Below are 144,179 nucleotides of genomic sequence, written 5' to 3' on the forward strand. Positions count from 1 at the left end.
CATGGATTAGAAAAATCAATATTGCTAAAATGTCATTGGTTAGAAGAATTAATATTGCTAATATTGTTAAAATGTATTTGGGTATATTTCTGTATACCCAAAGAAATACACAGATTCAATGCAATTTCTGTCAAAATATCAATGATATTTCTCGCAGAATAGAAAAAACAATCATAACATTTGTATGGAACCACTGAAGACCTCATACTGACAAAGTAGTGCTGAGCAAAAAGAACAATACTAGAGGCATCACACCACCTGGTTTCAAATTATACTATAAAGATATAGCAACCCAAACAGCATGATATTGGCATAAAAAGAGACACATAGGCCAATGAAACAGAATAGAGGACTCAGAAATAAGTCCATGCATTTATAGCCAACTCATTTTAAATGAAGGTGCCAAGAACATACATTGGGGAAAGAAGTCTCTTTAATAAATGCTTCTGGGAAAACTGGATATCCATATGAAGAAGAATGAAACTAGATTTTCATCTTTCACCATGCATAAAAATCAATCAACCAACTCAAAATTGATTAAGTATGTAAATACAGGACCCCAAACTATGAACTAATGGAATAAAATATTGGAGAGTGTCACAGGACATTGGTCCAGGCAAAGATTTTTGGGGTAAGACCTCAGAAACATAGGCAACAAAAACAAAAATAGGCAAATGGAATTATATCAAGCTAACAAGCTTCTGCCCAGCAAAGGCAACAATGAAAGTAAAGAGACAACCTACAGATAGAAGAAAATATTTGCAAGCTCTTCATTCAGCAGGGAATTAATAACCAGAATATATAAAGAACTCAACCCAATGGCCAAAAAATACATAATCTGATTTTTTAAACGAGCAAAAGACTTGAATAGACATTTCTCAAAAGAAGACATACAAATGGCCAAAAGGCATATGAAAATATCCTCAATATCACTAACCATAAGACATGTGCAAATCGCCACTATAATGATATATCATCTCACCCCAGTTAGAATAGCTATTATCAAAAAAACAAAAAAATAACAAAAGCTGATGAGTATGTGGAGAAAGAGGAATGCTCATAGACCGTTGGTGGAAATGTAAAGTGGTACATTAAATAGAAAACAGCATGGGGTCTTCTGAAAAAATTAAATACAGAGGTATCATATGATCCAGCAATTCCACTACTGGTATATATCCAGAGAAAATTAAATCAGTGTACTGAAGAGATATATGCATTCCTATGTTTATTGCAGCACTATTCACAATATCCAAGATATGGAATCAACTTAAGTGTCCATCAAGGGATTACTGGATAAAGAAAGAAAATGTGGTATATATACACAATGGAATAATATTCAGTGTTTGACAAGAAGGTAAAACTGGAGGACATTATGTTAATTGAAATAAACCAGGCACTGAAAGACAAACATCACATGTTCTCATTCATATGTGGGAGGCTAAACACCATGGCCTCCTGGAGGTAGAGAGTAGAATAGTGGCTACCAGAGTCTGAGGAGAGAAGGAGAAAGGAGGGAATGAAGTGAAGTTGGTTAACAGGCATGAAAATACTGTCAGAAGGAATCAATTTCAGGGCTCAATGATATAGTAGGGAAATTATAGTTAATAATAATTTATTGTATAGTTTAAAAGAGAAGAATTTTAACATTCCCAACACAAAAAAAGAAATGAGGTGATGGATATCCTAATTACCCTAATTTTATTATACATTTTACACATGTATAAAAATGTCACATGTACCCCCAGACATGCATAACTATGATATAAAATTAAAAAATACAAAAGAAGACTGCTTTGGCTCTTCAGGATCTTTTGTGGTTCCGTATGAATTTTAGGATTGTTATCTTTCTATAAAGAATGTCTTTGATATTTTGGTAGGGATTGCGTTGAATCTGTAGATTTCTGTGGGTAGTATGGAAACTTAAACAATATTAATTCTTCAATCCATAAGCATGAGGTATCTTTTCATTTATTTGAGTCTTTTTCCATTTCTTTTCTCAAGTCTTCTCTTTTATAGATTTTAGTATAGAAATGTTTCACCTCCTTGGTCAAATTTATTCTTAAGAATTTTATCTTTTTACATATTGCAAAAAGAATTAGTGTTTTCTTGATTTCTTTTTCAGATAGTTTGAAGTTAGTGTATAGAACCGCTACTGATATTTTTATATTGACTTTGTATCCCCCTACTTGACTGAATTCATTTATTCTCATAGTTTTTTCATGGAGTGTTTAGGGTTTTCTATATATAAGATCCCTGAAAACTGGGACAATTTAACTTATTCCTTTACAATTTGGATGCCTTTTATTTTTTATCTTGCTTAATTGTTCTGGCTATGACTTTCAGTACAATGTTGAATAGAAGTGGCCACAGTAGGCATCCTTATCTTACTCCTGATCTTAGAGGACAAGTTTTCAGTTTTGCACGTTAAATATGATATTAGCTGTGAGACTGCCAATATATCATCTTTATTGTGTCAAGGCACATTTCTTCTATACCTAATTTGTTGAGAGCTTTTTTTCATGAGATGATGTTAAAGTTTGTCAAATGCTTTTTCTACATCTCTTGAAATAATTTTTTTCTTCATTCTATTAATATGATGTATCATGTTTATTAATCGGCGTAGTTTGGACCATTAATACACCCCTGAGATAAATCTCACTTGATCATGGTGAATGATTTTTCTAATGTGCTGTTGAATTTTGTTTACTAGTATTTTCTCGAGGATTTGTGCATCTATGTTCATTAGTGATATTTTTTCTGTAGTTTTCTTTTTATGTAATTTCCTTTTCTGGCTTTGATATCAAGGTAATACTAATCTCATGAAGTTAAGTTTAGAGTATTCCTTCTTAAATTTTTTGAGAAGAATTTTAGAAGAATTAGCATTAGTTTTTCTTTAAATAGATTTATAATTTAGGTATGAATTGGCTAAATTTAGACATAAGCTATCAAGTCATTTGGTCCTGTGCTTTTCTGTAATGGGAGACATTTTATTACTGATTCAAACTCCTTGCTCATTTATTCTGTTTGAATTTTCTATTCATAATTTAATATTGGTAGGTTGCATGTGTCAAATAATTTGTTCACTTCTTCTAGGTTAACTAATATGTTGTCATATAATTATTCATAATAGTGTCTCACGATCCTTTGTATTTCTGTGGTATCAGTTTTAATAACTCCCTTTTCATTTTTTTGTTTAGTTTGAGTCTTCTCTCTTTTCCTCTTAGTCAATCTAGATAAAGGCTTGTCAATTTTGTTTATCTTAAAAAAAAAAAAATTTGTTTCATTGATCTTTTGGATTTTTTTAAGTCTGAATTTCATTTATCTGCTCTGATCTTTATTATTTCCTTTCTTCTAATTTTGGAGTTATTTTGCTCTTTCTAGTTTTGTGAGGTGCAACATTAGATTACTCATTTGCATTTTTCTTCTTTTTTGATGTAAGCATTTATTGCTAGAAACTTCCTCCTTAGAACTGCTGTTGCTGCAGTTCTTATAAGTTTTGGTATGTTGTGTTTTATTTTTCTTTGTCTCAAGATACTTTTTAAATTTTGATTTAATTTCTTGATTAGCCCATTGGTTGTTCAAGAGCAGGATGCTTAACTTTTATGTATTTTGTAAATTTTCTGAAGTTCGTAGAAATTATTAATTTCTAGTTTTCTACTATTTTGGTCAGAAAGGAGACTTGATATGATTTTAATATTCTTACACTTGTTAAGACTTGTTTTATGGCCTAACACATCATCTATCCCAGAGAACGCTCCATATGCACTTGAGAAGAATGTGTATTCTACAGCTGTTGGACAGAAAGTTCTGTAAATGTCTATTTGGTACTTTTGGTCTAACATGTAGTTTAATTTTGAGGGTTTTTTAAAATTGATTTTCTGTCTGGATGATGTGTCCATTGCTGAAAGTGTGTTGTTGAAGCCCCCTACTATTATTATATCTCAGTCTATTTTTTCCTTTCAAATTTTTAATGTTTGCTTTATATACTTTGGTGCTCTAATGTTAGGTGAATATATATTTATAATTTTATATTATTTCAGTGTATTGACTTATTACTATAGAATGACCTTCTCTGTCTCTTTTCACAATTTTTGATTTAAAGTTTTTTTCACCTAATATAAGTATAGCTATTCCTACTCTTTTTGTTTCAATTTGAATGGAATATCCTTTTCTATCTCTTCACTCTCAGACTGTGTGTGTCCTTACAGATGAGTGAGTTCCTTGTAGGCAGCATGTAATTGGGTCTTTTTTTCTTAAATTCATTCAACCACTGTATGTCTCTTGACTGGAGAATTTAATCCACTTACATTTAAGATAATTGCTGATAGGTAAGGACTTACTACTGCCATTTCGCTAACTCTTTTCTAGTTGTTTTGTATATTTTTGTTTCTTCCTCTTTTGCTGTCTTTCTTTGTTGTCAAGTGATTTTCTCAGTGGTATGTTTTGATTCCTTGATTTTTACTTTTGGTGTATCTACTATTGGTTTTTACTTTGTGGTTACTATGAGGCTTAAAAAAAACGACTTACTGTTATAGCAGTGTATTTTAGACTGATAACAACTTCATTTTGATCACCACGAGAAGCACTCTACAGTTTACTTGACTCCTTCCATTTTGAATTTTTGATGTTACAATTTATATTTTTTATATTGCATACACCTTAACAAATTATTGCAGTTATTAAACAATTTTGTCTTTTAATGTTTATACTAAAGATATAAGTGATTTACATATCACTGTTACAGTACTAGAGTTTTCTGAATTTGACTGTGTATTTACTTTTACTAGCAAGTTTTATACTTTCATATATTTGTGTGTTACTCATTAGCACGCTTTTCTTTTACTGTGAAGAATTCTCCTAAGCGTTTATTATAAGACAGGTCTATTGTAGATGAACTCCCTCAATTTTTGTTTGTCTAGGAAAGCGTTTATCTTGCCTTCATTTCTGAAGGAGAGTTTTGCTGTGTTTTGTTTTTTCTTCTTATCACTTTGAATATATCATCCCATTCTCTCTTGGTCTGTAAGATTTCTGCTGAGAAGTCTGCTGCTAGGCATTTTGGAACTTCCTTACATATTATTGGCTTTTTCTGTATTGCCGATCCTTAATTTTCAACAGTTTGATTATGTCACAGGATAGTCTTATTTGGATTGAACTTGATTGGAGACTTTTGGCTTGCCCACACCTGGATATTTGTATCTATCTTCAGGATTGGAAAGTTTTCTGCTATTATTTCTTTAAGTAAACTCTGTTTTTTTTTTTTTAAAAAAAATCTCAGTTGTATTTGTTATAACTCCCCAGTTTATTTTGAAAACAGTCTTTTCTGACATATTTATATAAATTTGAGATGAGTTATCTCAGCATACACAGACATCTTCTATACTTTCTATAATTTTTAAATGCTGATGAAAGAATGCACATTAACATATCAATATTTAAGCATGCCAACGTAATAGAACTTTTCTAACTTTTTAAATTAAGGTTTTTCTTTTTTTTTTTTTTTTGAGACAGAGTCTTGCTCTGTCGCCCAGGCTGGAGTGCAGTGGCCGGATCTCACCTCATTGCAAGCTCCGCCTCCCGGGTTTACGCCATTCTCCTGCCTCAGCCTCCCGAATAGCTGGGACTACAGGCGCCCGCCACCTCGCCCGGCTAGTTTTGTGTACTCTTTAGTAGAGATGGGGCTTCACCGTGTTAGCCAGGATGGTCTCGATCTCCTGACCTTGTGATCCGCCCGTCTCGGCCTCCCAAAGTGCTGGAATTACAGGCTTGAGCCACCGCGCCTGGCCTAAATTAAGTTTTTTAACTAAGTGTATTTATATTTGACATTTTGACATTTGGGTTACATGTACTTGTGAAAAATAGGTATATTCCTCAACTGACCATAATGAAAATCAGCATGTACCATTCTTTCTTAATTAAATTTTCTGAGACAAAGTGGTTTAAATGAGAGCAAATAAACTGAACTCCTCATGAAATAAACTAGACAAACAAAAATCAAGAAGTGTTAAAGGTATTACAGGTTAATTTAATAATCTTTTTCTCTTTCATATCCTTTATGTATTTATTTATTTATAATTTTTTGAGAAAAAGTCTCACTCTGTCATCCAGGCTGGAGTGTAGTGGCACAATCTTGGCTCACTGCAACCTCCGCCTCCCAGATTCAAGTGATTCTCATGCCTCAGCCTCCCGAGTAGCTGGGACTAAAGGCATGTGCCACTATGTCCAGTTAATTTTTTGTATTTTTAGAAGAGAGAGGGTTTCTCCATGTTTGCCGGGCTGGTCTTGAACTCTTGAGCTCAGGCAACTTGCCAGCCTTGGCCTCTCAAAGTGCTAGGATTACGGGCATAAGCCACCGTGCCCAGTCTCATATATTTTAAATATATAAGTGTTCACCATGGGTGTTTGTGAATTAAAATACTTCTAATCTAGACTGTGAACTCCTGTTGATGGGGCTACTGTTACGCAATACAAGGCCCTGGGACAAAAAGAAAGAGATGGCTCAGTAGGCTAGATTATCTAAGTCTCAGCGGGCTTAGATGTTGACCTGCACCTTAAAGTGATGTTTTACTTCATTATGTTTGTTTCGTTGTTCTATATGTTGTTTGTTTCACTATTTTTATAGATGAGGCAAAGTGGGAGGTTCAACTAGTCTAATATATCTCATCAACTGTCTGAATCAGATTTTTATTTTTCTGCCAAGCACACTGATTTCCATCTACAATTCTTTTAAGATAAGAATCAGTAAGTCAACTGGAGAAACAGCTGAGTTCTTGAGCTATGGAACGTTATTACACTTTAGCACATTGTCTGAGAAATGCAGCTCCTTGGTGGTGCTTCTCCTGGTACTTCACTGAAATATACATACTCTCAGACCATGCTGCAAGATGGTCTTTGAAACTTCAAAGTAAGTGAATGCCCTCTTGGCTGGCCCTTTCTTTCTTCTTACAATTTCTTTGGGGTTTCTACCTGCTTCTGGTTCCTCTCTTACAAAAACCTTCTAACGCTTCTTTTTATCCCCACAGTGAGGCTTGATGGACACTAGTCCAGAGTCCAAGACCCTATCAAGATTAAAAAGTATTGACTCTGAGAGTTTAAAACAAGCCTTTAGTAATCTAAGTACTTTTTAGAGAAACTACTTAACTTATGTATTGGTACATGGGTTATAACATACATTGGTTAGTACCTTATTACATTAGTTCTAATTAGTAATTAGTACTAATACATGTACTAATGTACTAATGTACATGTATTATTACATGGGTTAAATAGTCTTTCTGCCCTGGGAAAAATCAGTAAACATAAATACAATTGAATTTTGTATTAAATGCAAGTTGAACTTTTCATATCTTGCCTCTTTTGTGCTACACAGCTATTCAATCTGCACAGCTTGACAAGGTCACCAGTTTTGATCTGCTCCCTTTTGCAGGATCAAGCAGAAATGCAAATGGTTCCATTTTCCTTCTGGATCATTCTTGCCTCATTGTTCAATATAAGTCTCTGCAGTGATTAAGAGATCTATATCTGTGGTTATCAAACATTTGACTTGTAGCTAGTGTCACGGCAGAGCTGAATTTGTAACTTTTGTAAGTCTAATACATTTATTTATTTATTTTGAGACAGAGTCTTGCTCTGTTATCCAGGCTGGAGTGCAATAGTGCAATCTCGATTCATTGCAACCTCCACCTCCCAGGCTCAAGCGATCCTCCTGTGTCAGCCTCCCAAGTACCTGGGACTACAGGCATGTGCCACCATGCCCAGCTAATTTTTGTATTTTTAGTAGAGATGAGGTTTTGCCATGCTGGCCAGGTTGGTCTTGAACTCCTGGGTTCAAGTGATCTGCCTAGCTTAGCCTCCCAAAGTGCTAGGATTACAGGTGTGAGCCACCACACCTGGCTGAGTCTAATACATTTAAATTTACACTTAAATAGTCACATGTGGCTATCACATTGGAAACTATCACATTGGAAAACATAGGCTTAGGTGTTCTGGAAAGCAACTTAATAGCATGTATCAAGAGTCTGAAAATATTAATATTCTTTTAATTCAAGAACTATATTTCATGGTAAAATAGTAAAGATTCCTATTCAAGAATGTTTATTTTAATGCTTGCATTCTAAACAAAATTGGAAGAGTCAGATAAGTTATGATATATTCCATGGCTGTTAAATATTGGTTTAAAATGAAATTTAAATACATAGGTTAATGCTTGTGTTGTTAAGTAAATATACATGGATTCAAACTTTCCATAATGTTATCCCAAATTTATTTATATGTGTATGTGTGTGTGCATCTATATATGTGTGTGTGTATGTATATGTGTGTATATATATATAAAATTAAAGAAAATAAGCCAAAAAAATTAATGGCTTTATTTTAAAAATAATGAGCAGTAAGCGATTTTATTATTCTATGTTTTAAATAATTTTAAACTTTTATATACAGAATAGGAGTTGCTTTTTAAATGAAAATATCCCCAGTAAACATTATTCTTAAAACAGTTGTAAGTAATATAGAAGACACGAAAGTAAAAATTGAGAAAAGAGCATTGTATTTTAGAACTAGAAGGTAAGTGATAGAAGTTGAGAGTGCAGATTTAGGTAGACAGTGTCAGAAGTTGAACAAAACGGATTGGAAAGTGAGTAGGGAGGAAATATTGAGACTCTTTTCTTTGGAAGGTACAGCTTTGAAAGGAAGGAGGAAAATACATCATAATCATATCATATCAAACACTTGATGTTTTGAGCATCTAGGTATTGTATTTGACTTTTTACATTTAACTAACAAAACAATTAAGTATTGTAATGTCCATTTTAATAAAACTCCTAGTTTTCTTATTATAAAACACAATAATGAAACCTCCTAGTTTTCTTTATTATAATGGGCATTACATTAGTTAATCAAATTACTCAGAGAAACTGAGTAATTGGTCTTGCCAAAACAAAGCATCTGCCACTAAAACTTGGTATCTTTGTACCATGCTCCACTGTCTCCTACAGGATGAGACAAGTAAGGTCAAGTGAGTGGTGGTTTTTGTTGTGTTGTTGTTGTTCGTTTGTTTTCCAGCTAGTGCATATCTATCTAATCAAGGAGCAGCAAATCACCATGGCACATGTATACCTATGTAACAAACCTGCACATTCTGCACATGTATCCCAGAACTTAAAGTATAAGGATAATAAAAAAAAAAAAGAATCACACAGCACTGTGCTTTCTTATAATACATATTTCATTTCCTCATCAGTAGGGCGGAATAGTTAATGTATTGAGGATGGACTCCGGCCAGCCTGGATTCAAATCCCTCCACTCCACCTTGTACCCTCTGCATGACTGGGTACGTTATTTAGTCCCACCAGCCTCAGTTCCCTCATTTATCTAGTGGAGAAAATATCTATCTCAAGAGCTGTGATGAAGATTAGGAGGACAATATATGTAAATACACAACACCTGGCAGAAAAATTACCCTGATGCACAGTGGATGCAGTTATTGATACTGTTTTTGCTGTAATATCACTGAGGAGTTGCCCTGGATTTTTTGGAAGTTATAGAGTGCAAGTCTTGAATCTGTTACCATTTTAAAACGTGCTATATTTTACTATACAAACACAAAATTTTCGTCACTGGCTGATTCATTTTCTCAACAAACATCTCTGAATCCCAACTGTGTGCCCAATACAATACTAGGAAATGGAGATGGAAGAATGAATTCGACATTGGCCCTCTGCTAAGAAGAAAGTGGAGAGACATTTATGTACAGTGGTTATTTAAAGTGATGTAGTGGATGCTCTGCTAGAGATAGATGCTTACTGCTAAGGAAGCTTGGGGGAAGTAACACTCTGCCTGGGGTGATGCAAAAGGCATCAAAGAGAAGGTGGCTTTTTATAATAATACTTAACACCATTTTCCAAGAGTTTCACATATTTTTTGAATTTCTCTTCATTGTGTAACTCTGCCTCCTATCACATGACCCTCTACAGGAAGTTGCAATATAAGCAAATCTCCTCATATGCTATTGAGAAAAATTGAGGGTATAGGCTTCTCCAAGTGTATTCTTCTATGGGAAACTTACCCCTCATAGGCACTACCTAAAAATAATTCTGTAGTCAGATATATTTGAGAAATAAGTAATACTTTTGCATCTTAGAGTACTGCAGTGTATGGTAACATTTGCAGGTTCTAAGAAGACTTGAGATTTTTTAAACTCAAGACTTTCCCCAAATAGCAGCTACAATTAAAAAAAGAAAAAACTATAAATATTTCAAAGAACTAAGGTTTGTGGAACTCTGTGGAGGTGCTGATTTAGGATATATCTCTACCTTCTAAACAAACATCTGTATAAGTTCCAGAGTACTCTTTTTCATAGGAAGAGGCATGGAGAATGATGATATCAGGCATATATTTTGGAATATTTCTAATGAAAATGACACACGCTTGGCATGGTGGGAATGGTAGAAGCTGAGAAGTTAGTGAAGTAGCATAAAGTACAGAACCAGAAAATGGCAAAGCTGTAGAAGATTGTATTGTTTAGAAAAGAGGGGAATATGCTGAAAGTTTAAGTTAAGCCCTTGTGAAATTACAGAAAGATGATGACATTACAATTTTTAGAAAAGACATACACAATTATTATTACATTAATACGAAAGAATATACTATTACATTTTGTGCTGGTTGTTCTCTATCTTAAACTATTTCTAATTAAAATTTCTCTTATTTCCTCATATCCTCCCCATATGCCAACATTTGGTTTTATAATATTATCTGTCGATTAACAAACCTTTTGAAATCACTGAAAAATATTTTAGGAAGATTATGGTATTTCATTCCGTGAATGGTTTTCAATGATACTGTGGTCATGACCTGAATTTTCTTATCAAGTATAACAAATCCTTTTTGATGTCTGGTTAATTATTGAAATTTGATGAATGCCTGTTTAATGAAGTTGAAGTGATTCTAACACTTATGTTTTACCTTAATATTGTTATGTAAATGGTTCTAGAAGATGATAAAATGATAAAAAGCCATGTTCCAGGGATGACTTTTTCTCTATTCTGATTCTACCTTTTGCACTTTGGCTCTTTAAGTTTTCTAATTGTCATCAAATCAGAACTTCCAGGAGGTAGTAAATGCTCCACTGGATGATCCACACATCAAAACTTTGGTCAATAGCTTAAACACACAGGCCCTCAAAGGAAAATATAAAAGGCCAGAACGGGGGAGATGAGGTTTGACCGCATAGCAGCAAAGCGTATTCCAGGGCTAAGCACCAGGTGTGGTCTGGGAGCCTTCGTTGGTGTCAGTGCTGGAACAAGCTTTCCCAGACTCAGGGAGAGGATTCCTAGGCACTAATGAGTAATTTGCCTCCACTGGGAGGAAAGGGGGTTACAGACAGCCAGGGTCAGAAGTGTTCAGGGATCTGCTTTCTTTTTCTGTCCACTGTCAGCCCAGATTTTACAATCCACATCTCTTATTTTCCCATACTTACAGTAACAACAACAACAAAAAAATTAACTGAGGTTTACTTTTTAATTAAGTGTAGTACCACTTAGGAAGATGTATGCTAATCTGAGGCCAAATCTGCCGCCCTCAGCTTTACAAGATGCTGGCCCCAGCAGAGCCTGTAAAGCTCTCGATAAGAGAGGCGAGGAGCAAGGTGCAGGTCCCTCTGCGATAACCTCCTGACTCCGACATTATAGGTCTTTCTGCTGGAATTGAGTTCTACATCTTACTCGATGGGTTATTGTCACAGATGAGTAATGAACGCACCCTTCCCGAGTCCCAGGGTGCAGAAGGCAGTCGGTCAGGCTACAGGGAGGCCCAGCTGCAGGCCCGGGGCGGGCAGATAAAGGGAAGGCAGTTAAAGGCACAGGGACACCGGTGACTGCTCAGAGAGCAGCCACAGGACGGGCCTGTTGGCAGGGGCAAGGAGCGGGTGCATTAATCACAACGTTCCCTGGGCTAATGGGCAATGCCGAGAAAGCAGCCTGGACCTGCAGAACAAAGACAGAATATGATGGAGAGGGCACCTCTGCCAGCTAAGGGTTTCCAGGGTTGGATTTTGGAAGCAGAAATTAAAAAAATAGCTACTATGAGCACAAACTGCAGGTGGAAGGCATGATTAGGTAGCAGGTTGAGGTAGCATCCTTTGCAAAATGGGTCTGGATATACTCCATTTGGATGTTTGATTTCCTTGCAGCTTCCTAGGGAGCTCAGCTCAGGGGTGAAGGGCATCCTCTTTGAGGAACAACACTGCAGGCTCGATATGAGTTCTAGTAAGTGGCTAGTTGTAATTTTAAAAATAATGTTGGAGGTAACTCCTGAGATATAACAGGTGACATGATTAACTATAGTTTTAAAATCCTTATTTGCAATGCATTATATATTATTCTTAAAATTATAGTTGCATTGATTTATCAAACAGATCTTCATTTTTTTTAAAAAAAAAAGTTACCTAACTAGTGTGGCTCCCCTTGACTCTTCCCTCCTGAGTTTTCTGAGACAGATAAAGAGAGAAAGAAAAGAGAGAAAGACAGTACATCCTTCTAGCCAAGAACAGCAAAACTTTAAGAGCAGAAATGAAAATATATGACCCAACTATTTCCCTGAGCTTAAAATACTCCACAACTTTCAGGAGTAATGATTTAGAGAAGGTAAACCAATTGACATTTTCTTTTGTATTTTTATAGCAATTCTGTTGCCCCAGTTGATAAGATGAGGTGATTTATTTATAGTCATTTTTATTCACAAATATTTTTATAATCTCCTTCACATTTTTCAAAATAATAGCTTTAATGGTTGTTTAGAAAAAGTTTTAAGTCAGAAATTTTGGGAGAACAAGGAAGGAGAAGGGTGGAAGCAAGTAGTAAGTGGGACAATTCATTCCAGCTGGGTCAAATAGGCAGCACACAGTTTCTATTCTGTCAAACCAGGAGCTTCTCCTGAGAGTGTCAGGCCCGAGTGGCACAGCGTGATGAGCTTCCTGTCTAACCACTCACTTGGACCATAGTAGGAACAGTATTTGACATTTCTTTGCAATGGTGAAATTTTATTAGAGATAGCTAGTGGCCTGAGAGAGCTATGTTTTCCTTTTCATCCAGTTTTATTTTTTAAAAATTTACTTGCTTCTGACTGGGCACGGTGGCTCACGCCTGTAATCCCAGCACTTTGAGAGGCCAAGGTGGGCGGATCACGAGGTCAGGAGATGGAGACCATCCTGGCTAACACGTTGAAACTCTATCTCTACTAAAAATACAAAAAATTAGCCAGGCATGGTGGCACGTGCCTGTAGTCTCAACTACGCTGGAGACTGAGGCAGGAGACTTCCTTGAACCTGAGAGGTGGAGGTTGCAGTGAGCCGAGATCGTGCCACTGCACTCCAGCCTGGGAGACACAGCAAGACTCTGTTTCAGGAAAGAAAAAAAAAAAAATTACTTCTTTTTCACTTTTAGTAACTGTAGTATAGTAATATTCCTCCTTCCCACCCTAAATTCTATGCTTATTAATGTGCCAGCATGTTAGAGACATCAAACTAATTGTCAGCAAACTTAAGAATCTAGTTCTGCTCTGCCGATTGCTAATTGTTTGGGCTTCGGCAAGTGGTTTCATTTGAGGGTAAAGGAGACTTCCTTTTCTAATCTGTAAAATGTAGACTTAGCAATAGAGTTCCATTGATTTTTTGCTCCTTCCCCTCAAATGCAATTAAACTACAAAATCTTCACGTTTCTCTATTTGCCTTTGAACAAAGGATTCAGAAATCTACATAAAAAGTTATCATGAATTAAAGTATGCTATATATTCCATTAGTAAGAGTTATACTAAATTCATGTGTATCGTATGTGACATGAAGTACTCAAGTGGCTCAAATATAGGAAAATCTTAGATTTTTAGATACCAACAGAGCATTCCAGCAACTGTAAAATTAATATATCAATTACCATAAATTGCGGTTCCTAATTTGCAGGAATTGTAATCATGAATAGGAAGAGTAGATACTTAGGAATTATTTATGTATGGTAGATTTATAAATTCATATATATATAAATCCACCATACATAAATAATTATATATTATGTATATAGATCAAAATATTTCTTAGAAATGTTCAAATAGAATGTATAAATTTATATATTATATATATCCTATTTGAACATTATAAAATTATAAACATATATTTTATATATCTATATCTATATCTATCTATCTATCTATATATATATATATCTCCTATTTGAACATTATTTGTAAGAGAAGTATTTTGGACCTATAGCCAAATTTGGAGAAGGTATTTGATTTGAACCATAACCATATTTCTCCTGTGATTTCTTCTTGAAGCCTATCTGGGTGATTCTTGTTTATTTCCTGACTGCAGGAGGACCCTCACTTTTCATTGTAATATAGTGACCTGAGTCCAAAGCAGACCCATCTCCTTCACAACACAGGGGCATGAGTTAGAATGTATCCTCTGTGAAGAAATACCCAGATCTTTATGGGGCTGCAGAACTCTCCTAACTCCTGGGTCATTATCTGGATAAATATATTCAGTCTTCATGCATGATTCCAGAAATAAAGGAGGTGAATCAGAGGACTCATAGCTGCTCTCATTTCAGAACAGTTGACTGTCCATTATTTAGAGTAAATCAGGGAGTCCTATTTTGAGCCAGGGAAGAGGTGACTGAAGGAGTACATTATGATTTGAATAATCAATTCTGTTAGTTAACCTTCAACCCTCAGCAGTACCCTAATAGGCTTAGGTCAAATGAGTATTAATGAATGTTTTTCTGAATATGCGATCTGAGTGGGTAGGATCATCATAGTAGTATCAGTTTTATGCTAAAATTTTAGATTTTACAAATGGCTGAATTGGCTTAAGAAATGCACAAAATGCATAATCTCCAAAAGAAAAAAAATACCCCACCCCTCCCCCCCCAAAAAAAGCAGAAGAATAAGCCTGAAATCCTGGACAGAATCCTAAAAGTCTAATTTATTATAAATAAATAAAGATATTGATCATGGATGAAAACCAAAAAATGTTATTTAGCTTCAAAACACATGAAATAATACATGTGCGTGTGTTTGTATATGTGCGCATTTTCCCGTGTTAAAATTTGCTCCTATGGTGTTCATTTTGAATCCTGTAGAAGTATCAAGAAGCAAACTTCTTAATATATTAAAGACTGATAAAACAGATATAATGGTAGCAAACTTTATCATGTATTAAAGACAGATAGGATGGTTATAATGGAAGGTATACATGATTGTTTATTTCTTGCTATGTAAAGATTATAATGGTGAGAAAAAAATATTCTGGACTAAAAATAATTCTGATGCTCCATTTTCTAAAATGAGATTCTTTTTTAGAGTTTGCTGTGGTCTGTGCCATTACGCATTTTGATGTATTTGAAGTGCTGCTAAAAAGAAACCAAGTTCTTGTTAGAATTTAAAACACAAGGATCCATTTCTTCCTAACAGTCTCGTAGTTGTACATTCCCTGAAGTGTATCCCATCTGCTTTTGGGAGCTCTCATTGCAATATGCAGTGATTGCAGGATAAGCACACCATTTTCCTGTCAATACTTTCCTATTAGCCTCCTGGATCCATACATCATCATCTTGCTGGCCTGCAGTTTGCTTATCTTTGTCTCCGAGGTTGCCTTTGATTTATCTAACACCCAAGCTAATGAGGCATGGAGCCCAGGGTGGCTCCAAGGATAATGCACTCCTGTATAAAAATGCTTAAGGAAGGATCAAGTGCTAATCCATTCTAGACTAAAAGGCCTTAGTCCTTCAACAAATGTTGTATTTCTTAATCGCTAAACTAAGACTATAATAGCTCCCCCTTAAGCTACTACCATCAGTAAAACCACACACACTAACAACATGCAATTTACCAAAAGAACTAAAAATTGGATTTTAATTTGTGCTTCCAAAAAAAGCCAAAAAATAGTTTCTATCTTAGCAACAGTTATCACCATTATTTGACAGCATTCTTATGCAAGAATAAGTTAGCTTTAATATTTAATTTACAGTAATAGTTTTATATTCCCTCGCTGGGACCTATGTTTTTCTAAAGACAAAAATAACAGAAGCTACAATGTTACTGTGATATGGATAAATCAAGCCAACCATTTCAATAATGGAGGTAATTACAAAGTGTACATATCTGAAATGTACCAAGTGGTTAGGGGTTGTTTAATTAACAGAAAAATTTCAATATCTTCAGCAAGTGTGTTGGTATCACAAAAGCATCGTTAAGAATGTATTTTAAAATAGTGATGATTTTCACTATTTTATACACCATTTAGCTATAGAAACACTTTTAACTAATACACAGTGGATTCTACTTCATTGCAACAACACAGCACAACATGAAGAAGTAAGTGATTTAATTTGGTCAATGTAAATAATCAACCTAGAAATATAGGTCCAAAATATTTCTCTTAGAAATAATGTTCAAATAGGATATATGTATTATATATATGATATATATATATAAAAATCTACATATATAGATAATCCCCAAATATCTACTTTCCCTATTTAGTTTTTCAGTATAAAGAATCTTGAATTCACTGTACAGAGATTTTCTTAAACTGTTTGCCTTTTTCTATTAATCATTTGCCATAAAATTAGGATGCAGAAGTTTCTTCCCTTTAAAAATCTTCTGCCAGTACTAGGATCAAAACTATTTTAGAGAAAAAGAAGAGAGAAAAGAGAAAGGAAGGGAGGGAAAAAAGAAACAGGGAGGAGGAAACAAAAAAACCAGTCCGTAACTAAAATGGGGCAAAAATTCAAAGAGAAGAAAGGCTCACTTTCTTTCATTGTGCAACAATAAAACCCTTCACCCACTGGTTCACTCTGTGTCCCTGAGGACCTGACCAAGGTATATAACTCCCTTTATTGGTCACTAACCAACGTTATTGAAAACCAGGGTGGAATTTAATAATGTGACATTATTAGGAATTGTTATTGAAATGTAAATGATCTTCAATTCATTTATTTAAGTCACATAAAGAACCTAGTTTAGAATGAAAATTACTTATTGATTATTAGAGCAATTAACAAAATAAATTTTAGTGCTGGTATTAACATTTTCCTAAAGTCCAAACTGTTGCTGCTTTAACTCAGCAAGACAATTAGTCTGGGACTCAAAGATTATCTTCTTTGAGAGAGTTACCTTTAAAGGATTTTTTTAAAAACAAGAAATTGCCAACATTATTCTAAAATATCTGAACTTTAAAAATTTTGGCTTTTAGCAGGGGGAGAAACATCTCAGAATAAGATGGAGCTGCATAGACATAATTGCATAAGTAAAGGAATAGAATATTCTAATTTTGCTTTACTAAAAGAAACATTGAGGTCAATGAAGGTGGAATCTGTAATGTCAATTTCCTTTTTTCCCCTTTTTGCTAGTTTCTGTCAGTCAGCACCATTTGATATTTTAGTGGTTGACTTTTCTTAGTTGTAATTCTTTCCATTAGTCTTTAAAGATAAGATCAGTTCTTAGAATATAGCTTTGTCAGAACTTGAACATCTTTTTGGATGAGATGTGATAATGATGTACACTTACATATAGAAAGGTGTATAAAAAATAATTCGGTGCATAATTCAACACCCAAATCTTTGAGATTTGCTTGAATTATTTTGATGTCACCAGCAAAGCTGCTGTTTCTTTTTTTCAACCCATATTATTACAATTAGCCTCATCCCAGTTCACCTGTCTACCATTGTGTTGTGCTAGAGACTCTTCAAAGGGAATTTCTAATTTACTTAACAACTGTTAACTGACATCATTATTATATAGTCTTAAAAGACATTGTAAAGTCCGAGTGAGAATTTTGACTAAATTATTGTATCAGTTTCTTGATGCTGCCATAATCAAGTGGCTTTAAAAAATAGAAATTTATTCTGTCACACTTCTGAGAGCTAGACATCCTGAAGGCGTCAACAGAGCCATGCTCCCTTAGAAGTCTCAAAGAATTCTTGAGCATAGTATGTTCTTCCATTTGTTTGTGTCCTCTTTTATTTCACTGAGCAGTGGTTTGTAGTTCTCCTTGAAGAGGTCCTTTACATCCCTTGTAAGTTGGATTCCTAGGTATTTTATTCTCTTTGAAGCAATTGTGAATGGAAGTTCATTCATGATTTGGCTCTCTGTTTGTCTGTTACTGGTGTATAAGAATGCTTGTGATTTTTGCACATTAATTTTGTATCCTGAGACTTTGCTGAAGTTGCTTATCAGCTTAAGGAGATTTTGGGCTGAGACAATGGGGTTTTCTAAATATACAATCATGTCATCTGCAAAGAGGGACAATTTGACTTCTTCTTTTCCTAACTGAATACCCTTGATTTCTTTCTCTTGCCTGATTGCCCAGCCAGAACTTCCAACATTATGTTGAACAGGAGTGGTGAGAGAGGGCATCCCTGTCTTGTGCCAGTTTTCAAAGGGAATTTTTCCAGTTTTTGCCCATTCAGTATGATATTGGCTGTGGGTTTGTCATAAATAGCTCTTATTATTTTGAGGTACATTCCATCAATACCGAATTTATTGAGCGTTTTTAGCATGAAGGGCTGTTGAATTTTGTCAAAAGCCTTTTCTGCATCTATTGAGATAATCATGTGGTTCTTGTCTTTGGTTCTGTTTATATGCTGGATTACGTTTCTTGATTTGCATATGTTAAACCAGCCTTGCATCCCAGGGATGAAGCCCACTTGATCATGGTGGATAAGCTTTTTGATGTGCTGCTGAATCCGGTTTGCCAGTATTTTATTGATGATTTTTGCATCGATGTTCATCAGGGATATTGGTCTAAAATTCTCTTTTTTTGTTGTGTCTCTGCCAGGCTTTGGTATCAGGATGATGTTGGCCTCATAAAATGAGTTAGGGAGGATTCCCTCTTTTTCTATTGATTGGAATAGTTTCAGAAGGAATGGTACCAGCTCCTCCTTGTACCTCTGGTAGAACTCAGCTGTGAAACCATCTGGTCCTGGACTTTTTTTGGTTGGTAGGCTATTAATTATTGCCTCAATTTCAGAGCCTGCTATTGGTCTATTCAGGGATTCAACTTCTTCCTGTTTTAGTCTTGGAAGAGTGTAAGTGTCCAGGAAATTATCCATTTCTTCTAGATTTTCCAGTTTATTTGCATAGAGGTGTTTATAGTATTCTCTGATGGTAGTTTGTATTAAGAATTCTTCCCTGCCTCTCCTAGCTTCTGGTGGCTCCTATAAATCCTTGATGTTCTTGAGTTTGTAGATGCATCACTTTAATCTGTTTGTCTTCACCATGGCCTTCTCTGTATGTCTCCTCTTCTTATAAGGACACCAGTCATTGGATTTACAGTCCAGTATACTGGATTTAACCCAGTATAAGCTCATTTAATGTGAATATATCTAAAACGATCCTGTATCCAAATAAATTTACATTCACAAGTGTCAGGAATTAGAATGTTATCATATCCCTTTGGGGAATACAGTTTAACCCACTTTAGTCATATAAATAATGATCCTCAACTTCTGCCTGCTTCATTTATAATAGCTACTGTGTAGTGAGTACCTAGCATGTGCCACTTTGAATGCTTTTTAAACCCCTATAAAAAGATACTATAATTCTGATGGCACACAAAGAAACTGAGTTTTAGATACCTTACCAAAGACCAAAAAGCTTGTGAATGGCAAAGCCAGTATTTGAATTGAGCCCTTTTCCAAAGTCCATATACTTTTCTCCTGTGTGATCTTCATGAATTAAAGGGAACATGAAGTGCTTATATTTGGTTTTGTGGTAGGCTCACTCTTTAAACAAAGATGAGCTATATATGTAAAACTTCATATATAATAAAAGAAGGCAATGTATAATCAAATCCATGAGTGAACACTACACTCAATACAGACCATAAATTTGGAGGTATCCTGAAAGACAATGGAATAACTTGAAGGTTCCATCTAATGTCCACTTTTATGGTTTCAATGTTACTGCATATTTTAGAAGAGATATATGTTAAAGGATATTTATAAAACAGACAAGTGAAATTTGTGAGGTTGAAATAGCTGAACAGATATCATTTCGGAAAGATCTTATAGGGATAATTTTAGATGTGGGCACTCTGTTTATATTAATATGTGTTGTATTTTCAAATTGTTGTGGTGTATTCTAAATCAGCATTATGCATACTGATGCTTCAAGTACTTTATGAAAACAGTTTATTCTATCTCCAAGTGAAAAATGTGGAATAAAGTTTTTTGTTTGTTTCAGTTAGCTTTTATTTTTGTTATTGATATGTTTTGTTAGAACACACCAATCAAACAACTATTTTATTGGTGTTGACAGAAACCCACAGACAAGTTATGAAAGGAAGGGTACATGTGCAGGTTTGTTACATAGGTAGACTTGTGTCATGGGGTTTTGTTGTACAGATTATCTCATCAACCAGGTATTAAGCCTAGTACCCATTAGTTATTTTTCCTGATCCTCTCCCTCCTTCCACCTCCACCCTCCAATAGGCTCCAGTGTATGTTGTTTTCCTCTATGTGCCCATGTGTTCTCATCCTTTAGCTCCTGTTTATAAGGGAGAACATGCGGTATTTGGTTTTCTGTTCTTGTGTTAGTTTGCTAAGGATAATGGCCTCCAGCTTCATCCATGTTCCTGCAAAGGACGTAATCTTGTGTAGAATGAGCTTTAAACTTTATTATTTCCTTATTATACAATTATTATTAACAAAATATTCTTATTGGACTTTGCATTTGTTATTATAAATAAAAACGGGCATTTAAAAATTCTATTTCTTGGCCATTTACAATGATTTTTTTGCCTGTTTACGTTCCAAGCTCTTTGTGTAATGTGTATGTTGAAGGGATGGCTGTTTTTTTCCCCTGCATGTTTTGCATGAACTCTTTCTATATTAACCATCTCTCTAGACCTGTTGCTTAATATTTTTCTATACTAACCTGTTTCTCTTTAACTTTGTTTATGGTGCTTTTATCTTAACTCTCCCTCTCCATTTTAATTATTACATAATCGAAGTTATTGTTTTGTTTCTTTATGGTTCTCTTTTTAAGGTCATATTTTAAAAATCATTCCATACCTCAAGATTATATAAGTATTTTTCTAGTATTTTTATGGTATTAACCATTGTCATGATCTTCTTCATCATTATAATTTTACATTTCAATATTTGATCCATGTGCTGGATAACTTCATTAAGTACCAGGAAGAAATACTGTTCTCCTTAAGTAAAGTAGCAACTATGATCTGCCAGACTAGAGAAAGATGCTTCTTGCCAAGAAAGCTGCTGCAGAGTCTCACTGAATCTCAGGTTCTTCTGCCTGCATTTAGTAATACGAGATAAAACCCATACACTGTCAAATTGCTTTCCTCATCCTGGTCTCAGTTTCTCTATTATTGAACTGTGAAGTATTGCACTTGTCTCTAATTCTTCAGAAGTTATTGTCCATCACACAACTGCCCTTTGATTGTGTTATTTATTAGTTAAGAGTACTAGATCATGTTTAATACAACAGATGAGGAAAAATTATGAGTGCTTAGCATAGCCTCTGAGCCTGTTTGCTAATGTATAAAGTGGAGATAACAATACTGTGGTTGATATGAGGAATAAATAAAATGATTTATGCAAAGCAAGTAAGTGCTATTGGAATTACTATTAGTGTTATTAATGCTATTAATATTTTTCAAATCTGATAAAAGATTCGACTTTGGGGAATTTTTAATATCCACTAAGTTAGGGCTTATTTTTGGATTTCAATTATCTGTACCAACTCTGTTCCTATTGGAGGGTTAATATAGACCATGTAGGGGCATTGCTATTTAACTCGAGGAAATTCAGATGTCTTTACGGTAACTAAATAAACTATGGTTCGATTAAAAAAAAATGAACTTTTAAAAGTTCACCTGGGGGCACAGCTACCAAATGCTATCATCTAAAAATGGTTGGAACAGAGAATAAGAACAATAATAACCTATATACTTGAAAACATCACCTAGGGATACTTAGAGAATTCTTGAATACATTTTATTTTGCAATATTTAGTGTTTTATAACAATTTTCCTTGCATTACTATGTTTCAAAAGATAGAATGCAGATGGCATTACAATTTATACCGTATTCATTTTTATTTTTTAAGAACTGAATTGCAAGATTGAATCAGACAACTTAATCATCTTCTTAAGACTAATAACAAAATAGATAAACCAGGTGGAGAATTTAAACTACTTCATTCTCTGGAGCATATGCAAATTCTTAATTTTACTGGAAATTTCATTTGAATCAGCAAAAACATACATGGGCTTTGTTCTCTGAACCAATCCAAGCACATTAAGTCAATAGCAAACAATTGAGCAACTGTCACTCTCCTATAACTTCATCCATCAGAAATAAGCTTTAATTACAATGTTCCACAGCACTTATTCAGTATTCTAAAAACTACAGTTATTATAAAAGGATCTTGTCAGAGGGGAGTAGGATTTATTAACCTATTATTTTTATTAATCTTATTTACCAGCAAGCTTCATTGCCCTTCACAACACTTCAGAATAAAAACTGTCTCAGATCATGCTGGAATCTTTTAAAGTTTATTCACTACACCAGGAAAATCTTAATTTCATAACTCATGTGTGTGTGTTTGTGTGTGTGTTTCTGTTTTAACTATTGAAGATATGTTTGCTTCCTCTAGTCCCTAAAATCAAGCGTGTTTTCAGATGGTTATATTTTTCAGTCTACATAATATTCTGTATTATATAAAAGTTGCTCCACGTTAATCATGGGCATTGTTAATTAAAAACCACATGCTTAGTAATTAGCCTGTAGGGTTTGTCCTCCAGCCAGGACAGGGAAGACTCCCTGGATGGAAGACGTCACACTGACTAAGCTGATGCTGTGCTTGCTCTTAACCAAAAGGCCAAGCAGTAAGGCAGCCAATTGGCTGGAATTTAGCAGTCAGTCAAATGGTTCGGTCCCTGCTGGATGTAAAGTCATGGAGTAGATGCCATGGGGGCTCTGTGATGAAGTGGAAAACACAAAAAGAGGTTCAAAATCTAATGAAGAGAAAGGACTATTGAAAATGGAAGTAAACAATTATACAACTAACAGAAATGATGAATAAATGATTGGTTTTAGTGATTAAATATTCCAAACTATATAATTGGTGAGTATTATAGACACAACCAAATTTGTGTTTTTAAAAATTCTTCTCTGGGCAGTTTTTTGCTTCAAGACTTAGAGCTAGACTACCTTTAGCCATCTTCAACAAATACTGCTGATTGTCTGCCCAGTGGCTGTTCCTCTCTTCCTCCCTCCAACCAGAATTCCAGGTCTGTTCAGGCATCTGTTTCTCCCCTGACAGCCTATGGAACTCAGGGGAAGCTGAATCTATCTGTAGCTTGAAGGGACTCCAAATGCCGTTGGTCCAGCTGTGGTGGGCATATGACCAAGTTGGACCAATCAGATGAAAAGAAAGGCTTTCATTCCACTCTGGGGAAAGACAGACTTTCCCTTTCAGCTGGACATGAATGAGGAAGGTTGGGTCCCAGCTGCTGCTGGCAGCCCTCCTGCAACCAAAAAGAAAGCCAGCTTGAAAACAAAGCTGACATATACTGAAGCCATAGAACCAAGAGAAATGCCAAAAGATGGAGCTGCAGCCCTGACTGTGGAAGGTCTTGAGGTTGACTCTGTTATGTGAGATAATATATTTCTAGCTTTTAAAAGCCAGTTGTAGGTGAATTTCTGAAATGATCCTAACTTCTCTATCACCATATAAGGAGGCATTTATCATTGAAGACAATTATGTACTGCATTTTACATAACATTTTAATTCATTGTATGATTCTTGGTATGTCTTTTTTAGGTACATATTTATGGGATACATGTGCAATTTTGTTACATGCATAAATTGTGTAGTGGTCAAGTCAGGGCTCTTAGAGAATTCATCACCCAAATAATGTACATTGTACCCATTAATTCCTTATTATCCACCCCTCACCCTTCTAAGTCTCCATGTCTTTGAAAGCTGCCTGACTTAGCAAGCCTGCTGTCTACTAAAGAATGCCAAAACATCTGGACAGGTAATAATAGATGTGCAGGTAAATAATAGGTAATCTCTATAAAGTATTTAAGTTTTTTAAAAAGCAAAGATAAATGCGACATAATGTCAGGTAATTATGTATTATTTTTGCTTGTTGGGCCTCCAAATTCAACACATAATAAGAATATGTCCTTTATACCATACACTTGACTTAATAGAGAGCATTGGGATTTCAGTTTATGTTAAATATCCTCAAAATCTAAAAGGAAAAGTCTTCAACCAGTCTAGTTCTTTCTTTTCAATCAAAGTTTTACATAGATCATGTTGATGCAGGTAAAAGGTGAGATTCATAGTTGTGCACCAGGCTAGAAAAATTGCTTTAGCCCAAAAGATTGAAAAGGCTTCACATGGCTGATATGGCTGATACACACACCAGAACAGAAGCATGCCTGGTTGAGAGCTCACTTGTGAACTCTTGCTCCCCAGGTAGCGATCCTAGCTACTAGAAGAGTAGGCTTTCTTTCTCCATGGATTCTGGGGCTCTTCGGAAGACTGACCTTTTCCAATTGCAAATCCAGTATCCATATTCTATAATTTGTGCAGCATGGTAAACTGGAGGTCGTTCACTTGAGTGAGATCTTGAGGTAGACTGGGCTTTCTGGGCACTTTCTAGTACTCTTTCACCTTGAGTTAAGACTCATCAGATACACACTATTCATGTTGGAAGGTGTGGTTCAGTGACTTGCTTATATAAGGGATAAATCTCTGAAATTAGGCAAAATATAAAGATAAACTAAATTTTGAACATCTCTTTTGGAAGGGAAGTGGACTATTGTTTTCTGTATAAATTGTGAGGGTACCTCTGGCAATATGTGTAAATTTCATTGAGTAACTCAGGGGAAAATGAATATGTTATTGGTCTATATCTTTGGAAATAAACCTTCAGACTATTTTCATTCATTAACTCTACCTTTGCAGATTTATTGAGCATGTACTTCACATCCTGCAATGAGCCAGAAGCTGAAGATTTGTAAAATAATGGTCATGGTTCCCACACTAAACACTAATGGTGATTATGGTCTGGTGAGGAAAGCAGACAGAAATCAGATGATCATACAGGCAAAGATAATATTAGCTCTGCTTAAGTTCTGTAATGGAAAGTCATATGGTGCTAAAGAACGGAGAGAGTTTGCTAGAGAAAATTATTAATAATGACTGATCACAGAAGGCTTCTGGGGAAGTTAACAAGGAAAAGGAAGGAAAAAAATATACAGGGAAATGAAACATCCTGTGCAAAGGCCCAGTGGTTTGTGGTTGAGGGAATTCATCTTTACATTGTTACCATTTAGTTGATTATTTGGCATGTAGTAAATGCTCAGTAAATGTTTCATAAGTGAATGACTAGAATGGCTTAGTATGTATTTTATCTTTTAACCATTGCCTTCTGAAATGAAGTATCCAACAGCAATTTTTCATTAATTTATTCACATGGTAGGTGTTCAATACATATTTATGGAATGATTAAACAGTTTTTAAAAGCTTTTTTACACTGCCCAGCCCACAATGATTTATAACTTATTTGAATTCCTCTATAGAAATATTTAGGAATAAATATGGACAAAACAAATTTATTTATGTTAAATATATTCTATTCCTAAATATAATTTAAATATAATGTTTTATAAATTATTATAAATTATATTTAATATGATTTATTATAAATTATTACATTATATTTAATATAATGTATAAATTATATTAATTTAGGAATAAATATTTATTTGCTTTACCCATTTATTATCAAGAGCTCTTACACAGGATGAGTTAGAACTCATCTCCACTCTGAGACTCTGAAACCCAAAACACTGTTGGTTGAACCTGAATATAAGGGTGAAGGAATGAGTGAATGCACAAGTAAATGCAAATGAAGTGAAAAGGCTGTGCTGAGAAGGTTTCAGCAAGCTTTTCCCTTCCCCCCAGTTTATCCATGGAGCATTTCTTCTCTGTACTCTCTGAATTCAGGTCACATGTTGCTTGTGGTCAGTTCAATATGGATTCATGACTTTCCTTCCCACAAAAGAAATTCAAAATAAAAGGATAAAGGCAGATAGAGGAAACCCTCTTTCAAATGTAATTCACAGAGAATGTGCCTCAGAATCACTATGGATGGAGCAGGTCATGCTGTGAAGAGGCTTTTTAAAAATTCAGATTCTGAGTTCTGGCTCTGATATTCCAAGTCAGAATTTGGGGACGGGGGGAATATCACAACAAAGTGAATCTGCAGTCTTAACAAGCTTCCTTGGAAATTCTCACACTAAAATCTGAAACCTGGTATATTCTCTGACTAAAAGGTCTTTAATGAGGACACTTAGTCTAGGGCACTGTCCATGGTGCCAGAGATGGTTCTATGGCTCCAGTGCAGAAAAATCCAGAAATTGATCACAGGGAATACATTTCCACTGGGAGGTTTCTGCTTCTGAACTAAATTGCACACGCAGTCTATTATTAATATGTAGGGGATTAGAGGTAGGAATTCTGGATTTCTAGGTGAAACAAGCTTTAAAGAATAAAAATATGACTACTATGAATTTAGAGTGGTTTATAGCATACAAGGATTTTAGGACTAGAAAATAGAGCCAAAACATTTGCACTATCAATGAAGAGAGGGTCCTGGCTGTGGTCTCATAGGATTTACATAGGAAATTATAATCCTGTGACTATACCCACCATTCTCTATCCATGGGAAGAACAGAGGAAACTGAGAACTACAGCAACATGAATTTGAGTTCAGTATAATGTGTACTTTCCAGATCCTGACACTAAAAAAAAAAAAAGCTGAATTGAGTTTTCCAGAGAGGGAAGTTTTAGAATCTCTTTCATTTGATATCTTTTTGTTTGTTTGTTTTTGGGACAGGGTCTCCTTCTGTCACCCAAGCTTGAGTTCAGTGGCACAATCATGGCTCACTGCAGCCTCAACCTCCCAGGCTCAAGTAATCCTCCAGCCTCAGCCTCCAGAGTACCTGGGACTACAGGCATATGCCACTACACTTGCCTAATTTTTAAATATTTCTGTAGAGATGAGGTCTCACTATTTTGCCAGGCTGGTCTTGAACACCTGGGCTGAAGTGATCCTCCTGCCTCGGCGTCTCAAAGGCTTGGGATTACAGGCATGAGCAACTGTGCCCGGCCCAGTCACTGTCTTTAAAACGGGATAGATATGCACCTGTCTGGGGTGTTTGAGGAGAGGCATTGTAAGGTAGAGGCATGGACTCAATTAGATTTCAGATCCTCTCTGGTCTCTAAGTTTATAATTTGAAATATTTTCATAGTAATATTTTATAGCTAATATGACAAGATATATAAGGGTAGAAATTCAATGAATACAGAAAAATTCCAGTGGGAACCATTTGGGAATTTGCATTCTGTAAGTTGCAGGGACAAAAATAAATTTTGGCTTCCATGTCTCTGCTAAATTAACTTGATCATGGGCAAAATGAGATTTCTGATTTTCACCTACAAAATGGCATAGGAGGTAGTGGTTAATTGTATGTACTATTATCAAATTAAAAAGCAGGTATGTTCAATAAGCAAATGGATGACTTTCTACGTTTGCTTCTGACAGTTTGGAAGAAGATTTGTTTTATGGATTTCTTTTTGTTTTCTGGGATTTTTTATATGACATAGAGTTTAAAATAGTTCCATACTAAAACCTAAAGTGTAGTAGATAGAGAATTTGATCTGCCAAAGTAGAAGCAACAGTAGCAGACAGGTTGATTTAAAAATTTGTCTTAGAAAAATATTATACATTTTAAAGGTAAATAGTGAATTTCTCCAAGTTATTATGAAATGTGCATTTTTACTTTAATATCATTTAATGTGTTCAGTTTTAAATTGGGGAGCCATTTAAACATATACACGTTATTTAATTTCAAAACCATTTATTTGCATATTTTGGTGGTGGTATATAACAGTCAATCACATATTATCTATTTTGTAACCTTTCCTTATGCCTCATTTGGAAAACTATTCAGATATATGTCTAGGTGAGTTGTGTAGTCATTGGATTTTATAAATCATGTTTCTAACTCCAAGCTGTGGCAGAAGCACACGCATATCTTCAAGGCCTGTGGCTGATCGTTGTGGAATGAGACCCTGACTGAGGAGACACGTCTTTAAGAGAATTCCAGGGACCTCCAACCAAACTCTGAAGGCATGTGGTTTTTATGCAGCCACCAGCCTCTTTAGAACTTGGCTTCCAGCTGGGTTCCTGTGTAAGATAAAAATCCTGGTGCAGCATCTTCCCTCTCAAGTTTCTGGCAGGTGTGTGCTAGATCCAGCCTACTAAATACTGCGTAATTAGAATGCCTTGGGCAATCACTGTCATCCTACATCTGTAAGGCAGTGAGGGCAGTGTTAGCATGACTGTGCTCATTTCTTTAACATCCCATACTTATAGACCCAAACACAGCTGCCTGAAGGGCCTGTGTTTGATGCATGAACTATAGGAGGACCTCAGAAATGAGTCTAATTATATCAGTATCTGAATGCTTTGTGGAGGCAAGATGCATTATTCATAAGACTGCACCTCTGTATAAGGAAAAAATAGTCCATCATATGTACTGCCACTTTTAAAATAGCACTTGTCAATTTTTATGTTTATTATGTTTATTATCTGCCTTCCTAAGACTGGACTGTCAGTTGCTAGAAGGCAAATAATTTTTTTTCTGTTCCAGTTAGTGATGGAGCCATAACTACTGGAACAAAGCCTGGCATGAAGTTGGGGATCAAGGAATAAATAAATGAATATTAGCTTTTAATATTAACCATGAAATTAGGTTGATTGTAGGCAAACCATGTGTGTTTAAACTATTCCATCCAATGTAATCAAGCGAGGGAGGCATCTTCCTCCTAAACTTCATATTGAATATATAATCAAACGCCACCAAGAAAGTGAAGAGAAAAAGGCAATATACTGTTTGTGGAAACTGTTGATCTGAAGAGCTCCAAATTCCTGAAAAAGAGTTGAATTTGAAGATGCCCAGCCTGGAGTATGGGCACATTTTTAGTGATTACTGCATTAAAAGAATAATGATGAAGTAAAATTATGTCAATATGGTGTCACTTCATAATGACTTAATTGCTAACCTACGCCTGTAATTATTTTCATAGTTAACATTGCCATGTCATATCTACAATGTTCTCTATCTTTTTTAACATATACATTAAATAGAATTTTGGTTTTTAACTTTGTTTCATGCCCCTTTAGAGAGAAAAAGCTTTATTACTGCAACTAAGAATAAGAACCTAAAATGTCCATATATTTCTAAAAGAATGGTGTGTGCATTACTATTTTAACATAATTTTGGATTAAACCTATTATTAGCATTTCAGACTATTTGGTGTGTATGCAAATGGTCATTTTTCTGAATAAAATAGCTATAAAAGTAAACATCTCTCCTTTCTTACAAATATATTCATAGTCCCATAACCATGAATAATATACATTTGTTCATTGTTTCACTTCAGATTTCTCTCTTGCTGTCAGACAATGAACAAATATACATTGCTTATCATATAATCCCTCAGTTTCATCCTTCATTTCCTCTGGTCCTCACCTCATTCACTTAGACACTTCCTTACGAGTATGATTAAAAAACACACACCATCTTTAAAGGCTCAGAAGACACAGGAATTATCTGAAATACCGTAGAGACCTTAAAGTCCAGCCAGGCTAGCTATTTTAATTTAAAGAAGCTAAAGGCCAGAGAAATGAGGGGCCAAAGGTTGTGCAGTTACTTCATGATAAGATGGGCCTGAGGTGTCCCGGTTTTTTGGCAAAGGCTAATTTCCTTTGCTTTTCCATGGTGACCCCTTGGCATTTAGTTGAGAATATGAGGGGAGCTGAATTAATACTGGTTGGTTTACATTGAGCTGAATTAGAATACATTCCTTTGCATTTTATATGGAATTAAAAATAGTCAATCTGTTTCTTATTAGCAGTCTGAAAAACATCTTTAAAGACCATGCATGCATGTGGTATTAAGCATAGACACAGAACGATTAAGGAATGTGAATATTTATTGCTAGACAAACTGCTGAAGTATACATACCAGTGCATTTTCCCAGTTAATTATTGATGGTCAGGAGTAATCACAGGAGACAGAGAATGAATATCAGAGGGGAGATAAAAGGATTGGAAAAATTACAAATGGTCACCATAGAACTCTCCAGCAAGCAAGCAGAACTTTATACAAAAAGAGATTAACAATTTGAATGAAGTTGGTGGGAATGGTTTTAGCATTTACTCTTCACCATTTATAGAAGTGAGTTGACATGTTTGCTTATTAACTATATTCCTTTAGACTTCCTTCCAGTCTGTTCCAGCAATGCTGTAGTTTTGCAATTTTATTTTTTGGGACTCTCAAGCTAGAAGTCTACATTTTAAACTCTTTTTAAATTGAGTAATTATTTTCATTATATATTAATTATATATTAAATTTTATAAAGCAATGAGGGATTTGGAGGTTGGTCTGGTGCTGTTTATACTTCTTTATAAAAATATATAGGTGACAAAAGCTTTACTTTTTAAGCTTTACACACAGGCAAATGCAGGTCAGGAATGCTTTGTATAAAGAGGTTTTTCCTGACTTCAGTTGCGTCTGTGTGGTGAGGACTGATTGACTGAGGGAAAGAGAATAGCTCCCCCAGCTCATCGGAATCCCCAGAGACATCTCAGCTTGCATCTAGGAGGTTAAAACTCCTTGATGGTCCGATTGTGACTTGACACAGGAGGCTGATGAAGAAAGAGCAAGATGATCCCTCGAGGGTCTGGGATACAGCTCAGGACATTTCTTCTAACTTACAAAAAAACAAGAAAATGTCACTTGATTGGCTTTGAATCTGACTCTGTGCCAAGAAATCAAGGTGAAATTTGACAAACTTCGTATGCATAAACATCTCAGAATTATTTTCTAGTAGCTTTATTTTCTAATTTGAACAAAAGTTCTCACAGGGCATTTGACAGCATTTGCTTGGAAATAGAATTTGTTTGGGAAGTAGAAATTTTGGTAGAATTTATTCATTCAACAAATATTTTCTGGATTTGTTTACTATAAGAAGTAATAAAGAGATAGAGAAATGAATGAGATAACACCCGTATAAAGAGATTTCACTGTAGTGCCGTATGTAGTGTTTTAGAACACAGTCGGTATTGTAAGATAAGAAAAATAGAACTGCTTATTGTTGGTGCTAGAATGTCTTCAGTGACAATGAGATAAATTTTCATGTAACATTTTAAACTAAACCATGAAAGAGAACACAATACTTGGAATATTGTGTACCCTTATTCCTCCCTTTCATTTCTTCTTGCCTTGCCTTTCTTCCCTGCTTGCTTGTAACTCTAGCTTTTAAGCCATCTTTAATTCCTTCTACTTTGTGCTCTTGGGAGGGCATGCACTTTGAAAATACTTGACATTCAGGAAAATACACTTTATATGTTAAAAATCAATGGTGACACAATATTTACAGCCCAAAGGCCAAACATTTGGAGTTTCTTTATAGAGAGTAAGTGCTCAGAGACCAGCTTTGTGCTACTAAGCTGTAGACATCAAAGAATAATAATACAGCAGTTTTCAACTTGATGGCCCGAATGGGCTTTAGCCCAGTGAAGTGAAGTATTGAGCTATTTCACAGATCTGTAATAGAGAGCCAATGTGGGAATCCTTATTTTATCTTAATTACTAAGGAGCCCTTTATGTCTCAGAAGTCCCCATGTTTCGTTTCAAAACTTCTATCTGGAGAATGAGTTTATAGACTTGTGTCTACAAAAGAATGACAATACTTTGAATTAGGTTTTAAGAAGATTCAAAGTGCAGCCAGAAGGGGAATTCTTTTTCTAGTCCCTGCTCCACTGCAGTGTTTCAAAGAAAGCTTATGGTAGGTCTATGATTTAGTAGAAAGAAAAGAAAATGTATTCATTGGGAACTCCCATGCCACCTAGCAAGTTTAATTTTCTTGGGTTAAGCGTGTACCTGCAAACAGAAACACTCACACACATGCATACATGTGCACACACACACATCCCAAAGCATTTATTAGCTCCTTAGAAGCTGTATTATGTGTCTGGGCGAGGAGTATTATTTGGTGTGCACATTTGACCCTTTATTATTAGCTGCTCTTTAGCAGAAAGCCTCTCTTTCAGCAGAAAGAGTGAGGATGGCCATAACTATTACTAAGCTAATAATAATTACAAGGACCAAACATGATTATTGATGGCTCCTCCATCTTTCATATGTGTGTGCTCTGGGTAATACTGACATGCTACTCCTGTTATTGGGCATGAACTTTCTGTGACCTATCATTTATCATCATATGAAGTTCAGTCCAGCCTAATAGTTACATTATGTAACAGAGCTTTCTGGTGGTGAAAGGAATCCACTTAAAATACTGATGTGCTAGGGTTTCACATGCAGTGTGGAGTGTTCATTCTCTTTACTTGTAAAAGAGACTTAGAGGAGGCTATCCGGGCATTCACCTTGGAGAAAATTGTTGATGAAGCCAGATAGCGCTGATAAAGTATCATTTTGGGAATCACTCCAAGCCTGCAATACTGGAGCATATAAGGAAGAGGAACCCCTCAAAGTGTCAGTAATATAATGATCAGAGAAAGGATCTAGAGATTTTCTAGTACATTTTCCCCTCATTTTTTGGATGATGAGGTTGACAGTCTCAAGGTCACACATCTTAGTCACGCCTTTTTCACCAAACATTGTCAGGGAGGACAGGAAGGACATGACCTATGACCAATGTCTTTGGGACATCTAGGATATCGGTGCCTCTAAGATCACTGCCAAGCCAAGAAGTATGTTTTTTAGGTCCTTCCCTGAAATTACAGTGAAGAGTACATTAGTAAGGAAGCAGCTGGCTCTGGGGTGAGGTGCGACTGACTGCTTCCTTGTCATTCAGATCATATAGTAATAGCATATGGGGGTCTTGGATTGGCCTCACAAAGAATCCATCAGCGGTTATGTCCCACTCTTCTATGGAGATGGATGGTACAACAATTGTGCTAGTGTGTTTGGGTGAATGCACTGTCACCAGAAGACCGATGGAACCTATTGAAACTACACATATATGAAGATGGCTTTTTTGGGTGGCTGTAATCATCACAGAGAAGTCTTTGTGTTGTTTCCCTGGATGCCGGTGTTAGGTAATGTTCTGAAGCTTAGGAAGTTCTTTTATTCCAGCAGGCTTTGAATGTCTTGGTCCCTGACGTCCAGAGGCCAGAAGCACTTGCCAATGGGTAATTATGTCCCCTTGCTGTGCACAAGCAAGAAAGTAGCAAGCAATTCAGAGGCTGCAGTGCAGAAGGCAAGGCATCTGCATCCCTGAAGTTCATCTTAAGGAGTCTCCTGAAGGCACTCCTGGGCAATCTGGAAGGCTGGGAGAGGGGTGCTGAGGATCTAGCCACTGGGAGTAAGACTTCCTACTTAGAAAGCTATTTATTTCCTAGTGCTGGCATAACAAACTGAGTGGCTTAAACAACAGAAATAATCTATTTCTTTATTTTTAAGTGGCAGGTAATAATTGTATATATTTATGGGGCACAATGTGATGTTTTGATATTGTTTACATTGTGTATCATTACACCTGACTAACATCCATCACCCCACATACTTATCATTTTTTGTGTGTGGTAGAAACATGTAAAATCTACTTTTTTAGCAATTTTGAAATTGATAATACATTAGGTTATTTTTTTAACTTTTTAAAAATTATACTTTAAGTTCTGGGATACATGTGCAGAACATGCAGGTTTGTTACATATGTATACACGTGCCATGGTGGTTTGCTGCACCCATCAACCCGTCATCTACATTAGGTATTTCTCCTAACGCTCTCCCTCCCCTTGCTCCCCATCCCTGACAGGCCCTGGTGTGTGACGTTCCCCTCCCTGTGTCCATGTGTTCTCATTGCTCAACTTCCACATATGAGTGAGAACATGTGGTATTTGGTTTTCTGTTCCTGCGTTAGTTTGCTGAGAATGATGGCTTCCAGTTTCATCCATGTCCCTGTAAAGGACATGAACTCATCATTAAAAAAAAAAAAAATTATTACACTTTAAGTTCTAGGGTACATGTGCACAACGTGCAATTTTGTTACGTAGGTATATATGTGCCATGTTGGTTTGCTGCACCCATCAACTCATCATTTACATTAGGTATTTCTCCTAATGCTCTCCCTCCCCCAGGCCCCCAACCCCCAACCAGCCCGGGTGTGTGATGTTCCCCTCCCCATGTCCATGTGTCCTCATTGTTCAACTCCCACCTATGAGTGAGAACATGCGGTGTTTGGTTTTCTGTCCTTGTGATAGTTTGCTTAGAATGGAACTCATCCTTTTTAATGGCTGCATAGTATTCCATGTTGTATATGTGCAACATTTTCTTTATCCAGTCTATCACTGATGGTCATTTGGGTTGGTTCCAAGTCTTTGCTATTGTGAACAGTGCTGCAATAAACATATGTGTGCATGTGTCTTTAAAGTAGAATGATTTCTAATCCTTTGTGTGTATCCCCAGTAACTGGATTGCTGGGTCAAATGGTATTTCTGGTTCTAGATCCTTGAGGAATATTATGGGCGCCGTGATGTGTAATAGATTTTTAAAATTTATTCCTCCTAACTGAATCTTTGTATTCTTTTTTTTTTATATACTTTAAATTCTAGGGTACATGTGCATAACGTGCAGGTTTGTTACATATGTATACTTGTGCCATGTTGGCGTGCTGCACCAATCTTTGTATTCTTTGAACAACATCTCCCCATCCCCTTCCATCCCACAGCCTCTGGTAACCACAGTTCTATTTTCTACTTCTAAGAGTTTGGCTTTTTTAGATTTTACATATAAGTGAGATCATGCAATATTTGTATTTGTATGCCTGACTTATTTGTCTTAGCATAATATCCTTCAAGTTCATCCATAAAACAACAGAAACGTATTGTCTCACAGTTCTGCAGGCTAGAAGTCTGAGATTAAAGTATCAGGAAGGTTGGTTCGTTCTCTGAAGGAAGGATCTATCCCAGGCCTCACTCCTTGACGTGAAGACAGCTGTCTCCTCCCATGACTCTTCATGTCACCTTCCCTCTATGTGTGCGCCCACATTTTCCCTTTTTCCTAAGGACTAGCCATTTAAGATTAGGGTCTCCCACTTCCAGTGGCCTCATTTTAACTTGGTTACTTCCCTGAAGACCCTATGTCCAAATAAGGTTACATTCTAAATTACTGGGAGTTAGAATTTCAAAATACGTGGGCAGGAGGGATACAATTCAATCCATAACAGGAACCTTGCCCTGGTATCTCTGAGGTTCATTTCTATGACTGATGGCCAGAGGCTGTGTTTGGATTCCAGAGACATTCTTGGATGTGTGTGTGCGCGTGTGTGTGCGCATGTGTGTGCGTGAGTGTATGTGCACGTGTGTGTGCACGTGGATGTGCACGAGCTGACTTCTTCCTTAGGATGGGGTTCACGCGCAGTCTGTATTCTTCCACAACTTTCACCCATCTGAAAGCAAATCAGTTTCCTTTTTAAAAATGGAAAAATATCTCTCTTTCTCCATGTCCTCTTAATGCCCCCCACCCCGCACTCTCCTTTTCCTTCTTACTACATGTCTTAGGCCATTCAGGCTACCATAACAAAATACTATAAACTGTGTAACTCATTCACAACAGAAATGTATTTCTTACAGTTCTGGAGTCTAGAAAGGCCAAGATCAGGAAGCCAGCAGATTCCAAGTCTGGTGAGGGCCTCCTTCCTAGTTTATAGGTGCTGCCTTCTTGCTGTCTCCACACATGGTGAAAGGGGCTATCTCCCTGGGGGTCCCTTTTGGCACTAATTCCATTTGTGACCTAATCACCTCCTCAAAGCCCCCCTCACAATACCATCACTTTGGGGGATTATGACTTCAACATAGGAATTTGGGGGGGACACAAATGTTCAGACCACAGCATCACCTCTTTTCTCTGACTTCCCTCACTTGCTTTTATTTATTTATTTATTTTTATTTTTTTTAAACAGTCTCACTCCATCACCCAGGCTGGAGTACAGTGGCATGATCTCAGCTTACTGCTGCCTCCACCTCCCGGGTTCAAGCAATTCTTATGCTTCAGAGCCCCGAGTAGCTGGGACTGCAGGCGTGCGCCACCATGCCCGGATACTTTTTGCAGTTTTAGTAGGGATGGGGTTTCACCATGTTGGCCAGGCTGGTCTCAAACTCCTGACCCCAGATGATCTGCCCATCGTGGCCTCCCAAAGTGCTGGGATTACAGGCATGAGCCACCACACCTGGCCCCCTTATATATCCACATTGTGCTGTTTGTGTATTGATTCTTTCACTGTCCTTCATATTCCTTCTTTCATCATCATAATTAATTTTTAAATGTTTTGTTTCTTCATTTACCAACATTACATTCCTATTGGCTCAGATAGTTTTCTTCTGATTTCACTCTCCCTTTAGTATTTTTCTTTTTCCTCCATGGGTCTCAGAAAGGCTGAAGCAAAGACCTGAAAAATGTTTATTCATTTATATTACTGGATTGTGAAATTTTTATTCTTTCTACTGGAATGTTATCTGTCCTAGGTTTTAATTATCCAGAGAGTACCCTCCCACTATGTGTAGATTACTCGTTAACAAATGCATTTTGTTAATGGTTTGAAGTCTTGAGGACTTTGAAAAGAACCTTAAAACAAGTTTAGAAAGAGGATGTTTCATCCTGAGACTTCTTTGAGTTCACCCATGATTAGAGTTGAAAACATAGATACCACAGACTTGCTTGACTTCCAGCGAAAGGCTACCTTCATGTCATGATGTTATTAGAAAAAAGCAGAACTAATTGTTGGATTTTTCTCATTCATTATTTTCCCTCCTGTCTCTCCTTTTTATCTCCCAAAGCTAGTGTTCCATGATACATTGCTGGTAAATATTTAATTGCTGTTCTCAGAAATGTGTTTTGCATTTTCACATTACCCTCCTCCTCATGGTGATGAAAGACAAGATGGGTAATATATGTGTGCCTGTGTCAGTGAGTGTGTACTCTAGGTATTGTCTTTATCATAAAAGATAATATATACATTAGATTTCCTGTAATGGAGAACTTCCTCGCCTGCTTCTTAATGAGAGGTGCTGATGTGAAATGACCCTAGCTTTCCTAAACACACAGCAATCTAATTTGAACCTGTATGCCAATTACAGGCCTCAGTGGAGCACTTTATGGTGAAACAATCACGTCACAATAGGATTAGAACACTATGCCCCAGGACCGCAAGGGAAGCCAGCCCGGGCATAACTGCAGGTTTATTCCTCTAAATTGTCTGTAAACAGCATTGATAGCCACCTTGGTGCCACCTTAGTATTGTTTCTATAAATCCTCCATAGAAACAATCTAAAATGAATAGACAACGAGTCAGTAATGGCCTGTTAGTTCCCAACACAGGGTTGCGCCACTGAACTGCCTCATGAATACCACTCATAGGGACTGATCTTCGGTAAACATTCACAAACGGCAGAGCAGACAGGCTCTCTGACAACAATCAAGTTAGAGAGTCTGAGAAATCATTGTGAATGGTGCCTTCCCCCCGATCTTTCCATGCAAAAATTAGCTTCAGAACTGAATCGTTTTAGTTCTCTTAGTAAGTTTAGACAGTCAGTCATATACTTTCCAGAGTCTCTTCAATTTCAATAAGAATTTTTTTTGCAGTTACCTGACAACGCTAACTACTTTTGACTAATGTAAAGAAAGCTAAAATTGTTATGTCTTGATCATGAGAGCAGGCTTGAAGAAGAAGATGAGACATGCAGAAGTCAAGCCACTAGACTGGAAATTAATCACCAGGTTGTGCTGGTAGAATAGAAGTAACTACAGGATGTACAGCAGATGATCATTGTGATGTGGCAATACTAAAGGGCCAATTATGAACTCTTGTAAATTAAATCCAAGTAGAGTAAAATTGTGCCATTAAACTCTAAAGAAGTATTAGTTGTTTTTCCCAATATAGTATAAAATCCCTGATATCAAACCTCACTTTTTCTTTCATATATAGAAATAAAAGTAAAATATATCATTTGCCCTGCTTAATATTTTTCTTCATTTTGGCTATTTACAGACATTCAATGTTTTGTTTTTTTGTCTGAACAGGCTAAAATAGCTTAGTAAAATAGAGCTACTATTCCATATTTGTTAATGAGCTGCCTAAAACTATTTCTGTGTTCTTTATTTAGTGATGTCGGTTGAATACAAGAAGTATTTTTAACTAGAAGAGAATTTATGAAACAATATATCTTGGGGAAAATGACATTCCATATTTCCTAGATTGTTGTCATTTGGGTCTCTGATGATGGTTAGAGGTTTTTAAGAGCACTCCTGCTTAGGTTTAGGTGTAGTGGCTTTTCTACCACCCAGGCAGAAAAATTAATAATGCTCATTCACTCAGAAAAAACAAAAAACAAAAAAAAACAAGTGCCTTCTGTGTGTTAGTTACCATGGTAGACAGAAGGACAGTTCTACCTCAAGAATGGTACAGACTTTTGGCCATTCAAGAGTTGAGAGCATTTAGTTAATTCAGATTAAAAACGAAAGCAAAAACACAAAGCGTATTTTCTGCTTGAGAGTGAGAGTACAGCTTGGGTTGGAGTGATAACTCAGCTCTGTACTGTCCTGTGTGGAAGCATGCAGGTTTTAACTCAGGCTGCCATAACAAAATATCACAGAAAAGGCAGCTTAAACAACAGAAATTTACTTTCTCACAGCTCTGGAGTCTGGAAATCTGAGTTCAGGGTGCCAACATGGTGAGATTCCGGTGGAGGATCTTTTCCTGGTTTTTTGACTTCTAATTTTTCACTGTGTCCTCCCATGGCCTTTCCTTGGTGTGTGTGCAAGGGGAGAGAAAGTAATCTCACTCTCTTCCTCTTCTAATAAGGCCACCAATGCTGTAGGATTAGGAGTCCACCTTTTGGACCTCATTTAAACTTATTTATCTCTTAAAAACCCCATCTCCAAATACAGTCATATTAGGGGTGAGGGCTTCAACATATGAATTTTGGAGAGACACAACTCAATCCATAGCAGTGTATCACTTATTTCAAACTGTAGGTGAAATTTATTTCAATAGAAGATTTCCAACAGAAGCCAATTATTCCTGCGTTAAAAAAAAAAAAAAAAAAAGAGGGCTATTGTGTCCCCAAAATAGCACTTAGTTGGAAGTCAAAGATCTGAATTTGAGGACTCGTTGGGACATTTGCTGGCTGTGTAAAGTTGGGCATTCTAGACCCAACATAGTCCAAATAGATACCTTAGTCTTATCTTACACATGTACATTTCTTTCACTTAATAATGAACACAATATTCTCCAGCAGCTAAGCTGGAAAACCTGTTTTTGTTCATTGTTTTCCTTCTGAGAGCCCTAAATTCACTCAGTTGCCATGTCCTGTTGGTTCTATATGTGACAGATCTTCTCCATCTACCACCCTTGCGTCCCCGCCACCCCGTGTCACACATTGCCTCTACATTATTGAAGGCGAATGTGATCTCAGACTGGACAATAATGGCTTCCTCACATCCTACCACCAATCTTTTTCCACAGTTCTGGTGATGTCCTTGCCTATTGAAAAATGTTCAACCAGTTCCCCATTTATATAGAGAACAAAGTCCAAACCTGACATCCCAGGTCTTCTAATAGTTGTCTCCAGCTCAGATTCCTCACTTGGGTTCTCACAACTCTTCTTCCAACTGCTATCACCCCAGCAAACTCAGCTCATCACCACTTGATACACTGTTTTTGCCCCTCCTTGGAGCTGCCACGATTTACCATTGTTGTACTCGTTCCTGCTGTAGTCATTCAACATTCAACAAACATATGTTAGTGCTGTTTCAGCTCCTGTCTTAGGTGCTGAGGTTGTACAAAGGGATTGGACCTGGTCCTTTCAGACTTCATTGTCTAGTGAAACGGAGATAGACATGCAAACCAATAGTTACAATTTAATATGGTAGATAAGAGCTCAAAGCTGTAACACTTGTCATATCCATCCCCACAGGTCTGTATCTTACTCATCCAGTCCTAGTTCACATGCTACTTAATCTCTTATTCCCTTCTCTTATTTCCGTGGCACTTATCTGTGCTTTTCTTGTAATCTTAATCACTCTTGTCTGTTTTAAATGCTTGTGTTCTCAAGTCTTGTTTTGCTCAATTAGACTTTAAGCTTCTTGCAAGCAATATCCATGTTCCGTATTAACCTTTGTGTTTCCGTAGTGCCTAATACAGAATTTTATCTAGTCCTCTTGAATGTGCTGACAAAAATAATTCCTGAGTTTGTGAAATCACACATTAAGACAGTGGACCCTTTAAATAAAACCACTTCCTTTGAATAATATGAAAACTTTGTTGTTTCATCAGGTTTTAGCTTACTAATTTCGCTAAATAAAAGCCTGATTAGAGGTGTAGAAACATGCATTTCAAAATTAATTCCAAAGGTTGAACATTGCATACAAAACAGTACATGAAACAGTAATTATTACTAATATGTTCTAAGCATTAAAAATAGATTTGATTATGATACTCTTTGAAGTGCTTCTGGAGAGTATACAAGAAAAATAAAAGACTGGAGGCAAAGTCATATTCGTTAAAGATATAAAAAAAGGAAATATAACTTTTAACAAATATTTTCTACATTAAAGGAGTGTCAGCCCTTAGGAGTTTTTGTGGTTTTACTTGCAAATGTTATTCACTTTGTATTTTAAATTAGAATTTTCCCTTATAAAATCCTTTTCAAAAAAAGGAAAAGGTTAACCTATACTCTCAGAAATATAAAATTATTATTTATTACTTGTTTGACTGATACTGTAATAATTGTGAATAAGAACACAGTGAACTGGCACTATTTTTTTGGTAGAGAGACTTAGTATATATTCAAAACATTCCCATTTCATTCAGATAACTGACATAGACTTTCATAGCAACTCAGCTAAACAGTAACATATAATTACATGTTTTTTGTTTTTAAATTTAGTTTTAATATGTTAATTAACTAATTAGCTTATTTTTGAGACAGAGTCTCATTCTGTCATCTGGGCTGGAGTGCAGTGGTGCAATCTCAGCTCACTGCAGTCTTGACCTCCTGGGCTCAAGTGATCCTCCCGCTTCAGCCTCCTGAATAGCTGGAACTATACGTGTGTGCCACCATGCCCAGCTAACTCTTTAGTTTTTGAGGAGACAGGGTCTCACTATATTTCCCAAGCTGGTCTTGAACTCCTGGACTCAAGTGATTTTCCCACCTCAGCCTCCCAAAGGGCTGGGATTACAGTTCTGGGCCACTGCACCCAGCCTCTCTTTAGCAGATAAAAGAAAAGGGGATATACATACATACATACATATATATATGTGTGTGTGTGTGTGTGTGCATATGTGTGTGTGTATATATATAGAGTCAATTTTGCAACTCACAAAATTATTGTAAAACTTAGAAAGGCTAAATTTAGAAAATAGAAAGATTTAAAATGTTAGCGTAAGTCCTCCCAGTCTTGTTTTTTTCTGTACGTTAAAAAAATTGCATAATGAATTTTATCTTCCTTCCTCTTTTCTGTTTTCTTCTTCAATATTTACTAGTGCTGCAAGGAATAGTAAGAGATGTTGATGTCTGGGACACAATATAAAGAAACTATACAAGGAACTTCACTGATTTTTTTTTCCTGCCATCTCACACTTGATGTTCTCCAGGCTTCTGTGTTTGACAAACATCTGTGAAAAGTAATGTATGTGCTCAACTCTATGCTGATCTCTAGGTCTAGAATGATAAAACAATGTCCCTGCATTCAAGAATCTTGAGGGACTGTCAAAAATCAAGTGCCATGTGGCGACTGTTGCTTAAGGTCATATGGCAGAGCAGTGCACACAGGAAGAAGTAGTCAGTTCTTGTGAATTCAGATCGTCTTGTGGCCTCACATAAGCTAAATGATCTCATCTATTTTGCTAACCTCAAAGCTGTTTTGTTAATATTTACTTGCCACTTGAGCCAACACTAATGTCCCAAAGTGAGGGGAAAAAATTACAGATAACCTAGGTTAAAACATGCTTGGGACTGACTATTCTGAAAGGGACATGATCATAGGACATAACTGCCCTTATTCTTCTAGCTCATGCAGGCTCAAACACAGGGCTGTTTGATGAACTCAGGTCCCAAGCACGGGTACTGGAGAGACATAAATACTTCTTACAATGAAATATACTCATTAGGAATTACAAATGATTGTTTTCAGTGACACTGTTTATCACATATTGTTCATCATTCCTTCTCCTTCTGCCACTTTTATAAGAAGCTGATCACACTCTGCAGGGAGGTACTATGTCTTGTTTATCATGTGCTCCTTACCCCATACTAAATGCCCAATATGTGTTTGTTGACTTGAATGAAATCAACCTAAATTATAACTGAGTTTTAAAAATGTGATCCATGTTGAAAACTTGGCAATATAAATCTAAGTGTGGAAGTGAAAGCATTTCATTTTGAATATTGCAATGACTTTTTTCAATTCTTTGAGGACAGAGGCTATGTCCTCTTCATCTTTGCATTTTCAGTGACTAAAATATTACTGAGTGCATAGGGGGTACTTACCTAATGCTCGCTGAACTAAGTTAAATAGAATTGAATTTTCTTTGCTACTCTATAGCAAATCATTAGTACCTGAGCAGGCTTCTACTTCATGCAAACTATTCGCAAATCTTTACTGTCTATTCTCCTATTTTTAGAAGAAAGCAAATAAATTGACTATGCAGTAATTTCCTCAGTTTTCCCCCATCTAACCTATATTAGATAACTTCTAGATGTGCCTCGTTCTCAGCATCAGCACAGATCTTATCTTGGTATCATTCTAGGAGTTTGAGTTTTAAATTATTTATTTTAAGGGAGTAAAATATTTACATTAATAAAAGTATTTGTTAGAAATGAAGGAGGCTCTCACTTACAGAACAAGGAGGTAACCCCCCAGACACAAACATAAAAGTCTCACAGGCTGAACTTAGCTGAAAGCCCTGTTGATGAGCTTTAAGGGAATTTGAAACTTGGCATAATAAAATCACACCCCTGAGTTTTGCAGGAATGATTGCTGCACTGTAATATGTATTGTACTTAGATACTTAGATTAAAGATATATTTTTATTTTTATTTTGTTATCAATTATGCATCCAGAAGAGGAATTTTACTACTAATGGAACCATTGAAATAGATACCTAGAGGAGTGGATGCATCACTTTATTTCTTGTCAGGTTCTATATTAGGCTTTCCAAAGCACATTTGAGTATTTGTCTACTATTGTTATTGTTGTGGAGTAGTGTACCTTGGGGAAATCTGTAAAGGAGAATGAATAAGCCTGAATTCTATACCTGATTCTGCCTTTTCTTGCTGTATGTTTTTAGACAAGTAACCTTATACCAGCACCTGGTCCATTCCACAATAGGGGAATACTTAATTTAGATTTTCATACCTAAAACATTACCTTATTTTAAAGTAACACTATGAGTTTTTTTAACAGAGGCATAATTTTATCTTCATATAAGTTACTGGGCTGGACATATAGTTGAGAAAATAGAGGTACTTTTTGCTCAAGGCTTAAAAGCTGTGCAATGGTAGAACTGGCATTAATAATTGGCTTCGGAACATTTGTAGTCAAGGTACTTTTCTCTTGCTTTGTAATTGAGCAACTTGAGATTTATGAGTGAATGAAATGCCTAACTTCTGGAAGGACTCAATATCTGATTTCAAAAGAAATGATTTCAAAACATTTCAGCTCTCGAAAAGGCAAATGAAGAACTAGGGTAGTGGTTCTCAAAGTGAGGTCTCCAGACAAACAGCAGCAGCATTACCTGACAACTGGTCATTGGTAAGAAATTACCTGACAACTGGTAAGAACTGACGTTCTCTGTTCCCACGCAAGACCCACTGCATCAGAAACTCTGGGGGTAAGGTCCAGCAAACTGATTTAACAAGTCCTCCTGTCCTCTAGGTGATTCTGATGCCTGCTCAAATTTCCGAAGCACTGCTAGGCATAGAAAAACACCTTAGACCCTGTAAAAGGGTGAAAGTGCTTTAGAATTTATTTCCAGCCCTGTGATGACCAATGTAGAGGTCAACTATGGGAGAAAGTACCACTTCCAGGCCCAGATCAGATCAAAAGCAGGATGGGGCCTTTAAGAACCAGTAGCCCCTGGGGACTCTAGGACCAGCAGACAGCACCCAGCTTTTCTGAGAAATTTCGGGACATTGGAGCTCTTCAGGTTGTAGACTTAGTCTTTGCAATTTGAATGTGGAGGTGTTGCTATAATCAGAGTCTATTTTGGATTGGAAGCTGTTTGGGATTTAATCTTTCTCATCTGAGGCCTAGAAACGGACTTCACTTGAGGTTCTCACTAAACAATAACTCACATTGTTCTGGAATTCTCACATAACAATAAGTATACTGAACTCATTCAAATTCAAGTATAACAGAGTAAAGATGTGGTATAAGTTACTACATCTCAAATAGGATCAGACAGCAACATTTTTGTGGCTTCAAAAGCAGCACCATTTGTTTATTAACATTATTTTGCTTAATAAAGCAGTACTCTTAATTATGGCAAAATTTAGAAATAATTCTATGGGATGTGATGAAGCTATTTTCACTTTGAATTTTAAAAAAATGGGCCCTACACTCTTTCCTTCCCTCACCACCAATGACCTGTCTCACTGTGCATACGCCCTGCTGCAGCCCTGCAGAAATGCTTCAACTACCCACAATTTTTTTTTTTTTTTTTTTTTTTTTTGCCAAATAAGACTGGAGTCCAGGGTACTGAAGCCTCATCTTCCTCAGGCTGATGCCAAAGATGTAAAATTTGGTTCAGATGCCCAAACCTTAAGGCTTCAAGGTGTAAGCCTTTTAGCCAATTCTCTAGCCATTACAATAGGGCCAAAGGGAAGAACCGTGATTATTGAAGAAAGCTGAGGAAGTTCCAAAGTAAAAAAAAAGATGGTGTGACTGTTGCAAAGTCAATTGACTTAAAGGATAAATATAAAAATATTGGAGCTAAACTTGTTAAAATGTTGCCAATAATACAAATAAGGAAGCTGGGGATGGTATCACCACTGCTACCATACTGGCATGCTCTATTGCAAAGAAGGCTTTGAGAAGGTTAGCAAAGGTGCAAATCCAGTGGAAATTGGAAGTGTGTGAGGTTAGATATTGATACTGTAATTGCTGAACTTAGGAAGCAGTCTAAACCTGTGACAACCCCTGAAGAAATTGCTCAGGTTGCTACAATTTCTGCAAACAGAGACAAAAAAAATTGGCAGCATCATTTCTGGTGCAATGGAAAAGGTTGGAAGAAAGGTTGTGCTCACAGTGAAAGGTGGAAAAACATTGAATGATGAATTAGAAATTATTGAAGGCATGAAGTTTGATTGAGGCTATATTTTTCCATACTTATTAATATATCAAAAGGTCAGAAATGTGAATTCCAGGATGCCTATGTTCTACTGAGTGAAAAGAACATTTCTGGTGTCCAGTCCATTGTACCCGCTCTCGAAATTGCCAGTGCTCACCTTAAGCCTTTGGTCACAATTGCTGAAGATGTTGATGAAGAAACTCTAAGTATGCTCATCTTGAATAGGCTAAAAGTTGGTCTTCAGGTTGTAGTAGTCAAAATTTCAGGTTTTGGTGACAATAGAACTAGCTTAAAGATGTGGCTATTGCTACTGGTATTGCAGTGTTTGGAGAAGAGGGGTTAACCCTAAATCTTAAAGATGCTCAGCCTCATGATTCAGGAAAATTCAGAGAGGTCATTGTGGTCAAAGATGATGCTATGTTATTAAAAGGAAAAGATGACAAGGCTTAAATTGAAAAATGTATTCAAGAAATCATTGAGTAGTTAGATATCACAACTAGTGAATATGAAAAGAAAAAACTGAATGAATGTCTGGCAAAACTATCAGATGGAGTAGCCATGTTGATGGTTGGTGAGACAAGTGATGTTCAGGTGAAAGAAAAGAAAGATAGAGTTACCCACGTCCTTAATGCTACAAGAGCTGCCATTGAAGATGGCATTGTTCTGCTTCAGTGTGTTCCAGCCTTGGACTCATTAACTCCAGCTAATGAAGATGTTTTAAATGGTATAGAAATTATTAAAAGAACACTCCTGTAATCCCAGCACTTTGGGAGGCTGAGATGGGCGGATCACAAGGTCAGGAGATTGAGACCATCCTGGCTAACACGGTGAAACCCCGTCTCTACTGAAAAATACAAAAAACTAGCCAGGCGAGGTGGCAGGTGCCTGTAGTCCCAGCTACTCGGGAGGCTGAGACAGGAGAATGGCGTGAACCCTGGAGGCGGAGCTTGCAGTGAGCCGAGATCCGGCCACTGCAATCCAGCCTGGGCGACAGAGCGAGACTCCGTCTCAAAAAACAAAAAACAACAACAAAAAAACCACAAATTCCTTCAATGATCAATGTTGAGAATGCAAGTGTTGAAGTATCTTTGATAGTTGAAAAAATTACGTAAGATTCCTCTGAGGTTGGTTATGAGGCTGTGATTGGAGATTCTGTGAATACGGTAGAAAAAGGAGTCACTGACCCCACAAACGTTGTGAGAACTGCTTTACTGCATGCTGCTGGGGTGGCTTCTCTGTTACCTACAGCAGAAGTTGTAGTCATAGAAATTCCTAAAAAAGAGAATCCTGGAATGAGTGCAATAGGTGGAATGGGAGGTGGTTTGTTCTAATTCCTAGAATAGTGCTTTACCTTTGATTTTGAACTGTGACAAGAAGCTCAAAACAGCATTCTTCAACAATAACTTTAGAAGTCAGGTGAAGAAAATGACTGAAGAGAAGGCTGGCTGAAATTTAAGAAAATCACCATAACCATCAGTTACTGGTTTCAGTTGACAATATACAATAATTCACTGCTGTCATTGCCCATGCCTACAGATAATTTATTTTGTATTTTTGAATGAAAAAACATTTGTACATTCTTTTTTTTTATGATCTCCATTTTTTTAAAAATTGATTTATTATTATTATACTTTAAGTTGTAGGGTACATGTGCATAGCGGTGCAGGTTTATTTACATATGTATACTTGTGCCATGTTGGTGTGCAACATCAATAAATTCCTTCAATTTATAGCTCCCAATGCAATCCCTCCCCTCCCCTCCCCATTGATAGGCCCCGATTGTGTGATGTTCCCCTTCGGAGTCCGATGATCTCGCTATTCAGTTCCCACCTGTGGTGAGAACATCACGGTGTTTGGTTTTCTGTTCTTGTGATAGTTTGCCTACAGAATGATGGTTTCCAGCTGCATCCATGTCCCTACAAAGGACGCAAACTCGTATCCTTCTTGTAGCAAGCTGCATAGTATTCCATGGTGTATATATTATACATTTTCTTAATCCAATCTGTCACTGATATGGACATTTGGGTTGATTCAGTCACTGCTATTGTGAATAGTGCTGCAATAAACATACGTGTGCATGTGTCTTTTGTGGCAGCATAATTTATAATCCTTTGGGTATATACCCAGTAATGCGTGGCTGGGTCATGGTACATCTAGTTCTAGATCCTTGAGGGTGCCATACTGTTTTCCATAATGGTTGAACTAGTTTACAATCCACCAACAATTAATAAAAGCGTTCCTATTTCTCCACATCTCCAGCACCTGTTGTTTCCTGACTTTTTTTAATGATCGCCATTCTAACTGGTGTGAGATGGTATCTCATTATGGTTTTGATTTGCATTTCTGATGGCCAGTGATAGTAGGCATTTTTCATGTGTCACAGTGGCTGTATAGATATGCTTTTGAAATGTCTGTTCATATCCTTTGCCCTTTTTGATGGGGTTGTTTGTTTTTTTCTTGTAAATTTGTTTGAGTTCTTTGTAGGTTCCTGGATATTAGCCCTTTGTCAGATGGAGTAGATTGCAAAATTTACTACTCCCGTTCTGGCAGGTTGCCTGTTCACTCTGATGGTAGTTTCTTTTGCTGTGCAGAAGCTCTTTAGTTTAATGACATCCATTTGTCAATTTTGCTTTTGCTGCTGTTGCTTTTGAGTGTTTTAGACATAAAGTCTTTGCCCATGCCTATGTCCTGAATGGTACTACCTAGAGTTTTCCTCTAAGTTTTTATGGTATTAGGTCTAACATTTAGAGTCTCTAATCCATCTTGAATTAATTTTCGTATAAAGAGGTAAGAAAGGATCCAGTTTCAGCTTTCTACTTGTAAGCTGTAATTCCCAGCTTTTTTTTCCATTTATTAAATAGAATCCTTTCCCATTTCTTGTTTCTCTCAGGTTTGTCAAAGATCAGATGACTGTACATGTGGCATTATTTCACAGGGACTCTGTTCTGTTCCATTGGTCTGATATCTCTGTTGTTTGGTACCAATTACCATGCTGTTTTGGTGCATAGCCTTGTAGTATAGTTTGAAGTCAGGTGGCGTGATGCCTCCAGCTTTGTTCTTTTGACCCGGTTGTCTTGGAATCATGGCGGGCTCTTTTTGGTTCCCTTATGAACTGTGAATTCTGTGAAGAAACTCATTGGTAGCTTGATGGGGATGGCATTGATCCTATAAATTACCTTGGGCAGTATGGCCATTTTTCACGATCAGTGATTCTTCCTATCCATGAGCATGAGTGTTCTTCCATTTGTTTGTGTCCTCTTTTATTTCGCACTGAGCAGTGGTTTGTAGTTCTCCTTGAAGAGGTCCTTTACATCCTTAGCAAGTTGGATTTACAGGTATTTTATTCTCTTTGAAGCAATTTGAATGGAAGTTCATTCCTATTGATTTGGCTCTCTGTTTGTCTGTACTGGCAATTGTATAAGAATGCTTGTAGTTTTATTAATTTTGTATCCTGAGACTTTGCCAAAGTTGCTTATCAACCTTGGGATTTTTTGGGCTGAGACAATGGGGTTTTCTAAATATACAATCATATCATCTACAGAGGACAATTTGGCTTCTTCTTTCCTAACTGAATACCGCCAGTTCTTTCTCTTGCCTAATTGCCTAGCCAGAACTTCCAACACTATGTGTTGGTGGGAGTGGTGAGAGAGGGCATCCTATGTTGTGCCAGTTTTCAAAGATTTTCAGTTTTGCCTTTACATTCAATTATGATATTGGCTGTGGGTTTTGTCATAAATGGCTCTTATTATTTTTGAAATTACGTTCCATCAATACCGAATTTATTGAAGCGTTTTGCTTAATGAGAAGGGCTGTTGAATTTTGTCAAAGCCTTTTCTGCATCTATTGAAGTTAATCATGTGCTTCTTGTCTTTGGTTCTGTTTATATGCTGGATTATGTTTACTGATTTGCGAATGTTGAACCAGCGCATCCCAGGGATGAAGCCCGCACTTGATCATGGTGGATAAGCTTTTGATGTGTTGTTGAATCCGGTTTGCCAGTATTTTATTGAGGATTTTGCATCGATGTTCATCAGGGATATTGGTCTAAAATTCTCTTTTTGTTAATGTCTCTGCCAGGCTTTACGGTATCAGGATGATGTTGGCCTCACAAAATGGGTTAGGGGAGGATTCCTCTTTTTCTATTGATTGGAATAGTTTCAGGAAGAATGGGTACCAACTCCTCCTTGTACCTCTGGTAGAATTCCAGTTGTGAATCCATCTGGTCCTGGACTTTTTTTTGGTTGGTAGGCTATTAATTATTGCCTCAATTTCAGAGCCTGCTATTGGTCTATTCAGGGATTCAGCTTCTTCCTGGTTTGAGTCTTGGAAGAGTGTAAGTGTCAGGGAGTGATTATCCATTTCTTCTAGTTTTCCAGTTTAACATGCCAGAGGTGTTTATAGTATTCTCTGATGGTAGTTTGTATTTCTGTGGGATTAGGTGGTGATATCCCTTTATCATTTTATTCGCGTCGGTTGATTCTTCTCTCTTTTCTTCTTTATTAGTCTTGCTAGTGATTGTCAATTTTGTTGATCTTTTCAAAACCAACTCCTGGATTCATGGATTTTTTGGAGGGTTTTGTGTCTCTATCTCCTTCAGTTCTCGCTCTGATCTTAGTTGTTTCTTGCCTTCTGCTGGCTTTTGAATGTGTTTGCTCTTGCTTCTCTAGTTCTTTTTTAATTGCTGATGTTAGGTGTCAATTTTTAGATCTTTCCTGCTTTCTCTTGTGGGCATTTAGTGCTATAAATTTCCCTCTACCTGCTTCTGATGTGTCCCAGAGATTCTGCTATGTTGTATCTTTGTTCTCATTGGTTTCAAAGAACATGCTATTTCTGCCTTCATTTCGTTGCTTGTACCCAGTAATCATTCAGGAGTAGGTTGTTCCAGTTTCCATGTAGCTGGGCGGTTTGATTGAGTTTCTTAGTCCTGAGTTCTGGATTTTGATTGCACTGTGGTCTGAGAGCCAGTTTGTTATAATTTCTGTTCTTGTGACTTGCTTTGAGGAGTGCTTTACTTTGATTACATGGTCAATTTTGGAGTAAATTTTTGATGTAGTGCCTGAGAAAGAATGTCTTATTCTGTTGAATTAGGGGTGAGTTCTATAGATGTCTAGCCAGAGTCTGCTTGCTGCAGAGATGAGTTCAATTCCTGGATATCCTTGTGCTTTCTGTCTTGTTGATCTGTCTAGTGTTGACAGTGGAGTGTTGAAGTCTCCCATTATTGTGTATGGGAGTCCTAAGTCTCTTTGTAAGTCTCTAAGGACTTGCTTTATGAATCTGGGTGCTCCTGTATTGGGTGCATATACATTTAGGATAGTTAGCTCTTCTTGTTGAATTGATCCTTTACCATTATGTAATGGCCTTCTTTGTCTCTTTTGATCTTTGATGGTTTAAGTCTGTTTTATCAGAGACTAGGATTGCAGCCCTGCTTTTTTGTTCTCCATTTTGCTTGGTAAAATCTTCCTCCATCCATTATTTTGAGCCTATGTATGTCTCTAGAGTGATGTGAGATGGAGTCTCCACAGATACAGCAGACTGATGATGGAGTCTTGACTCTTTATCCAGTTTGCCAGTCTGGCTGTCTTTTTCATTTGGAGCATTTAGTCTATTGGCTGCATTTAAAGGTTAAGATTGTTATGTGTGAACTTGATCCTGCCATTGTTATGATATTAACTGGTTATTTTGCTCGTTAGTTGGTCCAGTTTCTTCCTAGCCTCGATGGATGTTTTACATTTGGCATGTTTTACAATGGCTGGTGCAGTTGTTCCCTTTCCATGTTGGAGTGCTTCCTTCAGGGTCTCTTGTAAGGCCAGGCCTAGTGGTGAGAAAATCTCTAATTTGCTTATCTGTAAAAGGATTTTATTTCTCCTTCACTTGTAGAGCTGAGTTTGTGGCTGGATATGAAATTCTGGGTTTAAAGAATTCTTTCTTTTTGGGGAATGTTGAATGTGGCCCCACTCTTCTGGCTTGTAGAGTTTCTGCCCGGGACATCTGCTGTTAGTCTGATGGGCTTCCCACTTTGTGGGTAGCCGACCTTTCTCTCTCTGGCTGCCCTTAGATTTTTCCTTCATTTCAACTTTGGGTAGATCTAGCGATTATGTGTCTTGGAGTTGCTCTTCTCGGGGAGTATCTTTGTATGGCGTTCTCTGTATTTCCCTGGATTTGAATGTTGGCCCTGCCCTACTAGGTTGGGGAAGTTCTCCTGGATGATATCCTGAGTGTTTTTTCAAACTTGGTTCCCATTTTCCCCCCCCTCACTTTCAGGCACCCCAATCGGATGTAGATTTGGTCTTTTACATAATCCATACTTCTTGCAGGCTTTGTTCATTTCTTTTTTCTTCTTTTTCTTTTTGGTTTCTCTTCTGCTTCATTTCATTCATTTGATTATGTCGCTGATACTCTTTCTTCCAGTTGGTCAGTGGTTACTGGAAGCTTGTGCATTTATCCGCGTATTTCCTCGTGTCATGGTTTCATCTCTTTCATTTTTGTTTGCAGGCCTTCTCTGCATTAATTACTCTAGCCATCGAGATTCTTCCTTTTTTTTCCAGATTTTTTAGTTTCTTTGCACTGGGTACGTAATTCTTCCTTTAGCTCCTGAGAATTTGATGGACTGAAGCCTTCTTCTCTCACATCTCGTCAAAGTCGTTCTCCAGGTCCAGCTTTGATCCGTTGTAAGTGAGCTCTTGGCTCCTTTGCTGGGAGATCGCTCTCATTTTGAATTTCTAGCTTTTCTACCCTGCTTTTTCCCCATCTTTGTGGTTTTATCTGCCTCTGGTCTTTGATGATGGTGATGTACTGATGGGGTTTTGGTGTAGGTGTCCTTCCTGTTTGATAGTTTTCCTTCTAACAGTCAGGACCCTCAGCTGTAGGTCTGCTGGAGATTGCTTGAGGTCCACTCCAGACTCTGTTTGCCTGGGTATCAGCAGCAGAGGCTCAGTTGAAAATGCAGAAATCACCGGTCTTCTGTGTCGCTTGCGCTGGGAGTTGGAGACTGGAGCTGTTCCTATTCGGCCATCTTGCTCCGCCCCCTGTACATTCTTGATATTGTGTGCAAGAGCCATGAACCAATATAGTGCTTTCAACCTAAATCACTGAGACATTTTTACTGCCGTTCTATTAAAATCAGGATTTTAGTGCTTGCCATCACCAGAGGAGAAGTTAAGAAGTAGCCTTTCTGTGGAGAGTAAGAAGAATTGTGTCCAAAGTAGAGAAATATCCAATTATGTGACAGCCTTTGTGTAATAAAAATTTGTTTAAAATTTTAAATAGTGCATCCTGAAGATATTTTTAAATTCTCCAAATTGGCTCTCATGCAAAAAGGCTTATTCAGTACTTTTAAGGACCATTTGAATTGTGGGTAAAGGATTATGTTAGATGCTGAGTATTTAAGACATAATGGTTGACATTTGCTCATTGCCCACCATAGGAAGCTCACAACTAGGTAAGAGGGGCAACTCTTCTGGAGCACTTGAGTCCAGAAGAAAAGAGTGGCCAGAAAAAGAGGTCCAAGGAAAAAGGATATTAAGCAAACACCTGAAGAGAGAATCCTTTGTATTCCTGAGATGGTAATCTGTGAGTCTGCTTGTGAATATAAGCTGGGTACACTGCCAAAGAACAGGGTGAAAGGAGTAGTAGGCTTATTTCTGTTTTAGCTTACTAGAAATTAAGAAGATGTCTCAGTTCAAAAAATAAAAATAAATGAACCGGTAAAGAAGCTGTAAAGTTCAAGAGTATGAAGAGCAATTTAAAGTTAATTACACTAGGTGACAAATACGAGAGGGAAAAGCTTGATTGTTAATTGGAGTTCTAAAAACTTCTATTACAAAATAGGTTCAGGGAGTGGGAACATCAGCAAAATGGAGAAATAGAACTCTCTAATGCTTGTCCCCCGAAGAAACATTAATGCAAACAACTATCCACACATGGAAATATCTTTCCAAGTGCTAAGGAAACCTGGTGAAGGACAATAGTGTCTGAATGTAGCACAGAAAGAAAAGACGCATTGAGAAGAGTAGGATGGACATTAGGCACATTGCCCATTCAACCCTGGACAGCACAGCATGGAGAAGGATACTACCTAGGAGAGGAAGAAGGAAGTGAGCAGAGGACTTTGCCTCAGACTCCAAAACTAGGCCCTCTTCAGTAAAATCTAGCGCTGATCTGACCCCATGGCCCCAGACTTTAGGCCCCTACCCAAGGACTGGGTTTCCAGGCCTGCACTAGAACCAGGCTAGATCCCCCACCAGGCTCTAGGCTTTTCCAATGAACTTGGTCTCCAGGCTGCCCCACTGCCAACCTGACTTCAACAACCCCAGAGTCCAAACCACCCCTAACAGTGAAGTGGCTCCCATGGCCCCAGGCTTCAGGTCAACCTCAGCGCCAGACCAACCCTTGCAGTCCTAGTCATCAGACTGGCACCCTCAGATCCAGCTTCCAGGCCAGCTCCTGTAGCTCCTCACTTCAACAGACCCAGGGTTCAGGTTGCCCCAATAGATTCCAGCATTTGACCAACCCCCATGGACCAAGGCTCCAGGACAGCCCCTGTATACCCAGGTAAGTGGCTATTTCCAAGGCCCTAAGACCTAGGACAGCCCTCATGGGCCTATCCTCTAGGCCAACACCTGCATGCCCAGACTCCAGGCAAACACTAGTGGACATAGGCTTCAGGCCAGTACCAGAGTCTAATGCACTAAACCAACACCTGAAATCCTAGGCTCCAGTCTGTCTCCTCGGGAGCCAGGCTTCCTATCAACTACAGCACTGAGAAAACCCCAAGTGCCAGGCTGGTCCCTGTGGTCTCAAGCTTCAGATGACCCAGGGTCTAGGGCTGTACCAGCAGACCCAGGGCCTAAGCTCACCCCAGTAGACGGCTAGACCACACAGACTGAGGCTCCAAGACTACCCATGAAGACCTAAGTTCTAGGCCAGCAACTGTGGGCCCATAACCCAAACCCATCCCCACAGACTCAAGCTCCAGGCCTACTCCAATACTGAACCAGCCTCCATGGACTCAGGCTCCAAGTCTATTCCAGTGCAAGATCAGCCCCCATGGATCTAGGCTTTATGCCCAACCAAGCAGACCCAGGCATCAGGTTGCCTACCTGCTGACCCAGGCACCACACCAGCCTATCTGAGGACTCCAGCAGCAAGCTTACCTTCAGATTATGCCCAATGGTCTGCCTAGAATCTCTAGGCAGGCTGCCTGGAGCAGCTTTTCCACCCAAAGCCAGTCTGTAAAGACTGGAATAAGTCCTTACTTTTTGAATGTGCAGTCATCCATGTAAGGTAATGAAAACACAAAACACCAAGAAGACATAACATAACCAAAGAACACACCAAACAATAATCTCTTAGTAGCTGACCTACAGGGAATAAAGATGGATGAACTGCCTGACAAAAAATTCAAAATAATTTTTAAGTAACATAGGACAACTTCAATAAATACTTAAAACGCCTCAATAAGATCAGGAAAACAATGTACCAATATTAAAAATTAACAGAGAAATTTAAGTTATTTATAAAATAGTAATTCTGGAGTTGGAAAATACAATGAATAAAATAAAAAATGCAATAGTGAGCATTAATAGCAAAATTGATCAAGCAGAAGAGAGAATCTATGATTCTGAAGACAGGTTATTGGAAAATATAAAGTCAGAGAAGAAAAAAGAATGAAAAGGAATGAAGTAAGATTATGAGATTTATGAGCAATTGTTTGGGTTATAGGAGTTTGTGAAGGAGAAGAGAAAGATAAATGTTTATTTAAAGAAATATTAGCAGTACTTTCCAAATTTGGAGAAAGATATAAATATCTAGGTACGGAAATGTCAAAATTCTGTAATCAGATTGAATCCAAACAAGATTACACCAAGACATAATAAAATAAAACTGTCAAACTCAAGGAAAGAAAGAGGATCCTGAAAACATCAAGATAAAAGAAGCAAATAACCTATAAGGAAGTTCTGGTACACATAGAAGTTAATTTCTCAGCAGAGGTATTACAGGCCAGTAGAGAACAGGATGATACATTCAAAGTGCTGAAAAAAAAAATACTAAACAAAACTGCTAAGTAAGAATATTGTATCTGAAAAAGGTGTGGTTCAGAAATAAAGGAGAGAGAAAGAGTTTCCCAGAGGAACAAAAGCTGAGGTAGTTCATTCACACCAGAGCTGTTTACAAGAAATGCTAAAAGAAGCTCATCAGCCTGAAAAAAAAGGATGCTAAAAAGTAACACAAAAACATCTCAAAGTATAAAACTCACTGATAAAAGTACATACACAGTCAAATTCAGAATAATACTGTAATTGTGATGATGTTTAAATCACTTATATCTTTAGTATAAAGATGAAAAAACGGAACTATTAAAAATAATAGTTATAATAATTTGTTGTGGCATATACAACATAAGAACATGTAAATTACAACATCAAAAATTTTAAATACATGAGGGAGGTGGAGAATATTGTGGAGGTTTTTTTTTTTATGCAATCAAAGTTAAGTTGTTATCAACTTAGCCTGTAATAACAATAAGATTTAAAAAATAATCCTCATGGTAACCACAAAGAAAAAACCTACTGTAGATATGCAAAAGATAAAAAGTAAGAAATCAAAGCATACCACTAGAAAAAATCACCTAATCACAAAGACAACAAAAGAGTAAAGACAAAACAAAAGATCTGCAAAACAAACATAAAACAGTAGCAGTAGGTTTTTATATATCAATGCCTACCTTGAATTTAAATGAATTAAATTATCTAATCAAAAGACATAGAATGTCTACATGCATAAAAGACAAGACAACTATATAGTGCCTATAGGAGACTCACTTCACATTTAAGGATACACATAGATTAAAAGTGAAGGGATATAAAAGATATGGATGTGAATGGAAACTACGTGAATGGAAACTAATGGGGAGCAGAAATAGGTACACTTAAGTCAGATAAAATGAACATTAAGTCAAAACTGAGAAAAGAGACAAAGAAGGTCATTATAATGAAAGAGGGGTAAATTAAGGAAGTGGATATAACCATTGTAAATACACACACACACATATACATATATAACCAACATTAAGGCATCTAAATATATAAGGTAAATATTAATAGATCTGAAGAAAGAGGTAGATGGCAATACAGTAATAGTAGGGGGCTTTAGTAGCTCACTTTCGGCAAAAGACAGATTACTTCAACAGAAAATTAATTAGGAAATATCAACATATATTGGAGACCAAATGGACCTAACATCCATATACAGAACATTCTATCTAACAGCTGCAGAATACACAATTTCTTCTGCTGTACATGGAACATTGTCTGAGATAGATGATGTATTAGGCCATAAAACGTCTTAAATTTAAGAAGATTGAAATCCTATCAAATGTCTTTGTTGACCACAGTAGTATAAAATTCTAATTTCCAGGAACTTTAGAATATTCACAAATACATGGAATTTAAATGACTTGCTCTTGAACAACCAAGGGTTAATGAAGAAATTGAAAGAGAAATTTTAAAACATATTGATACAAAGGAAGATGGAAACGCAACATACCAAAACTTATGGGATTCAGCAAAAGCATTTCTAAGATGGAAGTTTATAGCCTCCATCAGAAAAGAAGAAAGATCCCCAATAAACAACCTAATGTTACACCTCAAGGAAAAAGAAAAACAATAAACTAAACCCAAAGTTAAAAGAGGTTAAGAAATAGTAAAGTTCAAAACCCAAATACCTGAAATAGAAACTAGAAAACAACAGAAAGAATCAGCAAAATTAAGAGTTTTTTAAAAAGATAAACAAAATGAACAAGCCTTGAGCTAGAGTAAGAAAAAAGGTCCAAATAAATAAAATTAAAAAGGAGACATTGCAACTAACACAACAGAATTACAAAGCATCACTAAGAAACTATTGTGAACATACGCCAACAAATTAGATAACCTAGAATAATGGACAAATTCCTACACACGTTCAACCTACCAAGACTGAATCATGAAGTAGAAAATCTGAACAAACCAATACCAAGTAAGAGGATTGAATCAGTAATAAAACATCCCCCACCAAAGGAGGGCCCAGGACCTGATGGCTTCATGGACAAATTCTACCAAACACTTAAAGAATACCTAATACCATCTTTTTAAAATGCTTTCAAAAAATGAAGACAAAAGAATACTTTCAAACACATTTTTCAAGGCCAGCTTTACCCTGATATCAAAGCCATACAAGGACACTATAAGAAAATAAGATTATAGGCCAATATTCCTGATGATCATAGATGTAAATATCCTCAAAAATATTAGCAAACCAAATTCAATAGCACATTGAATGAATCATATGCCATAATCAAGTGGAATTTATCCCAGAGATACAAGGATGGTTCAATGTACACAAATCTGTAAATGTAACATATCATATGAATATAATAAAACACAAAATCATATAATCATCTCAATAGACAAAGAGAAAGTTGTTAACAAAATTCATATCATCTTGTGATTAAAAATTCTCAAGAAATTATATACAGAAAGAATGCACCTTAATACATTAAATGTCATATATGACAAACCCACAGTTAACATCTTATTCAATGGTGAAAAGTTTAAATCGTATTTTCTAAGATCAGAAACAAGTCAAGGATGCGCACTCTTGCCAGTTCTATTCAACATAATACTGGAAGTCCTAGCCAGAGCAAAATAAATTTATCTTAACAGTAACAATTTAATTTACTCTTTTACAATTTGGATGTCTTGAGACGTGTTTGCAGATTACATGATCTTATATAGAAAACCTTTAAAAACTTGTAAAAAAGCTGTTAGAGCTAACAAAATTCAGTACAGTTGCAGGATATAATATTAACATACAAAAATCAGTAGTGTTTCTATAGAGTAACAATGAGCTATTCAAAAAGAAAATCAAAACAATTACATTTACATTATCTACAAAAAGTAGTAAGATGGAAATACATTTAACCAAAAAGGCAAAAGACCTATACACTGAAAACTATATAACATTGATGAAAGAAATTGAGGAAGACACAAATAAATAGAAAGATATTCCATGGTCATGAAATAGAAGAATGAATACTGTTAAAATGTCCATATTAGCCAAAGCAATTTACAGATCCAATGCAATATCTATCAAAAATTTAATGCCATTTTTTACAGAAATAGAAAAACAGCTAAAATTCCTATGGAACCAAAAAGATTTCAAATAGCAAAAGGAATATTGAGCAAAAAGAACAGAGCTGGAGGTCTCACACTGCACGATTTCAAAACGTACTACAAAGTTATAGTAATCAAAACAGCTGGATTCTGGCATAAAAGCAGACACATAGGCCAATAGAGTGAAACATGGTGCCTAGAAATAAGCCTATAATTTATGGTCAGTTGATTTTCTATCAAGGTGCCAAGAACACACAGTGAGGAAAGGATAATCTCTTCAATAAATGTTGAGACAATGAAATAGCCACATGTAGAAAAATGAAATTATATCTTCATCTTGCTATGTACAAAATCAACTCCAAATGAATTAAAGACTTAAATGTAAGTCCTAAACATTTCAAACTGTTAGAAGAAAACGGGAAAATCTCCATGACTTTGCTTTGGGTAATGATATTTTAGAAATGACCCCAAAAGCACAGGCCATGAAAGTGAAAATAGACAAATTGAATTACATTAAACTAAAAAGCTTTTTGCATATGCAAGGAAACAATCAACAGAATAATGAGACAACTAATGGAATGAGATAAAATATAAAATATTTAAAAATCAAACATCTGATAAGGTGTTAATATCTAAAATATATAAGAAACTCAAACAATTCAATAGTAAGAAAACAAATAACCCAATTGTAAAATGAGCAAAGCTCTGAATAGATATTTCTCCAAAGACATGCAGCCAACATGTATACTAAAAACATTCAAAATCACTAATCAGAGAAATGCAAATTAAAATCACAATATAATATCACCTCACACCTGTTAAAATGTCTATTATCAAAAAGATGCAATATTACAAGTGTGAAAAAGAATGTGGAGAAAAGAAGACCCTTATACATTGCTGGTGAGAATATAAATTAGTACAGCAATTATGAAAAACAGTATGGTGGTTTCTCAAAAAATTAAAAATAGAACTAGTATGTGATCCAGCAACCCCACTTCTGTGTATACATGCAAAGGAAATGAAATCAGTATGCTGAAGAGGTATCTACATTCCCATATTTATTCCACCACTTCTTACAATGATTAAGATATGGAATCAACTTAAGTGTGATGATGAGATGAATGGATAAAGAAAATGTGGTATACATACACAATGGAATACTATTCAGTCTTAAAAGGAAGGAAATTTTGCCATTTGCAACAATGTAGATGAACCTTGAGGACATTATGTTAAGTGAAACAACCCAGGCACAGAAAGACAAATACCACAAATCCTCACTCATATGGAAATCTAAAAAAGTTGATCTTATAGAAGCTGAGAGTGGAATGGTGGTTACCAGAGAATGTGGTGGTTAGGGGGAGGGGAGTTTGGGGGAGATATGACACAAAGGATACAAAATTACAATTAGGAGAAATAAGTTCAAGGTATCTATTGTACAACATGGTGATTATAGTTAATAACAATGTATTGTATTGTTGAAAATTGCTAAGGAGTTTATTTTAAGGCTCCCCACTCCAAAAAAAAAAAAAAAAAAATTACATATGTGTGGTGGATGTGGTGGCTCACACCTGTAATCCTAGCACTCAAGGCGGGTGGGTCACTTGAGGTCAGGAGTGCGAAATCAGCCTGGCCATCATGGCAAAACCCCATCTCTACTAAAATACAAAAAGTTAGCTGGGCATGGTGGTGGGCACCTGCAATCCCAGTTACTTGGGAGGCTGAGGCAGGAGAAATGCTTGAACCCAGGAGGCAGAGGTTGCAGTGAGCCCAGATTGTGCCATTGCACTCCAGAGTGAGAATCTGTCAACAAGAAAAAAAAAAAAACCATATGTGAGATAATGTGTATGTTAATGAGCTCAACTTAGTTATTCCACTACATGTACCTATTTCAGAGCAACATGAACACAATAAAGAAATATAATTTTATTTGTCAGCTTCAAAAAATATTAAAAATTTGGTAAATACCAGTTTAAACAAACTTTAACAGGATTGTTTCTTACAGGGTTTTTCATAGTTGTTAAGAGTCTAATACATTTAACTCTTTAAGACAGAGTTCTAGCATGTAGGTCTTCCTAAACTTCCTTAACTATGAACCTTCCCTTTTAAAATGGAGCACTTTAAGAGTCTAGTGTCCCACAGAGCACACTGTATGAATGCTACACAATGCCACTGGACAACACATGAAATCAGACAATTTGTCTAGTGGAGGGTGATTCTAAAACTTTCAGATTTGACTTTTCATAAGGTCTTTTTCAATTTTAAAATTCTACAGTTTCTAAATAGGCTCCCTCATCTCTCACAACTACAAAATTGGCAAGTCGTGAGGGAAATACTCTCAGATGCTCCCTTATCTCCCTTATGAAAACAGAGAAATCCAGAAATCCATGGCATTTTTTTTTTTTTTTTTTTTACTATTTTCACAAGGTTTCAAACTATATAGCTAAAACGGGTGGCATTAAAACAATAACATTTATTTACAAAGGACCTTCATACTAAAAGGAAGATGTACATGTAAGTGCAAGCCATTAATACAAATTGCCTGTAAGAAAAAGATAGTAATCCTTAGAATGTCTAAGAAAACACAGAATTTTTTCCCAACCTTTTCCAGTATCATCTGCTCCCATGCCTGCTCCCATGTAGCAGACATGATCATTATGCTTCTGTGTTTCAAAACAGTGCCTCTGCTTAGCTCACACTTTGCACATCTGCTGGAGTCAAGGTGCCCTTGAAAACCCAGCTTTCAAGCCATTTTCTCTGTGCTTTGTCCCAGTGTTGGGGTCAGCCCGTCTCTTCCCAATGCTGCCGTGGTACCACAGAAGTATTTTGTTCAGCTCTTGTGCAACCCTTTATTGTGGGTATTTATTAATGTGTCTCTCTTTCAACCCCATCCTAGAGCATTTTCTCATCTCTGTATTTTCAGTGTCTGGAAAATAGCAGATATGGATGAGTAAGTAAAGTAAGATTACTGTTTATGTAATCTTTTGGAAAGGATATTTAAACCTCTGAATGCTTATAACAATAAAACCTATAGATTTTGGATCAAATATTAAGTCTGTCTGTGTGTGTGTACATACATATGCATAAGACTTATTTGCTTCACCTGTGAAATGGGATGATTGTGGACATATGCCCTTTTTATAGAGATATTAAGATTAGTTCATTAAAATAAGATGGATTGATATCCTCAAATAAAAAACTTGAATCATTATAATCCATATTATTAATAATAGTTAATATTATAAATTATGGCATATCTGTAATAATAGGCAAAAATGATTTATGGGGCTATAATAATTTTTGCAAGGCATCATAAAGGATTATAAAAACCACAAGAGAAAAGGTTGAGTGGTTGTGATCACATACACCTAAAATAGAATTATTGCCTCATAATTCAAAATCCCTATGCCTCTTATTCTTTCTGGTTATAAACTGCCCAAGAGATGAAATTAGCTCTCTTTCTGGTTATAAACTGCCCAAAGGATGAAATTGGCTCTGCAGGTCCTAACCAATCCAATTTAATTGGTTAGACTCTAAGTCTATGTGACCAACAATATCCTTGCTTCAAATAATTGCAGCATCTCGGAATATTAGAGTTGGGATTAGTCATTGAGATCTTCTAATCCAATGATTCTGAAGTCTGGCTGTGCGTAAGAATCACAGAGGCATCTTTAAAAATTACTAATGGTTAAGGTGCCACTAGACAGCCTGGGAAAAAACTTTAAAGTTCAGGGTCAGTATTTTTTAAAGGCTACACTGAATTTTAATGTGAGATTCTCTGATCTTGTCCAACCCCCTGTGTTACAGATGACTCATGCAGATATAGAGAGGTGACAAGAGAGGCCCAAATGGCTGGCTGTCAGAATCAAGTTAAAGTCTAATTCTTGTGACACCTGTGTTCTCATTACATTAGAGATGGCAATGAGTGTCCAGTTGCTATGCTCACTCTGATTGATTGGTGGTGGCTTCCTACAATGCTCTGATGAGAAGATTTCTGTAGCTGCACGTGGCTTGGCAGGAGAGAAAGTGTTGATTGATAGCAATGTCCACTGTGGAGTTAGGGCCCAAAAGTGTTGTGAAGGGTTTGTCATCCTTATACTCTCTGTTGCAAATTTTCAACAGCTCCATTCTCTTATCTGTTGTAATCCTTTTAATTCTTAGAGCTTTTCTGTTTAATGGAAGTAGAGAATGCAATGCCTGCCTTTAGCATATCATGCTTAAATATTGAGCAAAAGAAAAGGGCATCTGGAAAGGAGAGGCAGACATCCTAACTGTTTTGGGACTCATGTGATTATTCTAAGTGCCTCTGACAGATCATTGGTCAGCCTGTATGTATTTCTTTCAGTTTATGGGCTTTGACTCATTGCTATGATTGACCAAAATATTGGTAGCATTGATAAAAACAGACCTTGTCATAAAAGCATTAATATTTAACCTCAAGATATTCAGGCTTTTTATTGGCCTCCTAAAGTATTCTCAAGCTCTCTGTGATGACAGATCACTTTTAAAAAATTCCAATTCCTTGTGGATTGATACTTTTGTGAAATATAACAAAAATGATTACTGGGAAAATGAAGTAAAAATCCTAAAGATACACAGAAGTCAAGCTTCAATTTTTAAAATAATTATATTTAAGACATGATGAGTTTGTCAGTTGCTATACTCCTTAATGCTTTCTCTCAGTTTTAATCATTATCTTATCACAGATTGGCTGGAAACATTTCATAGATGAGCACCTGTCCATCGATCACACTTTGAGTAGAACTAGTCTAGAGCTTGTTTTTCTCTAACTACAGCTATAGTCAGGGTGACTGATTGTCCTAGGGACCTAAGTCCTTGAGTATTCCTGGCCTCTAGGAGATAAAATTGGTATGCATCAGTTACTCAGGTTCTGTGACATATGCAGTTTATCCAAATCCTAGACTTCTAAGAACATTAATTTGAAATGTACACTTGAAAATAAAATTCAGTATATGCCTTGTCACATAAGATGCTTTGGTTCTCTCTCTCTCTTTAAGCATTCTTTATCTGGATAACTTTATATAATTAGAGATGGTTGATAATTATTATTTTACTCCTGTGCACAGGAATACACAAAACATTTGGCACAGACTGCAGAAGATGGTTCATTTAAGAGTTAACCATCTGGAGCATTGAACAACTGTATGCTACAGGCTGCAGTTCCTTCCAATGACTTTGGAAGGGTTGACTGTCCTCTGGGAAGTGCAATGGTTTCTCTCAAGGGTCAGCAAACTTTCCTACAAAAGGCCAGATTGTAAATATTTTAGGTTTTGCTGTCCAAACATAGTCTCTGTTACATGTTCTTGTTTTGTTTCATTTTGTTTTTTACAACCTTTTAAAATGGTGAAAACAATTCTTAGTTTGAAAGATGTACTAAAGAGGATATGGGGTAGATTTGGCCCACAAGGAATGGTTTGCCAAACCCTGATTTATCTCCTGGTAATACGGGAAAGCCAGCTTTTTTGATTCAGTTGTATTGATATTAGTTATCTATTTATATATAAATAATTACCCCCAAACTTAGCAGCTGAAAATAACATTTGTCATTTTACAGTTCCATGAGCCAGAAATCTAGGTGCAGGTTACCTGGGTGCCTCTGCCTCTACGTTGCTCCAGAGGTCAGTTGAGTTGATAGCCTGAGCTGCTGTTCCATAAAAAGATTTGACTAGTGAGGAGGATCCACTTCCAAGATTACTCGTGTATTTTTTTTTGGTAGGTCTTGGTCTCTTGACACGTGAACCCTCCATGAGGCTACCTCATGATATAGCAGCTGACTTCCCTCTGAGTAAATGATCTGAAAGACTGATAGTAATTAGGCAAGGCAGAAGCCACAGTCCTTTTATCTCCTAAGCTCAGAAGCAACGTCCTATCACTTCTGTTGTGGAAACTAACAAATCACCTCACCCATACTCAAAGGAAAGGGATTCCACAAGGGCTTGAATACCAGAAGGCAGTGGTCATTGGGGGTTACCTTAGAGTCTGCCTATTTCACTGGCTAAATCACTTTTTATCAGTTCCAACAGAATACACATCTCTCAGTTACGATTTTATAATACCATTACAATACCATCTGGTTTCTACCATAGACTTATTATACTGTTATTGTAATTAGCACCATGACATGTAAAGACATATTGGAAAGGCACAATAGGAAATTTTATTTTTGGATACTTAACTATACAAATATGCTTTCTAAATTAAAAAAAGGTAAAAAATTATTTCTCTATGCAGCAGGCTTAAGAGATATAGATGGAAGTGGCAGTAACTGAGAACACTTTGGAATAGTTTTAAAATGAACATTTAACACTAGGTACCTTTGTTTAAAATATTTTCCTAATCTAATTCTTACAGTCCAAGATAGTTCAATTAGATCCCCATTTTATAGATGGGGAAACTGAGACAGGCAGAGGTTGGGTAAGTTAGCCTAAATTACACAGCCAATAGGTGATGGAGACAGGATCCAAAACTGGGTTTTCCAATTCCACAGCCCTCACTGTCTTTAAGACACAAACACAGTCACAGAATCTAAATATAAATTGACAATTGGAAATAGTTATTGTAATAAGTCAATACACTTACCAGTTAAAATACCACACTAAGACCTTTTCTGAAAAATATTTTAAGGTGGTCACTGGCCTCAGTGACAGAGGAAATAAATCAAAGTAGTCACCACTTTGATATTATTGGTTTTCTGCTAAATATCATGGAGAAAAAAAATCAACGAGAACTTACTTCTCCATCTTCAAAGGTGCATTTCTAGGAAGATGCCCACTTTTTCAGATTCAAAATCTATAATTCTTATATAGAATAGATTCCTGCTGCTTGTGGTAGTCCCATGAGAACTCTATGTAAAGCAAGGATTCCAGAAGCTAATGTGTGTGGAAATGCACAATCTTATTTCCAATGTTGACAAACAGTTTATGGAGCTATGTCATCGTATGAGTTTTTCATCAGTATTACTCAGATAGTATAATATCACTGATGATGAGACTGACATCAAGAAAGAATTATTCTAGAATAAGCACAGATTTTAAGCTGTTAAAAATATACTCTGGAGGAAAGCTCCAAGATGGCCAAATAGGAACAGCTCCAGTGTACAGCTCCCAGCGTGAGCAACACAGAAGACAGGTGATTTCTGCATTTTCAACTGAGGTATTGGGTTCATCTCACTGGGGCTTGTTGGACAGTGGATGCAGCCCATGGAGTGTGAGCCAAAGCAGGGCGGGGCATCGCCTCACCCAGGAAGTGCAAGGGGTCAGGAAATTCCCTCTCTTAGCCAAAGGAAGCCATGACAGACGATACCTGGAAAATTGGGACACTCCCACTCTAATACTGCACTTTTCCAGTGGTCTTAGCAAATGGCACACCAGGAGATTATATCTTGTGCCTGGCTCTGAGGGTCCCACGCTCACAGAGCCTCACTGACTGCTAGCACAGCAGTCCGAGATTGAGTTACAATATGGCAGCAAGGCTGGGGGAGGGGAGGAGAATGGAACCAAGCTGGAAAACACTCTTCAGGATATTATCCAGGAGAACTTCCCCAACCTAATGAGGCAGGCCAACATTCAAATTCAGGAAATACAGAGAACACCACAAAGATACTCCTCAAGAAGAGCAACTCTAAGGCACATAATTGTTAGATTCACCAAAGTTGAAATGAAGGAAAAAATGTTAAGGGCAGCCAGAGAGAAAGGTCGGGTTTCCCACAAAGGGAAACCCATCAGACTAACAGTGGATCTCTTGGCAGAAACTCTACAAGCCAGAAGAGAGTGGGGGCCAATATTCAACATTCTTAAAGAAAAGAATTTTCAACTCAGAATTTCATATCCAGCCAAACTAAGCTTCATAAGTGAAGGAGAAATAAAATCCTTTACAGACATGCAAATGCTGAGAGATTTATGTCACCACCAGGCATTCCCAACAGGAGCTCCTGAAGGAAGCACTAAACACGGAAAAGAACAACCGGTACCAGCCACTGCAAAAACATGCCAAATTGTAAAGACCATCGATGCTAGGAAGAAACTGCATCAACTAACAAGCAAAATAACCAGCTAATATCATAATGACAGGATCAAATTCACACATAACAATATTAACCTTAAATGTAAATGGGCTAAATACTCCAATTAAAAGACACAGACTGGCAAATTGGATAAAGAGTCAGGATCCATCAGTGTGCTGTATTCAGGAGACCCATCTCATGTGCAGAGGCACACAGGCTCAAAATAAAGAGATGGAGGAAGATCTACCAAGCAAATGGAAAACAAAAAAAAGCAGGGGTTGCAATCCTAGTCTCTGATAAAACAGACTTTAAACCAACAAAGATCAAAAGAGACAAAGAAGGCCATTACATAATGGTAAAGGGATCAATTCGACCAGAAGAGCTAATTGTCCTAAATATATATACACCCAATACAGGAGCACCCAGATTCATAAAGCAAGTCCTTAGAGACCTACAAAGAGACTTAGACTCCCACACAATAATAATGGGAGACTTTAACACCCCACTGTCAACATTAGAGAGATCAAAGAGACAGAAAGTTAACAAGGCTATCCAAGATGTGAACTCATCTCTGCACCAAGCAGACCAAATAGACATCTACAGAACTCTCTACTACAAATCAACAGAATATATATTCTTCTCAGCACCACATCACACTTCTTCCAAAATTGACCACATAGTTGGAAGCAAAGCACTCCTCAGCAAATGTACAAGAACAGAAATTATAACAAACTGGCTCTCAGACCACAGTGCAATCAAACTAGAACTTAGGATTAAGAAACTCACTTAAAACCGCTCAACTACATGGAAACTGAACAACCTGCTCCTGAATGACTACTGGGTACATAACGAAATGAAGGCAGAAATAAAGATGTATCTTTGAAACCAATGAGACCAAAGACACAACATAGCAGAATCTCTGGGACACATTTAAAGCAGTGTGTAGAGGGAAATTTATAGCACTAAATGCCCACAAGAGGAAACACAAAAGATCTAAAATTGACACCCTAACATCACAATTAAAAGAACTAGAGAAGCAAGAGCAAACACATCCATAAGCTAACAGAAGGCAAGAAATAACTACGATCAGAACTGAAGGGAGATAGAGACACAAAAAACCCTTCAAAAAAATCAAGGAATCCAGGAGCTGGTTTTTTTGAAAAGATCAACAAATTTGATAGACCACTAGCAAGACTAATAAAGAAGAAAAGAGAGAAGAATCAAATAGATGCAATAAAAAATGATAAAGGGGATATCACCACCAATCCCACAGAAATACAAACTACCATCAGAGAATACTTTAAACACCTCTTTGCAAATAAACTAGAAAATCTAGAAGAAATGGATAAATTCCTGGACACATACACCCTCCCAAGACTAAACCAGGAAGAAGCTGAATCCCTGAATAGACCAATAACAGGCTTTGAAATTGAGGCAATAATTAATAGCCTACCAACCAAAAAAAGTCCAGGACCAGACAGATTCACAGCCGAATTCTACCAGAGGTACAAAGAGGAGCTGGTACCCTTCCTTCTGAAACTATTCCAATCAATAGAAAAAGAGGGAATTCTTCCTAACTCATTTTATGAGGTCAACATCATTCTGATACCAAAGCCTGGCAGAGACACAACAATAAAAGAGAATTTTAGACTAATATCCCTGATGAACATCAATGCAAAAATCCTCAATAAAATACTGGCAAACTGGATCCAGCAGCACATCAAAAAGCTTATCCACCATGATCAAGTGGGCTTCATTCCTGGGATGCAAGCCTGGTTCAACATATGCAAATCAATAAATGTAATCCAGCATATAAACAGAACCAAAGACAAAAACCACATGATCATCTCAATAGATGCATAAAAGGCCTTCAACAAAATTCAACAGCCCTTCATGCTAAAAACTCTCAATAAACTAGGTATTGATGGGACGTATCTCAAAATAATAGGAGCTATTTATGACAAACTCACAGCCAATATTATCCTGAATGGGCAAAAACTGGAAGCATTCCCTTTCAAAACTGGCACAAGACAGGGATGCCCTCTCTTGCCACTCCTATTCAACATAGTGTTGGAAGTTCTGGCCAGGTCAATCAGGGAGGAGAAATAAATAAAGGGTATTCAATTAGGAAAAGAGGGAGTCAAATTGTCCCTGTTTGCAGATGACATGATTGTGTATTTAGAAAACCCCAGACCAAAATCTCCTTAAGCTGATAAGCAACTTCAGCAAAGTCTCAGGATACAAAATCAATGTGCAAAAATCACAAGCATTCTTATACACCAATAATAGACAAACAAAGAGCCAAATTGAGTGAACTCCCATTCACAATTTCTTCAAAGACAATAAAATACCTAGGAATCCAACTTACAAGGGATGTGAAGGACCTCTTCAAGGAGAACTACAAATCACTGCTCAATGAACTAAAAGAGGATACAAACAAACGGAAGAACATACCATGCTCATGGATAGGAAGAATCAATATCGTGAAAATGGCCATACTGCCCAAAGTAATTTATAGATTCAATGCCATCCCCATCAAGCTACCAATGACTTTCTTCACAGAATTGGAATAAAACTACTTTAAAGTTCATATGGAACCAAAAAAGAGCCCACATTGTCAAGACAATCCTAAGCCAAAAGAACAAAGCTGGAGGCATCATGATACTTGACTTCAAACTACACTACAAGCCCATGATAACCAAAACAGCATGGTACTAAAAGAGAGATACAGACTGATGGAACAGAACAGAGCCCTCAGAAATAATACCACAGATCTACAACCATCTGACCTTTGACAAACCTGACAAAAACAAGAAATGGGGAAAGGATTCCCTATTTAATAAATGGTGCTGAGAAAACTGGCTAGCCATATGTGGAAAGCTGAAACTGGATCCCTCCCTTATACCTTATACAAAAATTAATTCAAGATGGATTAAAGACTTAAATGTTAGACCTAAAACCATAAAAACGCTAGAAGAAAACCTAGGCAATACCATTCAGGATAGAGGCATGGGCAAGGACCTCATGACTAAAACACCAAAAGCAATGGCAACAAAAGCCAAAATTGACAAATGGGATCTAATTAAACTAAAGAATTTCTGCACAGCAAAAGAAACTACCGTCAGATGGACAGGCAACCTACAGAATGGGAGAAAATTTTTGCAATCTACCCATCTGACAAAGGGCTGATATCCAGAATCTGCAAAGAACTTAAACAAATTTACAAGAAAAAATCAATCAACCCTATCAAAAAGTGGGCAAAGGATATGAACAGACACTTCTCCAAAAAAGACATTTATGCAGCCAACAGACACAGAAAAAATGCTCATCATCACTGGCCATCAGAGAAATGCAAATCAAAACCTCAATGAGCTACCATCTCACACCAGTTAGAATGGTGATCATTAAAAAGTCAGGAAACAACAGGTGCTGGAGAGGATGTGGAGAAATAGGAACACTTCTACACTTGGTGGGACTGTAGACTAGTTAAATCACTGTGGAAGACAGTGTGGCGATTCCTCAAGGATCTAGAACTAGAAATACCATTTGACCCAGTCATCCCATTACTGGGTATATACACAAAGGATTATAAATCATGCTGCTATAAAGACACATGCACACGTATGTTTGTTGCTGCACTATTCACAATAGCAAAGACTTGGAACCATCCCAAATGTCCATCAATGATAGACTGGATTAAGAAAATGTGGCACATATACACCATGGAATACTATGCAGCCATAAAAAGGATGAGTTCGTGTCCTTTGTAGGGACATGGATGAAGCTGGAAACCATCATTCTCAGCAAACTACCACAAGAACAAAAAACCAAACACCGCATGTTCTCACTCATAGTAAAAACTGAACAATGAGAACACTTGGACACAGGGTGGGGAACATCACATACTGGGGCCTGTCGTGGGGTGGGGGGCTGGGGAAGGGATAGCATTAGGAGATATACCTAATGTAAATGACGAGTTAATGGGTGCAGCACACCAACATGGCACATGTATACATATGTAACAAACCTGCATGTTGTGCACATGTACCCTAGAACTTAAAGCATAATAAAAATAAATAAATAAATAAATAAATAAAAGGAAAAAAAGCATTTCCAAAAAAACCAAATCTCTGAAAATACGTTCTTCATTTAAGCTATAATTCCAAGGATCTTTGTGGCTATGCAATTCTTGCTCTTTGATCAAACTCATTTTCATTTAAGAAAATAACACGTGTAAACTCTGTTTGCCTGAGTAACAAGACTCAGTTACATTGTTACTGTGATATAGTTATCAATGGTTATTGTTTTTACTAAAATTTAGGTAAAGTCATTAGAAATCATGGTAAACAACATCCTAAGACAAAAAGCTTATGACAGTGAAACCAAAGCCCTTAGGGACACTGTTGGTGTGGGAGTCAGCTCCAGTAGCAGCAGCATCTTCGTGGGTAAAAGATACAGAGACACCAAAAATGGAATAATGTAATATACTAAAAAAATAACAAGACAGAAGTGTGGATGCAGAATGACTACAGGACTAGTATGTTTTACATCATGACTTTAAGGATAACTCCTAGGCTACGTATGTACCAATCTCTTTTATTGGGCTTTTATTATTATTTTTTTAACTCCATGACACAAGAAAAGATGATTCAGGATTCAGGAGGCCTGGATCTGATCCCTGTACCTAGAAAAAATTATTTCAATCCTAACTTTATCATTTGTAACCTGAAGATAATATCTTAATGCAAGTTAAAGGGAGAATGAAAGAAGAGTGTATGTCATACAATAATCACTCGATTAAGTTAGTCTCTTTCTCTGAATTTTATTTTAGCAATCTAAGAGCTTTAGACTTTATCAACCATGGGGAATCTCTGTTATCTCTTCTTAGCTTAGTGCCTTTCAAGGTACACCTAGGATGACTATGGGACTTTCTTCTGCTCTGACATATTGCCGAGGAATTCAGCCAAAAATAGCCTAAAATTCCTGAACTCCCAGAAATGAGTAAAATAACACGCTGAGGACCTCAAGAGTCACATCAATGAAGAGAAGAGGCCTCCATCCAGCAATGAGATGGGTTAACCCCATAGGTTAATATTCACATGTGGAGGAAATATAGATTCCACACAGGGGAAAAGGAAACAGAAGGCTCAAGTTGCCACACACAGCATTCAGCTTGACTGGAACCTTCCCTGCCTGATGAGATCAGATCAGCCAGTCCAATTCTGTCATTTTTTCCTTTCTACCCAGAATCAAAGCCACAGAAAGTCAGACATTAACTTACACTCCAGCTCCGTGAATCACAGCTAAAGCAGTTGAGACAAGGAAAATCCTCAGAATCATAAACAGTCAAGGTAAAAACGCAGGCTTCCCATCTCCCCTAAATTGCCTCTTTTCAAATCTGAATGTCTGACTTTCTGTTCTAATTAAATCAATTGTATGATAAACTCAGGAATTTGTCTTCAGTGTCATATTAGTTTGGTGCAAAAGTAACGGCAAAAGCCACAATTATTTTTGCAGTAACCTAATGTGACACTGAACCGAATGTGTCTGAAAATGCATAATCTTATTTCCAATGTTGATAAACAGTTTACGGAGCTATGTCATTGTCAGTATTTTAATGTGATCACATTTCACAAGTATCTGTTTGCCAGGTGCCAAGATAGGTGTGCTGTAATTCACAGAGATACCTATAAAAAATGCAAATGAGGCCGGGCGCGGTGGCTCAAGCCTGTAATCCCAGCACTTTGGGAGGCCGAGGCGGGTGGATCACGAGGTTAGGAGATCGAGACCATCCTGGCTAACATGGTGAAACCCCGTCTCTACTAAAAAAAATACAAAAAAAAAAAAAAAAATGCAAATGAGATAGTCCTAGCTGGGCAGGATGATTATGGGCTCTCCCTAACTGCTAACTGAAAACACTATCCACCAAAGCCTTCTCTGTGCATCAAATTCTTGCCACAGATCTTTCATTTCTTTCCTAATGGCTTTTGCACAGTAAGAAGTACACTCATCAATAATGTACATTTTTCAGGCACAGTAAAAACGTTTGTGAAAGGCTATTAATGCAAAAGCAAAACGCCCACATCATTGAAAACATGAATCCCCCATTTTTTAAACGCTGTTTTCTTTGAAAATACTTAAAACTAAGTCTGTATCAAAAAATATATGTATTCACTAGGTAAAGGTCAGTGGAAGGAATAGCAAAAGCACACTAATTCGAAAGCTTTAGATGTTCAGGAGTTTGTCCAATAGATAATATTGGTTTCTTGGATTCTACAAGTCACACAGTTAATTTCTTTTTCTTTTTCTTCTTCTTCTTCTTATTATTATACTTTAAGTTCTAGGGTACATGTGCATAACGTGCAGGTTTGTTACATATGTATACTTGTGCCATTTTGGTGTGCTGCACCCATCAACTCGTCAGCACCCATCAACTCGTCATTTACATCAGGTATACCTCCCAATGCAATCCCTCCCCCCTCTCCCCTCCCCCCTCCCCATGATGGGCCCCAGTGTGTGATGTTCCCCTTCCCGAGTCCAAGTGATCTCATTGTTCAGTTCCCACCTATGAGTGAGAACATGCGGTGTTTGGTTTTCTGTTCTTGTGATAGTTTGCTAATAATTTCCTTTTTAATTGATATGAAAGATTATAAAAATACGCATGAGCTAAGATCCAGCATGAACAGTTTTCTAAAAAAAGTACAGTTTTACTATGGAGTTGTAAAGCCCCAGAAAAGTGGGGTGTATAATGGGAAAAGTGACAGATCCTTAACACTGTAGTAGAGATGGTACCATTATAATGAGAGAAACTATTGCTTGGAACCAGAACAGCTATATTCTTCTCTCAGCTTCCACAGTCCCCACACCCCTGGAGTACCATTCGAGACAGTGATGAACTGTGGTCTCAATTCCCTTATTAGCTGTAAGACCTAAAAATTATATGTGCAATTAAAAGGCAAAATGCTGATATTACTCATAGGAAGCCCTTTGTACATTAGCAAGGTACAAAAGTCTGCTGACACTTTGCAACAGAGATAGTCAGCAGGGCAGAAGATTAATAGAGCCTCATAAATTTGCAGGGTGAATACAGTAGATGGGGCAGAATAAGCATGTTGTGTTAGAGATAAATAAAGGGCATGGTCAGCTTGACAAAACATTTAACAAGGAACACAACCAGTCGTTTTGCGCAATTTGCTTGGCTGGCATTCGTCCATTTTATATAACTACATATAATTACCCCACAGCAATTGCTGTTCATGTCACAAAGGCCTCCAACATGACCCAGAGAAGGAGCATTGGCAATGCCACCAACACCAGTGGCTTACACATTGTATCACACTGCCCTGTTCAGTTACTTTTCTTAATCAAAGGTTTTGATGGTAAAGGTAGCATCCAGTCCAGTGTTCTCCTGGGGTTAATGGGCTGCAATCTAATTTCTTTGTGTTTGGATTACTTGAATGAAAGCAAGAGAGTGTGCTAAAATCCCAAAGCAAGACAGTACAGGAAATACTTTGAAATCTACTCATTATTTCTGAGATTTCTGTGATAGGCACTGGTTTCATCCTTTTAAAAACAGATGTATAATGAGTTCATTATATAAATCCTAACTACCTATTTTGTGATTGCTAGTCTAGGAAGCACTATTTGTTTTCCTATGATATGTCGATTAGCTATAAGAAAACCTCAAAATATTTCCAATTCGCTTTCTCTTTTAAATGATTCCCAAGGGAAGAAGCTTATTTTAATGTCTACATGTGAAAAGTGACGTGAAAATTCCTCTTAGGAATAATTTGTCTTGCAAGGAATTGCTGTTTTCTGGTTCTAGAAGAGCTTGTCTCCTCAATTGCAGATCATGCATTCATTGAACAAGGGTCTATATGCCATGTTCATAAAACATGCAAGATCTACTGCTATATAGAACATGAAGTAGCCAGAAATGAATGTTTATGACTTCTAAGTAGCTAGATGAATTAGTAAACAATAGTCACATTTAATTATAACTGTCAAAGGCAGCCCGAGATTTTCTACATGAGAAGATGCCAGACACCTAAGACCAGGATATTACCTGTGCAAAGTCCCGTTAGAATAGTCCATCAGCGATTGAATCTATTTAAGTTTTAAGAAACTTAATTTTCTACTCAACCACTCATTCATTTGTGTTCCAGTCCCTATTTGGAAAGAGGAGTTCAGTTGAAGATTGTTGACAAAGCCATTAGCAAAGCTATGGTGAAGTTTTCCACATTTTGGTAATGTAAGGACTATTCAAGGAGATTGTTAACTAGGCAGGTACTTAAAGAGTTTGTGTTCTAACTCCTTTTGTTTCCTCTGATAGAACTGGTAGATATGGATATATGACAGTCTTCCCTGGGGTCAGCTTGCTTGCCTTTTGAATTTAATAAGCCCCAGCTCACCATAAAGTCCTCATCTGCTAAATAACAGGTTCTCGTTCCTTTTTCTGAAGGTTATTATGAACTTTCATCTTGGGAAGGGCACTTGACCATTCGAATAAAAACCCTCCATACATGCCCTGGGGCAGTGATTTGTATGAATTAATCCTCTCTGTAAATTTAGAAGCTGTATTGAAGCTCCCACCATTAAAGAGTTTGGTAACTTTTAAAGTGAGGCGGCTGAAAGACCAAGGAAGAAATGGAATATGATTTGAAAATGTGCCTACATTTAAAAGCATACATTTGCTAAAATGATAGTTTTTTTATTGTATGATCCCTCAGCAAGAAGCTGTAAAGAAAGGGAGAGTCAGATATGAAAATCCAATGAAACATCTTTTACAGTACAGCAGATGAGTCTTCCAGAACCTTCCTCCATAGTGACAGAGAATTATAGCCACACAAAACTCCCTGCTTATAGACCGCTCTTCATACATACTCATAAGTATCCCCACAACCTATCTAGGGGGTTGTTTTTCATGACATGATTTTCTCAACTGCAACGGTCTAATAAAGTAGCAATCACCTACCTGTTTTGCTTCTACTTAATGTTCCGAGTCTGCTTTTCTCTTGGGTGTGTTGGGGGTAACCTGTTACAGTGATTGGTCTTTGGACTCTGCCTTCTGGGTGAGTATATCTAGATCCAGCAAAATAGATGTCAGTGAAAACTCTTTAAGAGACCTTGGGTTGGAAATACACTTCGGTGCCCTACTTAACAAGAACTATACTCTAATAGAACTCTCACTTCATACTTCCATGTTCTGTTATTAGTAAACAAGCCTGAATTCTTTGAAAGGCCTTTTTTTTTTTTGTCTCTTTTAAATTTATGAACTAAATAATGCACCTTCGCTAAGGGAATAGGCTTGCCACAGACTTATTGCGGGTAACATTAAGGAACCACAGACATTCACATGTTTAAATAGGTTTGCTAATCAGACTGTACATTGTTCACCATGTCCTGGATCCTCTTGGCAAAAAAAAAAAAAAAAAAAACAACTTAATCTAAAAATAACATGGCATTTCATTTATAGAAGACTGGGCACTTGCTCCTTCAAGATGAATGGCATTTCAACATTTGAATCCCTTGTTAACCTTGTAATGTGCTGCAGATGTAACTCTTTTGACCAAGTATTTGGAAAGAACAAAAATAAATCCCTCTTGACACTCAACTTCGTAGAGCATACTTTCTCTCTTTCCCTCATGTGTACACATGCATACACACACACGCACATACATATACAACATGTAAACAGAACTAAAAGGAATTTTAATAGTGTTAAAAGTGGAAGAAAAAAGTCAATAAAACTTGAGAAATTTAATGAACAGATAGAAGAAACATGTCTTCTATGTACTGTCTGATATGAAGCCTGGAAGATACAGATTTTAAAAAGTAAGATAGTTCTATCAAATGTCTTTTCTATTATTAGGATCTGAAAAGGTGTATTTTATTGGTAACTATTAGAAACAAAGAATAGTTAATTTCATGCTGGGAATTGGCCTTATATAAAATGAGTTATCTTTCCACCCAGTATGGGGGCACCTTTTAAAAAATTCCCTGAAAGTAGGTTATTCAGTTTTGGGTTGGACATCTCCAGTGATGAGGAATTTGCTATCTTATAAAGCAGCCCTTCACATTGCTAACAGGCTCTGCCACAAAATCCTTTCCTTAGACTGCAAATCTTTCTCATCAGATTACTAGACTTGGGCAGATTATTGTGTGAACTTGGAAAAGCTTCTTTCTTAGATTGAAAGCAAAGATTCATATGATTATCCACATGAAGCAATGATTCTTCCAAAGGGATGGACTTGTGAGCCATCATTTTTTCCAGGATTAGGATGTTGAATGGTGTCTCGAATTCATCTTGTCCCAGTCTCCTTAACAAGAATATCGGACTCCATCCTCTTCAACTCTTTAGGCTCCCTCAAGACATGTCTCATTTCATTCTAGCCTATTGCACTTTGTTAGTATCACTTTAGTAGTAGGTATCTAAGTTGGTACTATATTTATTAAACATGTGTTTCCTCTAATATGATTCCTTAAAGGCAAGAACTGCAGTTTATTCACTACAGCATTTAATATATTTATACATTTATTTAACAACAAATTATTTAACATACCACTTGGCTCTGGGAGCATAAAGCAAAATAGATTCTGTCTATAGGGAATTTATTTTCTAATAGGGGAAATAAACAAGTAAATTGATTATTATAGCACAATGTGGTAAAGACTATGATAATGTAACATACAAGATTCAGTGGGAATTTGGATAAATGCTGACATAAATTATATCTAAATCAAATTCCAGGGAGTATTTTTGTGAAGATGAACAAGACTAGATTGCAGTTGATCACAGAATCATTTTAAATGGTTTATTAATATCTTGCAGTAGGTATCCCTTAACATACAGCAGGAGATGAAGGGCTGGAAAAATTGGCAGAGTCCTAGACATTAAATATGTTATATTCTTCAAATTTATCCCTAATACATCAGACATTATGAAGTGATTTTTTGAAGGAAATAGCGAAATAACTTTTATACTTTGAAAAATAATATTCCAAAAGCTGAATTGAGAATTCATATAATCCAGGAAAGAAATGAAGAGGCCCCGAATTAAGGTGCAATGGTGGGAATGTAGCTATGCGGAGAAAAATTTGAGAAATATGTAGGAGGAAGCCATAGGCCTTGGTAACTGAGTGAATGTGGCAGGGTAAATGGTGAGAGGGAGGCACTGCCAGTGTTCTCATTGGAGGGGCAGGGAGGATCCCAAGATGGGGTGAGCTTAGGGAGAGGTATGTTTGTGGGAGGTGAACTGGTGAGTTCAGATTTGGACCTATTGAGTCTAAGGTACTTATGTGATACCTAGGTAAAGAGGCTAAGCAAGTAGTTGAATAAATATTCTTAATAGAGTGGCTTAGGCTGTGGGAATACACTTAGAAGTCCATAGTTCACGTGGGTTCTTTTCTATTTCCCTAAGTGTCGGCTGGTCTGAGAAATAAAGGGAAACAGTATGAGAGAAATTATCAAAGCTGGGTATCTGGGGGAGACATCACATGTCAGCAGGTTCCGTGATGCTCCCTGAGCCATAAAACCAGCAAGTTTTTATTAGCGATTTTCAAAAGGGGAAGGAGTGTACAAATAGGGTGTGGGTCACAGAGATCACATGCTTCACAGGGTAATAAAATATCACAAAGCAAATGGAGACAGGGTGAGATCACAGGACCACAGGACAGGGCGAAATTAAAATTGTTAATGAAGTTTCGGACATGCATTGTCACTGATAACATCTTATCAGGAGACAGGGTTTGAGAGCAGACAACCTGTCTGACCAAAATTTATTAGGCAGTAGTTTCCTTGTCCTAGTAAGCCTGGGAGCACTACAGGAGACCATGGCTTATTTCATTCCTTCATCTTCGATCATAAAAGATGGCTGCCTCCAAAGGGGCCATTTCAGAGGCCTACCCTCAGAGGCCATTCTCTTTCTCAGAGATGTTCTTTGCTGAGAAAAGAATTTGGCGTTATTTCTCTTATTTGCTTTTGAAAGAAGAGAAATATGGCTCTGTTCCGCCCAGCTCACCGGCAATCAGGTTATCTCCCTTGTTCCCTGAACATTGCTGTTATCCTGTTCTTTTTTCAAGGTGCCCAGATTTCATATTGTTCAAGCACACATGCTCTACAAACAATTTGTGCAGATAACGCAATCATCACAGGGTCCTGAGGTGACATACATGCTCCTCAGCTTATGAAGATGACGGGATTAAGAGATTAAAGACAGGCGTAGGAAATCACGAGGGTATTGATTGGGGAAGTGATAAGTGTCCATGAAATCTTCACAATTTATGTTCAGAGATTGCAGTAAAGACAGGCGTAAGAAACTATAAAAGTATTAATTTGGGAAACTAATAAATGTCCATGAAATCTTCACAGTTTATGTTCTTCTGCCATGGCTTCAGTCGGTCCCTCCATTTGGGGTCCCTGACTTCCCGCAACATACTTTGAAAAATAATATTCTGAAAGCCAAATTGAGAATTCATATAATCCAAGAAAGAAGTGAAGAGCCCCTGAATTAAGGTGCAATGGTAGGAATAGCTACGAGGGGAAAAATTTGAGAAATATGTAGGAGGAAGCCATAGGCCTTGGTAACTGAGTGAATGTGTCAGGGTAAATGGTGAGAGGGAGGTACTGCCAGTGTTCCCATTGGAGGGACTGGGAGGATCCCAAGATGGGGTGAGCTTAGGGAGAGGTATATTTGTGGAGGTGAACTGGTGAGTTCAGGTTTTGACCTGTTAAGTCTAAGGTACTTATGTGACACCTAGGTAGAGAGGCTAAGCAAGTAGTTGAATAAATATGCTTAACAGAGTGTCTTAGGCTGTGGGAATACACTTAGAAGTCCAAAGTGGCAAGTGAAGCTATAGATTTGGATGAAGTTGCCAAGAGCAAATTGTTTAGAAAAAAAGTATAGGGCTGAGAACAAGTTCCTGAAGAACAAAGATGTAAACAGCAAGTGGAGAAAGAATGGCTTAACACTGAGCACCAAAGAAGAAGGTGTAAAATTGGGGTGGGGGGGCAGAAATGTCATCTAAGTTTTAATGGAGAGGGCAAGCTTGGGAATTTGTGCCTGTTTTCCCCATAACTCCTTTCAAAGTGATTATCTTTCACAGATCACTGTGGAGGGAATCAGCCCTATGTCGTTAATTATCCAGATACACAGATGACTATGATCTGGGTCATATGGTCTTTCATCAAAATTCAACCAATTTATAGTTCTGTAAGGAAGTCCTGGTGTGAGAACCTTGATCAAATAAATCAGCAATGACCAAGTGGATCAACAGGGTTCTTTTTACCAGGTATCTGGGGTTATACAGACAGAAGTGACAGGAGGTGTTGTTATGGTTTAAATTATGTCCCCCCCAAATTCATATGTTGAAATGCTAACTCACCATATCTCAGAATATGCTCTTATTTGAAAATAGGATTGTTGCTAATGCAATTAGTTAAGTTAGAAAGAAGTCATACTGAAGTAAGGCACCTAATCCACTATGACTTGTGGCCTTATAAGAAGAGGGATTTGGACACCAACACACGCACAAAGGAACATCATGTTAAGATGAAGGCAGACATGGCTGGGTGCCGTAGCTCATGCCTGTAATCCCAACACTTTGAGAGGCCGGGTGGGTGGATCACAAGGTTAGGAGTTCAAGACCAGCCTGGCCAACATGGTGAAACCCCGACTCTACTAAAAATACAAAAATTAGCCAGGCATGATGGCATGCGCCTGTAGTCCTAGCTACTCAGGAGGCTGAGGCAGGAGAATCACTTGAACTTGGGAGGCAGAGGTTGCAGTGAACTGAGATCGTGCCACTGCACTCCTGCCTGTGTAACAGCTAGGCTCTGTCTCAAATAAAATACAATACAATAAAATAAAATAATAAAAGATGAAGGCAGACAGTGGGGATAATGCTTCTACAAACCAAGGAATGACAACAAATACAACAATAACAACAAAGCAGACACTATGAGAAAGACATGGAACAGATTCTTCTTCACAGCTGTCAGGAGGAGGCAATCCTGCCCACACTTTGATGTTAGCCTTGTAGCCTCCAGAACTGTGAGACAATATCTTTCTGTTCTTTAACCAGTTTGTGGCACTTTCTCACGGCAGCCCTAGCAAACGAAATACATGTGTTGAGAAAAATGCAGAGAAAGTAAGCGGCAGGGTTCATGAGGTGACCAAAGCACATGCAAGTAGAAGCCATGAGAAAGAAGATGGGGTGAGGTGGCTGCTTGGCAAAGAAAGAAGCCAAGCTGGAAAAACAGAACTGAGTTTCTACCATGGTGGAGCAGGAAGGTGGAAGTCAACAGCCTTCAGCTACTAGAGGGAGAATAAGATAACCTGGTAAATTAGGGGTGAGTTAAATCCTGGACTACATTATGATCCCTAAACTGTGTTTCAATCTTTGAGACAATAATACATTGCTTTTTCTGTTCTTGTTAAGAGACCTCATGGTTTACTTTTTAACTGTGAGGTCTGGTTACACAATCAAGAGTCCCATCTTCCTCATGTCTAGGTATATCCTCTTTATGACCACCTGTGTTAGTTATCTATTGCTGTGTAACATGTTACCTTAAAACTTAACGGCTTAAAACAGCCAACATTTATTGTCTCATAGTTTCTGTGGGTTAGGAAGCAGTGCAGTTTAGGTGGGTGCGTCTGCCTCAAATTCTCACAAGGCTACAATCCAGGTATTTGTCAGGCTGCAATCTCACCTCAAGGCTCAACTGGGGAAAGATTAAAATCCAGGGTCACTTATGTTGTTAGCAGGATTCACTTATTCATGGCTGTTGCACTGAGACCCCAGGTTTTCTACAGCTGTTGGCCAGAGGGCTCCATCAGTTCTTTGACAAATGAACATTTCCATAGAGCCGTTCATATGACAGCTGGCTTCATCAGAGCAAGCAAGCAAGAGGATAAAATGGTATGGCAAATGGGGGTGACTGTCTTTTTGTAACTTAATTTCAGCAGTAATGTCACAGGATCCTTCAGGTGTTGCTTTGTTAGCCAGAAACCTCTGTGACTGGTGGTGCCTCTGCTTGAGTTTTGCTGACTCTTGCTGGGCTTGTTCTACCCACTCAGTCCTACAGGCTGCATTCAGCTGGTGTTACCATTCCAGATCCCATGCCTGCCAAGGGTGAGCCAGGCATGGAGTGGTGAGGGGTGTGTGAGTGACCAAGCACGGGGTCCAGCCACTGTGCACAGCCAGGCATGCCAGCTGGTGTGGCGGGGCAGGCAACTCCAGGTGCCAGTACAGGTGCTGGCTCCGTGAGAGGCTGTGGCTGGACCAGACACACTGCAAGTGGCTTCTACTGTGACCACCAGCATCTGTACAAGGGGAATGTGGTGGTGCCTGAAAGCTCAGAGACGCCAGGAACTGCAAAGCCCCAAAGAGGGTGTTTTAGTGTGTCACCAATCTGGCTCAGGGAACCGTGAAGTCTGGGCTTCTAGAAGGGCCACAGGTTTTTTCTACTCATCGTCCACATCATGGTGAGTTGCTGGGGGGCATGTTCCAGGGGGCGTGTTTCAGCCCACTTGTGTTACAGCTCTTTCAGTTCCACCACCCCACTCTGGCCTGAGGCTCCTGAAATGGCCCAGCCCTGCCACTGCTTCCTGTCACATGGGGCAGCCACTTGGTGCCAGCAGAGGGCAGGAGGGCTATAGTATTACAGCAACTGTGGCTTGGAGAATCCCAAGTCCTGGGCCCCCAGAAGAGTTGCCAGTCTTCACTCCTGCAGTCCAAGAGTGTGTCACTGACAACACCTTGGTAAGATGACCAGGAACATGTTACAGCTCCTTTCACTCCCACCATTCAGCAGGTCCCAAATTCTTTCCCCAGGTCCAGGAAGAATGAGGTTACATGGACAACTGGAGGGTGAGCAAGGCAGAGAGGAGTTTTATTGAGTGACACAACAGCTCTCAGGTGAGAGGAGACCCAAAGTGGGTAGCTCCCATCTGCAGACAGGTTGTCCAACTAGTCTGAGTCTGGGGTTTTTATGGGCTCAGAAGGGAGGGCGTGCATACTGATTGGTCCATGGGTGGCCATGGGTGGGCCTGGAAAAAGCATCACCTGATTGGGCAAAAGGCATCACGGAAGTTCTCACTCCCTGTCATAGACACCACTGGTAACTGGCAGCCCAGCCCCCAGACTTCAGGCTGTCTCTGGCTTGAAGGTAGAATTTCACTGGGGACCTGCCCCCTCTTACCCAGGAAACTGTCTGCCTCCCATTGCCAACAACATGCTGTCCACAGCACCCAGGCTTTCTGTGCCAAGGGACACCTGCAGGCCTGTGCCGAGCTGCCCTCAGCCACCACTGCCAGCCTCTCTTCTGTACTTGTAGGTGTCCAAAGTCCAGAGGGGGGCTGAGGCAGCAGGGATCTGGTGTGTCCATGCTGCCCCAAGTGCATGCACACCTGGCTGGGTTGCAACAGCATCCAGGCTCGGCCATTACTTTGCTCTACACTGGAATAGGCACCGGGAGTGGGGAGAGGCCAGAGAGTGAGAGCAGGTACTTCCAAGTCTGTGGGGCCAGGGGGCTTCCTGGGCCCCTGAGAGTGCAGGGATGCCCAGGTTTGGAGCTGTGACTGGGCAGCTGCAGCTGCACCCAGCAGCATAGGCTTCCACCCTGGAAATTTGGTAGGGCCTGGGGCTCCCACTAGGATCACCTGCTCCCGGCCCTCGTCGGCTCCACAGAGTGCACAGCTCCAGCCATGGCTATCCTGCTGTGGCTGAAATCCTTGCAGCAGCTGCTCCAGATGGGCTGCCGCTGCCATCAGTAACATACCATCGCTTTGGACATGTTCTGTTCATTAGAAACAAGTCACTAGGTTCAGCTTACACACAAAGGCCCATTACATAAGGATGCAAATCCAAGGAGGGGAAATCACTGGGAGCCAGGTCAGAAGTTGCCTACCACACCACCCATTACTAGATGGAAACTGAGGGAGGTAATCTCATTGCAAACCAAGGAGCCCAATGAATGGAGAACATAGACAGGAGACCTTTCCCACTACAGGTTGAGCAGTCAGGTAACAAGAGGCCAAAAAGCAATCACTGGATTTGGCAACGTTGTCATTATCGGTGACCAGTGAATGCCAGTAAAGGTAACCAATTCAGAAAAGAGATAAGTGAGGAAACCAGATGGTGGTGGGATAAGAGTGACCAGGAGTGGTGAGGTAGATACAGTAGTGTTCAGGATCGTTGGTTTATTAGTTTTCTATTGCTCTATAATAAACCATCATAAACTTAGTGTTTTAAAACTACACAAATCTATCATCTTGCAGTCTGGGAGGTCAGAAATCTTAAAAGTAAGGTATTTAAAGGATTGCTTTCCTCTGGAAGCCCTGGAAGTCAGTCCCTTTCCTTACCTTTCCAGGTTCTGAAGGCTGCCTGCATTCCCTGGCTAATGGCCCCTTCCTCTGTCTTCAAGACCTGAAGCCTTGCACCTTCCATGGCTTTCTCTCTGACTTTTGCTTCCAACATCATATCTCTTTCTCTGATTCTAATCTTCCTGCTTTTTACAAGGAACGTTGTGATAGATTGGGATCACCTTGATAATTCAGGATAATCTATTTCAAGTTCCTTAATCACATTACAAAGACCCTTTTGCCACATAAGGTAATAAATTTAGTTTCTGAGGATAAGGACATAAACATCTTGGGAGGTCATTATTCTGCCTATTGGAGTTAGCTAGAGTTGGAAGAAAGAGGATAATATTTGGAAGTTCAGAGTTCAAGAAAAGTATTCCGTAAACTGTGTAAATGTGTCCATTTTATCATATAACAGGCTCTGTGGATGTAGAGTTGAACAATTCTGTCTCTTTTCTTGATTGATTTACAGCACCAGTAAGGGTCTACAGATGTTGAATGGAACAAAATGATGTCTAATCTGCTTACCTTTTTCAAAATTCTGAATATACTCTGAATATTAAAAGTAAAAATGAATACTCATGTTTGATGTTTGGTGAAATTAGACTTCTCAAATAAATATTTGTTCTCCTTTCTGTCCAGCTGAATAACTGATTTCTAATATTTTGCTTAACAATCCATGTTTTTAAATCAATGCATGGATAGTTGCAAAATTCAGTTCACATGACTACAGATGGTACAGCATTGATATAAAATGGATATTTTATTTATATAACATTAAATCTGGAGGTTTCTAGGCAGTAAAACTGTCTTTGGATATTATTACCTATTTATAAAATATGCCATTTTCATTTTAGGCTTACTGGGCCTATTCTACTGTAGTAAAATGAATACTTTCTACTCTAAAAATGAAATTCGCCGGGTGCGGTGGCTCACGCCTGTAATCCCAGCACTTTGGGAGGCCGAGGCGGGCGGATCACGAGGTCAGGAGATCGAGACCATCCTGGCTAACACGGTGAAACCCCGTCTCTACTAAAAATGCAAAAAATTAGCCGGGCGAGGCGGCGGGCGCCTGTAGTCCCAGCTACTCGGGAGGCTGAGGCAGGAGAATGGCGTGAACCCGGGAGGCGGAGCTTGCAGTGAGCCGAGATCGCGCCACTGCACTCCAGCCTGGGCGACTAAGCGAGACCCTGTCTCAAAAAAAAAAAAAAAAAAAAAAAAAAAAAATGAAATTCATGTTCATGAGATAAATTGAAATATTTAATAGAAACATCCAAACGCAGTGAACTGCCATTACCACATTACCATATAGTGAATAATATCATGGATAAAAAATAGTCTAAGAAGTGCATTCCACAGGAACTAAAACATTATTTTAATCATAATCCGGTGTGTCGATTACTAAGGAAATTTTTTTTTAAATGTAACTATCTGATGATAAGGGACAAACCCTTTTCTTTGCAGCAATTGATTGAATAATTTGAAAAAAGCCCATAAGACACCAAAGAAATAATAGTGATATGTCTTGACCATTCACAGGGTGCATATAGGTAGATATCACCTCTGTTCTTATTTAAGTAAATTATAACTTAGTTATGGAGGCTAGAGAGACCCATGAATAAATATAGATATATTTGATAATGATTAGCGAATTCACCATAGGGCTAAAGAATGGCTAAGAGGAGGAAGGAACACATTTAAAATGCATTAGGAAGTAGATTAGAGGAAAAATTTCCTGATATTCTTCTAAGGAAGGATGTTAAATAGTTCCCTCCTGTGCTTTTTTCCCACTCAAATTTTATTAGAAGAGGGCATAGAAGGGGCATATTTTGCCTCCCCACCTCTGAATCACAGCCACTGTTACTGATGGTTGTGGGCTGGGGCAGCAAAACTGTGAAAATAGCTGCTGGCCTACGTGATGCTTTAGTCTATCTGCTAATCCCCTGATTCCACGCAAATATTCAATTACCTTTTACTCCCGGTCTCCCTAACTCATATCCTCTTTAGTAATCTGAACAGCTACTTCACTGAACCAAGAAAAGGCCAATTTCATTTGTGCCTTCATTCTCTTTTTGCTTTTACCTGAAAAAACTATTTCATCCTCCTCCTGTATTAATTCAAACTACTTCTTTGACACTCTCCTCAAGAACTTTCTCTCTTGAAGCCTTTCCTGGCTATATATTCTCTTGTTTCTGGAAATTTCCGTGTATGTGTGCGTGTGTGTGTGTCTGTTAAGTCCACAGTTTGTACAATAAAATGGAGTGCTTAATTTTGTAAAGTATTACCTAGTTCAGCATTTTTTAAAGATTATATTAAAACACCTACCTCCCCTTACCCCAGCCCACCATAAGTCTTTAGCCAAAATTTGTCTGATAGGTGGATTACATTTACACAAGTCCAGGAACTCACGAATAACAAAGTTGTCATTGGAAGGTAGATCAACTCTGTATTCCTTAACTGTATGCTACAGTCTCTGACCACAGATTAAATTTTCTATACCTGGAGGCAGTTTTAGGGAAAGAGGACTACAAATCAAATTATTGCTACCCTACTCATTTGTAAGAGTTTATTCTGATTGGGTGTGTAACCATGTCAGTAATTTGCCAGTTTGTTCTCAGATTCATTTCCTATCTTTGCTGTTCTGTTCTGCGCTTTACAAGACCGTTCCCCAAAACTACACTTCCCAGCATTCATTGCTCCTGGCTTCCTGCCAGGTTTGGCCAGTGGGAGACATTGATAGGGGATTGGAGGGTAAAAAAAAAAATGCCTCCCTGATCCTGTCCAACTCCTGTTTGAGTAACATCTCTGGCAGATGTTATGTCTCCTCCATGGCTTCGTTTTCTGTCAAAAACCATTTCATTTTATGGCTTCTGCTTCAGCTGTGTAGCTTCCATCGTATTTCAGACTCCCACCATAATGGCTGGTCTCTGAGATCTGGTCACAATTTATCATCCCCATATCTTTTCAGCCTTTGGAGTTGTGGCAGCTTTTTGCTGTTGATAATCTCTGGTTGCCTCCCAGGCCCCTGTTTGGCTTTCTAGCTCTTCCAACACCTCTCTATCTAATTCCACATATCGAATTTCCTCTATTGAATTACATAGCACAGGGTCTGTTTTCCTGATTGAACTGTGACTGAAACAATATCAGGGTCTCATATCTTTTCTTTGCCAAGCAGACACTAGCACTCTGGTGTGTCTGTGAGGGAGATACAAAGGCACTTGAGGGAAAAGGAGCTTAAGATTTTTGTACTGAATGGAAGAAAAAACTTACACATACTTAGTGAATGTCCAGGTGCTTAATTTAGAATGTATTCAATATTTCCACCTGAATGGTTTTAAAGGGGTAATCACAATGTTAATCTAAGGTTCTCCTAACTCTGAAACAAATATACAAATATGGTTTTCTCAATTTGTTTTGAATGTATTTCTGCATCTTGTACAATGGTATGTGATGTTTATCTTAACAGGGCTGACACAAAAACCAAGCCCCCTTCACCGCCAAAAAATAATTTTATCTTTCTGGTCTTCCTTGGCTTCAAGGAGCAGCTAAGCATACCCAAGTTCACTTAGGGAAACAGAACTGTTAAGTTAAAGGATCTATGGACAGGAAGAGAAAGAGAGCAATAAAAAGTCCGAGTCCAGAGACTGGGCTAGTACAAGACATGATAATCAGACAAACTCTCCCTGTATATCACCTCCTTGGCTTCGTTTGGAAACTCTATATTTTCTCAGTCACAGCTCCTACATGTGGGCTTTCAGCTGTTGGCAGCTCTCCAGTTGAGCACTTCATTTCACACAACAGCTCCAATTTTCAAATATTGACTTGAGAACTTAGTCTCCCTGGTGCCAGCTCAATTCCTAAACATTATTGCATTTAAAGCTTTGATTATGATGATGTACTATTGGGGGTTCCAGTTATCAGACTAAATTCATCTTTATGGCATTCCTCTTATTGTAGTTCACCAAAAACACCACACCTACATATAGCTTTACATGAAGGATGCCAAATCTGTTTTTAAATATGCATTTATGAAAAGATGTATATTTAAAGTGTACTTGAACTATGCATATTATATATTGAGGGTGATGAATGTTACGTAACGGAACATGTAAATACAATTGTGTGCTGCCCATTTTAAATGCAAGATAGTCTGTTTTTAGTATTTTAGAAGCAGAGCATTTTCATTAGCCTGACATCAGAAGTCACACTCTGCATTTGATCAGGGCTCTTGCTGAGGTATAGTACATGGCAAAAGAGAAAAATAAGATTAATATTTATAAGTTGGTAATTGTTTTTCATAAGAAGAAATACAATATTACCACATTTCTTTCTTTCTTTTTCTCTTCTTTTTTTTTTTTTTTTTTGAGATGGAGTCTCACTCTATCTCCCAGACTGGAGTGCAGTGGCATGATCTTGGTTTACTGCAACTTCTGCTTCCTGGATTCAACTGATTCTCCAACCTCAGCCTCCTGAGTAGCTGGGGTTACAGGTGCACACCACCACACCCAGCTACATTTTGTATTTTTGGTAGAGATGGGGTTTCACCATGTTGGCCAGGCTGGTCTGGAATTCCTGACCTCAGGTTATCCACCCGCCTTGGCCTCCCAAAGTGCTGGGATTACAGGCATGAGCCACGGCGCCCAGCCCCACATCTCTTAAATGTGAGAAAAACATAATTACCATGGAGAACACTACATTTCAATAAAGTGCTCAAAATATAGTGATGGAAGTAATGGACTTGACATTCTAGAATCAAGAAAATCAAGGGTAACTGATTGTGAAATAGGTTATGTAGAACATAATTCAATGTAATGACTGTTGTTCCTTATTTCTTTTCCACTTTATTCTCAGGTGGTTCTACCTGAGCCTAAATTGTTGAGGAGATAAAACATATTGATTATTTAAAGATCTGATTAATAAATACCTTGTATTTGATGATTAAAAACTAAAGTTGGGCAAAGTAGATATGTATTGGGGAAGAATATTCAGAGCAGTTGATACATTATGCACAAAGTCTTAAAAATGTGGGATAGCATGTCCCCTTTAGAGATTACAATAGATCCATTATTCCAGGAGGGACATTTCCAGGAGAAGGACAGCAGGGATAAGGCAAGTGTGAGAGGCAGAGTCCATGAGCCCAGGATCTCCAGTGCTGTGATTAGAAGATTAGCCTTTATTCATGGGAAGACAGGAGCTAGCAGCCTGTTTTAACTGGGGGAGGGGGCTCACTGGGCCACCTCTGTCACATTGGTATTACTGAGGAACAGGGAATGAATGGCAGAGGGTGTGGGGAAAACAACACCAATTCAGAAACTATTGCAGTTATCCAGGGGAGAGTTGATGAGGTCTGAATTAAGAGTGGCAGTAGAAGAGAAGGGGTGAATGAGGGTATGGGAACAATTCTGAAATATTTAACAAATATTTAAGAATGGAAGCTGATTAATATTATTTATGTTTCTCTTCATACTCTTCCATATACAACTGGTTTTAATGCATATCAGTAGAAGTAGAACATGGATAAATGTATCTAGGCAAGAACTGAAAACGTTTCAATCATTTATTTGAGTATCATTTGAAAATAGGTGTACTCAACACAGTTAAAGGATCATATTGTCAGAATAGACATTAACAATAGTTCAGTCTTATCTCTCCTATTTATACATGAATCTCATGTATGAATCTAACAGATCATTCTTTTATTCAAGTGACTCTTACCTCTCTCTACAGGCAGCCCTTCCATTAATGTACAGCCCAAGTTATTCATCGTTTTCTCTTCTGTTAATTAGAAAGTTGTGTTGGTAAAATTTCCACCCATTGGTCCTTGTTCTTCACTCCATGAAACCAAGAAAGAATCTAAATTCTGTTTTGTTTTGCTATTCTTCAGACATTTAAAGATGGTTATTATTTCAGCATTTAAATTATCTTTGGTTAGTCATCCACAGCTCCTTCATTTGCATCTTCAAACTCTTTTCATTCAGGTTATCCTTCTCTGATGACAATGCCCTTCTTAGAATGTGATGTTCCAAATTCCACGGTATTTTAGATATGGTCATATCAGTTACATGGATGGAGATCCCCAGCCAACAAGTCAGAATTCGTAAGTATAACTCAAATAAGTATATTTGACAACATATTTGAGAATAAGTATATTTGAGATATACTTATGAATTCTGTATAGATTTCTGATCCAGAAACCTCTGACCTTACTTATTTTTTCTTCAAGTTACTTACCAACATCATATCTTTTCTTTACCATTTTCTACATGTTTCTATTACCTGGTCCCCACCTTCTTCAAGGTGTCATAGGATTATTATTATGGATGGAAGAACTTTTATTATTAGAAATATTTTGTTTTTAGCAGATTCTGAATGATCTCAAGTCTTTGGAGAATAGAAAAGAAACATTCTCACAAAGTCTTGGGTAATGCTCTGACTCCTACCAACTGTGATAGATGACTCCTTGTGGAGCAATTAAATTAGCATTGGGGCAAGGGAATTTAACTGCAGAGAGGGGGGAAAATTGCTCAGTTAACCTCAAAATATATGACTCCAGAGGTAGTAGCTGTCTGACTCAACAACCGATCAACAGCTAAGCAATTTGCTCTGATACATACACCTTTCATTTACCAGGGGTCATTCCTTCATTCTTGTTTAGCCGGCATATAACTAATTCCCTCTTTCCTCTAACCACTCATTTTTATGGTTTTATTCTGAACTCCCTCCAAGTTGTCTTTGTATTTCTTTGACTAAATGCCCCAACTTGTTACAAAAGTAATCAGAGAGGAACATCTGCTAATTTTTTGATGAAAATACTGTTAATATTAAACACTCCCAAGCTTCATCATGTTTAACTCTGCATATGACCTTCAAAAACTTCAGTTCCTACCCCCAGGGAGTTTCCATTCCAGGAGGCTAAATATAAAAAAGGTACAGACTGACTTTAGATCACTTCCCATGTCTTTCCTAGGCTATTCTGAATAACTTTTCAAGGCAACAATATTGATTCATTCTGTCTTTGAATAGTTTCATTAGGAGGAGTGTAATAGGGAAAGTATCAGACTAACCATGGGGTATAAGGCTGGCCCACATGAAACTGGCACAGGATTCAGTAGTATTACTTAGGGTTGTTGCTGTTTGAAGGGTGTTTGGTGATCCTATTTAGCAAGAAGGATGGCTTTGCCCAACTGTGAGAGGGGTTTTATCTTCAGACACTAGTCTGGGGAAAATATTTCCTTCAAAGGACATTGCAGCCACCCACGACCCTTTGTATTACCAAATGGCACAGACTGTGCAAGTAGAAATCAGCCATCAGAAATACCCCAGGCAAGTACACTCAGGTTAGAGAGAGCACTGCAGCATGTTGCTGAACAGACTAGAAGAAAGCCAAGCCTGTCATAGGAATCAGTGATAAAAAGGCTTTATCTTTTAAAGTTTGAGCAACAGCTTGAACAAACCCAAGATTTAGTATTAGGCATCCAGAAGCAAGTAGACTTCATAGCACACACTGGAGCAGTCCTAAGAAAGCGTAGGGCATGCTGACTGAATTTGAATTGTTTTCTAGTCAGTGACTGAAAATGTGCTAGTGAAACTGCTGCAGTAACAAGTCTCCATCCATCCTAGGGCACTAAAATTAGGTGTGTAGAACAAGATCTCTCAACCTCAGCAAAACTGACAATTTGGACAAATAATTCTTGATTGTGAGGATTGCCTTATGCACTGTAGAATGTTTAGCAGCATCGTTGGCCTCCACCCACTGTGCCAATAGCACTTCCCATACAACCTGGGGTATGTTCCTTGATTTAAGACTCAGTATTCTCATCAGTTAAATGAGACTAATAATAGTACCTACTTTATAGGGCTGTTGTGAGAAATAAAGATGTTATTTAAAAAAATCCATTAGCAGACTGACTACCATGCAGCAAGTCCAGAATATACCTGACCTATATGTCATTTGATTTCAGTGTCATTTACATTACAAAGAAGGGGTTCAGAACTTCTCAACATCTTCCTTCATCAGCCAAGTTAGAGGCCCCTTTCAGATATTGTTAAAATTGAAATGAATTGTATGGAGTTATGTAAGTCTTCTGATCAATATTTTTAACCTAAAAGAAGATACATTAGGAAAGATGACTCGGGTATGACAGATTGTTGTTATAAATAGGATTTATTCCCTTTCAGTGTGCAATATTTTACTCATGATTGATAGAAAGAGAAAGAATAGAAGTCTGGTTGAAGAAAGAAAGAGAACAATGGTTGTTCCAAAGGATTCTTTATTTATAGAGTATCCATCCTAGATTGTAAATTCTAAAGAAGAAAGATAAGCATCTGTATGGAATTCTACCTCTGCTTTGCATTAGCTCTTGATAATGAAGAATATTTTGTTTTCTTTAAAATTCATTACAGAAACTTTTGTTGAACCAGCTTGTTAAGATAGTTACCAGGAAAGGCCGGGCATGGTGGTTCAGGCCTGTAATACCAGCACTTTGGTGGTGCCCGAGGCGGGCAGATCACTTGAGGTCAGGAGTTTGAGACCAGTCTGGCCAACATGGTGAAACCCCATCTCTACTAAAACTGCAAAAATTAGCCAGGAGTGGTGGTGGGTGCATGTAATCCCAGCTACTCGGAAAGCTAAGGCAGGAGAATCACTTGAACTCAGGCGGCAGAGGTTGCAGTGAACCCAGATCTCACCACTGCACTCCAGCCTGGGTGACAAGAGCGAGACTCCATCTAAAAAAAAAAAAAAAAAAAAAAAAAAAAAAAGGAAAAAGAAAAAAAAATTGTTACCAGGACAAGTCATTTCAGTTAAAGAGTAAGTAAGCTCTTGCAAGTTTGTGTTTTTGAGTTTTTAATCTACCATTAGATCATATTTCTTCTTTCTCGTCATTGCTTCCAATTTCCACATACAAACACATACAGTCTCCAGGGCTGCCAGTAATTCCTCTCTTAAGGTTTATCAATGTGCAAAGGGAAAACACACAATTATAGTAAATAATTTGATAGGGTGTATTGGCCAGAAAATTAATTCATAATAGCTGGGAAATGAATGATGACAGTGGTTTGGAATGTGATTGGAGCCCTGCTCAGGAAAAAAAACAAAAGGGTAGAGAGGAATCTGTGATCATGATAAATAGCAGTTTATCCTTTTAGAAGGAGTCATGCAGAGACACCGGAACAATCAGTATTAAGTCACATTTTAGGGTCTACTATGATCTGAATGTTTGTATTCCCCTAAATTCATATGTTGAAATCCTAACCCTCACATGGGGAGGGGATTAGATCCCAGTTTGTGCCCTTATAAGAATAGTAACCTTATAAAAGAGGCTCCAGAGAATTCCATCATTCTTTTCATCATGTGAGATTACAGCAAAAAGATGGCCAGAGCAGGCCGTCATGAGACATTGAATCCTCGTGAACCTCGATCTTAGGCTTCCCAGCCTCCAGAACTGTGAGAAATAAATTTCTGTTATTTATAAACCAGCAGTTCATGACACTTTATTGACAACCTGAACGGACTAAGACAGGGTCTTAATTAAAGATGTTGGAAGTATCATAAACAGTGTACCAATTAAATTGTAAGATGTAATAATTGGATGGATACTATGAATACAACAGAAGATAAAGAAATGGGGGCAAAAGTGCTGGTGAAAAATACTAATATCAAGAAATAATGTCAAAATGAGAAGATGAAGTCTAATATATTTGGAAACAAGTTCATTTTAAAACCCCTGTATTCCATTCCATTAATAATGCAGCACATCTGGGAAGAAGCATTTGGAAGAGAGTAATACTTAAAGAGATGTACATATGATTGTGATTAAGACCAAAAAGTAGATATGGTTTTGCAATGTGAATCTGGAAATATTGCCAGTGTGATCTGGGATGCAGACCCTGCCATTCATTGTCATGCAAAAAGAGCATGAACTGTTTTTTGACTGTTGTAGAGTGACAGTTGCCCTCATAGAGGCCTTGTTCAAAAATTAAAATGAATTAGAACAGTGTCCAAGCAAACTACACAATAGATCCTTTAAGGAACAAAGTTGCTAAATATAAAACAAAAATATGATTGCTAATATTAATAAGTTGACCTTTTAAAATTTATCAATTCAGTTTAAGGTATTGTGGTAGGCATTGCAGTTATAAAGATCAATAATAGTGAAGGCAGAGTAAGTAAATAAGTTACTTCTTGCCCACACAGAGATCATAATTTAGTAAGTAAAATAGGTATCTACACAAACCAATACAAGTGTGTGTTAGGGGACAGTTAACTTTCTTTGGAGGTGCAGAGTAGGAAGATATTCAATAATTTTAGGGAAATACCAAGAAAAGCAACAGATAGAAGCATTTGAATAGGACATTGACAGATAAAGAGGATTTGGAAAGGTAGGTAAGAAAGCCATAGGCAGACTAAGCAAACAGAATGGGTGAAGGGTGGAGGGCTGAACATACAAAGGGTGTAGGATGAAGGAAAGGTGGAGGGCCAGCCAGACCAAAGGAAGAGGATGTCGTCTCTGAGGAAAAATGGCAGAAAGAATGTGTTCTCATGAGAAAGATCTGAACAGTTCTTTCAACAAGAACATCACCATTCTAATAGACAAAAAAGTGATTTCAACTTGGAGATGAATATGTTTAGAATGGCCAGTTAGGTAGGAATAATAGTATTTTCTAAATTCTATACTTTTAAATCGTATAACTCGGGTGACAGCAGTTGATGAAGCATCTTAACATAAATGCACCGTAGACTCAGTAAAGAAGGGGCACATACTTGGAGTAAGAAGTGGGCAAGTCCTGGCTATGAACCTTTCTATCTACTGACCATGGGGAAGTTAATTAGACTTGTTGAGCTTAAGATTTGTTTTCTATAAAAATAGAGAAAATAGTTTCTACTTCTCAGGTCCTGTTGAAGCTATGTTTCAGTAAAATAATATTTGTAAGTGAAATAATGTTTGCTACTAACAAGGCAAGTGCTTAATCAATAGCAGCTATGGCCTTATTATTATTATCATCACAATTTTCTAACTACATTATAGTGGACCTTAACAAGTGTTTGCTCTGAAAAGCTAAAAATTTTTACACTAAAGTATGAATTCCCTTATTCTTTTTAATTTACTCCTTTGTCCTAAATCAAAACCCTAAGAAAAAAGCTATTATGACTGCAATAACCTCAGGAACATAACTGCACCCTGGGAAATCTGACAACATTTATCTCTTCTACTGTGTTTACACTTAAGGCCAGCAGATGACTGAGACTCTAGGAAGAATACACATGTTATATCATGAGTTTAACATCATGTAGATTATTTTGAATTAGTTTCATCCTCCAAATGCTAGGGTTCCGTCTCTTTATAAAGGAAACAGTTAAAAATTGACATTCGTTGACTGTGTTGGTACAAACACCATTGAATTAGATGCCAAGATACATTAAAAATGTACCTATTGGAAATAATTCAACCTATCAGAAATATCTTGAAAAATTAATGGGTTTTTTTTCCTGCATGTTTAATTTCTCTTTCCTACAAGCCATGGTGTAGGTGGAAGTGGGGGAATTTCCTTTCTGCTCCTTCCATCCCTTAATGCTCCCATTTACTATGCTCTGTAAGTCTATTCCCATCCTCTGCCACCCTCATGGTCTCACGCCTCATCACTGCACACTTGAGCTCTTCAAAAGCATCCTAACGCTCCCACTTTATCTCATCCCTCTTTCCCTTGATCCATCTTGTGACATCCCTGTGGGGTAAAGCCCATGCCACCTCTTCATCTCAAAGATATCTGTTGAATTCCCATTGCCTTTAGGAAATAGTTGACCTCCTCATCCTACATTCAAGAACACATACAATCCAACCCACCCAACTTTATTGCCCTCCCTCAACTCCAGTCAGGGTGGTCTCTTTATTGACCAACAAAGATTCCATGTCTCTAGTCCAAGTCTTGTTTTTACCATAATTTTCTTCCTAACCAGTAAGTTCTCCTCTGTCAAATAAATCCCACCTAACCTTTAGGCCCGGTTATATCCGATAAACAACAGGAGTTTAGTGACTCATAGCAGAGACCCTAGAGTACTCCAGACCTGAGTTTCAGATCTGACCCCATTATATGCTTCCATATTAACCTGAAAGAATTACTTAACTTCTCAAAACCTCAGTTCTCCGTGCTATAAGATGGCTAGAATAATATTACCTTTCTCAATAGCATTGCTTTGAGGGTTAAACAAAATCATACAACTATACCAATTCCTAGCATAAAATGATAAGTAAAAGTTTGCCATTGTGTATTTTTTCCTTGATTATCTCAATCCCTTTGCTAAATTTATATTTAATAAAAGTTAGCTATCCAATATTACCAACACTAGGTTAAAAACATGCTATTTAGGAAAAAATTACCAAAGTATGCCCTAAAATATTAACAGCTGATGTACTTTTGGTGAAGTTGTTAATAACTTTGCTTTTTATCTATTTCCACCTACTTTCAAAATTTATGCTATTGAGATGCTTTTTTAAAAAAAATCATTGTAACAATTTTTCTTGGAAATACGTTTAAATTAAAATGACAGACAATAATGTGTTGGCATGAATGTGAAGAAATTAGAAGCCTCACACATTGCTGGTGGTGATGTAAAATAGTGCAGTCACTTGGAAAACAGTTTGGCATTTCTCAAAATGGTAAACTTAGGGAGTTGCCATATGATCTCTCAATTCCACTCCTAGGTATGTATTCAAGGGAGTGAAAGTATATGTTCACACGGGAATTGTATACAAGAGTTTGTAGTAGCCATATTCAGTAGAGTCAAAAATTGAAACCACCCAGGCAGGCATGGTGGCTCACTCCTGTAATCCTAACATTTTGGGAGATCCAGAAAACAGATTGCTTGAGCCCAGGAGTTTGAGACCAGCCTGGGTAGCATGGAGAAACCCTGTCTCTACAAAAATACGGAAAAAACATTAGCCAGGCATCATGGTGCATGCCTGCAGTTCCAGCTACTAGGGAGGCTAAAGTGGGAGGATCATTTGAGCCCAAGAAGTTGAGGCTGCAGTGAACTGTGATTGTGCCACTGCACTCCATCCTGGGCAACAGAGTGAGACCTTGTCTCAAAAAAATAAAAAAAATTTACAAAAAGAAACTTTTCAAATATTCATCAGCTGATGAATAAACAAACCAAACGTAATGTATCCATACAATGAAACTATTCAACAATGAAAATAAAGTGTTGATGCATGCTGCAACATACATGAACTACAAAAACATGCTAATAGAAGGGAGCCAGACGCAAATGAACACATAGTGTCTGATTCTATTTATATGAAAGTTTAGAATGAGTAAAGCTGTAGGGACAGAAAGCAGATTAGGGCTGCCTAGGGTTGCCTAGGGCTGGGGGTGGGTAGGGAGAAGCAGGGACAGGAGAATTCAGTGTGACTGCGAATGGGCACAAAGTTTTTGGGGCAGTGTTGAAAATGTTTTAACATTAGATAGTAGTGATGGCTGCACATGTAAAATGTTTCGGCCACTTTCAGAAACAGCTTGGCAGTTTCTCAAAATGTTACCATCTGACCTAGAATTCCTAAGTTATCTGGTGAAAACATATATCTACATAAAGATTTGCACACAAATGTTCATATCAGGATTGTGAATAACAATCGAAAAGTAGAAACAACCCAAATGTCCATCAAACTAATGAATGAATTTTTAAAAAGCGACTGTATTAAAAACCACTGAATTGCATACTTAAAATTAGCAAATTTTATGATATGCAAATTATTCTTCAGTACAGTTGTTTTTTAAAAAAAGATTTCAATTCTATACACAATGGGAAACCACTTAAGTTCATAAATGAGAAAAACTGTTGAAAATAGTTTGCCATTAGTTATTAAGAATTGTTCAAATAAAACATTTAAACTACATTTAAATAAATTCACATATCATTTTGAAGCTCTATAAATTATTTTTGAAGTGTAATAGTAATAGTTACAATTTGGGTAATTTACTCTGTGCTGTGTGTAATTTGCACCAGCTATGTTAGCCCTAATCATGCCAACAGTACAGTAAGTTAGGTACCGTTAGCAACCTTTTGCAGGTGAGCAAAATAGAGCGAATAAATAACTTGAACAAGGTCATAGATCTAGTAAGTATGTAAGCCTGGTCTTTCTGATTTTTAAAACTCACTTTCTTTCCAATCCTATAAGCCACCTTGCAGTGTTACCTCATTTCCTCTCTGTTTCCTCCTGCCTCCTCAGTTTGCCTAACTCATTACCAGGCCTCAGCTTGGATCCCGCCCCAGACACATTGTAAATTGGATTAGAAGCTGGTCCCTTAGGCTCCTAAATATTATCTCTGCTTATCACAGAGTATTTTATTTCTGTGCTTATTTGCCTTTGTCCTCTGGAGCTCAAAGGTCAACCTTTTTGCCACTGGAACTTCTGCACCTAACACTGTATTCAGTGCATAGTAGGTACTTGGCAAATTTTTGTTAAATGAATTAGTAAATGAATGAATGAAGAGATGAATGCTATTGATCAATTTATTATGGCAGGGAATAGATGTGATCAATGACTGTATAATTAAGTCACTCTAGTTATAATCTACCAAATATATGTTATTTATTATGCCCAAATCTTTAGCCACATGCTAGGGCTACAAAGATGAATGTGACCTAGTTTCTTTTCTTGAGACTCATAATATAGTCTTCTATGACAAGCCTATATTTGAGTAACATAATACAGTATTTTAAGTTCCATGTTATTCACATTAGCAATAACAACTAGGTTCTGAGTGGCTGCAGTGAAGATAATGAATAATTATATATATATTTATATTTCTATAAATATATGTAATATTTTCTTTTTATGAAGAAAGTCCTGGACTGTTTCACATGTTTTATTTTGAACCTTATCAAAAGTTTTTGTATGCTTGGGGTCCTTACAAAGAATCAAGGACTTCTTTATGGCACCATTGTTGCCAAGGGTGCTACCAGAAGCATCTCTACTCAAATTTAAACTATTTGAAGAAAAATAGTTCCTTGTTTCTATAAATATTTGAACTATCATCGAAATAACCTGAGGCAGGCAAGCTTTAACACTCAAATATAATCTTCATTTCTTTCATGTCACTCTAATTTTCCTCGCTTGAGATAAATGTGGTCTGACATATTGATTATCCATTCTTGACCTTGGGGGGACTTTTACTCACATACTGATCTAACTATTTAGTTTAGGGGAGTTTGTTTACATAAATGTCCTATGATGCTTCAGAAATCTTGTGCTTCAAAAAGACATGTAGCACCATTAAACTAACCGCTACTATACTGTGACAGCTGCATATTCACTGGGAATAGGCCTGGTCCTCAGAATCTATCCTGGAAGGGTACCACCCTCCTGATCTGTCTGCTATGGACATTAAGAACTTGACAGCAACTACTACGTACCTCTGGTTGAAGTAGGTCTCCTCAACAATACTTGTTGAAATATTTAACTTTATGGAATTGTTTAATTACACATTCTGAAATTCACTTGTTTTAAGTTTACAATCTAATGATTTTTAGTAAGTTTACTGAGTTATGTAACCATCACCATAATCCAGTTTGGGAACTTTTTATCCCCCAGTAGGATCCCCATTCTCATTTATGGTTAATCCCCATTTCCATCCCAAGCCCTGGACCACCACTAATCTACTTTCTGTCTCTAGAGATTTGATTTTTGTGGATATTTTATATAAGTGGAAACATACAACAGGTTTTTGTGTTTGACTTCTTTCAATGAGCACAATGATTTTGCATCTTATCCATGTTATTCACATATCAGAAATCCATTCCATTTTATTGTTGAATAATCTTCATTGTATGAATGTACCATATTTTGTTTCTCTATTCTCCATTTCATAGACATTCTGATTGTTTGCACCTTTTGGCTTTTATTAATAATGCCGTAATGAACATTGTGGGCAAGGTTTTTCTTTTGTGAACACATACTTTTATTTCTCCTGGGTGGATACCTGGGAATGAAATTGCTTGGTCATATGATAACACTAGGTTTAACATTTTAAGAAATGCCAAACTATTTTCAAAGTGGCTACACTATTGTATATTCACATCAGTAATGTATGAGAGTCTCATTTTTTTACATCCTTGTCAACATTTATTATTGTCTGTCTTTTTTATTATAGCCTTTCTAATGCATGTAAGATGATATATCATTGTGGTTATGGTTTGCATTTCCCTAATGATATTGAGCATTTTTTTTTTTTTTTGACAGAGTCCTACTCTGTTGCCAGGCTGGAGTACAGTGGCACGATCTCGGTTCATTGCAACCTCTGGCTCCAAGGTTCAAGTGATTCTCCCGCCTCAGCCTCCCAGGTAGCTGGGACTACAGGCATGCGCCACCATGCCTGGCTAATTTTTGTATTTTTAGTAGAGATGAGGTTTCGCCGTGTTGGCCAGGATGGTCTTGACCTCCCGACCTCATGATCCTCCTGCCTTGGCCTCCCGAAGTGCTGGGATTACAGGCGTGAGCCACCGCGCCTGGCCAATGTTGAGCATCTTTTCATGTACTTGTTAGCCATTTGTGTATCTTCTTTGGTGAATAATCTACTCAAATAATTTGTTCATTTTAAAATGGGGTTGTTTTCTTATTATTGGATTGTAAAGTTATTTCTATGTTCCTTTTAAAAGTCCCTTATATAAATGACTTGCAGTTATTTTATCCCATTCTTTTCAGCTTTTCAAGTAGTGTCTTTTGAAGTGTATACATTTTTAATTTTCATGAAGTCTAATTTTTCTTTTATGGTGTTATATCATGTTTTGGTATCCTATCCAAGAAATCTTTGCCTGATCCAAGGTCTTAAATGTTTTTTATATGTTTTATTCTAAAATCTGTATAAATGTAGCTCTTACATTTATGTCTCTCATCCACTTTGAGTTAGTTTTTCCATATGGTGTGAGATGGTTCTAAGTTCATCTTTTCACTTTTGGATATTGAATTGTCTCAATGCCATTTGTTGCAAAGATTATCACTTCCCCTATTGAATTGCCTTGGCACCTCCATGAATATCAATTGACTATAAAGAGTTTATTTTTGGACTCTCAATTCTGTTCCATTGATTTATATGTCTATCTTTATGCCAGTACTACACTGCTTTAATACATAAGTTTTGAAAGGTGATGGAAACTGTTCAACTAAGAGATTACTTGGGAATGACTGAATCTACCCCACATTTTAAAAAGTCATCCCATCAATATCTATAGCAAAATAAAATATAAGTGGATGATAAAAATATAAGAAAAATGAAAGTAGGAAAAATAAAGCAAGCCAGATGACATGGTTTGGCTCTGTGTCCCCACCCAAATCTCATCTCGAATTGTAATCCCTATGTGTTAAGGGAGGGAGATGATTGGATGTGGGGAGTGGTTCCCCCATGCTGTTCTCATGATAGTGAGAGAGTTCTTACGCGATCTGTTGTTTTTATAAGGGCCCTTTCTCCTTCTATCTCTTCATCTATCTCTCTCCTGCCACCTTGTAAAGAAGGTGCAAAGAAGGTGCCCTTCCACTATGACTGTAAATTTCCTGAGGCCTCCCTGGCCATTTGGAACTGTGAGTCAATTAAACCTCTGTATTGGTCGATTCTCATGCTGATAATAAAAACATACCCAAGGCTGGGTAATTTATAATGGAAAGAGGTTTAATGGCCTCACAGTTCCACATGGCTGGGGAGGACTCACAATCATGGTGAAAGGTGAAGGAAGAGCAACAGCATACCTTACATGGAGGTAGGCAAGAGAGTGTGTGCCAGGGAACTCCCCTTTATAAAACCATCAGAGCTCATGAAACTTCTACACTATCACAAGAACAGCATGGGAAAGACCACCCCCATGATTCAGTTACCTCCCAACAGGTCCCTCCCATGACACTTGGGAATTCTGGGAGCTACAAATCAAGATGAGATTTGGGTGGGGGGACACAGTCAAACCATATCAACCCCTTTTCTTTATAAATTACCTAGTCTCAGGTATTTCTTTATAGGACTGTGAAAATGGACTAATACATCAGATTATTACACAAAATCTATATCATATGTCTTCAACATTGCTAGTTGTGAATTACTATTGTGACTCTAAGCTTGCCAACAATCAAGAAGGAAATGAGAACATGTGCATAAAATATGTTTAATAAAATGATACAATTCAATTTTTTAGTAAAAGCATAATTATTCTTGCTTTTTGAACTAGAGGGGATTTTACCCTTTGTGTGCTCATAAAAAGGAAATTGTATAATGTAGTAAACAGCATCCTCACCAGAATCCTTGCTTTGAGTAAAGCAAGACATTTCTGATTTTTCTTAATGTGTTGTGCAAAGTAAACCAACTGCAATTAGTAAATTCAGATCTTTGTAGACGTCAAAGGGATTTGCTCCTGATTTTGTTAATCCTGGGATAGATAGTTTATTATTTAAATTATTCCTCCACAAATATTTTTTTTTCAACCAAATCTTTTGGTGTATAAGGTAGCAAACAATTCAGATATTTACTTCTGGGAAGAATTGAAAATGCAGTGACAATGTGTTGTACATTAAGATCAAACCTTCATATTTTAATAATAAACTTGAGCAAGGAATTAGATTGACATATTTTTATGAAAGGGGGTCCCTGATGAGGATATTTAACTCATTGAGATAGTTAACTATCCCTTCCCCTGCAGAATGAGGTGAGACAAAACCTGTTCTTCCAAGGCAGGACCAAATTAGCCTGAAGAATAAATTTCCTGGACTTTGCACATATAAAGGTTACAAACCTAGCCATACCTCTCTCTTTCCCCCTAAAATAAAGAGGGATAATATGGGTAATTATTGTTAATATTTATCCATATTGTTTAGATATAGATTATGAGAAAATATTTGGGTAAATATCCTAAAATCTAGGTTTCTTTTGGTTAACTAATAGTAGAATTCTATCAGAAAACACAAACATATCAGGGATCTTAACCATACAGCATCATTTTTCAATATTCTCAAAGAGGACGATAAGTTGCTGAGAGGTATAAATCTCCCAGGTATAAAGAAAGTATAAGCTTATTGTGCTTAACAGCAGATGAAGTCACTGTTCCTATTGATGCTGCTTACTTTGTGTCTGAAAAACCAAAGTCACTAAGAGGAAAATAGTTCTAGAATTGAGAAGACTTTTCTTGATTTACTGTTGAGTGGGCAAATGTGGAGTATCATCAGGCACCATGTCTAGGGAGGGTGTTGTCAAACCATGGATTTGGTTAGCTCAAGACCCACTCCACTTGTCAGGAAAGAGCTAGGAAAGAAAGATTTCTTGAGTGTGTGTAGAATGTACTATCCCCATGTTGTGTAAAACTGAACCTTGATCAGGTTATGCAAGAGAACCTGAGAAAAGTGCATAAAAACATGGTTATAATTATGGCCTAGGCTTTGATGATTAATCTAATCACTCTTGACAAATAATTATCTTCCAACATTTGGGAAGCTGTGTTCAGTCACATGAAAGTATATTAGGAAGTTTCCTGGGGCACTTAAGCCAAAAGTTACTTTGCTGTGTCTCCTGTTCACTTTTGTTTCCAATCTACTGGACAAGATTGGGTTGTCTAATTTAAATTTCGTCAAAATAAGATAAACTTTCTTCTGAGAAAGAATGAGAAGGAACAATCTACAGTTCATGTAGGCTGATGGCCAACATCACAAAAGCATGACTCCCAACTGTGTCTCCTCTAATGAGCAGCTATCAGCAGCTTCATAATCACTCATTTCTTCACTCAGAATAGTCCAAGGCATAGAAAACCTTCATCAAGAGTCATCTTTTCTTCGTTATTCCATTCTGACATGGTGTGCACAATTCTCCCTATATCCTTGGCTTCTATGTGTTGGAGGTTATGCATTTTTAAATGTCCCCCGGATGGTGTAAGGCAGTGGTTATCAAAGTGTGGTCTCTGGACAAGCAACATCAATTTTGCCTATGAAAATTTACAGAATTACAGAGTCTCAGAATCTACCCAAGATGTAATAAATCTGGAGCTTTGAGAGTGACTATGCTGCATTTTGCATTTTAACAAGCCTTTCAGATGATTCAGAGGTATTAATATTAGAGAAAGATTTTTGTAAGGTATCAGGAGCATCTCTGTTTCAGTAAACAAAATGATCTTTGTGTACCGAAAGACTTAAAGTCCTGTAACAGGATTATACTGCGGATTTATGATAAATAACAGGTTTAGATTTTGTATCATTGCAAATTCTGGGGCAGAAAATCAGTAATAATATAGTTGAACTGAAAAGCACCATCAATCAACTGAATCTTATTGATATTTATAGAACAATTCATCCAACAACATCATAATACACATTCTTCTCAAACACACATAAAACATTCAGCAAGATAGGCCACACTTGGGGCTATAAAAGTACTTTAATAAAAATAAAAGAATAAACATCATACAAAGTATTATTTCTTACCACAGTAAAATTATACTATAAACCAATAGTAGAAATGTATCTGAATAATTCTAAATTATTTCATGATTAAAAAACATGCTTCTAAATAAAACATGAATCAAAGAATAAATCTCGAGAAATTTTTTAAAAATTCAAACTACATGAAAGTTGAAAAATGCAACTTATTAGAATGTGTAAGATGCAGCAAAAGCAGAGCTTAGAGGGAAATTTATAGCATAGAATGTATATATTAGAAATAATACAGATTTAAAATTAATTACCTAAGCTTCTACCTTAGGAAACTAGAAAAATAAGAATTAAATCCAAATTAAGCAAAAGTAAAGAAATGATAAAATCAGAGCAGAAATCAATAAAGTTTTAAATAAGAAAACTATAGAGAAATTTAGTGAAACCAAAAGCTCATTCATTAAAAAGATCAACAAAATGTGTAATCCTCTAACCAGACTAACCAAGAAAAAAGAAAGATACAAATTACTGATATCAGAAAAGAGAAGCCATTATTACTGATCTCATGGACATAAAAAATGAATATTGTGAACAATTCTATACCCATAAATTTGATAACTTAGATAAAATGGACCAATTCCTCTAAAAATACAATTGACCAAAACTTGCACAAGAATAAATAGATAATCTAAATAGGCCGATATCTATTAAGGAAACTGAACTAATGATAATAACCTTCCAGAACTAAAAGCACCGAGATTAGATGGTTTCCCTAGAGAATTCCACCAGACACTTAAGAAACAAATGATATCAATTCTCTACAGTCTTGTCCAGAAAACAGATGTAGAGTGAGCACTTCCTAATTCATTCTATAAGCCCAAACTTTAATACCAAAACCAAATGGAACATTACAAGAAAGAAAATTTTAGACCATTGTCTCTTATGAATAGAGATGCAAAACTCCTGAACAACAACAACAACAAAACAGGACATTTTTAAAGCAGTTTATAATATATACAATTGGAGTTTCTGAAGCAGTAGGCAGAAAAAAAACCTGATAAAATAATGATCAAAAATATTCAAATTTGGTGAAAACCATAAACTTACATACCCAAGAAGCTCAATAAACCTGAAGCATTAAAAACATAAAATAATATTGCAGCAAAGAATTGTTCACTATAGGTGAACAGTTGAAGACATTTAAAACAGCCAGTGTGGCCGGGCGCTATAATCCCAGCACTTTGGGAGGCCGAGGCGGGTGGATCACGAGGTCAGGAGATCCAGACCATCCTGGCTAACACGGTGAAACCCAGTCTCTACTAAAAATACAAAAAACTAGCCGGGCGAGGTGGTGGGCGCCTGTAGTCCCAGCTACTCGGGAGGCTGAGGCAGGAGAATGGCGTGAACCCGGGCGGTGGAGCTTGCAGTGAGCCGAGATCGCGCCACTGCACTCCAGCCTGGGAGACACAGCGACTCCGTCTCAAAAAAAAAAAAAAAAAAAAAAAAAAAAAAAAAAAAAAACACAAACCGCCATTGTAAATATAAACATTAAAAACAGTGAAAAATATTAAGATAATTGTATATTTCTTATTGGAAACAAGATAAGTGAAAAGACATTGAAGCAACATCTTTAATGTACAATAGAAAGAATCATCAACCTAGAATTCTATGCCTAGCAAAAATATCCTTCAAAAACAAAGATGAACTAGAGATTTGATTGTCATAAATATATCGACAGACTTAATCGTCAAAAACCCTCACTGTGAAAAGTATTAATTTCTTCAGATAGAAGAAAAATGATTCCAGATGGAAATATGAATCTATACAATGCAGTGATGAACACTGAAAATGATAACTGCAGGAATAAATAGTACCACTTTTTCCTGTTATTTAAATCAATTTTAAAGGTAATTGACTATTTAAATACAAATAATGACAATGTAGTATGGAGTTTATAACATAGGTAGAAGTAAAATGTATGACAATAATATTAAGGTTGTGAGAGGAGAAATGGAAGTACACTGCCCTAAAGTACTTGTAGCATAAAGTATTATAATACCATCTGAAGGTAGATTGTGATAAATTACATATGTAAACTTTAAACCACGATGTAACCACTAAAATTATAAAATCATTGTAGCCAGTAAGCCAACAAAGTAGATAAAACTGAATCATAAAAGCAAACTCATTTCATCCAAAAGGGACTGAAAAAGAGAAAACAACAGGTGAGATAAATAGAAAACAATAGCAAGATGATCATTTTAAACATAACCATAGTGATAATTACATTAAATATAAAAGGTTTAAATAATTAAGCCAATTATCAGATTGAATAAAAAATCAGAAACAAATATATGCTACCAGGAATATGCTTTTAAAATAGACACAAGTAGGTTAAAAGTAATGTATTAATGGTCCTAGAGAGGTTTAGAAAATTAGTCAATTAAAATTAGCGCTTAGTAATGTGTTCAATATCCAGTGGATTATTCTAAGAAATAGTTCTTAACAGGTTTTCTGCTGTTTAGTTGGGCAAGGTTCATATGGTTTATGAGATAGTTGAGTGTCTTTTTCTTATGATTTCCAACACCTTCACTATGTTTGGCTTACTTAAGGGCATCAATTCTTCTTTTGTAATGATTAGAGAGTTTTGGTTTATCCCCTACAAGATGGGTTATTTGGATATGAGCTCATGCAACACTATAGGTAGCTTAAAGTTGTTGATGAGAATACTTTTTTCTAACATACTAACAGGCCTATGTGAAGATTGATCTTAAGGAGGTGACAAGGTAAGCAGAACAGCTGACCGCAATTTGGTTTAAAAGCTGATGTGTATATTGTTAAAATGATCATAATGCTCAAAGCAATTTATACATTAGATGCTACTCTTATCAAACTACCAATGGCATTCTTCATAAAATTAGAAAAAAACTTAAAAAAAAATCATATGGAACTGAAAAAGCCCAAATAGCCAAGGCAATCCTAAGCAAAAAGAAGAAAGTTGGAGGCATCTCATTACCAAGCTTCAAACTATTCTGCAAGGCTATAGTAACCAAAACAGCATGGTACGGGTACAACAACAGACATATAGACCAAGGGAACAGAAGAGATAACCCAAAATAGTACTGCACACCTACAACCATCTGATCTTTGACAAAGTTGACAAAAACATGCAATAGGGAAAAAACCTCCCTATTCAATAAATGGTTAGCCATATGCAGAAGACTGAAACTGGACTCCCTTCCTTACACATACACAAAAATCAACTCAAGATAGATTAAAGACTTAAATATAAAACTTCAAACTATAAAACCCTGGAAAGTAATATAGGGAATACCGTCGTGGACATAGTCTCTGTTAAAGATTTCATTATGAATACATCAAAAGCAATTGCAGCAAAAACAAAATTTAACAATTGGGACCTAACTAAGCAAAAGAAACTATCAATGGAGTAAACAGACAACATACAGAATGGGAGAACATTTGTGCAAACCATGGATCTGACAAAGTTCTAATATCCAGAATCTGTAAGAATTTTAAATCAACAAGCAAAAAACACAAACCCCAGAAAAAAAGTGGGCAAAGAGACACAAACAGACAAAGACGTACACCAGGCCAACAAGCATATGAAAAAATGTTCAACATCACTAATCACTAGAGAAATGCAAATCAAAACCACAATGAGATACCATCTCACAACAGTCCATTTTGTCTTATTAAAAAGACAAAAAATAACAGATGCTGGTGAGGTTGCAGAGAAAAGGGAATGCTTATATACTGCTGATGGGAATGTAAATTAGTTCAGCCATTGCATTAAGCAGTTTGGCAATTTCTCAAAGAACTTAAAACACAATTACCGTTCAACCCAGCAACTTTATTTTTGGGTATATACCCAAAGGAATATAAGTTATACTCCTACAAAGACACATGCACATGTATGTTCATTGCAGCACTATTCACAATAGCAAAGACATGGAATCAATCTAAATGCTCATCAGTGATAGACTGGATAAAGAAAATATGGTACATATATACCATGGAGTACTACACAGACATAAAAGTGAATGGGATTATGTCCTTCACAGCAACATGAATGAAGCTGGAGGACATTATCTTTAGCAAACTAATGTGGAAACAGAAAACCAAAAAGACACATGTTCTCACTTGTAAATGGGAACTAAACATTGAGTACATATGGACACAAAGAAGGGAATAACATACACCAGAGCCTACCTGTGGGTTGAGGGTGGAAGGAGGGTGAAGATTGAAAGACTATGTGTAAAGTACTAGGCTTATTACCTGGATGATGAAATGATCTGTATACCAAACCCCCTTGACACACAATTTACCTGTATGGCAAAACTGCACGTGCATCTCTGAACCTAAAATAAAAATAAAAAAACAAAATGAAAGCCAATGTATTAGCCCAGAATGTTTAGGATGATTCTTTAGCATTTATCAGTCAGACATTTCTTATACACTCCTTCAACCCAGTTAAAACTCTGCAGTCCCATCAGCCTCAGTTCTCACAGTAGTAAGAAAAATGTTGGAAAATGAAGATTCAAAATGTATTCTCAGTGGTCATACTGAGATCTGGCTTTTAAAAAGTGATTATAAATGAATGGTGAATGCGTTTTCAAAGAGACTTGAATAGTATTATGAACTCTAAAAATTTTGACATTTTCAGTAAGTGTCTAGAAATTCAAATAGGATTTTAGATAGTCTCATATTTTCTCTGGTAGACTCTAGAATTGGTATACATTTAATGGTGAGCTACTTTTGCATTTCCAAGTTTTCAATATTTCCATCTATCACAAAAGATCCAAAAGAACAAATAAGCACAACAAATATACACTCAAATCTATATTTAATGTCAGCTCTCTCTTTACTATATTTTGTTGGACATCTGAGAGGGGTCTTGAGAGAAAATCCAATTGTTTCTTTATAGTTTATTTTTCTGTTCCTATATATTTATGCTTAGTGACTAATGTATCACCACACTTTACTTTTATTCTAGCTTTCCTCTTATGTGATTCTCCCTTTGTTTTTTCTCAGATTTTGGTGGAATTTCTTTTTATTTTGTAAACAGATCTGTTATTAAACCAAGATACAAGTGAGTGTGCAATCCTTTGTATCTATTTCTCAAAAGGGAAAATGCGTTTAGTTTGCTGTTTTAATCATTCAGACTACACTACACTGATTCATTTACTCATTTTCTTTCCCAGGCCTGACTGGGGTAGTTGAATGAACTAAGAGCTCAGATGATGACTCTTATATAGAACAAACTATGTATGATGATTACACATGTAGCCTTCTTATTACTGGTCCCTGTGTCTATAGTAATTACTGTCATCAAATTTAGAGTTAGACATTGAGTTGTCATTGTTATTAGTGTTGCTTTGGCATGAAGAGATAAAAGGTTCATACTATAGAAAGTTTCTTCAAACCAGAATTTGCGGGTTCCGATCTTAGCGTTTGCCTTAATATGGTTTCTGCTTTCTTAACATATTCCAACCTTTTTCTTCACACCTGTCTATTCACTGTTATGACTAGTAATTTCAAACAAACTCAGAATATACCCGCAGTTACTGTTAAGGAGGAGATTAACAGATGTTAAAGACAGCCATCTAATTGACAATTGCTTTCTAATCAGAGTATTTTGAAAATGATACTTCACGGAGAAAAAAATGGGCAAATATTTTTTAAAAGTATATACTTGTCTTGCAGAAACCTACATAGTTTCTTACATGAATGCCATATTGTCAAAATCTTTTCTTTATAATTAGCCCCTGAAACAGAGTTCCCTTGTCTTGGGTACATGGATGGGCTTCAAGGATAAAACTACCTGAGCTATGTACAATTTGTGTGTGAGTGAATGTGTCTCTCTGTGTGTGTATAAGTGTGCATGTTTTCATTTTTCTGGAGACTGACTCCAGATAGTTCCCATCATATTTTTCAAAGGTCAACATAGCAAATGCCCCTTTTGTGCTCTTCCAAACCCCCTGAGCCCCACCTTGTACCTTATCACTGCTCTAGGGCCAACTCTGCACTGGTTTTCACCAGCTTTTTGCTTGTGCAACCCCAAATCACTTCACCTTACATCACACCTCTATGTCTTTCATTCTTCCCTGCCACCATTGATGCCCCTCTGACATTCAGATCCGTGGGCCACTGCTGAACAATAGGTATCAGGAGCGAACAGAACAATGGTTCCCTGTTTTATCTCCAAAGGAAAAGTTCTGATTTCCATGTCATGACATTTATAAGAAGTCCTTTTTAGGCTTCATGCATGACCAACTCAAAATACATTTTGGGGTCAGGCTTCTCTTTTTTCCTGCTTCATGCTCTCTTGTCCCACTCTTGCTTCCAGCAATCACATTCTCAAATATGTGATTGCCACACAAGCTTCTGTCACAAGCTAAGACACCTAATGTCTTGAAAAGTCTTAAGGTCCGCTATCCAAGGACCTACACAATTTCTCACTTGGGTACCATATAGTCCAAATGTTTTGTTTAACAGGACCCAATAATTGTGGCATCTGAATTTACCTGTAATGTATCCTTAGTGTGACCAAGTAAAATCTCCTCTCTAATTTAACTTTGAAGCTCTTTGTTTATAAAAAATCTGAAGTAAATTTTCTCTCTGGGCTGGGCGCAGTGGCTCATGCCTGTAATCCCAACACTTTGGCAAGCTGAGGCAGGCGGATCACTTGAGTTCAGGAGTTCGAGACAAGTCTGGGCAACATAGTGAAGCCCCATCTCTATTGAAAATACAAAAGTTAGCTGGGTGTGGTGGTGGGTGCCTGTAGTCCCAGCTACTTGAGAGCCTGAGGCAAGAGAATCACTTGAACCCGGGAGGTGGAGGTTGTGGTGAGCTGAGATTGTGCCACTGCACTCTAGCCTGGGTGACAGAGTGAGACTCCATGTCAAAAAGAAAAGACAAAAAATTTCTCTCCGAGTGACACAGAAATACTCTAATGATCATGACATTGAGGAACCTAGTTTGTCTACAGCTCACCATTGCCCATGGCCTTTTCTTTGCCTTATTTCTCCATAACCAGACTGTATTCATTCACTACTGCTTTATTAAATATGTCTCTTCAGGAATGTGGTAAACAAAACTATAAGATGATGCCCAGTGACCCTATACTCTTATATAACTCTCTCCCCTTCAGTGTAGGCAGGATCTGTGGATATGATGGGATATCACTCCCTGATTATGCTTACGGTGAACATACAAGGATTTTGCAGATGTTGCCAAAGGCCCCCATCAACAGACTTTGAGTTGGTCACAGGGAGATTATCCTGGATGGGTCTGATTTATCATGCGAACCCTTAAAAGAGGATGTAGGGCTTTCCTGAGCTGAGAGACTCTCTCCCACTACTCTTGAAGAATAAGACAATTTGAGCTTTACAGCTTCAAGAAATGAATTGTGCCAACAACTACATGAGTTTGGAAGAGGATCCTAAGCTTAGACGAGGCTGTGCCTTGGCCAACATTGATTGCAGCTTTGTGAGACCCTGAGGAGAGAACCCAGCTAGGCTCTACCCAGACTCCTGACCCACAGGAACTATGAGATAACTGTGTGTTGCTTTAAGCTATTAAGTTTGTAGCAACTAGCTACATGGCAGAAGAAAAATAATACATTGCACTTGTCACATAATTTGTGTTTACATTAATGCTTCCTGCTAGGCAAAACATTCCTAAAGGGCAGTGACTATGTTCTTTTTATCTTGGTTTCACCAATATCTAGTGAAATGCTTATGTATAGTAAATATTTAATAAACCTTTGGTTAATAAATGACTGATGATTAACATTCTGAAATGAAAAGAACAAAAATGTCCATTTCGATCTTTGTAGTGCCTTTTCACGTTAACTCTTTGAAATTTCAAATCTCAGCATGTCTTGGAAAATTGTATAAAGTACTTTCGATTTTCAAACTTCTTTCATGTACGTAATCTTATTTTGAGTTCTGCTAATATTACCCATGGCAAATGAAGGTGCTAGATCCCCGGGGGCCTTGACAATTTCAAGAAACATCCCCAGGCCATACTTTAGTTCTATAGTATTGCTCACCAAAATTAATGGAGCAGCTCTTTACAGAAATCTAAGACTGTGGTATGACCTTGCCAAATTGGTGTCAGGTGCTCAAGATGGAAAACTGAAGGAAATTTAAATCTTGAACATAAATTTCTTAGTCTTGGAAAGGGATAAAACAGCATACATAAGTCTACCATACTGAATTTTCCAGATATTAATGTTTAATGCTTAATCTCTCTGCATAGCTCAGGAACTATTGAATGAATTAATATTTCTAATGCACCTAAAAGTACCTTGATTAAAGATATTAGAGAAATATAAAAATCTGAACTTCTAATAAGATGACAGAATTGTCTAAAAAATGAGAAGCATTCATCAATTGAGAGTTTAGAAATTTTAAAAAGATAATACAGATATGATTTTACATGGAGAGGCTTTATTTTTAAAGTTCCCAACCAAAATTAATTGCTGGAAATTAATGGGGTTTTTTTTGTGTCTGTTATTCTTGTTCTTTCTTGAAGAGGAGATAACGGAAGATCAATCTAGCTGTACAGATGATAGAAACAAGAATAAGTAAACTATCTTTTTAATAAATATGGTGAGTTCATACTTTCAGACTCAGAAACTATACTCTTGGATACAGCAAGTTCCATATCTGCTCTTTCTTTAATAAATATATTTGAAATTACACTTTGATACGTTGATGTGGCTATGATTACAGAATTAACTACTTAGGAGATAACTATCTTATCTATTTTGAAAGCTTGTCATTATGGTTTTGTTGAAGCCTCAAACCCCTGGGCATAAATGCAATACTGAGATCAGAGGTAAAATTCTCAAAAGAAAAAAAAAGGCTATTTTGTAAGTGAGAGATAAAAAGTTATTACAGGCTTACCCTTTCTCATGTCAATTTCTTAAATGTGAAAAATATCCAATGAACCCATTAAATACATTTTGACAGAGTAACAGCAGGAGGCTTGTTGACCTTTCACCTCATATTGATTTCCCCTTCAGTCGTTTTCCTTGGTGATTTCCACTTTTCCTGCATATATTTTGCCCCCTAGTCCACTCTCCACATGCCACTTCTGTAATCACTTGCGATGGAAACCCACACAAAGCCCTGAGCTACACTGACACTTCGGGAGAACCTTGAAAATAAAGCAGCCGCATCACTTACGTCTATCAATAAGTTCCTCAATTGGCAAATATTTTTATAAAACATAGACACACTTGCCATCTCTATGACTTGGGTGACTCAAAAGGATTATTAATTATTATTTATTCATATGCTCATCAATTCCACCAGCATTGATTAGTGGATCAATCTAGTTATGACACCAAAATGGAGACCCAAGAAATAGAAAGGAGGTGTAAAGCAACTTTCTCCCAATCTAGTGATAGAAAAATCCTATGTATATAAAACAACCAGGAAAAAAAAATCTAATGGTAAGAAATAAGTAACCAGGGTGTCATTTATAGGTGCTAGGGAGTTGAAATTAAGTGAGGAATCTGAGTGAGCTTACTTAACCCTAAAAGAATCAAGAATAAAACTAGAAGAGGCTAGAGTTGTTCTGATTTTGTTTTCTGAAAAGCATGATTATATGTCACATCTGTTTTCAGTAAAGAATAGTCAGGGGATATTCAGCAGTAGATGTTAATAAGCAGGGTCAGACTCAGTAACCCTGCAACAGAAGCTCTAGTGAAAGGCAGAGATGGCCAGAGTGGGGACGGAAGGACATGTGAGTTGTAAAAGTACTTTAAAAATAATCTGCATCTGTTATCTGCAAGGTAGAGTAAATCTCCAAAACGAGCATGAGTCAAAGTTAAACATTTGGGTCCTGGTGAGAGTCATGTTAAAATTTTGCACGCTTGTTGGTTTTGTGTGTTACCTTGTTGAAGTCATGGACATTCTTCTCCTACATGTGGTTCTCTTCCTCTGGTTTCCTTCATGCAGTGATTTTAAAACAGCTCTCCAGCCTCCTCACTCCAAGAAAAGCAAAGTCATTCCACATAGCATTAATATGCATTAGAAGTTTGGTTGAAGATTTGTGGAGAAGGAAGCACATGTTTATATGAGAAAGAAACTCTTACAAATCCAGAGACATGTAGGATCTTGCCTGGGTCCTTCTTTGGCTGCTAGTCACAGGGGCTCCTTCCCCCCTCCCTTTTCCCTGTGCAGTGTCCATGGCCTCCTTGTGTCTGCTTCCTGGCTCATTGGTCTTGCCTAGCTTCTCTAGGATATCTTTCCTCTTTTTATGCTAAGCACCTCAGCTCTTACTTAGCTCTAGGCTGTCTTACCAGCTGTCTTACCAACCAGCCTTAATGGCTGTCAGATAAAGAAAAAGTGGAAAAGTAACTCCTGCTGCTGCAACATGGCATCCATGGAGACCCTTGCCTTCGATTGATATGGGCCCCCTTTCCTCATCAGCAAGGATCAGGACCACAAGTCCCGCCTTATGGGACTTGAGGCCCTCAAGTCTCATATAGTGGCAGCAAAGGCTGTAGCAAATACGATGAGAACATCACTTGGACCAAATGGGCTTGATAAGATGATGGTGGATAAGGATGGCAATGTGACTGTAAGTAATGATGGGGTCATCATCTTAAGCATGATAGATGTCGATCATCAGATTGCCAAGCTAATGGTGGAAATGTCCAAGTCTCAGGATGACGAAATTGGAGATGGAACCACAGGAGTGGTTGTCCTGGCTGGTGCCTTGTTAGAATAAGCCCAGGAGTTGCTAGACCAAGGTATTCACCCAATCAGAATAGCTGGTGGCTATAAGCAGGCTGCCTGTGTTGCTATTGAACACCTGGACAAGATCAGCGATAGCATCCTTGTTGATGTAAAGGACACCAAACCCCTGATTCAGACTGCAGAAACCATGCTGGGCTCCAAAGTGATCAACAGTTGTTACTGACAAATGGCTGAGATTGCTGTGAATGCCGTCCTTACTGTAACAGATATGGAGCAGAGAGGTGTTGACTTTGAGCTTATCAAAGTAGAAAGCAAAGTGGGTGGCAGGCTGGAGGACACTAAATGGATTAAGGACATGATTGTGGACAAGGATTTCAGTCACCCACAGATGCCAAAAAAGTGGAAGATGCTAAGATTGTAATTCTCACATGTCCATTTGAATACCCAAACCAAAAACAAAGCATAAGCTGGATGTGACCTCTGTAGAAGATCATAAAGCCCTTCAGAAATATGAAAAGGAGACATTTTAAGAGATGATTCAACAAATTAAAGAGACTGGTGCTAAAATAGAAATTTGTCAGTGGGACTTTGATGATGAAGCAAATCACTTACTTCTTCAGAACAACTTGCCTGTGGTTCGCTGGGTAGGATGACCTGAAATTGAACTGATTGCCATCACAACAGGAGGGCAGATCACCCCCAAGTTCTCAGAGCTCTCGGCCTGGAAGCTGGACTTTGCTGGTCTTGTACAGGATATCTCATTTGGGACAACTAAGGATAAAATGCTGGTCATTGAGCAGTGTAAGAACTCCAGAGCTGTAATCATTTTTATGAGAAGAGGAAGTAAGATGAGTATTGAGGAGGTGAAACAACCCCTTCATGATGCTTTGTGTGTCATCTGGAAGCTCATCCATGATAATCATATGGTGTGTGGAGGAGGGGCTGCTGAGATATCCTGTGCCCTGTCAGTTAGCCAAGAGGTTGATAAGTGCCCCACCTTAGAACTCTATGCCTTGAGAGCATTTGCTGACGCTTTGGAGGTCATTCCCAAGGCCCTTTCTGAAAACAGTGGCATGAATCCCATCCAGACTATGACCGAAGCCTAAGCCAGACAAGTAAATGAGAGGAACCTTGCTCTTGGCATCGACTGTTTGCACAAGGGGACAAATGATATGAAGCAATAGCATGTCATAGAAACCTTCATTGGCAAAAAAGCAACAGATATCTCTTGCAACACAAATGGTTAGAATGATTTTGAAGATTGACAACATTCGTAAGCCTGGAGAATCTGAAGAATGAAGACATTGAGAATACTATGTAGAAAGATTCATTACTGTAATTAAATAAATGGGTGTCTCATGATGCATCTACAGTTCTTTATTATTACATCCTTTTTCAGACACTGTAGATGCTACAATAAAAAAAAGCTGTTTGGTAACCATAGTTTCACTTATTCAAAGTTGTATAATTGTGGGCATACTAGCAAACTGAGGTTAGCACCAGTCTCTTTAATTTGTTGATCACCTCTTCAAATTTCTCCTTCTCATATTTCTGAAGGGCTTTATAATCTTCGGCAGAGGTCATGTTTTTGTATTCATTATATTAAAGGAATCTCTTTAAACAAAAAACAAAGAAAAGAAAAAGCTACCAGGATCCACCTACTCTCTAAGTCAATGGGAGATTGCACATTAAGGATAATAATGCCCTTACCCAAATATTTCCATCACATAAAGTTTGGAATCATGGAGAGATACAAGTAATTTAGCCTTACTACAGAAAATACAATAGGATGGAAGGTATTCATATTCTTAATTCATTCCCTTTCCCATTTCTTCAACAAATACCTCAAAGTTTCCCTTTTCTTCACAAACCCCTATTATGAACTGAATGTTTATGCTCCACCCAACCCCTAACTCCCATTGGGACTGCATTTGGAGATACTGCTTGTGAGGAGGTGATAAATGTCAAATGAGGTCATAAGGTAGGGCCCTAACCCAATAGGGCTGGAGTCCTTAGATGAACAAGAGACATCAAAGCTCTCTCTGTCTGCCATGTGAGGACACACAAGAAAGCACCATCTGCCAGAGACCCCTCACCAGAAACCACATGGGCTGGCACCTTGATCATGGACTTCTAGCCTCCAGAAGTCCTCCTTTCTTCCTTTTGCATGTGCAGTGTCCATGGTTCCTCATCTGTCTTGAAAGATGAGCCAGGAAGCAGACATAAGAATAAATAAAATTTCTGTTGATGAAGCCAACTAGTTTGTGGTATTTTGTTATAGCCGCCTGAGCAGACTAATACAAGCTCCTACTCCACAATCTCTCCATTCACTGTTAGCAGATAAGCTTGCATTTTGCTTCACTGCAAAAATTGAAGCCTTTAAGTATTAATTTCTTCAACTACCTCCTACACTACCTATGAAAGTCTCGCCTTCCACCTATTCTTTCCTGCTTCCCCCATCTCAGTGGAAGAGTTAACAGCACACCTGTTCAAGGCACATTCCCCTACTTTGCATTGAGATCCATCCCTTCTCACCTTTGAGCTGATAGCAATCTCCTGCTTCAAGCCCTCCCATGGCCACCCATTGCACCTTAAATAAAATTCAAACTTCTTAGTGTGGACTACAAGACACTGTGACCTCACCCCCTGACTATCCTCCTACCTCATCTCCCACCACAATGTAGTCGTTGAATCACTGTGGCTTCTGTGTCCCAGTCACACCAAGCTCATGTCTACCCTATATGCATACACTAGTTATAATTCTATCTAGAATGAGCTTCCATGGCTAGCTCCTTGTTTTTATTCAAGTCTCAGCTCAAATGTCAGCCCTTTGAAAATAATATCCAATATAAAGCCTGTCTACAGCAAGAAATAAAAAGTAGACCTTCCATTCTCATCACATAACTCTATGAAATTACTTATTTCTCTGAAATGCCTATTCTCCTTCATTTTATTGGCTGTCTTCACCCAATAGAGTATAATCTCCAAGAAAACAAACATCTTGTCTATTATTCACTTCTGTGTCCTCAGTTTCTTAAGGCAATGCCTGGTACCAGTATAGCTTCTGAAATCACTGGTGAACCCATCATTGCCTCTCTCCTGTATTCCCAGCTGATCATCCCTGTGGTTATTTTTTCTCAGCATAAAAACATAATCAAACCTTTCCTATTCTAAAAGCAAAAATTTCCATCTGACCACACATCTCATATTAGCTGCCTGCCTGTCTATTTCCTTCCCATTATGGCCACACTTCCTTAATGAGGACACTAAACCACTTATTTCCACCTTCTCAATACCCTTTCACTCCACAACCCCCTATAATCTGGCTTTACTATCAACCCACTCACCCCCAATATCTTTTACTAAGATTATAGGTGATCACCAGATTGCCACATGCAAGAGATCCTGTTCTCCCTCATCCTGCTTGACCACTTTGGACATTTGATTTGCTTGACTATCCTCTTTTTCCGGAGACTCCTTCAATTTTAATGAAGCCACATTCTCCTAGCATTTCTTTACTTACTTTATTGACTTTTTCTTTTCCTACGTGGGTGTCTTTTCCACCACACTTTAGGGAATGCAGTTCTAGTGCTTCTAGAGGGCCAGGAGGAAATGTACAGGTGTAAAAAACCTGCAGGCAATTAGCAGGAGGTGGTGGGGACTTTGAGGGAGTGCAAAGTGTTCCTTATCCTTTCCGGAAGCCATTCACATTCAAGTTTTTAAAAAATGCTGTGTTAGTCAGGCACAGTGGCTCATGCCTGTGATCCCAGAACTTTGGGAGGCCAAGACAAGAGGATCGCTGAGCCCAGGAGTTCAAGACCAGCCTGGGAAACATGGCAAAACCCCATCTCTGCAAGAAATACAAAAGTTAGCTGAACATAATGGTGTGTGCCTGTAGTCCCGGCTACTGGGGAGGTTAAGGAAGGAGGATCACTTGAGCCTGGAAGCCTCAATGCTGCAGTGAGCCTCGATCATGCCATTGCACCCCAGGCAAGACCCTGTCTTTAAAAAAGTAAAAGTAAATGTGATGTTAGCCAAATTGTATCTGTGGGCAAATGGAGACCACTGATTTGGAGCCTGTGCATTAAATGTTGGTGTTTCTTGAGGCCTGTCCTTGGGTTTGTTATTTCTCCTACATTCACTCTGATTTGATAGCCTCACCCACAACTACAACTTCAAATACCACAGATACTTCTTCAATTCCAGAGCCTCTATATAGCATAGAGATTATGACACAGGTAGAAGGTCAGAAATATATGAATTTGAGTCCCTTCTCAGCCATATGCCAGATCTGTGGCATTAGGTAAATAACTTTACTCTGAGCCTCAGTTTCCTTACATGTAAAATGAGGATGACAATAGATATTCTTATGAGTCTTCCAAAGATGAAATTCATGCATGTAACATGCTTAGTACAGTATCTAGCACACAGTAAGTACTCAGTGAAAGTTAGCTCTTTGGTTGAACCTCTCTATGAAGAAGGCCAACAGATAATTCGAATTAAACATTTCAAATCCACAATTATCTTTCTTACACAGCTTGATCCTTGCATCACATGCATCACAATTTATGCAGTGTCCAGGCCAGAAGCCAGGAATCATTCTAGAGTTCTTCTTTTCCAGCTCGGCCCCATCCCACCCAGATGTTTATCTCTGAGAGGCCTAGACATTTGCTCTGCATTACAGCTTATCAACTCCATACCCTTTCCTTCAGTTCTACCATACCTAGTCTTTACTTTTTCTGACCTTACTGAGGAATAATTGACAAATATGGTGAACAACATGATGTTTTGATATCTGTATTCATTATAAAATGATTACCAAAATCAAGTTAATTAACATAACCACTTCATATAGTTATCCTTTTTGTGTGTTTGAAACTAGAACATTTAAGATCTATTTTCTTAGCAATTTTCAAGTATACAATGCATTATATTAGCTGTAGTCACTACGCTGTACAAGAGATCTCCAGAACTTATCCTGTCTAAATGAAACTTTGTACTTTTAGAGCAATAGCTCCCCATCCCCTCCATCAGGCCCCTGGCAATCACCATTGATTTTTTTCAGATTGCATACATTAGTGAGATCAGGCAGTATTTGTCTTTCTGTGCCTGGTTTATTTTACTTAGCATAATGTCCTTCAGGTTCATCCATGTTGTCACAAAATGGCAGATTTCCTTTTTTTGGTATATATAAATATATATGTGTATGTATATATATTATATAAAAATACATAAATATGTATACAAATATATATAATATATGTACACACATGCACACACACATAGGAATCTTCAGCTTCACACACAATAGAATAATATATGTGTTCACATACATGTATGCATATATATGTACACGTATATGTGTATATATATGTATTACATTTTGGAGTCTATAATATTCCATTGTGTGTGTGTGTGTGTATATATATATATATATCACATTTTTTGGTCCATTTATCTGTTGGTAGATACATAGGTTGATTCCTTATCTTGGCTATCGTGAATAATGCTGCAATGAACATGGGATTGTAAATATCTCTTTGACATACTGACTTCATTTCCATTGGATATATAATCTGTAGGGCATGGCTGGATCATATAGTAGTTCTATTTTTAATTAAAAAAAAATCTCTTTAGTGTTTTCCATAATGACTGTACTAATTTACATTCCCACCAACAGTTTGCAAGAGATCCTTTTCTCTGCATCCTTGCCAACACTTGTGATCTTGTGATTTTTCGTCTTTGATTTAGCCATTCTAACAGATGTGCTTTGAATTTTCATTTTCCTGATGACTTCCGTTGTTTGCTCCTCTTTAATTTTTACCATAGTCTTAATTAGTCTTTATCATTTCTTCTCCATATTACTCCCATGGCCCCTTAACTGAACTCTTTACCTCATGTGTCAACTCGCTTCAATCCATTCATTCTTTACATCTTCGTCAAAGTAATCTTTATAAAATGAAAGTTTAATCATGTCACTCCTCTGCTTGGAAACATTTCAAGTCTTTCTCCCCTCCCCCATTACCCCAATGTAATAAATAATACATTTCTGATCTGGACCTTGTTTTTACTTGAAGTATTACCTTCCATTGTTCTTCAGCCTGAACTCTTGCTTTAGCTATTCCCTATTACTTTGACCTTTTTGATGTATGTTTCACTTTTCTAGGAGTGCCCTTCCATGCTCCTCTATCAGTCTAATTGCTACCTATCTCGGTTCAAGCATTGCTGCTTCTGGATGCCTTTCCTGGCATGCCAGCCCAATCTCCCCTGGAGCATGCCTGGTGAACAGTGCTGTTTCAATTATAATGAATGAAAACAGAGAGAAAAACTGACATTCCTGGGTGAGAGGAAGGGCTAACAGTTTGACCTAAAAGATTTGACATTCTTTTATTGAGACCAAGAATGAGAAAAAATGAAATCAGTGAGTAGTATGCAGATAAGAAGAGAGAGCTAACTGGATGATTTTAGTTTAAAATATTTGTCATTTGAAGAAAAAAATCAATAGTAAAAAGCTTAAGTAAATGATCATATAGCATCTAAATCATATCTGAATAAAATAATGTGCTAAACTGATATGCAGACACTTATAAATGACTTACCCATACGCTTGACAACTCAGACTGCCTGGGAACTGAGGAAAGCCTATCAGAATAAGTTATAGGAAAACTTAGATAATAAGAATTCATAAGGGTCAGCTAGGTTATTGATATGGTTTGGCTGTGTCCCCACCCAAATCTCATCTTGAATTGTTGCTCCCATAATTACTACGTGTTGTGGGAGGGACCTGAAGGGAGGTAATTGAATCATGGGAGCAGGTCTTTCCCGTGCTGTTCTCATAACAGTGAAGAAGTCTCATGAGATCTGATGGCTTTATAAAGGCAGTTCTCCTGCAAATACTCGCTTGCCTACTGCAATGTAAGTCATGCCTTTCTCCCCCTTTGCCTTCTGCAATGATTGCAAGCCTCCCTAGCCATGTGGAACTCTGAGTCTATTAAACCTCTTTTTTAAATAAATTACCCAGTCTCCAGTATGTCTTTATTAGCAGCATAAGAACTGACTGATACAGTTATTTATTTAGGTTAGTTAAAATATCTTTATGTTAGGAGATGAGTTAAACTCTTTGAAATGAATATTAATATATACTGCCACTTTAATAATATGATTTAACTCAACTGTATATTATTACTATTTTTAACTTTTATTTTTGGTTTGAAGTACATGTGCAGGTTTGTTATATGGTTACAATGCATGTCATGGGGGGTTGGTATACAGATTATTTTGTTACCCAGAAAATAACCATAGTATCCAACAGATAGTTTGATCCTCACCCTACTCCCAACCTCCACTCTCAGACCCCGGTGCCTATCGTTCTTTCATTTGTGTCCATGTGTACTTAATGTTTAACTCCCACTTATAAGTGAGAAGATGTAGTTTTTGGTTTTCTGTTCCTGCATTAGTTTTCTCAGGATAATGGCCTCCAGTTCCATTCATGTTGCTGCAAAAGATATAAGGTCATTCCTTTTATGGCTGTGTAGTATTCCATGGTTCCATTGTATGATTAAAAAATATTTAAACATACTTCAAGATTTCTCATGAGCTTAGGCAAGTTATTACTGCATTTATAAAAGTTTGTATATACATTTTGATAGGACATATGTTTGTGGATGTATACTGACTTTGATATATCACACACATTTGTATATGAATACAAAATACATTACATTTTAGCATTTTTCTGTATTTTAGGAAAATTCTGTATCAATTAGCACAATGTTTCTCAAAGTGTGGGTCCCCATTAATTAGAAGCTCAAAAAGTCAACTTAGTGGGCTTTGACCAGAATTTTTAAATCAAATAAAAATAGAATCAATGAGAAAATCTCAGAGTAATACATAATAAAGATTTTTTCAAACATGAGTGGCAGTTAACATGTTTGAAGAATACTTAGGCTTAGAAAGAAAATAGATTCGGAGCATGTGTGGCCTGTGAGGTCTCTTACTTCTCAGCCAGTGTTGAAAGCGGCTTGAAAACACCATGCCCCTATTCAGTTCATGCACAAAGACATCCTTAATGGGTGGGGCATGCCAGCTTAACCCTGTAATTCCAGCACTTAGGGAGGCCAAGGCAGGAGGATTGCTTGTGACCAGGAGTTTAAGACCAGCCTGGTTAACATAGCAAGATCCCATGTCTCCAAAAAAATAAAAATAAATTAGCTGGACATGGTGATGTACACCTGTGGTCCTAAGGTGGCTAAAGTGAGAGGGTCACTTGGCTCAAAGTGACCTATAGCAGTGAGCTATAATTGTACCACATTTGGCAATGAGAACTCAGTAACCTGTTTGCTTTCTTTTCTCTTCCAGTTGCTAGCAAGTGAGAGTTGAATTTGACACACTTGATTTTCCACGTGCCCTGTTTATCACTCTCCTGATTGCCCCCACCCTTTCCTTTTCCCCAGACCCATTACCTTATTTGATTCCTATTTGTGTCTTCACTAAGTTTTTATTCCTGTGATTTTATTATAAGCACCACAAAACTTTTCTGAAAGTTAATGGTCCTAAGTAATTCATGAGATAGAAGCATCCATTCGACTTATGAGCAACCCTACAAAACTGTGAAAATAACCCTGCACAAAAAATTAGGATATCCTTTCCTATTGCCTATGGACAACTTGCAGGAAAATATGTAGGTGTGACTTCATAGTCATGAGAAGAATACTTCTTCAATCTACGTAAATTTCATTTTGTGTAATTTCATTGTAATTGTGGAAAAGTTGGATAATTTTAGCTGTCTTACCTGAAAGAACAGTCAAAAAGGGACAATATGAACTTTTTCTTCTGCACCACTAAAGTGCCTCTCTCATTTCACACATTTTAGGTGGAAATTAAACAAAAGCTGAATGAATTACCTTCATTTGATTGTAAAAAACTAAACTTATAATGCATCTTCCAGTGCAAATGTTCAGATGTGATGGCTGTGAGAATTGCCAATTTCCTGGTGATCCTTAAGGATGCTCAATCTTACATACATGTTAAGGATTCTGGAAATCCCCATTAAAGTTTTAACAGTAATTTTGAATACTCGTTCATTATACAAAACTAGAAATCATGCATCATGTTTACTAGACTTCGACATTGTCCTCATCACCATTAGAACTTCTTGGAAATGATTACCAGGCCTGAATTGATTACTAAGCCTGAAAACATCATGTCCCAATAGAGATAATGTAGGTAGATATTTTCAGATTCATACAATTCTAATCAGAAGGCAATAGAGTCTGAGCTAGCCCAAAGGAGTTTATCAAGCCACTACTACACCTGATATCTTATTCTGGTTTTTAATTATGGCTGCTAATTATTCAGAATAATGCCCTTTCTCTATTTTTTAATAATGTAAGCAACAAGAAGCTGATCTGAGACCACCATCTCACAAACTGTCTGAGACAGAGTTGTGAGAACGCTAATCTACGTGGAAATAATTAGATTCCAGTTCTCTCCATAGCAGTGGCATTGCTTTTTTAAAAAAAATCAAAGAAATGTCAAGATGAAACAATATAAACGGTCATCATTACTGCAATTACTCATATGAGATAGTAGAATCTCGAGTTTCCAGGAGTTTCAGTTTAATCTCTTACAGAAAGAGAAGTTGTGTTTTGGTTCTTCCAAAGCACCTAGATGCTGATTTCCAGGCCTCTTCAATGGAAATAAGAATGTGGTTGAAGAATTCTAAACAATTTTAAACAGGTGTTAAAAGAAAGACTTCAGCCAAATTAAATTTAAAGGAGTTTAATTGAGCAATGAATGATTCGCGAATTGGGAAGCCCCCAGAATCACAGCAGATTCAGTCCAGGGGTCAGAACAAATTTATAGACAAAAAAGTAAGGTGATATACAGAATTGAAAGTGAGGTACGGAAACAGCTAGAGTGGTTACAGCTCCGTGTTTGCCTTATTTGAACATAGTTTGAACCTCAGCAGTGTATGAGTGGTTCAAGTGTGGCTGCTGGGATTGGCCAAGACTCATTATTGTTACAGGTGCACACTCCCAGTTAGGTTTTCAATCTTGTCTACCTATTAAGTTAGGTTGCAGTTTATCCACAAGGAGTCGTATATAGAAGTGTGGAATCCGTCTCAGGCTATATTTAGTTTGCTTTAACACAGATGTGTGGTTTAACATATATCTGCTTTTGTAGGCACACGTTCTGCTGACTGTATATGTGACCTCCCCTTTTGCAATGTCAGGGAGGATGGGGAGAAATGTCAAGTTCCAAAAAGGCCATGAGGGACAGGGCTGTTTGCTTCATGAAGTTAATTGAGTATGGTGAGATGACTGTGATACAGGATCATGGAGCAGCTCATCTCTCCAGGCAGGGCTACCAGATTGAGCAAATCAAAATATAGGATGCCATTTAAATTCAAATGTCAGAAAACCAATAAATACTATTTTAGTATAAGCATGTACTAAATTATTGCAATTATTTGCTGTTTATCTGACATTCTAATTTAACTAGGTGTCCTGTATTTGATCTGGTAATCTTATTTCAGGAGGTGAATAGAGTTTTTAACCATTTTAGGCTTTTTTTTTTTCAGTCTAATTTAAGTTTTTTTGGAAAATATTTCAGGTTGTCAGAATCTCTATTTGCCAGTAAAATATGAGAATACACATAGAGGTACAGGCAGCTCCCACCTGCCCTTGCCACAAGCAGAGAGGGTGGATTGAAGAATAAGGCATTGCTTTGACTTCTTTCTGTAATTCTTCAGGTATTAAAAATATTGATAGTCCCCAATAAAATAGTTGAAAGAGATAGTATTTTAGTGGTCTCTAATTCTAATAATGCATTTTGTTTAAAGACAATTTTTGTGAGATAAATTTAACTCATACTCTATGATCTAGTTGCATTAGAAACATGTATAATCTCAAAATATTTGCAGTAATGGCTTTTAAACATGTCTATATAAGCACATACTCTCATTTGGCTTCGGATCTTTCGTTCAGACTATGAATGATTTCAAGTTTTCAAACTGATCTCAGAATAGCTAGCACGGGATTATATTCTTACACACTTATGGAAACTATAAGGATGTTGCTCTGAAAGTTACTTTTTTGAATTGTTTTTTTTCTCACTATGATAATGCTTCACAATTTACAGTGTCCAGGCACTTTGCATATATTATCTTGGCTCATGCTCTCTGGACCCTGTGAGTGAGATAGTGTTATCTTCCTTTTATAGAAAGGAAACTCAAGCTAAGCATCTTGCCTAAGGTCATTGGACAAGGAGGTGACAAAGGCAAGAAAACCCCTCAGGTCTTCTGACCCCAGTGCACTGTTCTTTCTGTTAGGCCAAGCTATGGTCTCAGTAATGAGACTAAAATTTAAACCTTGGATATCCCCTGAGAGTATACCTCTGAAAAAGATGTGGACATACTTTCCAACTATCTAAAGACAATAATGTTTGATTAATAACATCTCCTCCCCTCCTCAACTTTATTTCATTGGTGGCTTTATTTAAGATGCAGGTTGTCCCGATTCTTGTGCATATCAGAGGCTGAAGATGTACTGATTACCTCCCAGCTGCCCCCTTACTGTCTGCCATGTGCCCTCACCTCCCCCTTCACCTTACTCACATCTTGATGTATTTGATTCCAATTCTGCCCTCATAGACTTTATGACAATGCAGTGGCAGAGAATAAGGAAAGGGAAGAATAGTCAGAGTGGAGAAGATGAGAGAGGCTGTGCTTTCTTCCTCCTTGCTGTTTGAAGGATACAGGAGGAGTGTAAGTCATCTCTTTGTCTTCAGTCTTCATTTCATTTTATCAGAATCCCTCTTTCTTGCCGTACTGTTCTTCACTGCAGACCCTGGATCTTATCCCAACACCCCTAGGGAAATGTCTAAGGTAGTTTGAGCCTTGGTGTTTTTCTGAAATGTATGATTAATATTATTTCATTTCTCTATATTCCCAACAATTCTTTATTAGCCTCTGGTTAGAGATTTGTCTTTCTCAGTAATTTTTTAACCAAAACAAAAAGATAATATATCATGGGTAAGTTTTTATTAGCCTATCCTTTTGTTAGAAGAGATAAAACCTTACCTCACTTTAAAATATACTACAATGCTATAGTAATCAAAACAGAGTGGCACTGGCATAGAGACTGACACATAGACCAATGTAACAAAGCAGAGAGCCCAGAAATAAACCCACACATTTATTATGATCAATTGATTTTCAATAAAGGTGCCAAGAACACATAGTAGGGAAAGAAGAGTCTCTTTAATAAACGGAGAAACTAGATATTTTCATGCTGAAGAATGAAATTAAACCCTCATCTCACCCCATATATAAAAAATCAACTCAAAATGGATTAAAGATGTACATGTCAGACCTGAAATTATAAAATTACTAGAAGAAAACATAAGAGAAAGCCTGCATGACATTGGTCTGGGTAATTATTTTTTTTTGATATGACCCCAAAAACATAGGCGACAAAAGTAAAAATAGACAAATGGGATTGCATCAAATGAAAAAGCTTCTTCACACCAAAGAAAGTAGTTGACAGTGAAGAGACAACCTATGGAATGGGAGAAAATAGTTGGAAATCATATATCCAGTAAGGGGTTAATATCTAAAATATATAAGGAACTCAGCTCAATAGCAAAAAAAATAAAAATAAAAATAAGAATACACTAGTAACCAGATTTAAAAATGTGCAAAGGACCTAAATAAACACTTCTAAAAAAAAGACATACAAATGACCAACGTATGTATGAAAAAATGCTCATTATCACTAATCATCAGGGAAATGCAAACTAAAGTCACAATGAGATATCACCTCATACCTGTTAGAATGGCTATTACAAAAAAGACAAAATATAACAAATGCTGGTGAGAATGTGGAGAAAAGAGAAACCTTGCACACTGTTGGTGGGAGTGTAAGTTAGTACAGCTATCACTGAAAATAATATTGAGGTTCCTGAAAATATTAGAAATAGATCTACCATACGATTCAGCAATCTCACTTCTAGGCATGAAGTCAAAGGAAATGAAATCAGTATGTGGAAGGGATATCAGCACCTCTGTGTCTACTTCAGCACGATTTTTTATATATATACACTTTATTTATTTATTTATTTATTTTTAATTATACTTTAAGTTCTAGGGTACATGTGCACAATGTGCAGGTTTGTTACATATGTATACATGTATCATGTAGGTGTGCTGCACCCATTAACTTGTCATTTACATTAGGTATATCTCCCAATGCTATCCCTCCCCCCTCCCCTGACCCCACAACAGGCCCTGGTGTGTGATGTTCCCCACCCTGTGTCCAAGTGTTCTCATTGTTCAATTCCCATCTGTGAGTGAGAACTTGAGGTGTTTGGTTTTCTGTCCTTGTGATAGTTTGCTCAGAATGATGGTTTCCAGCTTCATCCATGTCCCTACAAAGGACATGAACTCATCCTTTTTTATGGCTGCATAGTATTCCATGGTGTATATGTGCCACATTTTCTTAATCCAGTCTATCATTGATGGACATTTTGGTTGGTTCCAGGTCTTTGCTATTGTGAATAGTGCCGCAATAAACATACGTGACTTCAGCACCATTTTTGCATCAGTTCTACTTCCCAGCTCTATCTGCCCAAGACCCACAGGGGTGATCCAGTATGAGCCTAGACGGGTATCTGCACCTGCAGTTGGTTGCATTAGAGGAGAGAAGCACTGGGCTTGAGGAACCTACACTTTTATGGCAGTCAGTAACCAAGTGTGCTCTTTGTCCCAGGAGACATTACCTCATCTCTTAAAGTTGCTGGCTATGAACACAACCCTGAAAATGCCCTGGATAAAGAGCAATCAAAGCCTTTTAGGCTTATCATTTCCAGCCAGAATGTACAGGGATACTCAGAGAGAATGGTGGATTGGCACTTCTGACATCAAACACTGTTATAAGGACTTCACATTGACCAACTCATACTCCTCAGAATGACCCTGTAAGGGAAGTATTTGATCTTCAATTTTTACACACGAGATAATCAAGGCATGGTGAGGTTTAAGCAACTCAGCTGGGGTTCTACTACTAGTAAGATGTGAAGTCTTGACATCTGGCTCTAGGTTCTTCCTTCTTTTCCAATGTACTATCACTTTTATTGCCAGGTCAGTAAGGATAATGTACATGTTTACCAACTAGATGTTCCCCTAGCCACTCAGGTAAGAGCTCTGGGCCTATGTAGATCCACACCACACCTGCTCCCAATTCCGTGCTTTGTTCATGCTGTTTCATTATCTATAATCCACCCCCAAAACCCCACACACCCCGGTCCCCCCAACCCCCCCTGCCACACACACACACACACACACACACACACACATTATTCCCTTTTCCTGCATGGCTAAATTCCTTGTCTATATTTTCAATGTCCTACTGAGCCACTGTACATTTCCAACCAACCATTTTCACTTTCTGTGCCCTAAATGTATCAATATGGCCTTGGTTTCTCTTTTTCAAAGTGAGAAATATCATATTTTTATGGCTAAGTGCCAATGTATGACTCTTTACTTATTTTACCTGTTTTCATACTAACATGGGTTACATAGAGGAAATGATGGTCAAAGGGTACAAAGTTTCAGTTAGACAGGAGTTCTAGGAATGTATTGTATAGCATGGTGACTATGAGTTGGTCATTTCACAATGTATACATACATCAAATCATCACATTGTACACTGTAAATAAGTACAATTTTTGACAATTACACCTTAATAATTGTAAAAAGAAGTATCTTCTAAAATGCAGATCTGCCATTCAGTAGAAATACATGCAACCTCTTCTTAGGGGGACACTAACAGACACCCCCCTTACTTGAAGTGTACTGGGGGTATTCTTGTTTCACCATTTTATGCCCCTGTTATGAAAGCTACACTTTCATAACTATGTATATTCTTCATTTTGGCTTATATCGCAGAATAATATTATATATATAGTTCAGTCTTATCTCCAACTGGACTCTGGACACTTTAAGAACATGAACCTATCTTATTATATTTTCATTTTTTGGTCTCTCCAAATTAGCCCAACGCTCAGTTCATAGCATGCGTTCAATAAACTGCACACAGAAGTGATTACATTGCTCTAAGTCTGGCATTGCTCTAAGTCTTTCTATCCTATAAAGCTTCCTGGTTTAAATGAAGTTTGAAGAGAGGTAACCTGGAAGCTTATCGACCCAGTAGAGCTATGTAACTATATAACTTTGGTAAAATGTTTTATAAATTTTCAAAAAATGTCAACAATTGTCTTTAGGATAAAATCTTTTTAAAATGGTTTATTTGTAAAGGTAAATATCACTTGCATAAAAATATACCTAGTTGTTTAGTTAAAAATAAAAAGATCTTAATTAGTAACCTATAGTTCAATTTTCTTCTATGTGTTCACCTAGCATGCATTGCCATCAAATGGTATATGTGACACTTGACTTGGAACACTTAATGCAGATAGGGCTGGGAAGTAGAACTGATGCAAAAATGGTGCTGAAGTCACGTATGTTTATTGCGGCACTATTCACAATAGCAAAGACCTGGAACCAACCGAAATGTCCATCAATGATAGACTGGATTAAGAAAATGTGGCACATATACACCATGGAATACTATGCAGCCATAAAAAAGGATGAGTTCATGTCCTTTGTAGGGACATCAAATCAGTATGTGGAAGAGGGATATCAGCACCTCCATGTCTGGATAAAGTCCTTCCCATGGTGAAAACACCTGCCATTATTTACCTATCATTTGTTTCTAAAGCATTTTAAAATGTCTAATTTCTACTCTTCAGACCTGTTCTGTCTCAAGCATTTTGTAAATTCAAGGAAATTAATCATTTCAATTTACCTTTGAAATATATAAAGATTATCAAAGTATCTCAAGAAGGAGAAACTGCACTCAGAAGGGTTAAATGAATGGTCTAAAGTCATACAGGCTTTTAAATGAATGGTTAAATGAATGGTTTAAAGACATACAGGAATATCTCATTTTATTGCACTTCACTGTATTGCATTTATTACACTTTTTATAAATTGAAGGTTTGTGGCAACCCTGTATTGAGCAAGCCTTTCAGCAACATTTTTTTCCAATAGCCTGTGTCCACTTTGTGCCTATGTGTCACATTTTGGTAATTCATGCATTGTTTCAAACTTTTCATTACTATTATTATTATTATTATTTTTTTTTTTTTTTTTTTTTGAGACGGAGTCTCACTGTGTCTCCCAGGCTGGAGTGCAGTGGCGTGATCTCGGCTCACTGCAAGCTCCGCCTCCCGGGTTCACGCCATTCTCCCGCCTCAGCCTCCCAAGTAGCTGGGACTACAGGCGCCCGCCACCGTGCCCGGCTAATTTTTTGTATTTTTAGTAGAGACGGGGTTTCACCATGTTAGCCAGGATAGTCTCGATCTCCTGACCTCGTGATCCACCCGCCTCGGCCTCCCAAAGTGCTGGGATTACAGGCTTGAGCCACCGCGCCCGGCCAACTTTTCATTATTATTACATCTGTTATGGTAATCTGTGATCAGTGATCTTTGATGTTACTATTGTAATCATTTTGAGGAATGACAAACTGTGCCCATATAAGACCATGATTTAATCAATAAATGTGTGTATTCTGACTGGTCCACCTACCAGCTGTTCCTCCATCTCTCTCCTTCTCCTCAAGCATCCCTACTCCCTGAGACACATCAATATTGAAATTGGTCCAGTTAGTAGCACCACAGTGGCCTCTAAGTGTTCAAGTGAAAAGAAAAGTTGCATGTCTTTTACTTTAAATCAAAGCTCCAAATGATTAAGCTTAGTGAGGAAGGCATGTTGAAAGCCAAGAAAGGCCAAAATAGCTAAGCCTCTTGCTCTAAACAGCTAACCAAGTTGTTAATGTAAAAGGATACCTGTTGAAGGAAATTAAAAGTGCACTCCAGCAAACATATAAATGATAAGAAAGCAAAATAGCCTTATTTCTGATATTGAGTGGTCCAGTTAGAAGATCAAACCAACCCCAGCATCCACTTAAACCAAAGCCTAATCCAGAGCACAACTCCAACTCTCTTCAATTCCATGAAATCTAAAAGAGGTGAGAGAGTTGCAGAAGAAAAGTTTGAAGCTAGTGGAGTTTGGTTCATTAGGTTTAAGTAAACAAGCCATCTCTAAAGCATGAAAGCGCTATGTGAAGCAACAGGTGCTGGATGGAGAAGCTGCGGCAAGTTATTCAGAAGACATAGCTAAGATCATTGATCAATGTGGCTATACCAAACAACAGATTTTTGATGAAGACAAAACAGCCTTCTTTTGGAAGAAGATGGCATCTAGGACTTTCATAGCTACAGAGGAGAAGTCAATGCCTGGCATTAAAACTTCAAAGCACAGGCTGACTTTCTTGTTAGAGGCTAATGCAGCTGGTGACTTTAAATTAAAGCCAGTGCTCATTTTCTATTTGAAAACTTTAAAGCCCTTAAGAATTATGCTAAATCTACTCTGCCTGTGCTCTATAAATAAAACAAAAAGTCTGGATGACAGTACATCTTTTTATGGCATGGCTTATTGAATATTTAAAGCCCACTGTTAAGACCCAGAACTCAGAAAAAAAGATATCTTTCAAAATATTACTGCTAATTCACAATGTACATTTATGCAAGAGCTACGATGGAGATATACAAGAAGATTAATATTGTTTTTGTACCTCCTAACACAATACCTATTCTGTAGCCCAGGTATCAAGGAGTCATTTCTACCTTCAGGTCTTATTTTTTAAAAGATGCATTTTGTAAGGCTATCTGCCACAGGTACTGATTCCTCTGACAGATTTGGGCAAAGTAAGTTGAAAACCTTCTGGAAAGGATTCACCATTCTAGATTCCATGAAGAAAACTCATGATTCATGGGAGGAAGTCAAAATATCAACTGGAAAATATCAACTTGGAAAAAGTTGCCCCCAATCCTCATGGATGATTTTGAGGGGTTCATATCACTGAAGAAAGTAACTACAAATGTAGTAGAAATAGCAAGAGAGCTAGAATTAGAAGAGGAGCCTGAAGATGTGACTGAGTTGCTGATTCTCCTGATAAACCTTGAATGCTAAGGAGTTGCTTCTTATGAATGAGTAAAGACAGTGGTTTCTTGAGATGGAACCTACTCCTGGTCAAGATGCTGTCAACAGTGTTGAAGTGATAACAAAGGATTTAGCATATTACATAAATTTAGTTGGTAAAGCAGTGGCAGAGTTTGAGGGGATGGACGACAATTTTGGAAGTCCTTTCGTGGGTAAAATGTTATCAAACAGCATCACATGCCACAGAGAAATTTTTCATGAAAAGAAGAGCCAATTGATGTGGCAAAGCTCACTTGTCTTCTTTTAAGAAATTGCCATAGCCATCCCAACCTTCAGCAACTACCATCCAGATCATTTATCAGCCATCAACAAGCAAGACCCTCCAGCAGCAAAAGAATTATGACTTGCTGACAGTTCAGATGATTATTAGCATTTTTTAGCAATAAGGTATTTTTAAATTAAGGTATATATATTGTTTTTTAGACATAATGCTATTGTATACTTAATAGATGATATTATAGTGTAAACATAATTTTTATATGCACTGGAAAACCAAAAATTCATGTGACTCACTTTCTTGAGATATTTGCAGTGGTCTAAAACCAAATCCACAATATCTCTGACATATGCATATGTTATTATCAATTGCTTTCTAACACTCTGCAAAACCATTTAGAAGATAAACCATTGATATCCAATCCAAAAGAAAGCAGATTCTAGAACACACAGATTTTTCTTTCCTGCTCTTACCATCTTGTAGTGCCCATCATGTTTTCAAGTTTAGCTCTGGTGGTTATGCTAGCATCTTCTTCATTTATAAATTGGTGAACACATAGCTTAACCCACTTCCTGTTCTTGGTTCACAAATAAAAAGTGTGATCTCTTATGACAAAAATAGTTTTTCAGTATTAAGCGGTGGAAAGTCTGTAATATCTTTTCATTTTAAAGGACAAAACATACAGTGAAATGTGTCGTTATCTGACCTGGGATATCTAAGGTCCATATCTCATTAATTGCCTGTTTGATGGGGAGACAGGGTAGGCTTCTTGCAATATTAACAGAGTTTGCTTTCCCTTGTGGCTTTAATCCTTAAAACGTAAAAGATACTGTAACCTTTCTGACCATCTACGTGGCACAGCAGAGAGGTCCAGCTGCCTAAATTGATCACTGAGAGCAAATTGGAAATGGCCATGGCTGAAATAGTCCAGGGCAGAAAAGGAAATCCATGCCCCGCATTGCAATAGGGCCCATGCTTATTTAGATGTAAACTTAGGGCTTCGCTGGAGAGCCATCTCGTTCCCAGCCTCTGAAACATGGCATTAGTGAAATGTCAGCTTGCGTTAAGATCACCAGTGGCCTTTGCTGCGTACATTCTTCCATGTTTCTGCACAAAGCTAGCGGAGCACGGCCATGCCTCTGCTCTGGAGATCGATCCGCCTTCATGTCTGATATTACCTTACATCGCTGGGGCCAGGCGGGTGTGAGAGGGGGCAGAGAGACCGTGTTCACTCACTGAACCTTGAGGTAGAGCTTTAGCAAGCAAGTGGCCAGGCAGCTTTGAGTCGCTGAACTGACTGCAGTTGGGGCCCCCTTTTAGGGTTTGCACTGATAAGAGCAGATCTCTGAGGAGTTGAATGTCTGAGTGATCTAAAACCAGGGCAGTCAAGCTGAAGAGGATGTGTGCACTAACCTGTTTGCACTGAATACTCTCCATAAATAATTTACAACTATGACTGCTAGCTATTATTACAAAAATACCGGATTGCATTTTGACACATGCATCCAGCTTGTAAGTCAATAGATATGGTTTCACCTAGTGTGTGCAGACTCGGCTTAAGTCACCCAACCAAGTGTGTTTTCCAACAATGTAATTTAATACTGCCAAACCAGAGGGAGAAAGCACTTCCCAAGAAGCCTGTGCCTTCAACAAAATGATAAATTGTCCTTCCAAGTGCTTATTTTAGTATCCCTTAATAAGATTCTGATTTTCTTCTCCCCTGGATAACATTCTTGTGAATTTCAAGTCAGTCGCATCTAATGTTAAAGTGAAAGTGAATGTGAGAAATATTCTTTTTCTCACATTCAAAGGGTATCTTCTATATCACTGATTGGTGTTTTCTCTGAGAGGCACTGGAACCAACAGGAAGCATTTCACTACTGGCTAATCTTAACCATCCTCCTTGCCTCTCCAAAATAGCAATGTGGCTTTCTTTAGACTGGTATTTTTCCCAAAGAGGAGAGTATTGCCCGATGAAGACAACCCAAGACTTTGTAAATTCTCTTCAGGAAGTAGAAAATCACCTCCTACTTTCTGTGGTCTCAGAAATCTGAAGCGAAGCAGCCTAGTAAATATGCAAGAAAGGAGTCACATTAGAGCTCCTCATGATGGCTGGCAAGGTTACATGACTCTTGGTGGTTTTTATGTTTGTTTGTTTGTTTTAAGAGAAAGCCCGAGAACACCATTCAGATATTACTGTCTTTATGAACAATCAATAGCAGTGTTGCAGGGTCTTCCTTATTCTTTGATGAGGTACATTTATATGCAACGAGGGATTGCATGTATATTTAATAAGAAACTCCATTATGTGTACACATGGTGAGAAAAAGGAAAAAGATGTTTGTGCTGGCTGTGGTAATGCTATAATAAGAAATGTGTCTAAAAATTACTTGCTACAGATGTAAAAGAATAATCTTAGGTGGAGGAAAAGGCAGGTAGGAAATGGTGGTTCCAGGCATAGATGGCTTTTAAATATTCACATGCCATAAGTAGAAAGCATCTGACAATGAGCTGTTGATAACACACAATATTCTCACAATACAAACCAGCTATTCTACTAGGGTAAAATGCTTAGAATTTGGGAAAAAGGAAATTTGTGGCACAGGTAGAATTTTCTGTCAGAATGGTCTTTTTCTGCATCTGCTCACATGTAAACATACACAGAAATGTTAGCAGTCATTTCATTAAACACTTACTTTCCTTGATAAGGGATTATTCAGTAGCAGTGGTCCTGGGTTGGATGAGGAGTCTCCTGTGCAGACACACCTGCACTTCATCTGAAAAAAATAATTTTGGAATGTATGACACTTTAAATAGGCTTGAGTATCTGGGTAATTAATTGACTCATAAACTCTTTCAAAGCTGAAATCTTAAAAGAAAACATCATTGTCAACAAATACCATCCAATAGCATTAATCCAATTGTAAGAAATTTTTAACATGTGAATGACATGTTTATTAAGGTTTGAGTAGCCTACTATGCTAATTGGAGAAAATCAGGCATACATATGATAGAAGAGAATAACTTTAAATTATTTTTAAAATAAGGTAATATTACCTTTGTGGATTTTTGTATATCTATATCTACCTTAATTATACTCTCTTCCTTGTGTCTTCCATTCACCCTTAAACTCTATCTCGGTTTTCATCTACTTTCCACCTAGCAAAAGAAGATCTTACCAACTGAACAGCTTTCTGGATGCTTGCCTTGCCTCTGGATGCCCCCTCTTCCTATTTGTCACCTGTGTAGATGCCACTCTCCACCAGCCTTCCCCAGGCATTTAGCCTCTTCAAGCACAGGGACTCACAGGCTCTTCTGATTGCCCACAAACCCTATCTCACCTTCTCCCAAGTTGCCAGGGCCTCCCAGTAGGAGCGTCTTGCTGGCTGATTTGCTCTTACACATGGCTTCAGGGTAAGTGAGTCTTCACAAAGGGGCCCCAAACTTCTTACAGCTCCCTTCTATGCCAGCCTGCAGCAGTCGCTGCTTCTGGATCCTACTGGCATCTAATGCCCCTCCTCTGTTCAGGTTCAGTTCCTAAGACTTTCCAACACCTACTCATTTCATCTTTTCCATGAGGAATTTCCTGCTAACTTGAACTCACCTCATTACTACCTAATATGTACAAGTTTTACATATTTGTGTAGTCTCTGAGTCTTTCAATTATGATTTCATCTGCCTGGAATCAACCTTTCATACTGGTTTCTTCCCATCCTTACCCCTTATTTATCTCTTAAAAAATTCAATTTGGACAGTTCTCCTGCAAAGCCTTTGATGACTCCCTAAGATAGGGGCATTCAAATATTGAATGCCTGGTGCCAGGGTGTGAGTTTTCAGAGGTCCATGATGAAATGAGCTAAACAAATATTCACAAAATTATATGTGATCAATTTAAAAGATTGTCCTTTACTCCAAAATCATAATGTATTCTTTTTGAGTTACAACATTTTATGAAATGAGAGTAATAGTAGAAAAAAGTTTTAAATGTTTTGATTTGGAATAATAAAAACTTGGCCACCCATATCAGTTGCCCAATTTGTCTTTGAAAAAATTTTAGTCAATGAAACATGAATCTGAAAAACACTCCCCTAAGGCTAGTGACCTATGTATAACACTACAATAACACTTACCATGCTATAGTATAATTATTGACTCATTCGTTAGTGTCTCTGGACTGTGAATACGTGCATGATATTCGCCATGGTATCCTTAGCCACCAGCACAATAAATAATCGTGAAGGAAATGGTATAAAAATGTTCTGCATTTTATTTGCCAAGGATATTCATTTATTTTCCTCAGCAAGTGGTTCTTACTCCAAGTTTTGTGGTCCGCTAGGCAGGTCTGTGGAAGAACTTTAGAAGGTCCAAGAACAGCCTAAAATTTCATGCAAATGTTTCACGCACAGTATATGACTGTTTGGTGGTGGTGGTTGTGCTGGGGAGAGAATTTATAACATTTTCAAAGTCATAACCCTCAAAGACTAGTGATCACACTGCAAGAATTACGTCATTCACTGTGGACTGATTTAGCATTTCCAGAATAACTGAGATATGCAAGATCCTATACTGACTCTAGAGCTACAAAAATGCGTTAAGTGAAGTCCTTCCCTTCAAAGAACTCATTCATAGCGTGGCTGTCCCAGTAGAGCAGGCAAATACAAACTACTAGAGGTAAAGGCTATAATAAATGTGTGGAGCTTCCCTATGGTGGTGGTAATGAAGGCTACCCAGAGGAAGTGAGGTTGAAGTTGGGCCTTGAAAAATGAACAATTTATTATGCAGCAAATGAAAGAGATAGGAAAGGTATTCTAATTATTCAAATTAGAGTCAAAATAAAACAAAAGCAAGAACAAAACTGCCAAGTGGGCACAGACACACACATCTATGTGATACATATAAACACACATGGCTACAATTGTTTTTCTTTTTCCATTCCTAGTAGCATCTAACCTAGCACTAGCTATACTGCACTAATTTTCCCAAACTTGAAATGCTACAGAATATGGATAAGCCATGCCATGCTGTAATAGCAAATTCAAGTCATCAAAAACAGTTTCAAATGGAAGGGCAACATGAAAACTTGTACTCCTCTAAACTAGTTGAAATTAAGAGGTGTCATGAATTTCTTTGAGACCTGATTCTACAGATGGCAAGAATGAGCTATGTGCTTAGGAAGGCAAGAGAGCATCTAAAAGCATGAATTGGTTTGTGTGACTCCTGCTTTGCACAGGTCTGCTAGCAGATGATCTGGTGCCTTGGTGCAAATTAGAATTGGATGCCATTTCCTCTGAGTGTATTCAGCATCATGCCAGGGCACACAGCTTGAGGAGTAAAAGTTGGATTCCAGTCCCCACTTATCTCCCAGGTGGGTGCTTTGAATTCTCAAGTCCTAGAGATGCAACAGAGACAGAATAAATGACACATTTTACCAAATGTCACAATGTGATGAGCCAATCTTGGAATGGTAAGTGTTGAGAGAAGATCCCCCAAACCTTCTTCCTCATATCGAATAAAGTGTGTGTGCAAAGTAATGAGCAGCAGCAGCTTAAGGCCCTGAAAGACGTCTATCTACTGTGGGCCTTTAAATATTGCAACATTCTTGCAGGCACAATACATTGTGATAAGAATAAAGAGCTAAACTCTGCACATTTAGGATATGAGGCTCCAGGGAATAGTAATTCTAAAGAGAAAAAAAAATCATTTTGTTTGTCCACTGGTTGGAAGGAAAATTTCAGGGTTAACAGCAGACTATGGATTTCCAATCAGAACAGCATTATACTGAATGAAAAATGGTGCTAGCTGCACTCATAATGTAATGCTGTTGTATTTTTTCATAGCATTTCAACTATCTCCTCTAATGAGTCTCAGTAAATACAGAGAACTTTAAAGCAGATATGACTTTGACTAATTCAATGTGTAAAATACACTGATACATAATGTATATCAATTATATAAATATATAAAATCAAATTTAAAAAGTTACCTTGTGATCCAGCACCAGACAACTAAATAGGAAGAGTATAAGCCTCTTAAAAGTATCTTCCTGACTTGTTTCACGTAGGTCTTTTCATTTTTTTGTAGTGGGAATTTAATAATTCAAGGAAGATGGTACCCGAACACAAGCCATGAGATTGTCTCCAGGGGTCACCTGTCAACTGCTCCCACTACCTCAAAGGACACAGGAGGCCTTCAGAGCATTCTCTATAATTCCAACATTAACATGCATCAGTTTATTGTATCTTCTATTTGCTACCCCAAAAGACACAAAGTTCCCAGCTTAGAGAATGAGGAGCATAAGTCAGCATATTTCAAAAGGAAAATAAAATAAGGATACATGAGTTCAGCATCTTCAGACAGACCATAAACTCCTAGAATGCAGTATCTTTTGCCTGTACCCAAAGAGTAGATGCTCTGTTAGTATTTTCTGAATGACTCTTAAAAGAAGAGAGGAAAAGCCCTAGAGAACATGATGACTTATGTGGGTCCTAAAAACTTTTCCCTGTTCACTTAGAAGAAAATATTCACATTTTTCATATGTTAAGTTTAATCTGTATTTTTCATGATTATTTCTTTTTCCATTTTTAAATGAGTCTTAAGTGACTTGGAGTTAAACATCTGAATGCTTATTCTCAAATAGTTCTTTATTTAAGGTTGCACAATGCATTCACTACGTCTCTTGGCATTTCACCAGTGAATTGGTAATGGTGCCTACCTAATAAATGCTAAATGAATAATTGCAACAAATTCTTGCCCTAGAGAACGAACCAGATCCTGCTGGAGGGAATTTTTATTAAGCTGTCACTGGATCTTGGTTTTTAAGATTAGAGGGCCATCAAGAAAACACATTTTTCCATGTCTGTGAGCAGCAATCCACCTTTTTCACTCTCAGGTTTATGGCTAGTTCAATGCATCCAGTTTCTTTGACCCACAGAGGCATTACTGTTCATGTACTATCCCTGGCCCGCATAACAAAATGCTTCCCACGAAATCAGCAAGCTCAAAGACACACTAGATCCCACAGCCTTAGTTTTGCAATATCTTTATTCCATTTTCTCACTTCTTTTTCGTTTTTCCTCTGATCTTCAATTCCACTTTTCAGTCCCAGTGGGTGGGCTGTTGGCAGCATTCTGAAATAAGCAGAAAACCTTTCTGATTCTCTGTGGGTGGCACAAGAGAACTGTTTTACTAGATGCAACCCATACTTAATTGCTGCCAAATTTGGGACCACAAATGTGGCCTTGATCATCCATAGGCATGAGTGATGGATAGCTACTCCATCAGTCTGCTCAGCCATCCATCTCTGTAGGAAGACGACGGTGAAAGCCGAAGAGAGTGGAGCTGACATCAGCAGAAATGACCACAAGAGTCAGATGAAAAGGCAGTGGAGGAGGGAACTTGTCTTTAATCTCCTTTCTGAGGCCTTTTGCAAATGAGGGCAATTCTAGTCACTTTGGTCCAGACATTTTGCAGATCTTTTAGTGTAAGAAAGAAAAAAAAATGCATATCTCCTGGGGTAGGCAGGCATAAAAGTTGAGCAGAACCAGTAGATCAAGACTATTTATCATCTAACTTTCTTCACCCTCTGAAAGATGGAAACTTAAACTGATGCGAACTATACACACCAATCCATCAGATGCTTGAGTCAGTTTTATGGATTGATACATTATTATTGAATAAGGCTTTCACTGTGTCTACAGCAAAGCTGATGAAAGTGACACAGTGCCTACCCTCTGAGACATACAACCTTGATATAATTTTGCTTTGAGCATAAAGTTAAAATTAAAATGGGTAACAGTCCCAGGTAACTTTTGTGATTTATGAAAGGGTAACTTGGTTGACAATGGGTTATGTAATTCTATGGTGAGTGTAATTCTCTATAAGGGTGATAGTGTAAAGCAAACCATATCGTGTAGTGCTACTTATATCAGTTATTAACAGTAGAAATAGTATGAATATTATATTTTAAAAATATTTTTGCAGTGAGTTGAATAGTGTCCCCCACAATATTTGTCTACCTGGAACCAACTCCACATTTAAACTTATTTGGAATAAGGATCTCTGCAGATGTATTTAATGTAAGGATTTTGAAAGGAGATCATCCTGGATTAGGACAAGCCCTAAATCCCATGGCAGTGTCTTATAAGAGACAAAAAAAGAGAAGACACAGAGACACTGGTGAGTAGACCATGTGAAGACAGAAGCAGAGATCAGAGTGATGTCTCTGCAAGCTAGGGAGCACCAAGGGTTGCCGGCAGCCCCCAGGAACTTGGGAAAAGGCTTGGCACATCCAGAAGAAACCAACACTGTTGCCATCTTCATTTCAGAATTCTTGCCTCCAAAACTATGAGAGCAAGAAATTTCTGTTGTTTTAAGTCACCCAGTTTGTGATAAATTGTTGTGGCAGTGCAAGGAAACTACTACAACTATATATCATTCTAATTTTATGATAGTTACTTCAGTCCAGATTTGTACCCAGCTTTTTGCCTAAGCTTCAGATCTCATATATGCAGCTGCCTTCTTGATACTTCCACTTAGTTGTGATACTAGTCAGGGTTTTCCAGAGAAACAGAATTCAACAGTTGTTTGGTCAAAATATGAGAGATTTCATATATGTGAGAGAAATCTCATATATATGAGACATTAATTTTAATGGAATTGGCTCATGTGAAATGATACCTGGCAAGTGTGAAATCTATAGGGCCAGCCAGCAGGCTGGGGATACAGATAAGGGTTGATGTTGCACTGTTGTAGCTGAAGACTTAAAATTCAGGCAGAGTTTCACTGTTGCAGTCTGAGAGCTGAATACCACCTTCTTTGAGAAATCTCAGTCTTTGCTCTTGAGACCTTCAGTTGATTGGATGAGCCCTCCCAGATAATTTGTTTTACTTAAAGCAACTCATTGTAAGTGTTAATTACACCTTTTAAAATTTTTTTACAGCAACATCTAGACTAGTGGTTGACCAAAAAGCAGATCACCATAGTCTAACCAAGTTGACACATAAAAGTATCCATCACAGTTATCTAATATACACCTCAAACTTAAGAGAGCCCCTAATTAGTCCTCCAAAACAATAGCTTTTCCCTCAGAATTTTCTATTATCTGTTATTCAAGCTGAAAAGAAAAAAATCCAAGTCATCTTAGACTGCTTTCTCCCCCAATATAATAAATACTCAAACTATCAGAAAGCCCTGCTGCATGCAGTATAGCAGAGATCTAACCTGTGCTCACTGCCTTCTTGGCTACCACCTTAGCTAAATCTTCTCCCACCTGGATTTCTACAATAGCCTCCTAACATTCCATGTCTACTTCTGTGTTGCTTATGATCCGTTTCATTCATATGTATGCATATATATATATATTTTTCCTCACACTGCTATAAAGAAATACCTGAGACTAGGTAATTTATAAAGAAATGTATTTCTCACAGATCTGGAGACTGAGAAATCTAAGATCGAAGTCCTAACCAATTAACTTCCTGATGAGGGTTCTCTTCATGGTTTGTAGATGGCTGCATTTCTTGCAGTGTCCTCACAGGACAGGGACATAGAGAGGTTGATTTTCTCTCCTTTCTTTTCCTTCTTTTCTTTTCTTTTCTTTTCTTTTCTTTTCTTTTCTTTTCTTTTCTTTTCTTTTCTTTTCTTTTCTTTTCTCTTTTCTTTTCTTTTCTTTTCTTTTCTTTCTTTCTTTCTCTCTCTCTCCTTTCTCTCTCTTTTTTTTTTAAAAACAGTTTCACTCTTGTCACTCAGGCTGGAGTGCAATGGTGCGGTCTCGGCTCACTGCAACCTCCACCTCCCAGGTTCAAGCAATTCTCCTGCCTCAGCCTCCTGAGTAGCTGAGATTATAGGCAATCACCACTATGCCCAGCTAATTTTTGTATTTTTAGTGGAGACAGTGTTTCACCGTGTTGGCCAGGCTGGTCTCGAACTCCTGACCTCAGGTAATCCGCCTGCCTCGGCCTCCCAAAGTGCTGGGATTACAGGTGTGAGCCACCGCGTCCAGCCAAGATTGATTTTTTTTTTTATAAAGCCACCAATCTCATTGGATTAGGATCCCACACTTATGACTCCATTTAACCTTAAGTCTCTCTCTCTTGTTTTGTTTTATTTGAGACAGGGCCTCGCTCTGTCACCCAGGCTGGAGTGCAGTGGTGCAATCTTGGCTCACTGCAACCTCTGCTTCCGGTTTCACAAGATTCTCTCCCTCAGCCTCCAGAGTTGCTTGGATTACAGGCATGAGCCACCATGCCTGGCTAATGTTTTTCTATTTTTAGTAGAGACGGGGTTTCACCATGTTGGCCTATGGCTGGTCTCAAACTCCTGCCCTCCCAAAGTGCTAGGAATACAGGTATGAGCCATGGCACCCAGCCTAACCTTAATTATCTCTTAAAAGCTCATCTCCAACCACAGTCACATTGTGGGTTGGGCCATCAACATATGACTTGGAGGTACAGGAGCACAATTCAGTCTCTAGCAGGGGGCAGTAATTTCTGCTGCCTTTCCCCTTGAAACAGTTGCTGATTTGTGGCACACATTCAGAAGCTAAGTCAAAAGCAGTGGCTTGAAGCATTCAGCAGCCTCATGGGACTTCAAAGACAAAAAAGTGTATTTTAGAGTTACTAAGGCCTGAAATTTATTCAGACATTACTATTAACTCCACAAATAAAAGGTATAAGTCTTGAAAAAAAGGAAACTTCAGAAACGTGAGTTC

At 37.5% G+C, this 144,179-nt stretch overlaps 3 long non-coding RNA genes and 2 pseudogenes across 5 annotated transcripts; 2 read left to right on the top strand and 3 right to left on the bottom strand.

The window, feature by feature from the left end:
- Positions 1-35,357: 35,357 nt before the first annotated feature.
- LOC103879340 lies at positions 35,358-36,121 on the bottom strand. The gene is made up of 2 exons (XR_639928.4): positions 35,757-36,121; positions 35,358-35,574 (listed from the first exon to the last, which is right to left on the bottom strand). It is a non-coding gene; the product is annotated as an uncharacterized LOC103879340 (long non-coding RNA).
- A 175-nt stretch (positions 36,122-36,296) lies between these two features.
- LOC116270604 lies at positions 36,297-45,665 on the bottom strand. Its single transcript, XR_004178759.1, has 3 exons — positions 45,632-45,665; positions 39,721-39,893; positions 36,297-36,573 (listed from the first exon to the last, which is right to left on the bottom strand). It is a non-coding gene; the product is annotated as an uncharacterized LOC116270604 (long non-coding RNA).
- LOC101015227 lies at positions 44,812-46,819 on the top strand (annotated as a pseudogene).
- LOC108582917 lies at positions 46,517-89,803 on the bottom strand. 3 transcript variants are annotated; one of them, XR_002518434.2, is made up of 4 exons: positions 89,720-89,803; positions 64,227-64,434; positions 61,222-62,787; positions 46,517-46,919 (listed from the first exon to the last, which is right to left on the bottom strand). It is a non-coding gene; the product is annotated as an uncharacterized LOC108582917 (long non-coding RNA). The 3 variants fall into 3 exon arrangements; XR_004178758.1 differs by lacking the exon at positions 46,517-46,919 and having other exon boundaries at positions 60,433-61,545; positions 62,566-62,787; XR_004178757.1 differs by lacking the exon at positions 46,517-46,919 and having other exon boundaries at positions 60,432-62,787.
- Positions 89,804-111,260: 21,457 nt separating this feature from the next.
- Positions 111,261-118,586, top strand: LOC110741714 (annotated as a pseudogene).
- The last annotated feature ends 25,593 nt before the right edge of the window (positions 118,587-144,179 follow it).

Source organism: Papio anubis, chromosome 15 (assembly GCF_008728515.1).
Source record: "Papio anubis isolate 15944 chromosome 15, Panubis1.0, whole genome shotgun sequence".
NCBI lineage: Eukaryota > Metazoa > Chordata > Mammalia > Primates > Cercopithecidae > Papio > Papio anubis.